This window comes from Aythya ferina (assembly GCF_964211825.1).
Source record: "Aythya ferina genome assembly, chromosome: 4".
NCBI lineage: Eukaryota > Metazoa > Chordata > Aves > Anseriformes > Anatidae > Aythya > Aythya ferina.
In genome coordinates, this window is record NC_140300.1 from 30,529,298 (window position 1) to 30,672,258 (window position 142,961).

General features: G+C 41.9%; 2 protein-coding genes and 1 long non-coding RNA gene across 21 annotated transcripts; 2 read left to right on the top strand and 1 right to left on the bottom strand.

Moving 5' to 3' along the window:
- Positions 1–1,891: 1,891 nt before the first annotated feature.
- On the top strand, positions 1,892–65,928 carry BMP2K (BMP2 inducible kinase). Of its 2 annotated transcripts, XM_084516547.1 has the most exons (16): positions 1,893–2,162; positions 24,683–24,801; positions 25,933–26,038; positions 27,458–27,600; positions 27,906–28,027; positions 29,061–29,142; positions 29,836–29,968; positions 32,037–32,140; positions 35,143–35,222; positions 36,779–36,939; positions 38,984–39,162; positions 40,240–40,335; positions 40,953–41,140; positions 43,122–43,279; positions 47,567–47,680; positions 60,446–65,928. In XM_084516547.1, the coding sequence occupies exons 1-16, from the start codon at positions 1,958–1,960 to the stop codon at positions 61,873–61,875; spliced, it is 3,420 nt and encodes a 1,139-aa protein (XP_084372673.1). In that variant the 5' UTR covers positions 1,893–1,957; the 3' UTR covers positions 61,876–65,928. The 2 variants fall into 2 exon arrangements, with proteins under 2 accessions (XP_084372674.1, XP_084372673.1); XM_084516548.1 differs by lacking the exon at positions 47,567–47,680 and having other exon boundaries at positions 1,892–2,162.
- On the bottom strand, positions 43,236–72,275 carry PAQR3 (progestin and adipoQ receptor family member 3). Of its 5 annotated transcripts, none has more exons than XM_084516551.1 (7): positions 71,955–72,275; positions 71,675–71,837; positions 71,061–71,216; positions 70,117–70,314; positions 68,796–68,886; positions 68,332–68,476; positions 43,236–43,686 (listed from the first exon to the last, which is right to left on the bottom strand). In XM_084516551.1, the coding sequence occupies exons 1-6, from the start codon at positions 72,137–72,139 to the stop codon at positions 68,334–68,336; spliced, it is 936 nt and encodes a 311-aa protein (XP_084372677.1). In that variant the 5' UTR covers positions 72,140–72,275; the 3' UTR covers positions 43,236–43,686; positions 68,332–68,333. The 5 variants fall into 5 exon arrangements, with proteins under 5 accessions (XP_084372677.1, XP_084372679.1, XP_084372678.1 ...); XM_084516553.1 differs by lacking the exon at positions 43,236–43,686 and adding an exon at positions 52,816–52,828; XM_084516552.1 differs by lacking the exon at positions 43,236–43,686 and adding an exon at positions 55,025–55,046.
- A 1,472-nt stretch (positions 72,276–73,747) lies between these two features.
- LOC311435493 lies at positions 73,748–114,460 on the top strand. Of its 14 annotated transcripts, XR_014692162.1 has the most exons (14): positions 74,466–74,920; positions 75,219–75,308; positions 79,044–79,100; positions 89,988–90,077; positions 98,711–98,891; positions 101,314–101,393; positions 102,650–102,880; positions 103,700–103,837; positions 103,993–104,079; positions 104,371–106,900; positions 107,273–107,461; positions 113,192–113,354; positions 113,976–114,149; positions 114,421–114,440. It is a non-coding gene; the product is annotated as an uncharacterized lncRNA (long non-coding RNA). The 14 variants fall into 14 exon arrangements; XR_014692160.1 differs by lacking the exons at positions 74,466–74,920; positions 102,650–102,880 and adding an exon at positions 73,748–74,018 and having other exon boundaries at positions 75,223–75,308; XR_014692163.1 differs by lacking the exon at positions 102,650–102,880.
- Positions 114,461–142,961: the final 28,501 nt, after the last annotated feature.

Here is a 142,961-nt window from a genome sequence, read left to right on the forward strand (position 1 = left end):
CACCTGTTCGAAAATGCATTATATTAACTTGAGAACAAGCAAAGTTGTATTCATCACTGGCATTAACCTTAAGTGCTTTAAACTCAGCTTTGATTTTTTTTTTCAAAGACATTTTTTTTTTCCAAGACAATTAAAAGCGTATTTCTAAGGAGCACAGGCATGTATCACTGTAAGAATGTCCTCATTAACAAAATGCTGATGATCATGCCTTTCTCCTCACAGTACTCAGTTTCTTTCATCTACAGTCAAAATACCTTTTACATGTAAGGAAAATTGTGAATTAGAGTCTGTACATGCTGCTGAAAACTTGATCTCCAATAATTGAAAGAATGGGAATGACTGAAGGAAGGGGACTACTAATGCAAATAGCTGTCTCTGTACTTTCATGGTATGGCAAGTTGTCACTTCAATAGAGAAATATTCTCATTTTGTTACCAGCCTAATGTACAGCAATATGATTAAGCCAAAACTAATTTGATTACTGAAATATTTTCCCAAAGATTTTAAGCTTCTGGCTTCTCAAAGAGGTTTTATAGAACTGATGGCTACAATTGAAGTTCATCCAAAAACCTTGACATTCACTGAGAAAGGCTGCGATTTTGAATTCCCATTATAGATGCCAAAAATGTGGCTTCATTCATTCATGAGAGATGGATGTGAGGTCCCATATCAGGTTTGTTTTTATTGCATGATTTCAGTCTCTACGTGAAAAAAAGATGCAGGAATACCTCATTAGCATTTACCCAGGGGGACTACCAAAGGAAAACAGGCTTGTAACAAAGTTACCCTTTTAATTACTCTTATTTGACTGTTAATTTGCTCTCATTTGATCTTGTTTGGTTCCTATTTTGGATGAGTAGAATCACTGTTTCAGTACGAGAAGGGGATGTTTGGCATTTCAGAGAATTTGAAATTTGGTTTCTGTCTCAATTTGTATTGGAAATTTGTGGTGAGGTATTTGGAAACGTGGGGTGTTTCCCATGTACGGGTCTTCGGGGAACTGTGACAAATACTGCCTTAAACTGCTGTACGTTACACGTAGTAGTATAGTGGTGAAAACATAGCTTATAGCCAACGATGCTGAGGTGGCTCTGCAGTCTTTGCAACCGAGTTGCCACACCTGGGAGACAGTCTGTGGAAAATGGAGCTTCTTCTGGTACTAAACTGTTTGGTGTGTTTCTTTATTTTAAAAATACAGCTTTTTGGAGCGCTTCACTGGTGAAAGGCTGCTTGAGCTGATACCTTCCCACCTTTCCCTTATCAGTGTCTGCAGGGAAGGTGTCGAAGGACCTGTATTTCACAGCAGGAAACTGAGAGCTCACCTTTTCCTGTCTGGATCCCCCTTTTCACTGTTTCCTGTCAGTCACTGCACCTCGCTGTGGGTGGAAGCCCAACAGAGGCATTTTACCCTTTCTGCCTCCTTTTTTTCTCACGTAACTCCCTCACAGGCAGCAGAATACAGCCGGGGGAGAGTAGTGAGCCAAGCGGTGCCCTTAGCAGGGCGCTCCGAGCCGCTTTTATTTCCCCCCCCGTGGTTCTTCGGGAGGGGGGGGGGAACAGCGCAATCACCTCAGGCGCCGCAGCGACCGTTAACGGCCGGCGCGAGGCGGCGAGCGCGCGACGCCCCTCACCCCGCCCCCTCCCCGCCGCACGTGCCCGCGGCGGGCGGGCCGCGCACCTCACTTCCGGCCGCCCGCCGGAGGAGGGAGGGACGGGTCGGGTGGAACGGGGAGGGAGGGGCGGCCGGCGCATGCGCGGTGGCGCCGCGCACCGGCGGGGCGGCTGCTGGCGGCGCTCGCGGGACCCCCCCCCCCCCGCGCACCTCCCTCCCCTCCCTCCCTCCCCGCCCGGTCCCGTCCCGGTCCCCGCGGGGGCGGGGCCGCCCCCCCCCTGCCGCAGCCGCCGGGCAGCGGCCGCTCCGCTCCGTGCCTGCCGGGGGCTCCCGGCGCCGCTCGCCATGAAGAAGTTCTCCCGCATGCCCAAGGCGGAGGGCGGCAGCGGCGGCGGCGGAGGAGGAGGAGGCGGTGGCGGCGGTGGAGGCTGCGGGGCGGCGGGCGGCGGCTCGGCGGGCGGCGGCGGCGGCGGGGGCAGCGGGGCCGCCCTGGGGAAGGTGTTCGCCGTGGGGCGCTACCAGGTCACGGCCGAGGAGCTGCTGGCAGAGGGTAACGGCGGGGACACGGGGACGGGACCCCGGGGGGCGCCGTTTAGGGGTTGGGGTGGTGGAAGCGTGTGGAGGGCGTTTGGCAGCCCCGAAAGAGACAAAATGATCATGATAATTAAGAATTAATAATCAATAGTGAATAATCAACCCCTCGCCGGTAGGTTTTCAGCAGGGTCAGGCATCAGCTGGCAGCGCCAGCAGCTCGTGGTTGCTCCCAAGCAGGGTCTGGGGGGGTGGCAGCCCCCTGAGCCCCCCACCCAGCTCGCCTGCACGGCCGCCGGCCTGGCCGTGGGTCCTGACACGCTGCCGGTGGCTGTAGGTGCTGCTGGCACCACGGCTCGTGTCCCAGGGCAGCAGGCTCCAGGCTGGTCCCAGGCGCTGGGGAGGTGCTGGGCTCCGCAGCCCCGCTGCCCCGGGTGCTGGGGATGGTGCTGGCGGTGTCCCCAGGATGAGGTTTTAACAACTGCGTGCTGGTAGCGTGAGTGTTGGAAGTAGAAGATGTGGTGGCGGGAGGTAGGTTATTGCTGCCGTCCTGAGAAAGTTTTAGTACGGCGGAGTTGGTGTTTAACACTTAGGCTAAGTACAGTGTTCTGCACCTGACTTATCAATGTGAGGTTAGGGCATTGCCTCCCGTGGCCGTGGTTGCCCCAAAAGACAAGAGGAGTCGTTCCTGGGAGTTGCTTTGGAGTCACCACAGCCTCACAGAAAGTGCTTCCTCTGCACAGGGCTGCTTGCAGCGCAGAGGCTTCTTAAAAAGAAAAAAAAAAAAAAAAAAAAGGAAATGAGGTCCTGAACAAATTGAGGAGGCACACACACAGAAACCAGAAAAATAGCACAGTGCTTTGTTCAGTTCACCGTCTCATTAAAACTTTTCTCGTGAAATGCTGTTTGAGGAGTTGTAGATTCCTATTTTTCCAATCCTACAGATTGCAGCGACAAATTCATAGCCCTTAACAGGCACGAGGGCAGGGGGAGGATGTGTTTAAGTAGTTGAGTGTTGTGCAAATTTGCGTTCTTTCTTAATAGACAGAAATAGCAAGTTTTTTTACAGCTTTCATGTGATGCCTTAAGTGCAGATGACTAGGACTAGAAGTGATAAGAGTCGGGACAGCGTAAATCTGTTGCATCTAGAGAAAAGTCTTCAAAGCCAACGCCAGAGCTATTTGGCAGTAGGGAGGACCCTATAAAGCTTTAGAAGAGAATGAAACAACAGGTGGCCTACTGACAAGGTTAAGGAAGCAGGGCAGAAGCAAGGGAGCTGCTGCATCCCATGTGGTGGCCGGGGAGGGGCTGGGTTAGGTTAACTGCGTGTGTGTGGAGCACGGGTGCGCCTGCTGAGGAGGTGCCCGTGACAAAGCTCTGGTCCGGCTCTGCTGCTCCCAACCTGTCGCAAGAGCTGGTGGATGGAGAAGTTTCCTTGTGTCTAGGAATTACTTCCTGACAGGCTGTTTTTCCCTCGATGGGGTAACAATTAATAGTAAGTGCTCGTTTGTTAGTGGTGTTGTACGGTAATATTAACATCTAGTATTAAGAATTAACACTCTTTATAAATTCTCTGCTTTATAATCCCCCCGCCTTGAGGGGAGGGAGCAATGACTTTTTTTTTTCCTAATCCCTGTGCATATAAAGTGTTGGTTTTATTCTGCTGAAACCCAGTTTTACTGAGCTGCTTAGCCTTGCCAGGTAGCTCCAGTTATTCAGTGCTGATGAAATACCATTTACAAGTTACTTTAAGAGGCTCAGAGTGGAGTTTTAGGTCGTGTAACAAGAAGCTGGTAATAAGTTAATGAATGTAACCAACTTAACAACTAGCCTGTTTCAGAAACAGATGGATAAGGCTCGGTTAGCAGTGGTATGGCATAGACAGGCTTTTTTACTAGCTGTTAGGACTAATAGCATATGCCTGTCAGGTTCAAAGTGTTCCCCCCCCCCTTCTAAACTTTACATCTGAATTGTCTTAGAAAGCTAGGTCTTGGCTTTGCAAGTGCCGAAGGCTTCCTATAACTAGAGCAAGTTGCAGCAGCGATGCCAAAAGGCTCAAGTCATAACTACATCCATTGTTAGGCTGCACTAATGAATCTTTGGTAGATTTCCTGTGTTGATACGGATGCTGCCCTTGAAACACTTCTCTAGCCTTTGACAGTATCGTTTTTATTGCAGTGCTTAAAGGCCAAGCTACGTCACGTTATAACATAATGCTTTTGCATATATAATGGACGTAGTACTATCTAAAGCAGCTGTAAACTTGGGTAGTAAAGTAGGTATAAAGGTTGAAGTGCTGCGGTTAGAAGGCTCTTAGATTGTTTTTTTCTGTGTTAAACAAAGCTGGTTTTTGATGGGTTCTTATCTTTCATACCCCGAGGCTCGGTGTGTTGTTGGATGGGGGTGTTTGTTTCTGAGGTTTGTTATTCAGAGATGAGGAAAAACAATACATTTGGGTTAAGCTTTGATGGACGAAATGAGTTGCTATCTATCCATTTCAAAGGGTGAGACAGAAGCAGCGAGGGGACGGTGGGACTGTGAAGAACGAAGGATCCAGGCAGAGCGAAGGCCTTCTTTATATCTGTTTTGTTGTACGAGGGTTTGTGCAGTGAAGCAGAAGTTTGGAAAATTAAATCTGACACAAATATGGTGAAGTCTGTCTCTCTGAAGTTACGGATGATGTCCTGGGGACACTAAAGTTAGTTGTGGTAGCTCTAATACTGAAAAAGGCTTTCTAGCTCAGTAATTGCAGCAGACTGGATGTGAAAATTATGAAATGTCCTTTTAAATCCATCTTAAAAAACAAATGCAAAATAGTGTATGTTGTGAAGAGTGAAAAGGAAAGTAACAGCAAGCAATAAGCTGCCGGGCAGCCAAACTTGGCCACAACTGTGCTTGCACTCCCATTCTTCAAAGGGAAAGGGGAGAAAATACGATGGAAAGGGCTCAAGGGTTGAGATAAGGACAGGGAGATCACTCAGCAATTACTGTCACAGCCAAAACAGACTCAGCATAGGGAGATTAATGTAATTTACTGCTGGTTACTAGCAGTAGGAGGACTAAAAGCAAACTAAAAACACCTTCTCCCATCCGCTGTCTTCCACCTCCTCCCCCCGAGCCGCGCAGGGGAAGGGGGGCTCTGTGTTCAGTCCTCCGTCGTTGTTCCTCTCTGCCGCTCCCTCACGGTCCTTCTCTGCCCCTGCTCCCCGTGGGGTCCCTCCCAAACTGAGCCTGGGGGGCTGCCCACAGGAACTGCTTCAGGAACTGCTCCCACACAGCTCCGTACCACAGGGTCCACCCCCCAGGAGCAAACTGCTCCAGCACGGGATCCCCCCAGACCCCCTGCTCCACCAGGGGCCTCTCCACAGGCCTCAGGGGAACTTCTGCTCCATGCCTGGAGCTCCTCTGCGCTGGCCTTGGTGTCAGCAGGGCAGCTTCTCTCGCGTTTCCCACCCCTCTCTCCCAGCTGCTGTGGCACAGCAGTTTTATTTTTCCCCTTTATTCAATCTGCTCTCCCAGAGGCCCAGCCAGCGTCGCTCTGGCCAGCAGCGGGTCCCCTTTGGAGCCGGCTGGAGCTGGCTCTGCTCTGACATGAGGCAGCTGCTGGGCTCTGCTCACAGAAGGCACCCCCGTGGCCCCTCACCACCATCAAAACCTTGCTGTGTAAACCCCATACACTTGCCAAAGTGTTTTTAGTTTACGGAAGGAGGAGGAGAAGTTGTGGCTTTACACGAGGGTAAACCTACTTCACTGTTTGCATTGACTTAAACAGAAATTTATTATTGAACTGCATTAAACTAATTTTCCTGGAGACTGTAAGTGTTGGCATTGGAAGGTATTTTTAAACTACAGTTCAGTTCTGTTATTGTCTCGATATCTTGGTAGGTCTTAGAGGTGCTTACACTGAGTAAATAAAGCCTTTTTCAGGTTTGAGCTTGTCTTTGTCCGTCAGAGTTAGCAGGCAAAGGAAGGCATGGTAAGTGTGTGGAAATTCAGTATGTTGGTGTGTTTTACTGAGTGCAGATAAAGCAAGCAAAGTTACTTTTGGTGTTAAAAAATAAAAATTAAAAAAAAAGGAGGGGAAAGGGGGTCCATGGGGTAAAGAGGTGCCCAAGGCTGTACCTGTGATGTGCAATAGAGTCCAAACCTGTAGTCCTGAACAGTGCTGGCTGGCATAGTTTGAAAGCTCTTGTATTGGCATAGAAAGATGCTCGCCATCCTGCTTCCATTGCATTTCTTATCTAGAATGGATTAGTGCAATCATGAGATGTGTGATTTTTCTTAAAAGAAAAAAAAAAGGAATGAAAAAAACAACAAAAAACCTTCTGTTTAGCTTTTTTTTCCTCTTTCTGTAGTATAGCTCATAAACTGTCATTTAGTGTCTCACGTGTCTTGAACTGGTATTTCAAGCACCACAGTTTCAATGTCTTTTTCAGGCTGGTGGTTCTCCTACTGTCCAGGACAATTAATAGCACGTGTGGACTCTTTCCGATTTCTTAATTAAGATATATTTAGCCCAACAGAGAAATGGGGCAATTTAATGTCAGGCAGTAGCCCGTTTTCCCTTTAGGCATGAAGCATTTGTCCCTTTGGAAGTATTCCACCAAAGCAGCAGGAACAGCCTCTCCTTGTTCGTTAAGCTAGAAGCCCTGCTAGAAGCAGAAATATTAGTGACTGAGGTAGAAGAAGGTAGGCAGTGGCACGTACAGCTGCTTCCACAGGTACCCAGGCTGGTGGGGAAGTGGTGGGCATCATTGTGGTGTTTGGGAAGAGCGGTAGGCTGCCCTCCAGCTCTTATATGCCTTGATCCTTTGGGCAGGAGAAGTTATATGTGCTGTATCAGCGCCCTTCTGCTGTAACTTTCTGTATTTCCTTTGCCTTATGGTATGTGGGAAGAAGAGGAGAAGCAGTTACTCTGTTTTTTGTTTTTCTGGCTGATAAAACGGTGAGTGTGGAGCTGTATTTTTGTGCTTTTGGAGTGCCTGTGAGTGCTATCTCACAGGGAGCTTCTGTGTTTGAGTGACATTATATCTGGGACCAGACAGGCTGGGGAAAAAGTATCTCAAATGGGTAAGTGTTTGTATTACACAGAGTGTTTGCTTCAGTTATTTAATATGATGGTTAAAGCATTGATTTCTCTGAAGAGGCATCTCTATTTAGAGAGGACGAGTGAAAAGCTCAAGTATCCCTCCATGAAACTGGAAACTCATTCTCCTTTCTTATATAATCCTTCTCACGCTGCAATCTCTTGGAGTCATTACTGATAAACTCCTGAAGGAATGAGCGTGCAAGCTGAACCATCCTGTTTAAACTGAACATGTGGTCCTTGCAAGTACTTGATGGCATAGGTTATTTAGTTGGTCTTTTATTTTTATATTGTCCTGGCCAAGTACTAAGACTTTTTTTTTTTTTTTAACTGCAAATGTCATTTATTGGAATGTTTGTTTGTTTGTTTTTCCCAAATAGTTTGTCTAAGGAAGAAGGGGAATCTTGAGATTCGACTGGCATCGCAGTGGTGGTGAAGTTTGAATTGCCTAATGCCCAGAGAGGAGGCATTCTAAGTTCTTCAAAATTGGTTCCCAAATTAGGATCGTCTTTAAAGTTTATCTGTCTTATGTGTATTAGCAATAGCACTTGAATTAGTAATCTGAATAGACAAACTTTCTAATGTGCCCTTTTGATTTTTTTCTCGCCCTTCTGTTTTGTTAAGCCCTATTTCACTTACCCTGATTTTTTAGGTTTTTATAGTAAGATGTTGGGCATGTGCAGTTCAGGAAGTTGCTGTAAATTCTTAAGTGTCCTGATGTACAGCAAGCACTGCCTTCACTCTTGGGAAGATTTGGCTTGTTTGTTCTTGTTTCTTCTGAAGAGGCAAACAGGAGAAGTGCCCTTGCAATGAATCTGTTAACTGGAGTGCTTGAAAGTGATTAAAAGCAGTGTGGACCAAATTCTTGACTCTGAGATCCTGATTCTGCAGCATGGAAGATGATTTGTGTGGCAGGTGTTGTGAAGGCAGCTGTGGCAGTGTCACTTCTCTCATGACTGTGTGACATGGCAATCTCATGTGCTGCAAGCTGAAACTGTAATTACTGGTTTTCTTCATTTGCTCAGTGTTTGTGTAGCTTGTGAATTGCCACTCCTTGCAGTAACTATTTTATTTTCCGTAGGAACCCAGTTCAGTTGTTCAGATACATTTCCAGACAGCCTTCCAGCTCATAATCTAACTTGTGGAGTTGGAGCTGGGATCGGTCACGTTGACTTTTCAGAGTATAATATCACTGAATCTATGTTCACACATCATCTTAAAGGTCATACCTGTTACTCATTCTGTCTCAAACACAGTTCTGCTTTGCTAATATTTGAGTAGCAGAAATGGTTTGTTTAAGTTCAGAAGGTATAAAGGGGGGAAAAAGCAGTATGAAGACTTGAAAGGGTCCGACTAATTTTTGCTGAGAGCATAGAAAAAACATGTACAGAGCTCTGACACAGTCCCAGTAACAAGCATGGCTGCCGTATTTCCAGTGTAGCAGGTGGTGAGATGCTGAGTGAGGTTTTGATCTCTAATGAAAGATTGGGAAGCTGTGCTTTAGTGCTTGGTGTTTTTTTTTTCTCAGTCTTTTCAAGCCTACTGCAGGCAGATAACAATCTGAAACAAGAGCATTGTTTTGCCTTTTACAGTTTGTAGCTGTATTCTCTGTAGTAAGAGAGGCCAAACCAGGAATTAGTTTGGATGTTGGTTGTGATCCTTGTCTTGCATCGACGTGCAGGTAAAAATACTGTTTCACATAACATAGTGCACAAAGTAATGCTTTAACAAGCTTTGGTCGCACTGTCAGGTAGCTAGTGTACTGACTGAACTTGCTGGGTACTGCAGGAGAAGAGCCGTGCGTTTGCAGTGTTCAGCCCCTGCTGTGGCTCGTCTGCCCCCCAGAGCTGTCACGTGCCTCTTGTACAGAGATGCAGAAATTCGCACAACTGGTTAAGAAATGTGTGTAGCCTGACAAAGGGATCTGTTGTGCAGCCCAGAGCCAGTTCAGCATTCACCAACACGTGGTCTAACACTCTTCTTGTTGTCAAGTTACTGCTCTTTGAATCCCTTAAGGATACTCATTCCAGCACTGTGCTGTATGTGGACATGCAGCGTTATGCCTGTACTGGCGGCAAATAATTGTTCCTTTTTCTTTTAGAAGGACGTTATCAGTTTAACTTTTGGGGGCCCAGAAGCAGTTAAATACTGAGCAAGTCCTTTGGAATCTGGTAGTTCTGAGCTCAGTTGTTGGGACAGCAGCCAAGAGTCAGATTGTCGTACAGGAAGAGCAACTTGGTTTGGAGCAGCATCGTGTTAATACGAGGCACGGTCTCAAGCTGTCTTTCCTTTGCCAGACTTTGACAAGAGAGATCAAACGCGTGTGCCTTCTAATTGCTTCTTACCCGGCGTATGTGTTTTGATAAAACATGTTAATGGTGCAGTAGTCATAACGGGGGGTGCGTGTGCAGGTTTTGATTTTTGCTGTTTATCTCCTGCACACCCTTAAAGGGTGAAGCAGCATGCAGTAACAGAAGATACATTGGCTTTATCGATTAAAGACTTGGCCTGGCTTTAAAAGAATCTGAGCATGATCTTATTTTGGGTATGCATTTTTTGTTGATTCTCTGAAGGTTTTTTTTTGTTTTGTTTTAGATGTCAGTATTTTGTATGTCAACGTAGAAAATGAAAGCTTTGCTAGCTAATAAAAGTAGAATTAGTTTCCAGATGGGTGTTAACCCCAAACTAGTGATTCTGGGAAGGGTATGTTTATTTCTGTCACAGGTTTTTGTCGCTGTAATATCAGAACAGTCAGTCATTAGCTAGAATGTTACCCATAGGGAGGTATTTGTACAGTTTTCCTGTGTGGAGAGCACAAGTAAATGCCAGAGATGGGACTTGGTCTCAGCCTAGCAGCTCAGTGGGTCTCCCTTTCCTTTAGCATGAAGAACGTGAACATGCTTTAATATATACAGATGTTAATGGTGTGGACTTTGATATCTTTCTGGCTGTAGATGTTTATTTGTTTTAGCTGTGAATGTGTGCAAACATAATGTCAGGTGAACGTCTTGTGCTCTGCTAAATTAATTACACTTTGGGCTGACAGGAACAAGGTTTGATAAAATCGTTTAGGTATTTCTTGTCTCTCGTTCTACAAGCATTGTTTTTAAGTCCTCGTTCTTGAAACTGTTTGATTTCTTAACCTTAGGCTATATTTATTTTCTTGTAGCTCTGTTCTGCCTCCATAATACTACAGGTAAGTAGGCTACCACAGCAGAAAGAGCTGCAGTTTGTGAGGAGTGCTAAGTGACACTATGAATGCGTCGCACCTGCCAAAATACCAAGTGCAAGTGTGTCAGATTGCAGGTGGCTCCAGGAAACAAAATAGATTTTGCAATGGGGACTCACCAGGACGGTAGGCCCGGTCAGTCACCTCGTCTTAACTGGTTTGCTTAGGATGCTGTCTTTTTCCTCAGAAAATGCTGACATCTGTTTTGGAATGGAGGTTTCTTCTCAGGTGTTTTTATGGGTTTAGCTTAGAAGCTGTTAATGTAGTAGAAGAACAGCTGCTTCCTGAAATATTTGGAATACTTGCCCTTTTCCAGTACCGTAAGCTGGAAGTCTGAGGCTGTTTTCCATATCCCAGTGATATTAAACAGCAGTTTGCGTCCTCTCTAGCATGATTTTTTTTTTCTGCAGTAGATGTGTATTTGTCCTGGATTTTCCTCTCTGGCCTAAGACGTTATGCAGTGAGATCCCTGTTCTCTTGAAGTGCTAGGTTCTGTTTTTTCTCATCATCATTGTCTAGCTGCTGACAAGGAAGGAGGATGAATTCCTCATCTGCTTTCCTGACTGTCTTGTGAATGGATTTCAGTCTCCCGAGTGTTTGTCTGCTGGTTACGAAGGTGGTAACCTTTCCCTTCATCTCCTCTGATGCTTCCCTTGCTCACAGTTCTCTAGGTCGGTTATTTTTTACTTCTAGATATGGCTGGAAAGCTAGCTGTTTTAGCCTTGATTCTTGTTCTGTCCGCACTGCTACTCCTGATGCAAATGGTGAAAACACTGAAGAAATGATTATGTAGAATCTTGTGAGAGTCAAAACCTTCTGTCCTTTTTTTTGGTCTGTCTCTTTCTGAGGTGTCAAAGCTGGTATTGATCTGAAGAACATCACATCCCCTTAGGGAAAGTCATCACCCTGCAGATGGGGAAACGAAAGAAGATGGAGAGACTTGCCCAGGGGTGAAAACAAGTCTGTACAAGAGCTGAGGGCAGGGTTTGGAACTTCCCAGCTCCGTGAGGGGTTCTTCCTCATTGCTTCTGTAACACGTTAATACACCTCGAGTGCCGTATACAGAATGATGAAGGCAACTGTGATGTTCTAGGACTTCAGGAGCTTTTATTCCAAATGATACAAATGTTGGTCTTCCTTCTAAACTTGCAGATTACTTTCTTTAATGGATGGATTTGTTCATGTGCTGCCTTGAAACTTTAATACACAAGCCCTGAAGAGATGTGTACTTAGAGGATTGGTCTGATTCTTGGTTTAATTCTTGTACTTGACTCATTTCACCTTTTCTCGTTGTTTTTACTGGTTGTTTGGACTGTGATTTCTGTCTGTGAATCTTGTCTAATGAACCATTCTTGCAGCATTTTGCTGCATTTCATATAAGAAAGAATAGTTCCAGAAGTCAATGATAAATAAGGCAAGTTCATATGGTTTTGCAATTCCTTCAGGTTGAAAAACTGCATCTGACGTTATTTACAAAGACAGTTGCTAAACCACTTTAGTTTTTGGATAGTTACAAAAAGACTTGCATGACACTACATTAAATGTGTGTTTCTTTGGAGAGACAAGCTATGGACAGATGAAACTTGGATCTCGTCTTAATGTAACTGCTAAATGCACACAAGGTTGGCCTGTGCTATTTGAGTTTGGACAGAGCCAAGTGCTCATTTGGATGGCGGTGATGTAAACACAGGAGAAGGCCATTTCTTAGTGTTGTGGTTTTGAACTTTGTGTCTCACAGTAAAAAATAGATCATTAAAGAATATAAGGCACTGAATTATCTCAGTGACGCAATTGTGTAGGGGCCTGACTTGATTGTAACTTGTATTGTGTGAGAAAAATACAACTGTGAATGACTTTCATCATGGCTGTGCTGGACATGGGACCTGTTCTGTGCATGATATGCAGAAAATCAAGCTTTCTTAGAAAAAAAAAAAAAATCTAATTTCATCCTCTGGAGCCCTGTTGTCTTCATATAGCTCAGTAGCTTAGTCTGTGTCTGTAGAAGAGACCTTCAGTTCAGTTTAGATGAGCTGTCGCTTGGCTTCATAAGAATTCATGACACAGCAGGGAGATCATTAATTTTTCTCTGAATGAGACATCCAGAGGTTCATTAAACCTCAGAAGGCAGAAGAATTTATATGATTATGGCAGTTGTAAAAACCAACAAACAAAACCCAAATAGCCATACAAAAGCTCAACAAAACAAAAACACTTGCGTTGCATCTGCTTTGGTGAAGGTCCATGAATCTTGGTTTAAATTTGCAGTATTACCTTCCCAAAAGCTTAGTGCTTTCTTCGGATGTGCCCGGGTTGTCTCCATCAGCCTGATTTACTCCCTTGTTTTCACTTATTGTGCTGTTAAACTGATACTGGATTATAGAGCTGCATTTGTAAGAGGACATTACGTTGAAGGACATGTTTGGGTGTAGACAGTGGATTGGTCGTAGAGTTTCCATCTTTAGGAACTAACCCAAAGCATGCAAGCTTCCAGGCTGGGCTGTTTAATGAATAACTGCCTTGTTCAGAGTTACTGCTGTTGACTGACTGTCCCTTGAAACACAGGAGGTAAATGAGAGATGTTAAAAGCTTTTGATAATTTTGTCTCTGGTGGTCAGAACTCAGCCATAGTAGCATAGACGGTTTAAAACGATGCAGCTGCTCCTACTATCTGGGAGTTTCAGTGCCTCTTCCTAAATCATCAAATGTCACGGCGTGGGGTTGGGAAGTATTGTTGCAGAACGATCCCCAAGCATAAAAGTGGTGTAAAAGACTTCAGATAGCAGTGTCAATAACGAGATGTTTTGTACACAAATTAGGGTGTTCAAAGATATATAGCACGTACCGGATAGAGCTTGAAGAACTGCCTGCCCTGTGCAGGTGACAAGGAAAAGCATTACCCAAAGTACCTCGGAATTGCATTTCTTGGCATAAGCATCCCAAATCCCAGGCAGTGTGCTGTCAAGGAACTTTGTTGGTCCCCTGTCCTCATAATCCAATGATGTCTGTGTCCACGGCCCTGATGTGCTGAGAGCTGAAATGCATACTGCTATTGACAGGCAACCATAATACTGATAGATTTAAATATTTCTATCAGGTGTTCTTAATATTTCACCTGGTTAGTCTGTGCTTATGGATGAAGGACGGTCAATGAGTGCAGTGGTGGTTAGACTGAGATGTAAAATGGGTGCGAGGCTGTATGTAGACCCCTCCTAGCAGCAAGGAGGTCTGAATTTCCTTGTGCTGGTTTAGTGTACTTATGACACTATAGGAAAAAATAGTAAACCGGAGAGTCATCATATGACATCTGCCTTAGTCTGAGATGCTTGTAGCGTCCTGAATTGCTTAGCTGATCTCTGCACAGCCTAGTGACTCCTTTATTTCTGTTGCAGCCAGCGGTGGCGCATGTCCACGTGCTGCAGATCTAGCTGTGCTGCTGCAGCCCTGCGCCTCGTGCTTCGCCTCATTTCTGTGGCACGGTAGCTCTGTGGTGTTCAGGGGGCGAGCTGCTCACGTGTGGTTACAGGTCCGTTCTCTGACTTACTCTGCCCTGTTTTTCTCCGCTTGCATGTTAAAATCACAGTTGAAGTAGTGGTTTCAAGGAAAAAGGAAAGACGAGCTACGGACTGAACATGAGCTTGTTGGAGAAGGGTTTTTAATTAGGTGTTAAAACATGAGGTATGAAAACAGAACTTAGTTCCCAAAGAGTGAGGGTGGTTATGCACTAGATACGTAATGTATCCGTACCCACTAATTTAAGCATTTGCTATCTGTAGTTTACTCAAATGCTTGTTTATTATTTTGGAATTCAAATCAATTTAAACCAACACTTCTGTGCATTAAAAAAGCTTAGCAAATGACACTTGAAATCAATCTGTAAAATGAATGTAATTCATGGGTTCTATTGATCATAGCCGCAGTGTTGTAGAATGAGTAATTTCATTTTCCTGTCAACTCTATATTCACAGATATCTTCGTCCTGCTTTTCAGACTCGCTCAGCCTCCAGTTTAGAGTAACGAGAGATGGAGCTGAATTCAGTGAGCAAACCAAGTCAGGAGCAATGGGGGAAACACTTTCTGTGTGTGGAGGAGGCAGGGAGACAGGTGCTGTTCCAAGACATTTTTATAGTGGTAGCAGTTGCTAGTTATAGATTATTATTTAATCAATGTCTTGGAGACCTTCTGATGCCTTGTTGTGAGTAGTTGGACAGGAAGCACATCCTGCCCAAAGGCATCACCTTGGTTACATCTTGAGTAACAGGATATGTCTAGGCTGCTGAGGTTCGAGCGACTTGAGGTTTACTGGCACCGTGAAAGGGAATTGAATTAATTCTAATGGCCTAGATTACACAGTTAGCATAATCCCTTATATAAATGTTTAGTCAACAGTCTTGACCTTGAACAAATAAAACACAGTTCAGGTTATTTAATAGTGTTCTGTTGTGTGGGTTTATATTTGTTCTTTAAGCTTACTGCTTGGAAAGGGAAGCATCGATGACACCAGGTTTTATATCTTGAAGAAAAATCTTGCTCCTGCAAATGGCTGTCACTGGTGACAAGTGTTTCTTGGCTTCAGAAACTTGGATTGTGTTGCTTGAACTTCTATATTTTTTATTCCAGAGCTGGTTTACACCAGTTGGGGAGATTCTAAAAATGCAAACCTGATAGAAGATGCAATTATGAGTAATGCAGTGCACTGTGGATGAGAAATTCAACAGCAGTACTTGACAAAACTTTGTAGGCTTGTGCAAACTTGCTTTAAAATGCTAACCTGATCTGTAAAGGGGTTATTTGCTTATTTAAGCGTATCGGGATGTGCAAAAAGTGCATTTGCAAAGTAGGAAAGTGTTTGAGGAGACTAAATGGAGTGGTTGCTTTACTGCATCTCAAAAGTAAAAATGACACGAAGATCCTTGCATCATTTGAAGATAGCCTTGTTCCCTGGATGGAAGCTGGTCCTATGAACACTGAACTAAAAGATACCAAACTGAAAATGGGCTTTTTTTTTAGTGATGTGCCTATAAATAAACCTTTGTACTTTCTTAGTATACAAAACTGCATAAAATAGCTGAGCCTTCTCAGTTATCTCTGCATTGTGCTGAGGTTTTTCCTGGTCCCCATGCGTGCTGGGAGCAGACTGGATTTGTCTATTTAAGCATAAAAACTTGCATTATTTCTGTGAGAGGAAAGCTCCTGATCTTTTGTAAGAAGGGGAAAAAAAACTACACAAATCTATGACCCCTACAGTACTTCTACCTTTGTTATGTTTAGCTTACTTTTGGTTTTGATAAGAAAATAATATTGAAAGTAGCCCAAGAGCTGTAAAGGCCGACTTTTGAAATGAATGAAACTCAATGGGTCGTGACTTGTTGCCAAATCTTACTCTTATTTCCTACTTTCAGTTTCTCTTGGTATAGATAATGGAGCCATTTAACACTGTCAAGCTGTTTTTATTTCAGTGTGATTTCAGAATCTGTAGCTGAAAAGAGGTTAACATTTATATCTTCACAAGCAATTAACTGCACTGTTGGTGGTCTTGTCATGTTCTGTGCTCTCTTCTTTACTAACAGAACTCTTCTTTACTAACAGGAGAGCAAGCATTTGTTGTCTTAAATATGAGGATCTGTTAAATACAGGCATAAATGTATTCATTTTCCTTCAGTGAATAGGAAGAGGAGGTGATAATGGTATTATGAAAGGAGCAGAGTGCTTGTGACTAATTCATAGTTGAAGCATAGAGAGATTTTTTTGCATTTCTTGTAATGAGAGTAAGAAGTAGAGTGGGCAGGGGGTTTGCCCAAAGAAATATGTTTTGTCTCGGGTGAACAAGGTGGTGTGTTACTTGCGTGATGAATCATGTGCTTGCCTTTTTTTTTTTTTTTTTTTTTTTTTTTTTTTTTTGGAACTTCAGTTTAGCGAGTTATTTTCTGTGGTTACATTTTTCTTAAACTTGACAGAGTATTATAGGAAATGTAAGTACTTCTGTTTTGGTAATTGTGTTCAATTAAAATAATTTACAAAATCTTCTATGTTAGGTAACTGTTTCTTTTTTTTTTTTTTATCCCCTCTAGAAAAATAGCTGAGGCAGTCAGATGACAGCACAGAAACAGTGTCCTCATTAAAGCAGTCGACTGGATAGATAGCAAGTCACCTGGATACTCTGAGAAGCGTTTCAGATGAGCAGCATGATCATCTTTAATGCGGAGTGCTGAGCTTTGTTCCCTTTGCTGTAGGCTAGATCAAAGCTGGAGTATCTCAGTCAGCCAGCTGTCAGATAAAATGTGCTTAAATCTAGAACTTGAACGTTAGTGCTTAAATTGGGAAGTTGTCTGCAGCAGGCATAGTTGACAATCCAGCAGAGAGCTGTGGGACTTGAGCTAACTAGAGCAGGTTTGTTCAAAACAGAAAAAGAATAATCTGAAGTCCTTGTCACCTCATCAAACTAAACACATTTTAATACAGTTAGTACTAGGTTGGTGGAGTAGATGTCTGGAGGAAGTCTTTGTGTAGGAGAGGACTCGTTCCAAGTTGCTCTCCTGGACATTCTCACGAAGACGTCACGCTGCCAGGTGCAGCCAGAAAAATGACATCTACTGGGCTCTGAGGAGGCTTGCTTATTAAAAGGCCAATTAACAGTGTCTTAGTTTCTTTCTCATGCAAACATACACTTGCCTTAGACTCGTTTTGCTTAAATGATTTCTTCTTGAGAGAATGATGTTGCTTAATGGAAGGGGAAGAAAGTGGAGGTTTTAAAAAGGGTAGGATTTCCAAATTTGAGAAAACTTTGCCCACACAGTTGCAGTTTGTTTTCAGTTGATTCAACTGATTCAGACATCCTTCATTGTCCTTACACACCAGGAGTGAAGGCAGTGGTGGTGGCTAAAAATTACTGTTACGGCTTTTCGATGCTTAACTGAGTAGTAATGTCAGCAACACGAGAAAAAAATTGCTCAGGTCAGTGCCATAGGAACGTTTCTTGGGATTTAAAAGAAGAAAAATATCCCTATCTGGGACCAGTCTTGTTGATGTTCCTCTGCATTCCACCCTTTTTGCTTTCTTTCTTATTCTTTGGTGTGCACTGAGGGGATCTTTTGTGACTTCTGGGCATTTTGCTATAGCTTGTTGTGTAGCATTTAAATTTGCATAGAGTTAATTTTTTTGCATGGTAACAAGCCTTTATGATCCTTGCCATTAAGAGAAAGTATAAATGAGATGTCGAAGTCTGTGAGTATGAGAACTTTGCTGGGCATAAGGCTTTACTGCTGCTTGGTGATTAGGAAAACAAACAAACAAACAAGTCCTAGTACCTGTTTGAAGCATGAGCATCTGTGGGTTTTGGTTATGACGGCTCATATCAGTTCATCTCTTTATTTTTTAAAAGGTGTAAAAAGTAGAAGTTCTTTGTACATTTGGCATGCTTGCTTCACTTTGTCATTTCATCTGCTTTTCCGTTTCCAGTAAGAACACCAGAAGTTATTTTTCTGGGGTTAGCACCTAGACTTATTTGGTGCATAGGTATTAGAGAATAAGAAAGCTTTTAGCAGAAAACTTCAGCAGAGCTCTTTTCATCTTTCTTAGGATGCTATCGTAGCTTCAGGTGTACTCTGTTGGCTGCTCAACTCAAAGCCCTTTGCCCAGTTGGAGTGTAGTTGGTGGTGAGAGAAATGAAACCTGGGAGTGCCGGCTCCGAGGCAGGGCTAACACCACAGTTTGGGGTGAGGTACACACAGTGGGTCTGCTGGTAGCGGGGTGCAAGGGAATGTCCTGTGGGGTTGTCCCAGGCAGCCTGCTTGGTAATGCACAGCTGCTATTTTTGCAGTGCTGCCCGAAGAACAGATGGTGGTTTGAAGAAAGCAGCGCTTCTTGTGGAAACTACCTGTGATATTCAGAGGGTATTGCACAGAGGGAATTTGTGTGGGCAGTGGAAAAAGGAACAAGAGAATGTCCCTTTGAATGTGGTGTCCATGCGAAGTGGAGAAATATTGAACTCCAAAATGTGTGTAGAAGAAAAGGATTGTTTTAAGTGGAGGGAGCAATTTGAGCTCTTGATTTTGGGAGTGTTGAGCTCTTGAGCTTGCAGGCAACATCCATCAAGTGCTCTTCCAGCTGGAGCTGCATCTCAGAGCCTTGTGCTTTTGACTGAGACTTGTGGAACATGTTTTCCTAGGAATATATATGCACATATACATACACAAATGTGTGTATATAAATACTTACATATGCAAATACGTGCATAGGAAGAGTGTCATTTGCTACTGGCTGTATTCACCAGGTAGGCCCCTTGACAGTGCTTTCAGCAAGCGGGCGTGCGCAGGTGACTTCAGTTGGTGGCCATGCAGCCCCCGCAGTGAGACAGTCCTTGTGACACCTTCCTGCGGGGTCAGGGCCTGCAGCGGGGTCAGGAGGATGGTGGCAGTGGGCAGGGCTGGTGAAAGCTGGACGATGTTCAGCTTACTGTCTGAGAGCACGTGGAGGTGTATCCCAGCCACCGCCGCAGTTCTCATCGCATTGCTGGAGAATGGAAAGATTGTGGGATGGGAAGTCCCTTCGGCGGCTCGTGCAGCAGTGCAGAGCTTTGTTCAGCAGCTACCTTGCCCTGTGGAGGTTGTGGAAAAAGAAGTGTGTTCTTGAGCAAAAATTCCTCGTAAGGCCGGCAAACTGCAGGACAAGGTTGTGTTACCATGTAGCTTCTCAACAAACACCAAGTGTTTGGAGTCTGATAGAAAAAATTCCCAAAGTTTGAGTTCTGTGCTATTTTAGAGGTTTCTCTTTCAGAAATAGACATAAATTTTGTTAGCTTCAAGAACTAAACAGTGTTCTCTGCATAAACTAAAGTACTTCTTGCGTTTGCTTCTAGTCTGCTGCTCCAAAAAGCATGCCTGGTACCTCCGCGTCTGCTACCTGGAGATGGTGCTCCTGCAGGGGAAGGACTTCGTTTGTTGCAGGAAGGAGGGAGTTCCTGATACTTGCAAGAAGTGCCCTGTGGTTATCCTAATCGGATGCCAGGGAAATGTGCATGGCAGCAGAACGTGGGGAGAGCAGAAATTGAGCTGGATGGAGAAGGAGCCTGCGTGGGGCAGCAGCAGCCTGTCAGGGTCACAGAAGTTCTCTGAACTCCAATGATGTGCTGGGTTTATTTTAAATATGGTGAGGGTGGGATCAAACTGAGCAGCGAGGAAGAGCTTTTGACGTGGTTCTTCTGTCACAGGACAGGGTTGCTTCAAAATTTCTGGTAAAATAGCGTTGTCAGTGTGCTCCTACACGCATAGCAAAAAAGGGCCCTTCCCACTGCTCCACGCAAATGTGCATGTGGATGTTAAGAGCTGACCTTTCATTACTTCATGCTGCTTTTGTGGAAAAGGAGTCCTTATATTTTAATTTGTGCTTTGTGTCCTGTTTTTCTGGGCACTGGGTTCAGTGTCTGTTGCACTTGCAGAAGGTTATAGAGCTCCGGGTTGTTTTTGTTGTTGTTGATGGTGGTGACTGTGATATTGGTGGGTGCTGGTTGTTGTTTTGTTCTTTAGTGATTTTTTTTTTTTTCCCTGGCAAAGATCTGTTTTTTACTAACACTTACTATGTGCTTGGAACATTGAACAAGGCCTTACTGCTGTCCTTGGGCATGGATTTGCAAGAAAGTTTTATTTTTTCTTGCTTGGAGCCTGCTCGCAGGGCATTTGTGCCCTGCTTGGAAGGGGACTGGTCTTACCCCATATTCTGTGTAGTTTGGTAGCCCCTAAAATGGGTCCTGTTTGCTCATAGGGCTTCCAAACCATAGGGCTCAGAAGGCTCTGCAGTTCCAGGAGGCATGTAACTTCTGAAGGAGGGCATCTCTGGTGGCAAGTTAACCTGCTTTTGGTAGATACTGGTGAAATGTAGGTGGCTGCTAGCGACAGAATTGGAGAGCAGACATGTTGACCGAGGGATCCAGGAGTCAAGTGATTGAGTGTGTTAGCTCAGGTAATGCTGAAGGCATGAGTAGTTAATTCACAGCACAAACAAATGCACCTAAATTATTTTATTGTCTTATGCTAGCTTATCTGAAATGCAAGAAAGCCTGAGCTGTTATTTTAAAGAATACTATCATGTGGCTGGTTAGCCATTTTGCTGCCAGGTTTTGGGGGGTTTTGTTTTTTAAAAGGGGTTAGCATATGTCTGGGTAGATTGGTCACTGGAAAATAATTTGCACTTGAACCTGTTTATCCAGCTTTGCAGGGCAAGGTCATGCAAAGCTGAAAGCAGAACTTGCAAACTTGCTTCGAAGTAGAAATAAACTGTCCTTTAGCTGTTTCAGCTTCATTAAGAACAACTTGACATAATCACCAAAAAGTCAGTTCTGGAACTGTGCCTTAATGTAGGCAGTGATGCTGGCCTTACAACCCATCACAGGGCTCACAGCTCTGAGGGCTAGGTTTTCAGAATTTCTCTTTTTATAGACTCAATACTATATTTAGTTATTAGAGACATTAGGTGCCTAATCGTCCTGATGGGACAGATGAGAAAAATGTCCATTACTTCCCACATTTCTTCATTCATTTTAGGTTAGTGAAAAGTACAGAAGAATTGTATGTAAATACTGTATCTGAGAAAAGCTTTTATATAGTCATCAGCTTTATAAATACTAGTTTTTGAGTATTTATTTGTATTGAAGTAGAAATTAATATTAGAACTCATAGCCATCTCTCAGTAGCAGCCAGATTTTAAAGCATTTGTAAGGAAAGTGTTTATCCCTTGCTGGTTTTGTGTGAGTGCCTGTAGTAACTATAACTACTGCTTCTGGTTCAGTGCTTGTGAGTGTAAGGAGCTCCTGTGCATGTGCAATCCTTCTGTTGGTGGTGGACTGCTCTGTTTGTCTGAGATTTGACTTTTTAGTTAGGTGGTTAACCAGTTGGGGGAACGATGCTTGGGATGCTTTTTTATGTTTTAGCTGAATATGTAAAACAAACAACAGCAACAAAACGCCTTTTTCAGTCTTGTCTGTATTTCTAAAGTGCATAACTTTGTTGAGAATATCTTTGTGGATATTCTTTTAGCTTGTCTTCATAAAACTGTTGTCAGCAGCCTGAAAGATGATGAAGGTAGTGGAAGATTCTCCAGCCTTACTTTTTACTAGAGTAAGCAAATAAGATGCTTTGAATTCTGACAACAACACTGCTTCCTGGTTGGAGTTTCAGGAATGTGATGTGGTGAAGCATAAATGGAAAGTTGAAACTTGTGAAACCTTAAATATGCATAGAGGAAAGAAAAAACAAACCAGAAAATCTGGCTGTTAAAAATATTTTAGGTGGTTTCAAACATTGCTAGTTTGCTTCTTAATAAGATATCCCCTGAAGAGGGTGATGAAAATCCAAGAAATGACTGTTCAAGACAAAAAAGACACATGTCATTCAACTTGCTGAGCTTTGTAACGAGTTTATTTTTCAAAGCACTAGGTTTTTAGTCGTGCTAAGTTTCTACTGATTTATATAACTGTAGATGCTATAGAAAGGACATTGAGGCAAGTATTTTAACGAAAAGTGACTTGTGCAATGCAATTGGCCTCTAGTGTGTACTAGTGCATTTCAGTTTGGGTTGTGTTTGATGGAAATACAAGACAGGAAGAGATTGAGCTGCTACAAGTCTCAAAATTGGGAAGAGAGATGGAGATACTTAGGTTCAATCACTACAGCACATGATAAAGTGGATGCATGTGTTAATACTTTTGGGGAAAAAAGCATTTCTAATTTCTAAAAGGAGAAGAAGGGAACCAGAATGGTCATGGTGTATTTTCTTTTTTTTTTTTTTTTTTGTATATGTTATGTTGTGTTATGGAAAATTGAGTTGTTTTTCTGCCTTTACTGATAATAGGACTTTTTTTTTTTCCCCCCCCACTTTCTAAGAATGCTGGTGAAATGCCAGCTCCTGTGTTCAGTCTGCAATCTCAAGTCTCAGGGCAAAGCAGCTACTCATCACTTCTGGTTGTGTTTCCATGTAGCTTCTGACAAGGACGTGTACGTGGCTCCTCCAGATAACAGCTTAATGAGAGGTTTTTTCTTGAACGTTTACAGCACTGATGTTTGCTTGCTTGGGCAATTTCAGTGAGAAGTCTGATAATAGAAACTCCTTAAAAATGTTCAAAGTGGAATAGTTCAGGGCAGAGCTTGGTAAAGATTGCCAGAATATTGGTGACAATTTTCCTATAAGAATTTCTATACCTATTCATACTTTGTTCAGAATTGGTCCATTTATCAGAGAGCCCAGTGGCATTTTATACTGGAGATAGTATTTACTAATGGAAAACAATTCAAGGTCACGTATCCACTCCTTTGCAAAATGGGGAATAGTTCTGCTTTTATGGCTCTTTCAGGGTTGAAGTATTAGTTAATATTGCCACCTAATGGCAAGAAGAGCAGTTGCCTGAGGTTTTTCTTCGCTACTTTATACTGTTTTTTTTTTGTTTGTTTGTTTGTTTTTTACTTATTCTTGACTACTTTACTGCAAGTTGTAGAGAATTTTAAGCCTATAAAACTAGCTTAAGAAAGGCTATAAAACTTTCAACAACAAGAAATGTTTGTTTTCCAATGGTTAGAATTTTGTGCTTTACCAGAGTATTGTTTTATACTGTTGTTCAAGTATTTGTGCTTGAAGTCTTCTTTTTTGATAGAGGATAGTACGAAAATTTTCCAATAACCATGGCATGCGTGTTGGTTAATGCTATTCCCCAGGCTGGTAGCAGGGGAACCCTGGAAGATCACTTCAGCCCCAGCTGGAGTTTAGCTTTAGACCTTGAGTAACCTAAGGGCACCTGTTAATGTTCACTATGTAAACTAGCTTTAGCTTGAGCATAATAAATGGGAGAATTTAGGCTGCTGTATTAAAATTGGCAGCAATTCTGTTTTGACAGCATAGCATCTCACTTAGCTAAGTGAGCAATTAAATTAAAAAAATAATAATAATCTCGAAGAAAGCATCCTGATAAAACTTAGCTTCTTCAGTCATGAATTCTAATGTGCACATTTGCTCAAGCACACAAAGCCTGTGTCAAATGATGGGCTTGATACTTGACAAATGCTGCTTGCAGATGCTATCAGGAAACTTGAAGCGTATGCATTTCCATTGGCTACCCGATTATCAGAGTAGTTAATCGCTTTAATTTGCATATTTCTGTCCTGAGTGTATATCTTAGTTTTTGCACAAGTTAAAAGTTCTCATGGTAATAGTTGGCTTACCATCAGACAGCACTCAATTAAGGAAAGTACAGGTTGACATGAGCTCTTCTGTGAGGCAGGTTGCTTAAATCTATGGGAAAGCCGCGTGCAGAAGCCTTGAGGAGGTGATCATGTAATTTGCTGGAGGGCTTGTGCTGTACTTAAGATGAACAGAAGACAGATAAAAGAACACAGTGGTTTTATTTTTATTTTTTTTTCCCCTTTGGCTTGCATGAATGTTTGGAAGTACTTTGTGAGGTTATTTCACTTTGCTTCTGTGTATAATTATTGTTTGCATGATTCTTCTCTACTGATGAAGAGAAGGAAGAACCTAACACTGGGAAGCTGGGCTCAAGTAAATGCCCTGTGGTTTGTGCTGCTGTTGGACTGAGAAGGCTCCTGACTGGACTGGTGGTGGGAACATGCTTAGCTCTTCACTGCTTGTTTAATGTGGATTTAAATAAAAAAGAACTACTTTTGGGTTGACTGCTTGAACCGTCGGTGATTCCAGGGTGGATCTTAGTGTCTTCAGTCTATGCTGAGGAGTTACATGACTTAGTGAACATCTGTAATGACTTTATTCTTATTTTTACTTCTTACTTTTATTTTAAAATATAGAGAATAAAATGTATGTTTATGGAATGGATATTAAACTTTATCAAATACTAGAGGATTTAGAAACTGAAGATAGCAGAGAGTATCTTCACTCAGTTCAGGTTTCTGAATGACTGAAAATACTTCAGGTTTGATACCCGAATAACTACAGTTTAGGCTAGTCTTTTAAATTTATTTGAATATGAAAATGCTTTTAAAATACATTTTGCTTAATGTTGTAGCAGAACTGTAAGGTACTTATGTTGTTGTCAAGAATACTTAATGTAGGTGAAACAGATGGAGTTATCAAATCTTAACATTGTAGTGTTTGTTACTCCTCACTCATTGACCAACATACATCCTCATCGATTTTTAGCATGTAGGAATGTTGTCTTAGAAGATTAATAAAAGATTGGGTGGCTTCATTGGCTTGTCATTCTTTTTTCCAGGTGGCTTCTCAACTGTGTTCCTGGTACGCGCCCATGGTGGAATACGTTGTGCACTGAAACGAATGTATGTTAATAATGTGCCAGACCTCAACATATGCAAGAGAGAAATTACAATTATGGTAAGAAATGCATTATTTGTAACTTGAGAATGTGTTCATTTATAATATGCAGACATCAACCGTGTCTTTAATGACAAATGCAAATAACTGCCATTTCTGTAGTGATAACTTACATTCTCAAACCCTCTGTGGGGCACAGTTCTGTGACCTGAATGATACCACTGGTTACTCACACAGGTGGCTATCTTCAGGACGCACAAGCATGTTGTTCTGACAGTTGGCATCCATTGCGGAGGTCATTGGTATGGCAGTAGCTGGAAACTTTGAACTCACGTGTGTGGTCACGGCTTCAATTGTTTTTAAGCTGATGACCGGCAAATAAAGAGAAACTAGAAGGTTTTGTCAGGCACACTTAGGTTTATAAAGACAGGGGAAGAGAAAATCAGTTAGTCCCTTTTGACAGATACTACGAAGGCTAGTTATCTCCATTTCCATACACTTCTAGTTTAAAGATGTTTCATCACAGAAGCATCTATTTAATTATCTAATATAAGAGGTCTTTTTATGTTAACTCTAAGTTTTTGTATGAGTTGAAATTGACAACACTGGTATTGTCAGATATGAAATATACATTTCCTGAATTCCAATGTAAAATTATTCAAGTTGTTTTGCTGTTTTTTTGTTTGTTTTTTTTCCTTGGGGCCATCTGCAGTTGCTTGTGTTTTAACTTTGTAGCTCTTCAGACTATAATTTGTGACTTCTTCCAGATATGTTTTTTAATAACTTGAGAAGACTGTTCCTCAATGTAGACAATTCTTCGTTTAGAATATTGAGATTGGGAATTTACCTTAGGATGGGCATGACTAGCCTAATTCTTCTGTACCTCCTACATGTCAAGTCTATAGATATTACTACTTGGTAATGTTTCTGAGTGCACGAGTTTGTGTTGGCAGTGTTGAACAAATAGCACATAAACGCTCTTTATTGAATTATAGTTGCATTGTATTTGATATGAAACAGTCACTAACTCTGCTGGCAGTGGTGGGCTTCTGTTCTATTTCTGCTACTTGATAAACAGTAGTGCGTGGGGGGCAGGAGCTCACTTGGAAATCATAAATGGTTGTAATGAGAGCTTGTACTATTTGCTAACGCTTTTCTACGCTCAAGTGTAATGTGCATTTCCTTTTTCAGAAAGAGTTATCTGGGCACAAGAACATTGTCAGCTATTTGGATTGTGCTGTTAACTGTGTAAGTGATAATGTTTGGGAGGTACTCATTCTCATGGAGTACTGTCGAGGTAAGAGTCCGCTTTCTGGTTTTCAGAGGGAATGCAAGAGAAGCATTTGTTTTTGATCACCTGGGATTTTGATGTGGTGTCGTTACTTTAATTTAAAAGGATAGCCTGCGTATCTCAAAGCTGGAATCCAGTAGTTGTTTTTGCTCATTTGTGTCGGTAGTTAGGCATTGAATTGCTGAACACTGAGAAAATGCAAAAGCCAGTTTCACACAGCTTAGTTGTTAAGTAAAATTAGAAGCAGGGAAACTACTTCTGTAAGTAGAAACTGAAAGAGTTCTGTTCTACTGTTTGGTTAAACATATAGGTAGGACATAGTTTTATAGGAAAGACTGGAAAACTTTGGGCAACTGTTCTCTCACCTATTTTTTTGTTTCAAGTCGCTATATTAAAGGTTCTTTATTTTTACTTGACATGTGACTTGTTTTAGATGAGCATAGTATTGGTGATTGTGAGCATGAAAATAATATTCCTTTGTCCTATTTGTTCGTAATGTAGTTGTTTGAAACAATATGTAAAACCAGGTTGTTATAGACTTATCCTCCCCCCCAGCCTCACAAGTGTGTTGGAATAAACCTGCCATGAAGTTGCGTGGGTGAATTTCTCTGTCCTGTGTGGGAGCTCTCTTTAGACTCTGCATCAGTGGCATTCTTTCCTTACCTAGAATTGTTAGAGAAATTAGAGAAGAGCTTTGTGTTAGGGATAGCTTATTGCCACGTAAAGTTTCTGTTCAAACTCACTCCTACACTTTGCTTCTGGGTTTGAATTCTGCTTGCATTGTTTTGAAGCCACGTGGATGTAAACCATCAGATGACTGGGCACTGTTAGTTTTTCCTTGTTCAAAGCATCTTTGGATAGAAGCAACACTCTCCAATGCCCCATAGATCTTCATCTGTTAGTGTTAAGTGAGTATTGTGATAGGAAGAGACCGGTATGATCTTGTGAAGTTACCTCAAGAAGCAGGGAAATAATGATTGCCAATCTTAAAAAGAAACTTCTGAAGAGGTTATGTAAGGTCTTTCTCTAAGGGTGGATTCAGGTCCCTTTTTCTCCTTAGTCTCTCGGTAAGACAAAGGAAGGCTGTCTAGATTATGAATCACTTTGAACTCAGTTGGCTGACAGCATGTTGGCTGTGGATCTAAATGCAAGAGGCACTTTTGGGGTAACATCTTTGTGATGGATGATTCCTTCTGTCTGCAACAATTTGTTAGAAGAGTTTCAGTCAGATTTTTTTATTGGAGACATAGATTTTTCTGTCTAGGGCCATATAAGAGTGAAAGTTTGGAAACAACTTTAAAAAGAGCAGTGACACTGGAAAACTGTGTTGCATCTTATTTGTTGGCTTTTTGCATGTAAGAAAAATTCTTTCTTCTGTATGTGATAGGAATTATTTTAATAAAAACTTCTTCGTTGCTTCTTTAGCCGGGCAGGTTGTAAATCAGATGAATCAGCGCCTGCAGACAGGCTTCACTGAATCCGAAGTAATGAGAATATTTTGTGATACCTGTGAAGCTGTTGCTCGATTGCATCAGTGCAAAACCCCTATAGTTCACCGGGATCTAAAGGTATGGACTTAATAAATAGGAATGTCTAGGTAAAAATTGGCAATACACTCAAAAAGGATTGAGAACAAAGGAAGTATTTCACTAAGACTGACTTGTAGTTAGGGAAGGATTTACTATGGGTAAAATTGGAACCAGAGAAACTGAAAGATAGGGCCACTTACTGCTTGATGCTAAATTCATGGATTGGTTTACTGGTAATTTCCTTGTTTATGCCAAGGAAAAGAATGCATAGTAACAATTAAGCTGGAAATTAAAGACATTATTTCAGTCTAATGTTGCTGTTTCTGTGTCAACTTCCTTTCAAGGTGGAGAATATATTGTTAAATGATAATGGAAACTATGTTCTCTGTGATTTTGGCAGTGCCACCAACAAATTTCTTAATCCTCAAAAGGATGGTGTTAATGTGGTTGAAGAAGAAATTAAAAAGTAAGTTCACTTTTAAGTGGCCTTTATAAGCAGTGGTTGTGCTGTGAGGTTACAGTGTACATCATTGTGTATCAGATGAAAAGATCTGTGAGCACTGTGCACACATCATAATAACAATATTAATTGAATGGTTTGAGCTGAAGAAATGTTGATGTGGATATAGTAAAACAGTGGAACTATTTGCTAATGTTGCTTTTTCTATTTATCTACATGTTGTTTTTTGCAAGACTGAGACTCAAGTAGAATAAAATTTGAAAGAAGCATATGATTTTGAAATTTACATAAAGGAAAAATAAATGCGTTGCTGCAGGCCATTTTAGGATTTAGATATTTTAAGTTTTTGCTATTTTAATACAGCTAACTGTAAAAACATGAGATGGGGAAAAAAAGTGTACATAAGCATTAGAAGGGATTTACACAGTCTTATTTAAGCAGTGCTGTTTCATGGCTTTTCTCCTAAGACTGGTCAGAAAAATATTTTAACTCTATTGCAGGAGTATTGAAAACGTGTATTAGTTCAGTTTTGTTCCTTCAGGCTAACTGCTGCAGGGGAATAAACACAGGTTACGTGTTCTCAAGTTATTAAGTGATACATGTGTTCTTTTTTAATCAATGCAAAGAACTTTGCTGGTTTTGTAATTATTTTGAGGTGGTAGTTGTTTAAGGCGCACATACTGTATGTTTCAATAGGAGATGGGGAATACTCTCGTGGGGCTCAGCCTTTCACATGACTGGTTATGGCAGTATTACAACAGTGTGACTGTTGGTTACCGTGGCACATGTGTTGGGGAGCTAAATATGAAAACCAAATTTCATCTGACTTCAAATAATCATCCATAATAATAAATATTATATTGCTATTGTAAATCTTTGTGATGCTATAAATGAAACAAATGATTTGCATAGCTTAGTACAATTTTGGGTGTGTACTGGAAACAGGTGTGTAAAACATTGTGTGCATGGCAGATGCTAGAAAGGCAATTCAGTTTGGCATGCTTTTCATCTGTGTCCTCTTTTAATTATGTGCTGCTAGGTACACAACACTATCATACAGAGCTCCTGAAATGGTCAATCTTTATGGAGGGAAATCAATTACTACCAAGGCAGATATCTGGGTAAGCAAAAAATAAAACCAGTTATTATGAAATATGTAACTAATTAAGGGGTGTAATGGTTAAAAGTGACATTGAAAAACTAATTACTTTAAGTGAAATCTATAATGCAACTATATCATGTAGAATATAATAGTGCTATCTTTGGTGTTCAAGTTTTCTGGAATTAAAATTAATGCAATGTGTGATGAGCATTTAGACTGGGGATATAGGAAGTGGTTAAGACACCTCCTCACCCCCCCCCCCCTTTTTTTTTTTGTTTTTTTTTTGTTGGCTCATTCTGCTGCTTGGTAGTTGCCAGTGATTTCTCATGGAAACCTGTTGACAGCATGACAAGGAAATGTGTTTTTATTAGGTGATGTGCTTAAGAGCCATTACAGTGAAGTAAATAAAGAGAAAATTCAACAGAAACCCTAGTGGTATCTCTGGGTGATACAGGAATGTCAATGTAGCTCTTGGGATAGGTTCTAGTTTTGGTAGCTTCTTGTCTAACATACAAGTCAGCGGGAAAGAAAGCCTTTTTAGAGCAGCTTTATATATCAGCTTGTCACATCAACAGTGTTTCATAATGCAGCTACTACATAACTGTGTAAGCATCAGCTGTAGCTAGGATGCAATTAGTTTATTGTTGGTGCTTCTTTATTGTGTAAAAGGCTTACTCTCATCCTTTTTTGGTGCCTGTATTTGTTTTTGCAGGCGCTTGGCTGCTTGCTGTATAAACTTTGTTTCTTTTCGCTTCCCTTTGGAGAAAGTCAAGTTGCTATTTGTGATGGAAGTTTTACCATTCCGGACAATTCCCGATACAGTCATAGTATACACTGTTTGATAAGTAAGTATCTGGGCAGCACAACAATTCCTTTCCTCTGTAAATCAAATAAATCATGGAAGATGCTACTGGTGTGGATGAGGGGCTTGAATATATGGGGCAGACTGGCTGGGTTCTTGAGTGAGTTGTGGGGGTTGCTCTTGGCTACCGTCCGTCTTGTAACTCCTGCCCTTTAAATGAAGCACCCCTTCATGTAACAGAGGGCTCTGCCACCGGGTACAGAATTGAGAAGCTGGCCTACAAGGAGCTTGGTAAACCTGGAGCAAGCTTCTTAGAAAATGCACCAAAAGAGAACCTAATCAATCAATTACAAACTAGTCTTTCTCCTGAGAAGATTCTCCAGTCAGCTACTGTGTTTTAGGCATTGAATGGATGAGTTGATTACCTGAGAATTTAAGTAACAGAGGAAATCATTTCAGAGATCTGCCAACTAAATGGTATATGTCAACTCAGAAAAGCTTTCCCGTCTCTTTGGGAGGCATGGATTTTTTTGTCAAGGGTGGTCTTAAACCACAAACACAGAAAGGGAATGAAAAGAGTAGCTCTTGATTTATTCATGGTCTCTTCTTGCTCTTCTGTACATGTTATCTATGGGATGTCAGATTAATAGTATTTTCTATCCAAAAAAGAAAATTGGATTAGCTAGATGAATTTGTAGTGCAAACTGTGTGTAGGTACACGTATGTACAGAAACAAATTGTACTGGAGAGATTTTTATAGTAGTTTTATGGTTTGTAACTGAATACAAAACTGATCAGGTTTGTGTGCAACCCAGAGGGTTGGACAAGATCTTCGGCGAAGTTTTGAAAGCATGGGAAGGTATGGAGGAAAATTTTGGGGAATAACAAGTTCCAGTGGTTTGTCTGTTACCTGAATATAGGGATATTGGGTCGAATAATAGGAGTATTTTCAGTGGTGTGTGTCAGCTTTGAACAGATTAACTCGAAAGAGTGTGTCTGGCACAATATGAAAAATTCAGGCCATTGGAATAGATGCTCTTAAAATTTGTCTTCAATGTGTAGGACACACAGTTTATGCTCGTAAATAAAATGAAATAGCAAATTCAAAATGTGCTTTTGAGGTTGTATTCATTAGTGAGAAATAGCAGGTACCAAGCCTTCCACAAATACTGACAAAATGAGCTAATTTTCATGTTATTAAATAGCTTTCTCTGTATTAGACAGCGTTACCTTAAGAAGAATATAGGTTGGAAGTGTGTCTCCTTACAAGCATGATCTGTGATTTATAAAGTTTCAGTTAACTGTTGTGCAAAGATAAGCATTACTTCCTGGCATGAAATATATGTGGGTGGGGAAGAATTTCATAACATAAACTTCCCTTCTGTCCTTTTGGAATGGAAGCTACAGAAAGCTGCAGCTGATCATAAAAGGTATTTCAGGGACTTCTGACTTCATTTATTTTTTTTACAAGTGAAAAAAAAAACCAACAGTGGCGAGCTGGACATTGTTTACCTTATAAGCCTAGCACTTCAGCATCAAGTGGCAGGAGTCACCTTACAGACTGCCCTGTTTCCACGTAATGGTGGTGTCACAGTTAATTCAAATCAACTTTATGTTATAAAAACACATTAAAAATAGAATTTGCTGTGAACTATTTTGGTCATGAGATAATGGCTTTGAATAAAATCATAAGATCTTTGAATAAAATCATAAGATATTATTACAGAAAGTGGTTACTTCATTTTATACAAAACCTTTTTTTACAGTTGGCTATACTACTGAACGGTTTTGGCAATGTAACTTCTATTTCCTCATCAGAAATGGTAATTTAGCTAAAAACCTATGAAAGTTTATCTTCCCAGCTGAATATCTTCTAGAAGATTTGCATCTTTTCCACAGCTGATAGTCAAAATACCAAACAGCATGCATCTTTATCAATAATATTTGACCCCCAAAACTATATTTAACCTGACGATAAGCATTGAAACAAGATAATGATCCCTTTGGGGGAAAGCTTAGTTGGTAGAATAGCTGAATTCTTCTTGCTGGTAGTAAACTCAGTAGGCTGTTTGCTGTCAAACAATGACAATTTGGTCTTACCAATTTTACAGGATATATGCTTGAACCAGATCAAGATCAGAGACCTGATATCTTTCAAGTATCTCACTTTGCCTTTAAACTTGCCAAAAAGGATTGTCCAGTGTCCAATATTAATGTAAGTAGTCTTTGACTTTTTCTGGTTTTAAAGGGTTTCGTAGGTCTTCTGTAGCATTGGGAAAAAAATAGCAAATCAGCTGAGAAAGAAGATTCAGTTCCTTATTAACCTTGCTACTAAATTCAAAACATGGAGCAAAGTATGTTTCCCATTGATACTGTGTACATGTAATGTTATATCTCTAAACAAAATACTTGGGAATTTTGAGGGCATAGCTCCATGAATTGCATTGATATTGCACCAGTACCCGACTTGTGCTTTGAACTTGTACAAGTTTTATGTTTAATACAATTAGTATCAAGTACACTGTAGAACTTATTGACAGTAGAAAATCTTTGTCATGTCAAGAGAATTTGGGTTTGTTCTGAATAATCCCTTCTTTCTTTTTAATCAGCCTGAACCATAATATTAATTGGAAGGGCTACAGTGAACTTGAAAGTAAAACAGAATAGTGTCTTGGTTTGCCTCCTTTCCTGACCTTGCTTTGCATGAGAGGTTGAGCTCTGTTTGAAACTCTGAGCCTTCTTTCAAAGACAATCTAATTGATGGACTAAGGTACTGTGCCATAGAATTGGAGGACACATAATGTTCTATGTTATAAAGAGACTCCCAAGATAGGCATTAGGATGTTAGGAAAAATTAATTTTGAAGCAAATGTCAATTACAGTGAACTCTGTTTTCCAAGGCAGGTGAATGAATTTAACTGAGATGCCTTTGAAACCTAAAACCACTGATCCCTGGTCCTGTAGAAGAAGGCGTTCAGTAGTGTGTGTTGCTTTGTGGAGACTTAGCATAGGCTTTGCATTTTTTTATTTTTTTTTTTAATAAAAAAAAAGTCAGAAAACCTTGGAGTCATTGCTGTTTGTAGGCAAAGGCTAAATTTCAAGTGTTATGAATGGTTTTACGTAAGGTTGTTGCAGAGTGCGGTTAGGTGGTGCTATAATTATCCTTTCTCTTTTGTACTGAGAGAAAATCAAGTGGATTGCTTTATCTTGATCTAACATACAGTTGAGAATTTACTACGTTACATGTTGTAAGAGCAGTGTCAACTTCTTCAGGTGACTCATATGTCAGTTTCTTGGATTCTTTTTCCTGTTGGGAAGGAATTGCTTCCTTCCTTGGCCTTTTGCCTTGTCACAGACATGTAAAAGTAGAAGTGCTTGGTGTATTTTTACCAAGTGAAACTGATTTGTGTGTTTTCCTCCAACACTCAAGACACTTCTCTACTCTGACAGCAGTAAAAGCAGGAGTTTACACCCTGTTTTCTCTTGCTATTGTTTTCCTCTGGTAGTGCTCGCCTCTCTGGCACCCACTGCTGTCTCAAATAAAGAAGAAGCACAGCACACTGCTGTCTCAAAAAGAGAAGAAGCACAAAAATGTGCACCTGGACATCCCTAATTTTAACCCTCAAAGTTCATGAGAATGTAAGAATCACCATTGTAGGTTAGAGCAGAAGTGGGGTGAGTCCAGTATGCTGTCTGTGACAGCAGCCTGTTTTTTCAGGGGGAAGTCAGAGGTGGGCTGCTCTTTTGCCAATTTATCTCTTGACTAATTCTGGTACTTGAGGTAGTCTTCAGAAGCAGTATTGTAAAACTGATAACTCTTGGTTATAATGTTTGTGACCAGAGTTAGATTTACTTTCCTCACTGTATGTGAAGATCACCCTTGTATAATTTCACATTTTCTGTCTCCCTTCCACAAAACAGCCATTTTCCTTGGTTAAATGCAGCTTTGGTGAATAGTAATTAATTCAGAAATTAAACTGAGATGTTCTTTAAGCTTTGAAGCGGCAGATGAGAACTGCGAAAGGATATTCTGAAAAAAGGTTCTGGAGAGGGCAAGAGGAGTGTTGAAATTGGCTCAAATATACTGGTGAAGTGGAGACCAGCTGTTGGGAAGATCCCAGTTCCTGACTGGGTATATTTAGGCCCTTTCTGTACAGATGAGGATTGTGAAACAGATACTTGAAGGCCAGAGAGGAGAAATGACTTGAAATTGCACGCTGGCTGTAACTTCACTGGCAGAAAGCTGCAGGATGTGGTCCTTCATTTTCTGGTGTTCATAAGCTGTGGTGTCAGAAGTACCAGCAGGATCAACCAAATTGCTGGTGCTCTGGTAAACTCTCAGGGGAGATGGTACTGTGGATTTGCAGTGCCTTTATCTGCCACTATTGTCATTGAGCATTTGGGACTTGGGGAGAAGGAAATTTTGACCTTGAACAGGTGAAAAAGGCAAGCTTGGCTTTGCACACTTGGCAGAGGCAGGGGAAGGTAGGACATGGAAGACGAACTTATCATTCTTGTTGGGCTCAGTGTATTCCTCTGTGCCTGCTGTCACTGAGGTGGGGGTGCATTTCCAGATTGCATTGGTGGAGGAATGTTTTTCAGTGTGATTCAAACATAGCATGAACGAAGTGAACTGCTTTATGTTATCTGCAGTATTGGTGTCTCTGGCTAGAGAAGTGGGCTAGTATCAGAAAGCAGAATGAATTTTTATGTGATTAGGCTGTGATTTGTGAAAGGGTGTTAGTTCAAGGACCATAGAAACTTAAGTTCTGTGTGGATTTTGCATTGCAGTGGAAGAGCTATTTGTGCTAAAAAACCTACTGTTGATTTTGTCTGTGTTTAGGCTTTGCTTTAATTCTTAGACTCAAGGATAAAATTCATCTTTATTTTGTGCAGTTAGAAGAAAACATTTGGAGAAAATGTTTTACCTCATTGTTCGTAGGTACATTGTTCATGGTAAGGTGTGAGTGAACTGAAGTAGTTGACATAATAGTAAGTCAGACCAGTAATATTTACAATTTTTACTTTTGTAACAGATAACAGGACATAGAAATAGCATTAAACGAAATCTCTTTCAATTTACAGCCATGTGACTGAGTTCTGCATGAAACCTTGTAGCATGAAAATCTTGAAACCAAGTATTCCTCTTCAATTTGTAATGATTTTTTTCTTTCAGGATTTCGTTTTTTTAATTTATTCCAATTTATTTTTCCCAAGAATTCTCCTGTCCCTTCAACTCTTCCTGAACCCATGACAGCTAGTGAGGCAGCTGCTAGAAAAAGCCAAATAAAAGCAAGGTGAGCAGATGACATGGCTTTACTTTATTTGCTTTATTTGTCTGAAACTTGTTTTTATGTGCTTCCTAATAAAAATGATCTGAGTAGTTCTTTAGTATAGATCAACTGTGTTTATAAGTGCTTCAGATCTCTTTGTGGATTCCATTTCTTCGTTTTTTGTGGTTTTGAGAATCTGCTGAGAGAAACTGAGATCATATTTTGTGATGGTATAGGTAAGTACTAGCAGTCGGTTCCTTATTTGCTTAATTTCATTCTATTGTCATGAGTGAATTTTGAAATAGATGTCAGTGGGGGGTGAGAATAATATGGTACAATTAAACGGTTCTGTGGAGTGTTATTTAAACGTAAAATCATCTCATTCATTGCTTGAAGGTAACTGGACTTGTAAACAAAAATTCAGATTTCTATACCAAATCATTGCCTTGTTTGTACTTTTAAGTAAAAACAGAAACAAAACATAGAGTGTTTATTCATGCTTTTTGATTCTGCAGCGGTATATGCTGTGTGCTTAATACTAAAACTGTAGGAATTCCTTACACTTTCATTCCTTGTAAATGAAGTTTTTCAAGTTCTGAACCTACAAATGTGTGGCTTAATTACGTGGATGTTCAGCTACAATTATCAGCAACTTCATTAGTGTATTGTGAATGAGAAGCGAACGAATGGGCTCATTTAAGCCATGTTTTGAGCTGTGTACATGTGTGTGTTGCTTTAAGGTAGTGATTGCTTTTGCTGGCTCTGCTGTCAGTTAGTAAAATGCAGTGGCGGGCCAGCATTGAATAGTGATGGCATAATGTTTTTAACTGACTGCTATACTAGGAAAGCTTGTAGTTCTTCCTAAATCATGTGTTTCTGATGGCTCAAGTTACAGAAGGTTAAGGCAGATAGATATCTCAATATAATATGGTAGGAACTAATGAGGTGTTAGATACTGGAGCTCAGCTGGTGAATTAGTGTTTTTAAGCAGTTGGACAATTTTAAGAAATGCTTATACTGTAACCTGACAGGGAGATTAAGCTCCCAAGTCCTTTTTTGAGCGTCTTCTTTGCCTTGGGGGAATATTACACAAGTCTGAAGTACTGCAAGGTAGACACAAATACTTGGAGAAGTTTGAGTGATATAACTACTAGAGGTTAAATCTCTTTTGAAAGTAGAAATGAATTGACTTAACAGATAAGATTTTTCTTAATCTTATTTCCTGTATATATGAACAGTAATCGTATCTCTAGTCACAGGATTGCTGCCTCGAGCTTTGCAGATAATTTTTAATTACTACTGTGAACTAAGGAAAGCTTGCATAGAGAAATTTAATCAAGTGCTTTGGTCTCCTTGGGAATAATCCTGTTGCATGGCTCCTTCTTAAGGTGTTGTGCAGCAGTGCTATCTTCTATGGCTGCAGTGGGTGGTGACAGGAATTGTAAAAACAAATTTTAAGCTATTTAAATGCAGTTTTTAAGTACAGTACCACATGATTGAGATGCAATTGAACTATAAAGAAAAAGGTAGAAGCAGAAGCAATCTTTAATGAAGTTTCTTATGTGGAAATCTTGTTTCAGAATAACAGATACTGTTGGACCAACGGAAACCTCAATTGCACCGCGACAGAGACCAAAGGCCAATTCAAGCACTGCCACTTCCAGTGTTCTGACGATCCACAGCTCAGCAACTCCAGTCAAAGTACAAGTTCCTGGTGCATTTGGTAATCGTGGGCAAAAAGGTATCTTACTCAAGTCTTAAGGACTGACTGAAACAAATGAAGAATCGAGTTTGTTTCCCTCCTTAAACTAATAAGGATAACCTTCGAAACTTCATTTCACTTCCTTTTTTTTGTTTGTCAAAAAAAAAAAAAAAGACCACAAATCTTCATCCCTTCTGGATGACTCTAAATGTGCAAGTGGTAAGTTTGAATAGGTGCCACAAAAACTAAATGCAAATAGTGAAGAAGTCAAGGTATTTTTTTTTCTCAGTGTACATAACACTGATTTTATTTAGACTAACTTTCCTGCTGAGGACTGCAGGATAGAAGTTCATGCTCAGTTGTGACTTCCAAGTAGTTCAGTGCAAGCACTGAACTCTTTGTTAATCACGTAAAGCTTTAATTCTCTTAGGAAAAATGCATTTCCTGTGCCTCAGTAAGTTATGAGATAGTAATAAAATGGTGGTGATATTGATAGGCTAGCACCATGAAAAAACTTGACTCTTCTAATGATTGACCAGAGCATTTCACATTGTACTGTTGGTGCAACAGAGATGTAATTCAGATAAAATCATGTGGCATTTTCAATAAATCCTTTCTGAGGATCTGTACCTCATTCAAAGAGAGGTAGGGCTGTACTAATCACTGAAATAGTTTTAATTTAATTTTAAGTACTTTCCTAATTGCACTCTGTGATCTTATGTGTTTTTGCACTGCAGTACGTGTTATGACTGCTAAGTTGTTGTGGTTTATCCTGGCAGGTGGCTAACCACCACAGCCTTTTACTCCCCCCCTCTCTGCACTGGGATGGGGAGAGGAGGGTTAAAAACTTGTGGGTTGAGATAAAAAAAAAAAAAACAGTTTAATAGGACAGGAAAGGAAAATAATAATAGTAATCATAATGATAAAAATATACAAAGCAAGTGATGCACAGCACAATTGCTCACCACTGGTGCCCAGCCACCCCACAAGCAGCAGCCCCTCCAGTTTTATTGTTCAGCTCAATACCATATGGTGGAATATCCCCTTGGCCACTTTGGGTCAGCTGTCCTGGTTCTGTCCCCTCACAGCTCCTGCTGCACCCCCAGCCTCCTCACTGGCAGGGCGGTATGAGAAGCTGGAAAGTCCTTTGCTTAGTGTAAGCTCTGCTTTGTAACAGCTAAAAACATTGGTGTGTGGTCAGCATTATTCTCATCCTAAGTCCAAAACACAGCACCATACAAGCTACCAGGAAGAAAGCTAACTCTATCCCGGTGAATACCAGGACGTAAGTGAACCAGAGTTGCACGTTGCTGGCAGTCCACTACTTGTCAGTGCTGCTCCTCCAAAGCCAAGATATTGCCCTGTTGTTGATTTAGCCTTATCAAGCAGAGATGGGATTGATGGAAGAGTAGCTTCAGGGATGGAGCTGGGAAAGCTTCCAATCAAAAGGCCACTGGGAATGTTGGCATCCCATGCGTAAGCAACTTCTACTAGATAGGATCCAAATAATATACAACTTAGAAAGCTTTTCCTGATACGACAAGTATCAGATGATTACTGTGCACTTCAGAAGATAAATAAAGCATGCAAGATGAATTGATTTGTGTTAGTAACTGCTTAATTAAAAGGCAGCAAAAATAATTTAATTGTGAAGCTCATACAGTGATCTGTTTAAGTCATACAAAACATGACCCAACAGCTAGTTAAAAAAACAAAAAACAAAAAACAAGATTTTAAGGGGCACAGGTCTGTATTTGGACAACTGCTGTATGAAGCTGATGTTCGGGTATTTTGTGTACTTTACTTTTAGGTATATAAAATGCAAAAGGCTTAATTGCATTCTCTCAAGAATGAATTTATCAAATTGTCTTAAGGATATAGAGTGTAACGGTATGTCTCAGTTTTGAGTCAGAAGAGATAAGCGTGGTTTGAGTTATTAGAAGATAAAAACCGAATTGCATAATATACAAACTGTACCACTGGTCAAACTAGGAAGGGGACTACGTTTCACCTTAAAATGTTAATGAACATTTAATTAAATTTCAGAAGTCAGTATGTTAATAGTGTTGTCTTAATATTACAGGAACCCCAAGACCTGGAAATGGGCAAGAGATCTTGCTGTCCCAAGGGACCACTCAGCATCATCCGCAGCAGAACAGAGTTCTCCAGCAGCTGCAGCAGGGGGACTGGAGACTACAGCAGTTGCACCATTTACATCACCAGCAGCAGCACCCTTCAATTCAGGAGGCTTACATTCAGCAGGTACAAGTCAAATGTGTTACAAATTGTGCTAAAAGAGCAGCATGTTACTGTCTGTTAGTAGCATTTTTAATTGTGCTCTAGTTAAATGCTTCTGCTGTTGTGACCTGGCTTCTTTCTGCTAGGATAAAGAAAGGGACTGTAGCTCCTGCCCCTTCTCTTTTTTTTTTTTTTTTTTTTTTTTTTTAGCTTTTCACATTTGTCTTTTGCATTGTAATGCTTATCCTGGAAAGTTGAGTTCTTTGTGCTGTCTCGCTTTTGTTGCTTCACCCAGAAACCTTGCTTGCTTTGAATCAACACTGTGTGGCCCAAATTAAGGTTTCATGTATGCATGAACATGCTTGAAAGAAATATTAGGAGTGATGTAGATGATCCTGTGCTTGTGGTAGATGGTATGCTTCTGGTGTGTAGACCATCTAAGTACTTTTGTAGCTGTTTTTGCTTTCTCTTGGTCAATGAAGAGCTTCCTTTTTGTAGTTATGTCAACCAATATTTTTCATGGATACTAAATATCATAACACTGCCCACCTTGCTTACTTTCAAGCCCGGTTGTTTAAGTTGCACAGCAGAAATACTCTTAAGAAGAACCAAACAGCATCTAGATCAGATGGGAATTTTCAGAGTCTGTCCAAGACACTTGGTATTTCTTTATTTTTTCTTGTTGAGTTGTGCTATTATTAAAAGCACAGCTGAATTGCTTTCCAAAGAGATATAGTACTCCTGAAAATGACAGAAGTCGGGGTGTTTAATGGCTTGCCTTGGAAAAGGCAGTGCAAAATACGTATTGTAATTTTTTTGTTAATCAGGCTGGTGTTAGCTGGGAAAAAAAAAAAAATCATAGTGGAAAAGCCTCCAAGCACAGTCATTAAAATGTATTGACAGAGTTATAAGCTGATTCCCAGTCATGTGGTGTCTTAACTGAAGAACACTGTTGAGACACAGAGCTGATATTTTAATCAATGCTTCTTCTAAATATCTGTATATTCTAAATATGGGGATTGTGGTTTCCTAATCATAGAATCATAGAATATCCTGAGTTGGAAGGGACCCATAATGATATTTTGTTCTTTCCAAATACAGTATCAACAAGCAATGCACCAGCAGATGGTCCAACAGCAGCTGTTGATGCAGTCTGTGTACCAGCAGCAACCTTCCCAATCTCAGTATCCTGCTATGGTATGTCAAGAACGGAATGTAGATGGCACAGTTTTCAAATATATGTTCAGTTTATAAGTCTGTTGTGAAGTTCCAGCAACACAAGTTTGAGAGTACCCCTTTTAAGTACTTCAAAAAATGTTTTGGCTATTATTGTTTCTCATGGTTCAAGAAGAGAAGTCTTTTTAGTTACTTTCTCAGTGTTTTCAGGAGAATGTAAATGTTGCATGCTCTATGTGATGCAGCTACAGCATGGTGTAAATTTAGACATATAAAAGGTATTCATAAAGCAAGAAAGCTAACTGGCATAACATGTTTTCAGAAGTCAAAAGAAATTGTTGTGAAACTGATTCTTTATCTGTAAGAACATGGTATGTCAAACTAATTTAGTGCATGTATGTAGTTTTCAATAATTATAAAAAGCTAAGCAATATTTTGGAAGAGGAAGAAATCACAAGGCAATTCCTTTTCACCTATTTAGTGGACAGACTGGTTTCTTGTTTCTGGTGAAGCTACCAGCCTTTTCTGGAGTTCGATAGTTGTTGGTGCATTTGGCTGTGAGGCCAGTATTATTAGTTAGCAAAAAGCTTTGCATTGTCTTATGAGAATTTTAGTAATGTGGTGACTGTCTTATTTAGGCGCAGCAATATCAGCAGGCTCTTATACAGCAGCAGATGCTTGCTCAGCAGCAGCAGCGGTCACAACAGCCGCAATCTCCTGAATTTATCACTTCTCCACAAGACTTCTCACCAGCCTTAATCTCCTACCCTACATCACTTCCAGCACGTGCTGGAATGGTGGCAGATTCTCCCTATGCTGCAAACAGGCAAGTATTCTGACACAGGTGTACCCAAGGATTACTAATTGCTTACATTGTTGATTGTAATAAGCACTACTACCCTTCTGCACAAATTGCTTGTTTCAGTAGTAAAGAATTGCTAAAACTAATTGCTTAGTGGTAATGGATATTTGGGGCACTGTAGGGGAGGAGACAGGGACACTCAACTCATCAATAGATGAGCCTGATAGAACTTTAATTTAAGTCCTTATCTTCTGTTTTTTCTTGTCCATGGGTTTTTCCCAGGAAACTGACTGCTGAGCAACTTGCTACGTATGGGTGTTCATAGCATATATTTAATGAGGCAGTGGGCATTTGAAACTTATCTCAAGCCATAATTTTACCATTTCTTGTTCTTCAATCCAATTTGGAGGATACTGCTTTAAGATAGGCTTTATAGTTGAGATTGTTTTGGTAGAGGTTTCAACTCTTCTGTCTGTTGATCAGTGGTCTGACTTTGTTCTGTGATGGAATGTATCACTGAGAAGGTCCCTTTGAAGAAGCCCATGGATTTCCCCTTGTTTAGTAATGTATAATGGAAAATGACTTTCTCATGAATTCTCACTGGAAGCAATATGTAGAATTAAAGTAACAACTAAAAGTTTTTTTCATAACTTAAAATCATACACTTGCCTAGTTTCACTGATGTTCTGAGCTAGGTTAGTGTGTGTGTGTGTGTAGAGACACATGCACATGTAGTTGCCTACTATTACTGCATTTGAAATAGAAGCCTTTTGTACTTAATGGTAACCCTGCAGTCTGTAGTACAGTCTTTGTCGATACAGATTTTCAGTTAATATTGAAACCTGCATGTTTCACCTGCTGCTGTCATTTTTAGTCTCTTCTAGCTGTGTGTTGAAAGAGTGAAAGGCAAAATATTTTCCTGCTGGGTTGATACACTATATTGTTTGGCTTCATCACACCAATTAGGTAGTATAATCTCTAGCAGAAAGTATTTGCCTGTGCTTCTGTGCCCAGATCTGCCACTTAATACCCGTTCTTTGGTCAAGCCTTTGGACAGAGTAAATAGTATTCTTATGTGTGTATGACTAAAGATTTATGGCTGCTATTAAGCTTCAAATCAATGACTAGAGAGATAGCAACAATTTGCATTGCTTAAGGGTGATCTTTTAACCCAAAATATGACTGCTTATCTTATAGCAAGGGGCAATTTATTTTCTCTTGACGTACTACGTGTGTTGCATTGCATTGTGATGTATTACGTGTTGCCCTTCTCTCAGTAGAAAGAGCAAGTAGTCCTGTAGGAAGGGCTGAGAGGACATGAACTGAGAGGAGGGAGCCCTTTGCCCTTCCTCTTGCCTTGGAGCGATGGTTGCTCATGGAGCTTGGCTGCATGTGTGGCCTGCAGCGCCCGTCTAGGCATAGATGGAGAACCATTTAAGAGGCAGTAACTTGTTATTTGATTGCTTTTCTAGTTCAATTCAGACAACTGGATAAGTGATAGACTTAATTTGCCAAAACTTGCTTGAAATGGAAAATGCATCTGATCAAAGGTTTTCTAGTATCCAAGCAAATAAGGAGAGTAAATAAAAATTTTGAATGTACCTGATGGGCTGTTTTCTTCTTTTTCTTAAGAAAACAAGACTGCTATGACAGTATAGGAATGAACAAGGTGAAATAGAGTTTATAGTCTTGCAGACCATTCTGACAAAAGGTTCTGTGCTTTTGTTACAATTAATAAATTGACGAAGTGTACAAGGTTTGCATACAGAAATGATGGAGCCAAACCACATGTTCTAAGTGTTTCATTTTATCTTTAATTAGTTTTCAGATATATTTCAGATAAGCCATTAATGCATGTGTGTTATTTGTATATAATATTTTGACATAATCACACAGAATCACAGAATTTCTAGGTTGGAAGAGACTAATGAAGCATATAATCCATTTTCACCCAGATAGACAATCCTATAACATTACTTTTTGTTTCCATGAACTGACTTTACAGGTCTGGTATTCCTGATGCTGAGACAATTACCAGTTACCCAAAGCAGAGCATCAATAACCCACCTGATATGTCAGGCTGGAATCCATTTGGAGAGGACAATTTTTCCAAGTTGACAGAGGAGGAGCTGCTGGACAGAGAATTTGACCTGCTAAGATCAAGTAAGGGACGCTTGAAGGCTTATTTTGCTTCAGAGTAAATAAGGGCTCCATAGTTGCTCAGCAGTGCTATCACCTGTCTTATCGAAGGGCCTGTGGTCTGTGTACAGAAAATTCTTTCTGAGCATTTGAGGGCAGAGTTGGGCCTGTCTTCTTTCCTTCCTCATTTTGAAAATGTGTGCAATAGGAGCTCACTGTCTATAACTGGTAGTTACTGGCTGAAATACTGCAGAAATGGCTATATTTTAGCTCTTAAGCACTGCTTACGTCACCTTGGTTGTCAAAAAGCTCTGAACAGCAGAGGTATGTTGTCAGAACAGTTTGGCTGCTTGCTTCATTCCTCTTCAGCTTTTTTTTCTTGCACACGAGAGCAGAAGATTCTGTGGGTCTGATATGTCCTTTGAAAATGCCTGAAAGAAAACGATCTATTACATTATGTTAATGTTTTGTAATGTCCTTTTTGATGAGTGGCTACATGTAAGGGCTGCTTTATTGTTCTGATATGGCAATAGTTGAATAAACTTTTTTTTCTCTCTTGAAGTCAGCTATCTCAATGGTTTTTACTTGGAGTTACTTGCTTTTTTTTTAATTACTTAACACATGTTCATTAGATGCTCTTCCTAAAACTAGTTGTCACGATCAGATTTATTTGCAAGACTTGTAAGATGTGACAATGTCAAAAAACAAAACAAACATATATACTCTCAGCAAGTCTATTGCAATTAAAAAGATAGTAAAGTGGAATTTCAGGTAATTGGAAAAAAATGGTGCTTTCAGTTGAGTCTTTCTTCTTGGATTTCTGGGTGCTTAAATGTAGCTGAATGAGATGTGCGCGTTACACATACATCCTGAAGGAGCGTCATTGGTATGATTTGTGTCTGTCTCCAGGGATAGCTGATGGTTTCCACTTGTTTCCTGCGTTGATCTCATAAGACTCCTATTTTTGAGATGCAGATGGAGCCTTATATGCATTCTGCAGTAAAACAACCATTCTTGCTATCATTTTGAGGAAATGGATAACATACTAGCTGAAGAGTAAAGATTCTTTGCAAGTCTAAGTTTGTGATTTGAAATTATTTTTCAAAGTAGTAGAATTGGATATGTTAGGCTTGCTCATTTCAAAGAAAGCCTTAGAAGACTTTGAATTGATGAACCTTTGAATCTGAAGTAGGTTAGCTTGAATCAAAAGGTCAGTATAACGTTATCCATTTCCAGAATCTTTATCTGACTGGTGGATATCTGACTATAGTTTAGTTAAATTTTATGAATTTGGTTTGGCTAAGCCATGTGTTACAAACAAATTTAAGTAGAGAAGAATATATTAACCAAGGTTATACTTAAAGTGGCTTTACAGAAAAGCTGGAAGATGCTGTATAAGAAATTGTTGGCATGGTGTAGCTGAATAGGCTGCTTCTAGTAATCTGGGAAAATACCAACTGTTGGAAGACATGAAGCAAAATAACGGAATTTGACTACTCTGTTTTACACGTTGTGATTGTTTACAAATTTTAATGGAAGTCTAGAATAATAAAGAGTTATTTAAGTCAATGGCTTTAAGAATGGGATGATTACTTTTCGTTGTAGGCTCTCATAAGCTTCCTATAAAGCTGTTCAGTGAGGAAGCTTTATGACAGTCTTGAACACCTATGCTATGTGTATTTCATTCTGTACACCTCATTGTTAGGCCTTCTGACGTTGTATTTAAGTTGGGTTATGAGAATTTGATACAGAACCATGCAAACACAAAGCAGAGGGTGGCTCAGATAGTCATAAAGCTGTCCAGGGGTCCTGGCTGTCACTGCTTGCCTCCTAACAGTTGCAGCTGGCTCACCAACGTGAGAGCATGACAGTGCAATCCCTTCTATATGCCAAAATGCTGAACTGGATATGAACTGTTAGACTGCATTTATAGAAGAAGAAAGAATAACTTGGAACTAAATGCTGCTAACGGCTTCCATTAAATCTGTAGCAGATAGGACAGTTAACTGCTACTTTAATTCCCTTATCCAATGTTTGTACTATGTGCTAAAATGCTACAAACACTTTAAAGAATAGATCTAATTTAGGCATGTTTTTGGCTCTTCCTTCACCTCTGAGCGACAATAAATCAGTGCACACAAGAGCTCGATATGATAATATGCCATATACTTTCAAATGCTCTATGAGGAATGTAAACATAATGGCATAGTTCTGCTCAGTAATAACCAATGCTAGGGTTTTTCAGTCACTGGAATACAGAAAATGTCAAAAATCATTATTGTTGACTTGACCAATAGTACACTAGGTGGCAGGCTTGTTTATACGTAATGAGTTGGAGCTGGAGATTGTCTTCGGGCTTCTGGCTTGATTTCAGTTAGAGGTTAAGTGGAGCTGGTGGGGTTGTTAGTTCTAATCTGTGTGTTTGTGTGCACACAGATACATAAGTAAAAGATTTCAAGGTCCTTTTAACTTTTTTTTTTTTTTGGTATTACAGGAGTTGTGCCAAAGATCTTACGAGCTTCCCTTGCAGTGTTACTGCTGCTGCAAAATATTTATGCTGAATTTTGTCTACTTGTACTAGCTCAAATTTACCTGGAGTAATGAGAAATTGGGAGATTTGTTGTACAATTAAAAATTGTGGCTATAAAACTAACTGTGTAATACTTTCTGGAATTTTCTCAAATGTGTCTTAAGGGTCAATGCTCAATTCTCTTTAGATTTAGGTTATTTCTTGTGAGAGAAAGTTGATGTTTTACTGCCAAGTAATTGTGTTCAGTTTTTGAGTTTACTGTGAATCATTTTGCCATCTGGACGAAGGAGAATTGAAGATTTGGGTTTGGCAAAGAGATTGTTTTATTTTCTGTTACTAAATCCACTGGCTGTCCTGTCCTGTAGAACTCGTGTACAGTGTTGCATAAGTCTGTTTTTTGGTTGTGTTACGTAGTGCTGAGTGTGGCATTCAGAATGCTAATCCCTTCTTTCCATGTGCAAAAGCTTGGCTTGTATTGTTGAGCTGATGCATTCATTATACATGAATTCAAAATATTTTTGAATTTGTTGCTCATGCCAATAATACAGGAATATGTACAGCCCTTGTCAGAGGATCGAGACGTCACTGTTTTTGTCAGGCTACCTTTGCTATTTGATTTTTTTGTATTTATAACAGGTTAATGTTTGGCGTGCTTAGTGATGGGTATTGCTCTGGTGATTCATTTTTTTATCTTTACGAAGGGAGCTAGCTCCTAGAGCAGAATACTTTGCTTAGACTTGGGGAAGATTTCCATAGTAAAAAGATGATCATTGCTATATGAATTAATAAGCGGTTGCATGAAGACTTCTGAACTGAGTACTTATTGTGGAGCACTTTGATGTAGTCAAAAGATGGAGTTTGTGGTCTCTGTGTACACTGTTTGTCTGGTTTATGGATTGTTACTGAAGGAGCTCCTGTAATCACTTAATGCTCTGTGAAACTGGGAGCTATGGGCAGTCAGCATTCTCACCAGGAACAAATACTCCAGTATGCTTCACGCTGCACAAAGATTGTTGTTAGTCCCAAAACCATCTCAATGCTTTAGCAAAGACCCCTGTGGATGCAAAGCCCATGCTGCTCTGGGCCTGTGCCCTTTGCAGTATGTGTAGTCTGAAGGAACTGAGGAGCTGTAGCACTTAGCAGGTTTTCTTTGTGCAGATGTGCTTCTGGTACTTGAGACAGTCCCCACAGAATGGATCTGTGAACAGTTTTGGGCCTGTCATTCAAATGGAAACAGCTGTATGTCTTGGATAAATACGGTATTGGATGTCATGGGATAAATAACTTGTGAAGAGTCAGCTGTGGCAAGTGGTACCTGATCATAGCTCTCTCATATCTGCAGTCTCAGCTGCATTTGGATAATGATTCTGGTTTAAAAGGCTGAAAAGTACAGAGAACTAGTTGTTTATATTGCTGAACACATAGGCTGCATATAAGGTGTAAAAGATGCCCTCGTGTTAAACATTTGGTCAGGAAATATATGCTTCTGGTTAGGCAGAGGTATTATTAAAAGGAAAAAAAAAAAAGGCAAACCAAAAAACAAACAAACAAAAACAAACAAAAGTTTGTGCAAGTGAATTTTCCTGAATGGTCAAGAAGTATGAATTTAAGATGTGAAAAATCTTTTAAAACATAATAAAACAAGAAAGTAAAAATCAAGTATATAGCTCCCTCACCCTGAAGAGTAGATATCTTTATGTTGGCATAACACCTGCCATTTTTATTTTATTTTATTTTATTTTATTTTATTTTTTGTTCTGTTTCATTTTTATTTTTTACAGACAGGCTGGTGGACAGGAGAGCATCTTCAGATAAGAATGTGGAGCTACATTCTGCTCCACAGAAAAATCCTCCCGAAGATCCCTTTGGTTCTGTTCCTTTCATTTCTCACCCAGGCAAGTTACAACTGTAACATCACTACCTCATGTTTATGTGTCTACTTATATATCTGTATCTGTTGAGTATGTGTGTCCAGTTAAATGACCAAAGAAAGATCAAAGACGTTGGCTGCCTCATTGCAGTAGATGATTTTTAACAGTATTTTTTTTAAGTTGATTACCTCTAAGTAAAAAAATATCTCTGCATCCAATTCCTGGTACTTGAACAATGTACAGACACTGTTGTCTTGGCAGTGAAAATACATTGAACAACTGAGGTATGAATCTCAAGTAGATCCAGTAGTTCTGCTGAAAGCAAATTACTTGCTATGACCAGATTTTGATTATTTCCTATAGCCTACTTCTAAATAATTCTGTTTGACTAGTTCAGTTTTCCAGACAAGTAAGGAATGTATGTTTTTGCTGCACTGAATTGAATATTTGTTGGAGAAAGTTGGTTCAAAACAAGGGAAATATCTTGTCATATGTAAATTTGGAGTGGGTGGGATTCACTGTGTTTTAGTTGATTTTTTTTTTTTTTTTAACTTGGTTGGAAGTAAAAATAACATTGTATGTGACCACTGATTGTGAAAGTAAAACTACATAATCCTGCAACTTAATGTTTTAACATTTTTCTGATCAGTACTTGAATCATAATTTTGATACCTGAGGTAAAGTAAAAGCTGTGTAAGAATTAATGGTCAGAAGAGTTTCAGCTGCTTATGGAGCCACTTAAACACTTCCCTATGTTTTGTTGAGACTGTGTTGGCATAAAGGTGCCTTAATATAACTGTTACCTGTTTTTATCTAATTTCAAAAGCGTAAAGTGCCTTAAAATAAATCACTTCGGGGTCAACCTGAGTTAGAAACTATGTTTACTTTTGCTTTCACCTTGCATTCTTAAAGATCATCTGCTAGGGTTTATTGCTCACAAATGCTCTTGTACTATACATGGTGAAGAATTAACAGGGTAATGCTTTTGTATTGTAGAAGGCAGTTTGTTCGGGGGATAAAAACCACCAAGTCTCTGTATTAGTGTCTGCTCCTGTTGTCAGAAAGATTTAATTCTTAATTCAGGAACAATTAATTCTATTAAGTCTATTGCTGTTTTCTTAGTTTCTCTTCATTCTGCTCACTCAGTGAGGACAAGGTTGTTTTGAGTCATCTTGTTAGAGTGCAGTATTTTAATACAATTTGAAAGCAGTTCTGAAGTGAAGAGAATTGCTCTGCCAATAGTAGTCAGTTTGGAAGCATTTACCCTACAGTCTTCATGAAAGAGGTTGGTTTGTTTTATGGGTGAGCCTAAATTTACATGCCAAATAAACAATAATAGTTACCTTTAACTTTCAATGGCAACTATCAGGTGCCTGCTCTTCTACACACTGATAACCACGTGTATAGGAGTTACTTTTATTTATTTTCTCACCTTTGGCCTTTGAAATCTAATTGTTGCTGTTTTGAAGGTACATATAATGCAACTTAGACTTCAATCAATGGCGTCGATATGTTATGTCATGTGAATTTGCCTTGGTTAAATTCAATCTGAGCTTTAATTCTTGACATGCAAAACAATACAAAAGTTCAGTCATGGACTAAAAACACACTGCTTGAGAAATCTGGAGTTGTTTTGGAACTGATATGTATGCTTGTTAAAAACAAACAAAAGGGAACAAAGAAATCCTTGTTTTTCAGTAGCTTTTGTCTACTGGCTCAGAGCTGGGATTTAAACTAGAGTACATACGGGCTTGATTTCAAGGAAGGTGTTCTTAATTCACTGTTAACAGTGAATTATGCTTAGCCAGCAAATGTGATCTGATAGGTGTTTAAATCTGAAAATGTCTTCTACAAACTAAATTGTAGAATTCCACACAGGATTGTTCTTGGAAGTGTCTTTAAAGCATGTGTTGTAAGCCACCTAAGGAAAGAAGAATGATGTTGACTTAGATATATTTTCTTTCTAGGTGGGTGTTTTCTAGAAAAGAAATGACAAACAATCTTATTTGTATGTTCTCTTGTTCTTACCATTGCTGTAAAATGTTATTTTTCTGTCTTGTTCTGTGTTATTATAAGAGATTTAACTAAGAGAGAGTCTTCATGAGTGTCTCATTCAGGGAGTCAGAGGGAGGGTGACTGAGTAGGAAGTGAAACATGATTAATATCTCAAACACTTCCTCAATATTTGGGGAAGAAGCTGGCTTTATCTATTTAGAGAAAAAGTTTCATTTATTTTTGTAATGTGTCTACAGTGCAAATAAGGAGTGTTTTCTTACTATTCACCCAGATTTGACTACTGACTTTTGACTTTTTGATCTGTGATAAGATGGAATGTTAATGTTACCAGTACAGGTTATTTAAAATTAAAAACAAAGTAAAAATTTGACTTCATTAAGCAGCAAGAGTTGCTATTGAAGACGTGTTCTATTCTATTAATCTTTGGGTTGTAATTGTGGTCTGTTTCTGCTTTTTTCTTGTTGTTGTGACATCAGTCTCAGGTTCATATAAGTTACTGTATGTGGACTGTAGCTGGGTAGAATGACCCAGACAATTTTCCGTGTTTTGGAAGCTTACAGATTTTCTGAAAGAAGTATTTGACTAAATCTCTATTATTTGCTATGAGTTAGCTGCAAAGAAGCCAAAGGTTATGTATCATCTTCTGACTTAACAACTTAATATGAGGTGCTGGTATTCCAGCCAAGTGCTATCATCTACGTGTGTCTGGGAAGGTGGTGCAAGGCTAACGGTGGTACAGAGGCTAAAACATTAAAACTTTGATCACCTCACCTGGAAAAGACTGTGCAGCATTGTGAGTGGTGAGTCCCTGGGATTTTCCCTGGGGAGCTGGGAGTGGACTTAAGGCTGCTGCTGCTGCAAGGATCACCGGGAAGGAGAACCTGGAAGTGGATGGTCTCACACTGCTTGTCTGTCAGAGCTCCTCTGCTTACTCTTCTCAGGTGGGAATGGACAGGCAGCAACAGCACGTGCGTCACTTGGCAGGCTATGCAGATACTGAAATTAGCCAAAACACGATGGGTTCCTTCTATTGTGGCTGATAAGAAAGTGGTGTAGAAGCACTTAGTGTTATACACACTTGGTTTCTGTCCCATTAAAAGTGTTTTTGGAAGTACCACGTGTAAACTTGTTGTACAATCTATTTTATTGCTCAGTGAAATTACTTAGAGCTTGAGGTGAATGGAGTAGAAAATGTTGAGAAGGAATTCCACCACTCAATCTGATGGAAACAAAACAAACATTGCAAGTATTTTACTAAAAAGAGAGGGAGGAAGCACAGCTGAATAGCCACTGAGTAGTCAGTTAGGACAGACACCTAGCATGTGGAAAACAGATTGCAGTTCCTGAATACACTGCCTGAATCAATGGATGGTTGCAGTGGAAAAACTGGGTCATGTAGTCAGCATTTTGGAATGGAAACTTGGTTCACACGTGTGTTAAGCATTTCTTGTAATGTCTTTTATCAACATCTTGAGCATTTCTGAAACTCAGAACAGATGTAACTTTACTGCAGTTACCAAATTCTAAGAAGCAAATGTATTGAACACAGTACAGTTTGCTGTGCTAATTCTTTCTGGGATTAGAATGGGCTAAATTGCCTTGCCTTTTGCTTCCCTCAGTTTAATACTGGAATTCACAAAAGTAATAAAATATTTGAAGTTAACTCTCAAAATGTTGCTGTGATGCTGGTGAACCGTGTAAGGAGTGGAGAAGTTGGAAAACCTGGGATTTCCACCCCAGTGTGGTGGACCTGAAGCCATCTACTAAGTGCTTTGCTCCAGTGGAGAACCTCAGTGAGCTGGCTTCTCTTACTAGGATAAAGCTCCAGTTCTGGTTTGTTTAATTGTCCTACTGAATATCTGTAAAGCTCATCTTTTGTGCTGTATACATAGCGGTTCTTGATGAACTAACTATTGTTTCTTCAAACATATATAGGCAATCCCTTTCCAGTCACTGCATGTGTGTTCACTGTGCAGAGACCAGGAATAAAAGGAAGCATGGTTCTGTGTCTTCCTTTTTATTTCCAGATTCTTTGCACTCAAAGACTCATTAATGTGGTCGTTATGGTATATGTCTTGGAATAAGAGCAATTTCGTGGTGTGGTATGTAACTCGCATAGTCACAGCTATATGGATCAGGCAGAAAACGGGCTAACTGCACACTAATAGCAGTATGATGGAAGCAGTCTGGAGCTCTGGACGTGTCACTGAATGGACTCTGCAGCAGTAGCTGATGATTACTGTGCGCTGCTTTGCACCAGGGAAGTGCATTCTTCCAGCATGAAGAATTGCCAGAGACTACTCATTTGGTTACTTATTTTGTATGCTGCTTCTAATGACGTTTCAAACCACAAGGAATTTATATACCATAGCCTTGGAGCCATTGGACTACGGTGCAGTCTGGAGCTTAAATGAGGCACAACATGCTGTCATTTAGCATGAAATACCAACCATGAGTACACAAGTAACTTGTATCAGCTTCCTGTACAACACTGAAGAGCTCATGTCATCAGTTAACGCTGCTTGGGCAACTGATATTCTTGAATTGTGTTTAAAAATGCACAAGCCTGGGCATTTGTGCAGTCCTCCAGATTTGGTTGACTTGACAATTAAAATTGGTTCATATCGGTTTTTTTACTTCCTGAAAATACGGATGTTTTACTGCATAACCTTTCCTCAGTACGGCTTTCGGACATGGTTAATATTTGCGGAGTGCACATTCAGGGTGCTTCCCTGTATCAAGATCATCTTCAGATGTCTTTTCCCAATAAGACTTTCAAAGGAGCTTGAAATAATTCACACTTGGCAAAAATAAATGGTATATGCAGTCTGTGCCAGTGGTGTGCTTTTTCCTCTCCAAAATGCTTCACTGATTTATTTTTTTTCTAGTCAAATCTTCGAACAGTCACGGTCGCCCTTTTTTCTGTATGTGCTTCAACACACAGACTATGCAAGTATTCAAAAGAATTTCTAAGCAAGAGATGCTAGGCAGAAGCGTTTTATTCTTTTTTGTTGTTGTTCTTGAAAATAAAGGTGGTAAGCGGTGCAAATCCATTACAGTATTCAGCAGCTGCTGCTCTGGCTGTTGTCAAAGAAGTAGTGCAGATTTAGTTGCAGCGCATGGGTAATCCTTGGGCCTGACATGTGGCAAATTGCTCTGGAATGATGGCGGCAGTATGTTACCAATTCAAAGAAAGCTTAAAGCCCTTATGCCCCACTCTTTTGCCACTCCCGCAATACCCTAAAATGATGAACCAGCAGAAGGCATGTAATTACTTCAGTTGTTAGAGGGAATTCATCCTCTTATAATCGGATGTCTAGAAAAAGAACATCAGAACAGAAAATTTCCTTGAAGATTGGGATCTTCTTATATGATTAAAGATGTTCCACCTGGCTTGCATTTGAGCGAAGAACAATTGTCTCTTACAAGATGCAAACCTGATTAGAAGTGTAGTAATCTGAACAGTACATTACAAACAGATGTTACTCCACATTTTTCAGCTTTTCTATAAATATTCATCTGAACAGTCTTTGCAGCAGTTCAGTTTGAGAAGATTGCATGAAATCAACATGACGGAACACTTAATTTTTGGTATCTATTTGACCAGAGCATTAACTTGTCATTAACAGGGGAATTTTTCCATTTTGGCACAATAAGTTTCTACTTGTAGTGCTTTTAGTATTTATTTAGTTTACTAACTTCCTGAGGAGTGAAAGATTTTGAAATGCTGTTGAAAACACTAGAACAAAATCATTCCCATCCTAGCTTTAAAGCTGACAGCTATATGGAAGATGTTTTTGTTCCTTTGGTCTGGTTTTGACACCAGTCTGCTGCCATTTTCTCCCTGTCACTGGGAGTAAGCCACAGACACTGCAGATGAGAGCACGTGCAGAACCATTTTCTAATTTTGGCTGCATCAGTCTAGAAGAGGTGTAAGAGCAGTGTCTTAAACTGAAGCCTGCATGGAGCAGGTGGCTCTGTTGATTTACATCACCTTGATACAAAATGAAGAAGAAAGCAAGATACTGGCTGTTTCCTGAAAAACATAAATGTGGGAGCAGTCAGGTCACCACTTCTGAAATATTTCACAACTTTTTCTTGAAAAGCTTTTTCAAGGCTTTTCTTGAAAAGCCTGTAGTAGGAGGAGCTGCAGCTAGGAGTGTCACTTGACATATGCTACTTGCTTTCTTGTTCAGGCTGTGCACGTAGGGTCATAGGTGCTGATCCTGAAACTTTTAATAATGTTGTGCTGTGACTGTAGCGTGTGCATTGCTAATCCCTGTAAAAGTCACTGTCTGTTTGCCTATTTTGTTTCTGTACAAAATGCATTAAGTGTCTTGCTGTGATAAAGCATTAACATTGATACCTGCTGGGAGGAGAGAGAAGGTGGATGTGAGGAACTTCAGGGTTTAAGACCTAGAAATGGAGAAAGCCTGTTCAGAGGTTGTTGGCATTGAAATGAGGGGTGTGAAGCTGATGAGCTACCAGGCAAGTAATTAATTGCCTGTCGCTGTGATGGTGGTACAACTGGAAAGGATTTCTAAGGAGTTTTCTTAAGCGGGCCGGTGGATTTGTATAAGCACAGGCTTGCGCTTCCTCTTCCTTTGTGTTTCTCCATTCCTAAGATGGCTCAGCAAGGACGTTGAAGCTGCAGGCAGTGCATGATGACTGAGCCCTAGTGCCATTACAAAAACAAGAAGTCAGAAAGATGGCTAGTGCCAGGATAGATAGCAGATGTTGTTGAAACTAATCAATATTGGAGACTCCAATACTGCTGCTAGTTCTATAAACACCTTCCATGATGTCTCTGCATCTGTCTGGAAGTAATGTGCTTACCGTTTCACTTGAGTGATTTGGAGTTGGAAGTATTCAAGCAACATGTGGACTTCATGCACTGTGAGCAGGCAGTGTCTCTATACTTACTGAACTTTGCTTATATTTGCTTATCAAGGGAGTTTCAAGAAAGTGCAGTCCCTCAACGAATTGTTCCTGACTTCATCCCACTTCTAGGGGTTGTAGCTGTTAGATTCAAGAAGGAGATTTAGGATGCTAATACGGATTCCCTGAAGACTAGATTGACTCCCAAAATCACCTGGATATTGTCAGCAAGAGTAACAGTCCTAAGTGTGCCTACTGACAGATGCTGTAATGCTTCCTATATTGGTACCAGCGCATGGAATATGCTTTGTGAAACTGTTTTCCATGTCTGACCACGCATTGTCGAGTCCTGTCTGATGTATGTTTTGTCTGGAGAGGTGTGCTGAGAGCCTGAAAAGTGTGACTTAAATTATTTGTGCAGCATGTCAGCAGCTGTTGGTATCATCTCTTCTGTCCTGCTGATGTCCTTCTGCAGTTTGTCTTCCGGCGAGTGTGACTGTGACAACAATTAACAAATAATATTTAAATCCTTTTTGCAAGATCCATTGTGTGTTCCCTTCTTGTCCCAAAACCCTTTACTTTTTAAACAGTGTTCAGCATATGTAAATTATCTGTAAAGGTCTAAGCATAGAGTGTAAACTCACATAGATATTCACAAACATTAAGGGTTTTTTGTTGTGTACATGCTGGTGCTATCTAGCCTAGAAATATTTCATTTTTCCCCCTTTTAAATCTAATTGCATTTATGTTAACATTAGTGTTCCAGTAAATACTGACAACAGCGGGATTTGGGAGATAGAGGGTTTTACAGCGCAACGTGAAGGCTGTACCTTTGGGAAATCTAGAGCAAGCAGCCAAATAATCCAGATTCTAATTTAGTTGTAAAGCAAATATGTAGCATTTAAAATTACAGTAGATAAGAAGCAATCTGACACCAGAAGCAAACAAGAAACAGCTCACAGCCCCTAATCACCTGATGTTTTTAGTCATTTTGGTCAGCTTGTTTTTAAATCCATACATGAAATACATTACTGCAAACTCCTATTGTGAGTTGGGGTGCAATTGCAAACGAGCAAAATGGCTGCTGAATGAAGAAAATGGTTATTAATTCCTTCTCAAAAAAGGAAGAAATTTACCTTCTAAAACTTAATGTTCCAGTCTAAATTTAAGCATAGGAAGAGAGAACCTTACTTGGCTTGGAAGTTGTATGCTGATTTCCCTGTGAAAGAAGAAATGGCCTGAAATGTGATTGCTTTTTGTTTTACAAGAACAAGAGATAATAAGATGGTTGAATTATTTTTGAGGAAGAAGTGGTGCATACGTCCATCCCTCAGCTTTTTCAATCCTAAGAACATACTGAGTTGATGAAACTGCAGCATTTTTTTAACAAAAATAAATGCTAAATGGGAAGCATTACTTTTCATTAGCTTAGAAGGCCAGGAACCTAGTTCGATGTGCATGGAGCTTGTTAATAACAGCTTTCATGAGGAACATCCCTTGTTCCCAGGATTGATGCTAGAGACGTAAGAAGTTAGTACCAAGCACGCAGTGTCCTGTGTTCATGGTACCCAGTGTCTTATTAGTTCAGGCTGCTTAGTGGGGTATGTGCATCTTCATAGGTAAATTCAACTTGCTATGGCCTTCAGGCAAGCATAAGCTGGTTGTCAGTGAAGTCCTTCTTTGATGTTTGAATTTATCTTGGTGCATTATATGAACATTTATTTGGATCACCAGGAAAAAAAAAAAAAAAAGGTATATGAATTGATGGAGCAGAATGCTTTTTTAGCTCCAAGAGCTGAACAGCCTCCAAAATTGCATGTGGCTTTATCAAATACAGTCAGTATGTTGGACCAAACCTGGAAGTGCTGAGGGAACAGGGGTCAAATGGATTATGACTGAATTGGGTAGACGAGAGATGGTTAAATTTATATCTGACATTTTCCTACCCACAAAGCAGTAGAGATTGTCCCAAGTAGGTGTTAGACTTGTTCGTTTCTCTTGTTTTCTGTAATGTGTAAGTGAGGTTACGTAAGTAATGTTTTGGATGAGTTTTGGCAGTTGGGGAAAACCTGTTTCTCATAAGAGCTGAGGATCTTATATAGGCTTTTTCTCTCTAAAAAACATTTTTTAGAATAAATGATAATACTAAATACTTGTGGGAGCAAGATGAATGCAGAACATGAAGGCGTTGTTGCATTCTTCTACAGGTGGCTGTACCTGCTGCTAGTAGCACAACTGCATGTGGTTCTTGAAGGCTGAAGACTTTATGAAATTGAAGTTTTAAGAGAGGATTTGGCTGTCCTGGAGAAATGCATGTGCAGTTAAGGCTAGTCTTCGAAGTAGACAGTGACAGGTGAGGTGGAGAAGGTCTCCTAAGTAGATGGGTATTATCTCTACATAGGAGAGATTATAACCCTTCTGAGGGGATTCCAGCTGGATGTGATGCTTCCTGCTTCATCTGCTGCTTCTGCAAACCCACTTTTCTTTGCATCCACCAGCTCTCTTCCAGTTCTGCATCATGAAGCAGTTTAATTCCTGCACAGGAATGTGAGAAGTAACATACTTCTTCATTGTTTGATTTGATAAGAGCTACCTCTGAACTGAGCATGTTGCTTCCAAGTTTAAAATGCTGTCAACATATGGGCATCTTTCCTACACTTGACTACGAGCTGAAATCTTAAAGAGGGTCCTCCTAGAGTGTTCACAGGGCATATTGAAAGCCTCATTTGTCATAAAACCTCAAAAGCGATAGTCTGAGAACTCAACTTCTTTCCCACTGTGTGGCAACAGAGTGTAGCAACAAAAATAGCTTTGAGTAGGATAAATGTCTTGTCTTGAAGTTATAAAGGAAACTTCTTAGGTTCCACAAAGCGCAACGTGGGTAGTATTTCCCTTCCACAACATAGGTTACTTAGTTGTCAGAAATAGCTTGAAGCAACAATATACGCGCGTTAGGCAGTTATGACTGTATAATACCTTTCTTGTGTGTCTGCATACAATCACGTGTTCCCCTGAGCCGTGCCTGGTTTAGGGATAACTTCCCAGCGCGCTGGGAGATGTGTTGGAGGGCTTGCTGAATACCTGCTCTTTAGCAGTTACGAGTCCAGCTCTGTTCAGAGGGCTGGGAGTACTTTGCATGCAGGAGAGGTAGCCCTACACTAGGGTCAAGTAAAAAGAAGCTCTGGGTGTGTGTGCCCAGCGTCAGTTGCAGCGCACGGACTGCACACAGGTTGGTCTGAGCAGAGGCTCTGTTGTGGAATTGATGAGCAGTGTCACCTAACGTTCCTCTAAAGCAATCCCACTACTGAAAAGGAATTGTTGGCACTGTCTTCATGGACCTCAGAAGGATTGTGCTGGCTGATATTAACTCACGAAGGAGCGAGAGGAACGTTCTCTCTGCTCTGCAAGCTTACAAGCAGACTCCGACACGCTGTGTTTGCTCTTGGATGCCAAACCAACATCCTGCAGCACGCAACAGTTTTGTCTCATGGCATTGAGAGGTTTGGTCACTGATAAGCAAACCTCTACAAATTCAAAAGCCTGAAGTCAGGTACAATGTAAGTATGAAGGTAGGTGAACTGGGGAAGAGAGATGTCTTGTGATACAGGCAGTATTGCCACTGCATTTGTCATTCCTTAATTAAAAGCAGACACAAAGCTGCACAGCTGTGGTAGCTTATTGAACAGGAACTGGGTTTTGCCATTGTTCTAATCCCCACCTGAAGGCTGGTACCAACATAATACTCGGTCTGATTATAATACAGCCTCACTTCAAAGTCTTGCATTCCAGTTTGAGGTAGTTACTCTGTGCACAAAGAAGTGAATTAGCATTGCTGTTCTTAGTGTTAAGTGTCAGGTATTTTACAAACCTACTTGTCTGTGGTGTGATCTGGTGGAGAGAAAAGGATGTCACAAGAGCAAAAATAAACTTTGCCCGGCTGAAACTGCTTTGCCTTTCCTCCTACTCATTCTCTTCCAATAGACTTCTGAAAGTCACTTATGCTCATGAAAACCTCTCCATGCAGCAGCATGGCTTCATCACAGAGTGAAACTTGTTTTGTATGTGTGATGAGTGCCATACTAGTGGCACTAGGCAAGCTTATCTAGTCTGTGTGCTGTTGGCATCTGTTTAGTATACTGACAAAGTTTTTGCTGCTCCCAGTATTTCAAAGCTAACTGCCCCATGAAAGAGTCCTCTTAGCTCTAGTTGTTAGTAAATATCAGGGATGAAGATGTCAGAACAAAATGAATAAATAGATTCCATTGCTGGGGAGAAACTGAGCTGATCGATCTTAGTTGCAAACAAACAAGAAAACACTTCTCTGAAACTTAAGCCAACTGGATAATTTATTTTTGCCTGAATTGCTGCTCTAGAAGTTAGAAGGGACTGAAAGATATGCTCAAAGCATAGATTGCAAACACCAAGCAAGTGTTGCTTAAAAACAAAATGAAACAAAACTTGTAAAAGCCTCCAATGTTGCTTTCACAATGCATTTCACAATTTCAAATTCTGTTGGCATAAATCATGGGAAAGGCCCTAATAGGGAGAGGCTGTTTCTGCTGACACACAGAGAAAGCACCTGGAGACACCTCTTCAAATGCACAAATGGCCACGACAATCTAGCTTAATTTTCAGTGGGATTTAAGAGTCCAAATTACAGTTATAACTCAAGGATTGGGGTGTGTGGGGGGGTTCTTTCAAGTTATTTCAAGTTCGGAAATGCTGGAAAATGCATTTGTCCCTTCATTTCTATTTCTTCATTGTTATGCTGTTGATTGCTTTGCTATTTGTGTTGAATCATCATGAATGGAGGTCTTCAAAAAATGTGTAGGTGTGGTGCTTGGTGACATGGTGTAATGGTAGACTTGGCAGTGCCAGGTTAAAGGATGGGCCAGATCATTTTAGAGGTATTTTCCAACCTAGTTGATTCTATGATTCTATTTCCCTATAGATACTGACGTCTTGGCCATTTTCTCCTCATATGCCTCAAAACGTACTACTGAGGAAAAGAAAAAGAACAGAGCCCATGGCTTTATTGTGGCTGTTGGCAGGTTCCAAGTCCTGCTTGTTAAGTTCTTGTAAGGTGTTGCTACCATGAGGACAGGACAGAGAGGTGGTGACCTCATGAAGTCTTCCCTACAGCTGGAACATGTACAAGCTTATTCTGTCACCCAATTGCTCATTTTCATAGGCCATATATAAAGATAATTATCTTGGAGATGTTGGGTAGGATAGTCCAGTGCAATGAAAACTTGGGAGAGGAAAGGCTGAGAACTAACAGGATGTCATGCACTTGTTTCCCATTTGAAACTGTACTGGGTACATCAGTATTTTTCCACATATCTGGCTGCGTGGTATGAGCCTTAGGACAGCGGGTCGGTCTTGGAGAACCTTTTCAAAAGGCAGCATTAAGAAGGGACGTGATTGCCAGCAAGGTGTGTTTGCTGGCACAGAAATTGCACCAGCAGGACAGCAGCATGGAGCCTCCCATGCTGTTTCTTTATGTTTTTACGTTCATGTTTTAAAAAACAAAAACACTTTCTTTCAAGCACACTGACTCCTCTTTCCCTGGAGAGGAGTGGCTGGGTGATGAGTGTATTTGACGAGCTGGCTCTGCAGACCACCTTGCCCAGTGGTTTGTCCCTGGCTAAAACCTGTTAGCATTGTTTCTAAAGGTCCTGTGTGTGAGAAGAAAAGCTGTAAGGTCTGACAATTAACCCATTTCATTCATGTCATTTGAAACATCATGTATGATTTTAGCTCATTTCCCTCAGTATTCACGGAACGTATATTTGCATTGACTCCTGGTATGTGTGGCTATTGTGTATGTGTAATAAGTGTTGGTTTTTGGAGCCTATTTAAAGTTTTGTTCTGCATTTTTCTTTGGACCTGCAGGTTCCCCTGGAAAACAAATGGATAACTCGTCCAGCAATCAAGGAAATAACTTAGGGACTGCAACCAAGGCTGGAAAACTGAGCCATGCTTTTAGAGATCCCCGGGCAGGGAGGAAGACAGCAGAGGGACAAGTGCCAAAAGGTGGCGATGAGTCAGAGAGTGATTTTGAATCTGATCCTCCCTCTCCAAAGAGCAGCGAGGAAGAAGAAGAGCAGGAGGATGAGGAAGTCTTACAAGGTGAGAATGGAGACTTCAATGATGACAACGATACGGAACCAGAGAACTTAGGCCACCGGCCTCTCCTCATGGACTCTGAGGAAGAGGCAGAGGAAGAGGAGGAAGAAAAGCAAAGTTCTGACTCCGATTCTGATCGCACCAAGCAAAAATCTGTGAAAGGGCTCCCAAGCAGTAGGTTCCGAGGTGGCGTGGGCATCAGTGAAGTTAAAGAACCCAGTTTAATGCATACGTCTCAGGTGCCAACTACTGTAATCAAGGCGAGCCCCGTCCAAGAATTTGATGTGTTTGGGGCAGTACCATTTTTTTCTCTTCAGCCTCAAGCAAGAGAGAAGAGTGACAAAAATACCTCTTCTCAGACTGCTTTTCCCAGCCTGAACCAAGAGCAGGATGACTTTGATGTTTTCACAAAAGCCCCATTCAGCAAAAAGGTGTCACAGCAGGATGGTCAGCTGGTGGGCGCTGAGACTCAACTCTCGCCCACCTCGCCACGGGGCGTCGATGTTTTTGGCTGCACCCCATTTCAGCCTTCCCTTCTCCCCAGGGTGAGCGGGAGTAAAGAGGACCTGTTCGGGCTGATTCCTTTTGAAGAGATCACAGGGAGTCAGCAGCAGCAAAAGGTGAAGCAGCAGCGAAACCTGCAGAAACTTTCGTCCCGCCAAAGGCGCATGAAACAGGAGGTCTCCAAGAACAACGGCAAGCGCCACCATGGCACCCCAACCACCACGAAGAAGCCTTTGAAGCCCAACTATCGCACCCCAGAGAGAGCCCGCAGGCACAAGAAAGCAGGCCGCAGGGACTCCCAGAGTAGCAATGAGTTCCTGACCATCTCGGACTCCAAAGAGAACATAAGCGTCTCCTTGACGGACAGCAAAGATCGAACCAACCCTCTGCAGACAGACGAGAATCTGCTGGATCCTTTTGGAGCCAAACCCTTCCACCCACCGGACTTGATGCGGCATCCCCAGCACCAAGGGTTTGGTGACAACTGCGGGGATCACGGTGCAGTAGTAGTGGCGAGTAGGCCTAGGCAGAGCTCCTTGCATGGAGCCGTCCACAGTGGCGATGGGCTGAAAACAGATGACTTTGGTGCAGTACCCTTCACAGAACTTGTTGTGCAGAGTGCTCAGAGCCAGCAGCAGCAGGCGCTCGAGTTGGATCCCTTTGGAGCAGCTCCGTTTCCTTCCAAACAGTAAATGCTTCCAGTGGGTTCCCCCCTCCACCTCTCGGAGTCACTTGGTAGTGGTTTTAATTAGTGGAGTAATTTATCTGGTTGACAGGGACCTGGGTTATAGTTTATTCAAGTTAAAGAAGGCATGGCCAACTTGCACAATGAAATTCAGAATTATAGCAATTGTTATCATTTATTTTTGGAGAAAAATAGAAAAAAACAAAACACCACAGGAGCATCCTTTTGTTATGACAGATGGCTCCCAGAACATAAAGAGGAATCAGATGTGAATCAGTGTCTGTCACTGACTCTTGGCCCTGGAACATGTTGTCATTCTGCACTTTCGCATTGCCTTTTCAGCCCTCGGTGATGTGCTGAGGTGGAGGGAGGGGGACGGGCAGAGATCACATGGGAAAGGTTTTCCACATACACAGGTAGGCTAAAGGAACTGTGGTTCTTCTTTGTGTCTCGGTCGCAGTAGGCCCAAGAACCTAAACGTACTAATATCCAGATCGATATGCTGGAAATAGTCAAGTCTTTGCTTCCTAGATGAAAACTACCTTTATTAATTATAAAATAAAGAAGCCAAGTCTTCAAGGGGCTGTGGCCCAGAATTCCAGAGCGTGGCTATGGCTTGGGACCTGATAGACATCTATGCAGCTGCAGAGCTGAGAGGCAGATTATTTTTTTGTGTGCCTAAATGTTCAATTTTATTATTATTATTTTTTTACAGTAAGTGCCATTAATGTAAAATAGCAAACTGGAAGTCTAGAATTAAAACTAAAGATACAGAGAATATAATGGTTTGTGAAATGGAAAGTATGAATGTAGGGAGTAAACCGGCAGGGATGCAGCCAGTGTTTGCAGCACTTTGAAGACTACTCAGTACGCTGGGGAAGAGAGGCTGGTTTACATGAGTAAGAATCTGGCACAGATGGAGTATTCCAGATGACTTGAACAGTTGACTGTGAAATGCACCATCAGTTTTATTTGATTACAAATTGGGGTTTGTGTCCGAAAACACCTTTTCTTTTCCTCTTGGATTTTTATTGCAAAGAAAGCGTGTATTCTTTCAAAACTCATGTTGTTTTTTAAAACAATAATAATTTTATGAAATGACTGTAACCTGATGTTCTCAAGTTCTGATGAATCTGCTATTGTACTTAAGTGTATTTTATAAGAAAGTTTTGCTAAATGCACTGAGCTTTGAAGAAGCTTATCTGAAACTGGATTTGTTTCAGACCAGAAGCAGTAAGCAGCAGGTAGCCTGCAGATGCTGATCGCTACTGTACCAGTAAACTGCGTTTCACACCACGAAGCCTTACAGGCAGGACTCCCGTCCTGCTGCACAGTACCTCCGAGACATTAGGTGCATAAGATGTGGCTGAGAGCTTGGAGCCATGCCGGCAGCTGCTGGGAAGGGAGGGGACACGAACAGGCTTGCTGGAGAGATGTCCTTCGTGCGTCGTGTGCAGGTGGGCCTGCACCCCGCTGCCTCGCGGCCTGCATCAAGCCGTTAGCACCGACTGCAGAGCGAGTACAAATCAGAACGGCCCAATTTGCCGTTTCCATGGCAGTCCGAAAGAGGAGGTGGCAGGAGGTGGCTCCTCTGCTTGTCTCAGCTCTATGTCCTGCTCTACCAAATGTTGAAGAGTAAATGTAAAGTAGATATTCACATATGGTGATCATAAAAGTTTAAGGTTGTTTTTCCCTGCCCTCCCTTCTCCCCCTTAGCAGGAGGTGAAGTGAAATATTTAGGGTTGTGTATTTTTTTTTCCTGAAGTCTACTGCTGGTTATACAGTCACCCTGAGATCTGAGAGGATCAGGGTAGATCCCTTAAAATATCTGTTTAAAGATGGCACGTTAAAAACAAATCCCTTTTTTCTTTCGTGGGCTGGTTTGATAAAATGCTGCCTCACATATCTAGTGAGTTTGTTTCCCTTAGTCCTGGATTCTGAAACTAGCTCATGCATATCTGTACACTTTGATTATCTTCCTTTATTAATTTTTATTTTTTTTCTGACAAGGTGAAAGAGAAATATTACAGCTCTGCTTGGTTACGAATGACTTGTTCAGGCTTAGAACTTAAGCTTTTAGGAATACGTGAGTAGAAATGTTTCAACTCTATTTGCACAGGAGTTTCTTAGGCTTTATTACTACTGTTCTCACCTGTTGGGTTTTTTTTATGCCAAAGGCTGTAAGAAACGCACGCCAAGTCTGTAGCATTTTCTGATACTCAGGTTAACTGTGATTTTGTTTTTATGCGCGTGCTTATTAGCTGCCTTCCTACAGTTTCCTTTTGAACTGTTACTTACCTGCCTAAAGACACTTGTTAGAACAGAGTATTATGACAAATGGGGCAGATAGGTGGAAACAAGAAGAAAACAAGAAGGAACTGACCCGCTGCTTTTGCTGGTGGAGGAGCAGCATCAGGGTTTGCACAGCCATTGGGTGCTGGAGATGTGGGTTAGCAATGTGCACCGGGACTGGGCTTAACACCACTGCCTGAGAGCAGCAGTGGTTCGCCCTTGAACGCTGAGGGGAAAGGCAGTGTGCCGACAGACCTAGCGTTGGTCTAACTCCTCAGGTAAATCCAGTGAAGAGGGAGTTGGGTTTGGTTTTTGTCTGATGACCCTGAGATGCAGGCTGAGGAGTGTAACAGGTTTTCCTTGTGTGGTGGGTGTTGTGTCTTTTTTTGTTATTTTGTTTGTTTTTGACAGAAGGCTCATAAGTGGTTTCATTACAGGAAAGCTAGAGTTGGGTTGTACACAAACTGGTAGAGGAGATGAAAGCGAAACGTAAACCCAAGTTACTCTAAAACTGGCATAAAACTGGCAGAATGCCTCTGGCTGCATATGAGTTAGGGCCAACGATGCTTACTTTATTCTGGCCTTAATAAACCTTGCTCTTTGTACTCTACTTATGGAACAGCTTTTTGCATAAACGTAATTTTTATGTTTCTGAAGTGAAAATGATTGTTTTTTTTCTTCTGACTGAGAAGAGATCAGCATGCCTCACTTGACTTGGCGTGCTGTATTTGGTTTGCAGCTTGGGTTTAAATTGAGCTAAGATTCAACAGAGACAAAACATGGTACTGCTGGGGAACATGGTATACTTTTGCCTGTATTGAGTGTGTGTGCATGCTCATCTGTGCACTTGTCACGGAGTCTATTGTGACCTTACGTGAAGTACTGGAAAGACCAGACTTGTACCACACTGTCTGTGAAGACAATGATGGCAAGGTAAGGAACTAACACTTCCCTTCCAACAGAAAATATCAATTAATTTTTACAGTTCTTTCAGCGTGTTGAATGACTGCACCATAGACCTTTCAGAATTGGCTGCTCAGGACAGAGGTTCTGTCAAAGGTACTAACGAGCCCTTCATGGTGACGGTCATGAAAAGTAAAACAAGAAGTTGAGTTTCTCTGCAGACTCTCAGATAGCCTTGAGATGTGCGTAATTGCTTTTGCTGACTTGTAACGTGGGACCTGCAAAAACCAACTTGCAAGGAAGTAACTTCTAATCATTCTGGATGTCCCAGTTAGTAAAACTAAGTACTGTGAAAATAAGTTGATATGTTTGCTACTGTGAGAATAAGAGTTTATCTGGAGTATTTTATACTATATTGTGTATTTTTATATATGAAAAGTATATATAAAATATACACGTGATCACACACATCATGCTATATTTTTAGTAACAGTGCAGCCACAATCATTTTGATGGAATTAGGAAGAGCGAATGAGTGAAATCTGCAAAAGAAAAAATGTAAAGGGTGGCTGCTGAGTTACTTTTCCTGCTTCTTTTGAAAGGAAAATCAAGGAAATTGTGTGTATAACGAAGTCTGTGACTAAGGCATCACCTACTATTAAAGAGCATAAAAACTATTTTAAAATTGCTGGCATTCAGCTTTTAAGTGCACTTTCCTGAACTACACTTCCATTTCTTGTTAGACTTCAAGTTTCTAAAGCTTTTTTTTGTGTACCACTAAACAGAGAACTTTTAACTTTTTTGTGAAACTGATGTACATCATAAAATACTGCAGTTGTTAAATAAACAAACATGATAACAGTGACTTTGCAGATCTCCTTAAACATGGCATGATTAAGTATTCATGTTTAGGCTTTAAGTTATTCACTATAAGCAATGCTACTTTTTCTGGTTGCTTTTTGTAACTGTAGATTACTGTTGGTATTTTTTTACATGTTAAAGGTGACAGTTGGGCAGGTAATACAACCATCTTTGTTCAACTTGTGAAAACCTGTTGATAATGTATTGCTTTTATTTCGTAGTTTCAGTATTACCCCTTAAAGCCTTCCTGCAGAATGGTTTTAAAAGGATGCATTCAGCTTCCTAGGCACTAACTGAAGCTTTGTCCCTTTTCAAAGTGGCCAAAACTTTCAGTGTACTTTCCATTCAACTTCAGACTCAGCTCTGCACTTCTAATCTTCTAGACATAATTTTCACTTGATTTACCTATTCTGCCAACGGTTTGACAGAGCATTTTTTGGAGCTTGCTTGTACTGATTTCACTATTACGGAAGCTGAAAAAAGAACAAAATGTGTAACAAGACTGAGTGGCAGCAGGACACATACTACATTGTAGCTCATGTCTTGGTTCTTCTGTCCTTTATCTATTACCCTTTTTGGCCTAATTTTCTTACAAGCAACTCCACATTTTAATTGGAAGCTTCAGCTTGAGCAGAAGTGAACAAGCACAGCTGTTAAAAGTTTGTGCCTTAAAGTTTTAAGTCCGGTTAGTGCAGTGCAGTTAGAGTACATGTCCTGCCAGTCCATGCTGTGCCTGGACAGCCTCCCCATTTATTTTAAACCTTGGGGAGGTACCAAATGTGTGGTGAAGCAGTTGATGTATGGCAGTTGGGAGATGCTTGAGTACAGTATTCAAAACAAAAATGTTACCCCAAGCAAACATTCAGTGAACCAGAATTTCACAGAAGGAGGCTCCCCAGGTAGGCATCCAGACGGGCCTTGAACATCTCCAGAGAAGGAGACTCCACAACCTCCCTGGGCAGCCTGTTCCAGTGCTCCATCACCCTCACCATGAAGAAGTTCTTTCACATGTTGGTGCGGAACTTCCCGTGCTCCATTTAGTGGTCATTCCCCCTTATCCTGTCCCCACAAACCACTGAGAAGAGGTTGGCCAAATCCCTCTGTCTTCCACACTTCAGGTATTTATACACATTGATAAGATCCCCTCTCAGTCTTCTTTTCTCCAGGCTGAACAGACCCAGGTCTCTCAGCCTTTCCTCATAAATTTTATTTTTACAGGTTCAGTATTTATTTACAGGTTCAGTATTTACATAAAAGACCATCATGCAGCTTGATGGAATTTTGTCAGGGTAATAAAAATGTACAACTTCACAATCAGTTTTCTTATCCAGTGAAAACTGCTACAGTAGTTAGTTTACAAAAAAAAAAAAAAAAAAGAACCATCAAATCAGTACGCTTTCAATACACAATCACACATTCTTCAAATATTGTTCACATGATAATGGAAACAGGCTTTTATAATTGAAGGTTCCTTGTCAGGCTTCAGTAGTAATCATTAGTGCACTTTAAACTTGCTTCACTGTCAAGTTTAAAAAAAAACAACACAAGAATATATTCACATGGGAAGGCTCACAAGTCTGGGATTTGAATTTTAAATGCAGAGTTAGTTCTTTCCAGTTATGGTTTCTGGTGTTGGGAGGAGAGAGAAACACTGAAATTAAGTGACAGCACTGCTCTCCTGCCTACTGGCAAAGAAGGTAGTATCCTGCCTTCTCCACCCCTGATAAGTGATCAAATAATAGACGGTAAATGTCTATTGCTCTGCTCTTGGCCACATCTCCTTGGCACGTTCCTTGGGAGGAAGGCTGAGGGAGCTGGGCTTGCTGAGCCCAGTTGAGGCAGCTTTGGTGGGAGTGAACAGCACCTTGCCAGCCTCCAGGAGCACTTTGCTGATAGGCAGGCTCTCCAGCACTCTGAGCAAGCTCAAGCCCATGAAGGGTCAACCCTCACTGAGAGGACAGAGCAGCACAGATGAGGCTGGTAGTTCAGTAGGGGTTTGTGTGTCACGCAGCTTTTCATAGGGTTGCCCAAGGTTTTCCCAGCCCATGGCTAGGCTGTGCAATCTCTTGCTATGTAGGAACAAATATGGGTAACTGCTTGAGACTACTGCAGCTGTCAAACAGAGCTGAAAGGGACCAGGCAAACATCTGTCCAGCCCACTCCAAAACTCTGCCTGAGGGCAATGCAGCCTCCTGGAGGTTCCTGCAGTGCAGCAGCGTAGATTAGTGGAGTATCAAGATAACTACTTGTTTACGAACAAAAAAGTATTACACCACTCAGCATTTTTTCTGGGGGAGCTAATTAGATTAGGGAGGTTAATTGCACCTTGTGATGTGTTAAAAACGAGATTACTTAACCCTATGCTTGTTAAAATATCATGTTCCCATGCGTACAAAAACTGCTTTACCTTCACAAGTCCACGCTATACTCAGGACAGGGCTTGCTGTGTCTGTACTGCATGATGTACACTACAGATTGATGCCACCAGTACAACATGACCACTGCCAGGATATGCCACACTTGGTGACTGGAGCCGAGGTAGTTCAGCTGTCCTGCGGGGAACAAAAAGGGCAAGCTGTTAAGTTGCTCAGTTCAGCATTAACTCATGCAATGTGAGCTGTCTCCTCAGAGGCTCGCTATACATGTACACTCAGCTGGCTGGGAGGCAGTGTCAATTCTTTAACAAACTTGATCAGACGTTGTCTGATTTCTTTTGATGCAAATACACATAAAACTTCACTCTGTGTAAGAACACAAGGTAGAAAATCATCAACCTGCTCTCTCAATAAATTTGGGACTCACAGCCAAGACTGAGACACTGTAGGAAGCTGAACTGCATTAAAAAAAAAAATACACCAGAGGATTTCCTACCTGGGAAGTATCTTTCAGGAACTTTGGAAATATAGAAGAGAAAAGCGACAGCAGCGATGAAGTACATGACAAGTACACGCGGAGCAAACTCCTGCAAAAGAAAATGAAGCTTTTTTACTCTGTTACAAGATAGAAATAAAACAATAAAAAATCTCTACCTATATTTAAAAAAGCAAAAGGCAAGACCAAACAATTTTACTTGGCTGCCTGTGTTATCTAGAGTCCAGTTGAGGAGCTAATGCCAAAACTTGAAAAAAACTGAATGGAAGGCCACAGAAATACTACATAGGAGACCGTAAAGAAAAAAAAAAAAAAATAGCCCCTGGAAAGCAACTCATTCATATGACTTAGTTTTTGTAACACTTCAATTACTGGAAGCAGAGCATTTTTGTTAGCTATGGAAACAAAATGAGTACCATATCTACCATTCTGTTACACCCGGACTAACTAAATGGGGAGGGTGGGGAAGCAATTACTGCTTATCTGATGTTTAGAAGGCCAGTGTTCAGTGCCAGTTCTAAAGCTACTTATTTGTAAATGCTGCTCTTCCAGATTCAACAGGTGCTCTGGACCAGGCAAAACCACCACCCTAGAAGCCAGTCTTCTTGAAGTGGTAGTCCAAGTACTTGCACTCGTGGTGCTTACTATGAAAAGCAAAGGTTTTCTTCAGCACAATTAGGTCCCTGGGTAATCAACTATTCCTGGGGTTTACACCTTGGGGCAGGCTTCACCTCTTTTAACAGTGCTGTGCTTCCTATTTTTCCAGAGTTGGACAACCTTTAACCATAATTTTAAGTGGTAAAACAAGAATGGGAAAAGAGTTTATAACTTCACAGCGATGTTAAATGAGGTTTGCATGCGAGACAGAGGGCTGTGTAGGCAAATACTCATTTTGCCACAAGCCCAGGGCACAGAAGAGGAATAAAATGGTCTTATGGCTCCTTCCTCCTCTGGAACTGCGGGGGCAGAGAGCCCCAGGCGCTAGTGTAGCCTGACCAACCACTTCCTACGCACCAGCTGACTCCCGAGCCTCGCCCTGGCCTACCTGCACAGACTGCTCTGCCCCTCAGGCAAGCACACAGTTGCCTTGGTATCCGGTCGGCCTTCTCACGACGCCGTTTTAAATCTGTAAAAATTTAATCTACTCAATCTGTTTACTGGCTTTCAGTAAATCTGAGCATTTGCATTCGGACTGTAACATCGAAAGGAATTCTATGCTCTTAAGAGATTTCCACTACTTCTACAGTCTAAGAGACTGAGGGAAGATGGCAAGTGAAAAGCAAAAGGAATGCTTCTTTCCTTTGCTATTATTTTCTTTTACCTGTACAATAGATGCACCAATGCCGCCGTTGAGCCCGACCCAGTGGACGGTAGGAATAATTCCATAGCCAGACACTGAGCAAAAGATGACGGAGCGCAGTCTGTGACACTGTTGTGTGAGGTAACTGGGATGAATCTGAGCAAAAAATACTGCCAGGATCATTGCCAGCATAATGATTAAGTATACCTGACGCCAGTACTGAGGGAGAAAAGAAACAAAAGCAAGTTTGTATATTTTCTCATCTTGTGTTAAGGCAAATTCTGGGTAGAAAGATCACATTACTAAGTGCAATGATTCATCACTGTCCTCTCACTTCTGAGACCACAAATTACAGCACTGAAGGAATATATTCTTATTAATAAAGTCAAGGGAATGGGAAGGGAGGGGAAGGAACTCTATTGCTCAGGTACAGGTGGTAGAACATTGATTTCAAACACTGCCTTCACTAAACCATATTTTAAACATAACCCTGCCTAAGAGAGCTGGTTCAACTACCTGCTCAGTGCTTTCAGTGCACTGCTTGTACAGGGAGCTGGGAGGTACAAAGGTGGATGTGGTTTAAGACTCCAAAGCAAAAAGAGCTTGTTTCTGCCCCATGTGAGATACTCAGTTGGAAACACTTGAATTAGTTTTGATGGGGATACATCCCATAAACAGCCTCATGCATTTGACAAAGGCATGACTGTCAAGTTTATGCTGACTTCCTATAACTTTCAATGCTGTCTTGAAACATGTGCAGTTGACGGCTTGAAAGAAATATCCATGTTTACCTGTCACTTCTGCAAACAAAGTTCTGCTAGTGTCAAAACCTGTTTCAGTTCCCATCACTGTCTCCTGACTAATGTGCCACTTGGACACGATGCGATGAACTCCCTTCCCGAGGCATACAGGCCATGGCAGTGAGACTGCAGACATTAAATGTCATATGAAAACATGAGACTTACATTATTACAGTAAAAGGCATAAAACACGCCTGATACGTAGCAGCCCAGGATAGCAATGGAAATTCCTGCATAATCTAAGGCCATCCATCGCCGGCTGGTCTTCTCCGAACGATGGCAACAGAAGAGATGATATCCCACTGAACAAAGCATACAGACCTATACACATATTGAAATGGGGACACATTAATTTCTTGGTAACTTACAGGGATTACAGCAAGCTTCAACTCTGAAGCTCAGAGCAGAAAACAACTTGTTACGTGTCTTGCAGTGCTACTTGGTGTAGGCAATCATGATATCTGCCAGTAATCAGTGGAAAATAACCCAACCTTCTCTAGCGGCCTGAAGAAGAAGTAGGAAACTCTGCAAGACTTGGTAACCATGGGCTGCACAGCAATAAGGGTACAGTGGCCTGGAGCTCGAGGCCAAAAAGGTCCCAGTACACACGGGAGCGGGGGCGTACACACTTTTTTTTAGGGGTTGTGTCTTCTAATAGAGCTTTAAACCATGACACGAAGTGCTATCACTGGTGCTGAGCACAGATTTAACCCTTAAAAATCTTGGGTAAAAGCCCCGCGCAGCAGCACCACGCAAGGTGGCTCCTGGCACCACGCTACCTGGAAGCAGAAGAGGCAGACGAAGCAGATGACAAAGTCCTCTCGGGAGGCACCCGCCGCCGGCAGGACAGCCACCAGGTCATAGACACCCAGCGCCAGGAAGAGCAGGAAGCCGAGCAGGTGGCTCCAGATGTTGACGGTCTCGTTGGAGAGGATGAAGAGGCTGCGGGGAGGAAGAACAAGAAGAAGAAGATGAAGGGGAGCAGGGCTGGGGCTGGGGCTGGCGGGGCAGCCCGGGGGGGCGACCCATGTGGTGCCGGAGGTGCCCTGCCCCGCTCACCTCTTGATGCAGAGGCGGGAGGGCAGGTAGGCGCGGTACCCGTCGGTGATGTAGGGGTTGTCCCTCAGGAAGCCGGGGATCTGCTCGTACGTGTACAGGCGGATGGCGCGGGGCACCATCACGGGCCAGTACTGGTAGCCGCCCAGCTCGATGTAGTGCGAGCTCCGCAGCAGCTTCGGCTGCATCTCGCCCGCCCAGCCGCTGCTGCTGCTGCCGCCGCCGCCGCCGCATCGGCCCCGCGCCCCCCGGCTCTGTCGCGACGATCGCGACCGCCGCGCTCAGCCCCCAGCAGCGCCCCTCCGCCGGGGCCCGGCTGGCGGCGGCCCGCACCCGCCCGCCTCACGCGGCGCGAGGCGATGACGTGGCGCGGGGCGGCCGTTGGGCCCCGTGAGGGAGGGTTCGTGAGGGGGAGGGCGGAGCGGCGCTGCTGTCGTGACGGGGTCGTAAAGGGAAGGGGTAAAATGTCAGAAATATAAAGTATTAGGACTGAAGAAGAGTCTCCCAGAGGATTTGCTTCACCAGTTTTTATTTAAAAAAAATCAGCTGCTGTGGGTAAGGGAGAGAGTGTGTCCGTAGGTTTGTGCCCGGTGCGCCACGCCAATAAGCACACAGAGTCGGTGGTTTTATCTATTTATTTTATTCAAAAATGCTATTAGTAGGTGTTAACTGGACCCATTTTCCCCGTATCTGTCTCGGAAGTTAAAAACAAGTGTCCTGAGTGGTGCTCCTTGCTCGTTGAGCTGTTCCTCCCCTCTGGTATTGCACCAAGCCGTATTTTTCAGAGGTCTTTTCTCTCGTTTAAACCAAACGTGGACGTATTTCACTGAGGTGCTGTGACAAGAACAGCGTTTTCCCATGGCAGAGAGATGTGTATGGTGAAGTAAAAGACACAGGCTGAGGGGCATTTGAAATGAGAGAATGACCGTGAGGACCAGGTGTGTGGGTCCCAGAAATAGCCTGGTAACCTGCTCTGATGCATCACCCAGAAACCTCCGTGTTACACCACTTGGTTGTACCAGTTACGTTCATTCTGGTCACCAACAGCTCTTGAATATTTCAAATAATTGTTCACTGTGATTTCTGCACATGAATGCTCTGAAATTCTGGTCCACCTACCTCTGCAGAGCTGATGACAGTTCCTCGTGCCTTCTCCCTCTTTAGCTGGTCTGAATGCTGGGTATGTTTTTCTCCTGTACATACTGCAGGTTTTTGCAGAGGTACCCAGAGGAAGCGTATTCATATCAGTAACTCAGCAGACTTAGCTTTAATTTTCTCGTGTTCACCTTTCTGGGACATCTCAGAAGCACACCTTTAAATAGCTCATTCCTCTTTGTTTCTGTCTTCTTTTTCCATATGGCTTCTCTCCTTCACGTTTTTCCCTAGCTGGATATTAAACTATTAATATTAAATTCTTTAAGAATGCGCAGAGAAAGCACATTCGGAAAGATCCCTAGGCATAGTTGTGACTGGAGGAGAGTGATGGGGATAACGCATGTGGCTATGTTTAGGATGGGGCACAGGATATCCCTTCTGTAGGCAGCAGAGTCATACTAAGTGCACAGGGAAGTCCAGTGTAAGAAAACACCTGGCAGAGAGAAGTGCTAAGTTGGCTGATACTCAGGAGATGGCTCGGTGACTCTCCCATGTAATGGGTTCATGGGAGGGCTGAGAATTCAAATGCCAGAGTTTCCAGGAAACAAAGTCTTAGGAAGTTATGAAGGAGTTATTTTGCAGCTTGCTTGAAAGGGAAATAGTTTCTACAGTGCTAGATGTTTCTGTTCTGAGATGGAAGAACAGTTCACTTTCCAGTTGACCTCAATCAGCTGCACTAAAAATAGGAAAGCATCCTGTTTGGGTCAATGTTTTGCACGTGAAAACTGAAATCTCTAAACCAAAATAGTGGGATCCTGCTAATGAGAATGATCTCTATGTGGTGGTAATCTTTTTACTAAGAAGTATCACCCTTCTTCTTCTCTTTGCAGTGCCTGGAGAATGAGGGAAATAAGTATTTGCGCACACATATGCACATAAAGGAATAAGAACAGAGCTGCCACGTTACTTCAGGTGAGAGAACCCCAACCGTCCCGTGAAGTCTTTCATTGCCACTGTGAAACCAAGCAGGGAAAGCAGCGGTGTCCTCCCCAGCTCCTGCTGATAAGCGGGGAGATTCATTGCTCGCTCAAGTGGACACACTCTTTTGTCAAGCCAAATGCTGCTTTGAAAGTTGTTACCAGGTTAAAACCGTAATTAGTTGTAATTGTCCATTGAATCATTAGCTCACTGAGAACATTATACCTGGAAAAAAAAAAGACTTTGTTTCTAAGCCCTGTGCAATTTAAATTAAATCCCGAGTGCTTCAAAGAGTTCAGTCAGAAGGAATCAGAGCTGACAGCACTTTTTTTTTTTTTTTTTTTTTTTTAAAGTAGCTTTAATTGGCTGTTAAGTTAAAGCTTTGAAGCTTTGATAGAAGAAGTGTTATAGGTTAAGTTAATAGGGAAAATTGAGAAACAATTAGGGCAGCTTTAAATTAATTACTTACACTATTTATTTTGAGCTTATTGAACAATTGTGTTGTATGCGTAAGTGATTGAAATTAGCCATCTGGGCAAGATAGCTTTGACCTAAATTGACCTTCTTCAGTAACTACCTAGCTTGCCCTAATTCCTATACTGTATCCCTAATTTTACTGGCAGATAAGCTTAATTGGGAGTAACAATAAATGTGTGGGAGAGGTTCCATAATGTTCTGTTGAAACCCAGATGACCTATGTAGGCAGAGAGAGAAGGCTTTTAAAGAGATAGCTGAGGAAGCGACAAATGACCTAAACTGTTTCTCCTTAACCCAGACAGCTCCCTGCTGAGTTTGATTCTTCTGTGTTTGTCAGTATAAACAGATAACGTCGTATTTAGATAACTGAAATATAACCCCTTAACCTGTCTTCAGCCCCTAGTTTAAGGAAAATATAGGTAAAGAACAGCAAGTTTATATGAATTAATTAACTAGTATTAGCTCTATAATACTAACAGTATTTTTTTATGTTCTGCTCCATTTTGCACTTTTTTTTTTTTTGAGGCATAAACGGGACAATTGAGTTAGAAAAAGTATGTAGGTAAAAGATCTTTTCAAGTGCTTGTGAGAAAAATGGAACGTTAAAAAAATCAAATTTGAATGTGAAGGGATGAAGACGACTGAAATATTCTTGGTACTGTTTTTTGAGTCATTGATTTATTTATTTTTTATTTATTTATTATTGCTTGTTTCTAGCAAGAAGGTCCCTGGGAACAAGATTTCAAGATTTCAGAAAACTGCTTTCCAAACTGTGGCGGCTGCAAAATAGGAGACTCAGAAAAGCAGGTGAGTGATAAAAGCATCTGAGACAGTTATGTGGTGCAGGTGACTTGAGACCACGCCGGGCCACCCATCTCCCACGCTAGAAACCTCTCAGTGAGCTCATTCTTGGCTCTTCCTGAGGGTGTCGCTCTGGCACTGTGCTATCAGCCTGAGTATCTTCCATCCGTCCTGGTGGGAAGGAGCTCGTTATACTCGCCAGCTCAATTAGGTGCCTCTTCATTGACTTCGTAATTAACAAAGAATTGGTACCGTGACTTGAGTTCTCAGCTTGGCCACGCTGTTTGCTGCAGACCTGTATCAGTGTAAGAGCAGTGCTAGAATGGAATAAAATAAAATAAAATAAAATGTGCGACTTGTCGTTTGATCTCATTCCTAAACAAGACACCTCCCGATTTATGGTTCATGGGGACCTGGCCCTTCATTAGTTCATTGTGAACAAGGAAACAGGAGGTGCCCTGGGACTGCTTTTCCCACTGATGGAATCTGCTGCTGTGGGAGTGCGCAGCTTGCTCTGCGTTCTCCAGAAAAGACAGATCAGTGCCTGGAAATGAAATCTGTCATTAGTCTGACCTTAGCTGAGAGAATGCATTTGGGAATACTGGCTGAAGGTATCGCGTGTCTTCCTTTGCATAATGCTACCAGCAGAGAGACCTTGTCGTTGCTGTGTCAGTGTATAGCCACGTTCTTATTCCTCTGTCCCTGGGGCTGGAAGGAAGTAGATCTAGTTCAGAGTACTGTGTGCAGGAGTGTATTTCAATGCAGAGCCTGTGAATAAAATACAGGCACTGGTTTATGACCATAAAGGCCATATATTTATTCATGTGCGTAAAGCACTTTCTGTTCTGTATGTCTGTGCAAAGAAAACTTGCAAATGGCCTTGTATAGAATATGTTTACTGACTGCTACATCAGGAGATAAAGTTATTTAAAGCCCCTTGTTATCTAAAACAGATGTATCCTCTCTTGCAAGTAGCCAGAGCATCTGTGAAATTAAGTACTTGATGTTGATATGTGGGGAAGTTGGAAATAAGAAAATAAGGTTTATAGGTTTGTGGAAGTCAGAGAGGCGTTTAAAGCGAGAGTGGGGAAAAATAGAAATACTGCACTGCCCCTAATCCACACACTCCCTTCGATAAGAGAGCATGAAGAATGTGAGTACCTTGTGTATAGTAATTAGAGTGACCTTCGTACTAAGAAAGCTTGGTTTTAAGGCCTTCTTCCCTGGAGATGCATCTTCCGTGTGCTGTATCTGCTAGGATTTTTGTGGTGAAGTTCTCTGTGGTATCTTGTACCGCACTCCTCAGCGTAGATCCTGAGCAGCTTCCAGAAGTGCCCGAAACAGAACGCCTGACATCTGTCGTGGGGGGTTCAGGCTCTCTTTTCCTCTCCCCGTGGAGAGATGCATGTGCAATGTGTGCAGTGAAGTGACTTGTTTTGGTAGGGCTCTTCCTTTTTTTTTTTTTTTTTTTTTCCTTTTTTTTTTTTTTTTTTTTGGCATTTCTGTTTTCTGATTCAATCCCTTTGGCTTTCAGTTCCAGCTTCTGAATCTCAGCATCTGTCAGTGGTGCGATAAATTCTCTTTGGTGATAAGAGAACAGCTGCCAATAGCAAGAGCAAGAATGGCATTTGGGCTTTTTCCTGCCATGCGAGAGCTTACAGTCAGCAAAAATGCACTGTGCACACAATGGAAGAAGGCACCTCTTCTGCCCAGCTTGCTATTTTTTCTCCAGTTTAGCAGCATCTTTTCCATCCCTGTTAAGCAGACAAATGTGAACAATTGGGCAGCATAACAGAGTCCTGAACCTGAAGGACTGGAATTAATTGTGTGTAGGTTCTGAAGGTGAGAGTGGTGAGAGCACAACAAAGGATTTTTTTTATATATATTTTGAGGAATGAGGGGACTTTTAGGGAAAGGAAGAAACTGTTTGGAAAGCTGCTTAATGATGTGAGCTGGATGTTTCCTAGTGCAATGACCTGCTCCTGGTAAAACTGGTGGTGAAAACAAACTTTGTGTGGAGTTCTGAATTTTAGGTGCATGTTGTTTTTTCAGGTTTAAAGGTCTCACTAACTCCAGCTTGCCTATAAAATTTTATCACAGCTGGAATTCATGCTGTGACAGAAGGCATTTCTGGATGAACTATTTTGACTACAGAGGTTTTGATTCTCTAGTTGTCATGGATTTAGGTGACTTATTTACAGTGAGGGTGAAACTCCAGGACTTGTGGGCTAGTGGACTTTGGTTGATGCGGTCATTTCACTCTTGGACAACAGGGTAGGTTTCTGACTTTCCTAGGAGCCAGGCCATTCCCATGAAAGCCTTAGTCTCCCCTGAGATGGAGGAATTTATATCAATATTATTATTCTCAATTGAATTTGTTATTTATGTCAATATAAATATTATCAGTGGAATATATTATTATCAATGGAATTTATATCAAACCCTTGATATAAATCGCTGTAGCGGGGAACCATGTTTCTAAGACCCTGTGACACATCAAAATAGCCTTTTTGTACAGTAGTCCTGTACATAAATTGGTATTTGTGGCCTTTTGTGGCAATTTGAGATTTATTTTACAGCAGTTCTATGAACTAGCATTGAGGGTAGTGGAGCTTCAACTTGATCAGAAATTCATGGTCAAATGAAGGATAGGCCTAGAGAAAGAAGTGTCACTTCAGAGCCATAAGACTTAAGTTGATCATTTAGCACATTACTTGGGTCTTGTTTTTCCTTCATCTGCCAAGACAAGAGTATGCAAATCATGATGTTTTCCTGACGGTTGCTAAATGCCAAGATCACTGCTAAGTAGTTTGAGAATATGAGATGTTAAAGAAACGTTTGCCCTGCCTCCAAAAACCTGTTGGGTGGAATAATTTGGGAATCAGAGAGGAAACAATTGTCTTGCTTTTGTGGGCTCTGTTGTGTGTATCATTGCCCATCTGCCAGGACTCTTTTTCCCATTGCTACTTAGTCGGTCTTAGAAGATTTTAGTTTTTCCATGGTCAGCTTGATTACTAAAATTGGAATCCCATGAAAGTGTGTCTTCCAGAAGATACACAAATAATGATCCCCCTCTCATGCTCATTGCCTGTCTCGCTTATTGATGTCATCAAGACTTTTAAGTGCAAATATATATGGAGGAGACATTTTTTTAAGGAAACTTGGGGAGGTCAGTGAAGAATGAAGTACTGTGTAAGTTGCAAAATATGGAAATTGTCATTAATGTTTTATTTTTGAATATTTTTTTTGGTCTGTTTGTTAGGTGAGTTATTTTCTTTTTCCCCATGAAATAATTTGCTTATTTCATCAGTTCTACGTATTTAAGCTTGCTAATTTTTTTCCTGTAGTTATCAGGCAGTAAGCAAGGCCCATGCAAGATCTTTCCAGTCTAGTAAGAATTTGTTTGATTTTTTTCTGTTCTTCTTCAGTTGCATCATCCTTCCTTTGCTTCATAAACCATGTTTCATGCTGTATCTTGTCTGTCATACAAGAATCATTAAGCATATCCCAAAAGTGATTGCAGAGCACTCTGATTTGACCAACCTTTAGAATTCTGGTATATTCTTGCTCCTTTTTCTGTATCTTAAAGATAATAGTCTCTTCTTCCCAAGCTGTATGTAGGTAAAATGAGGCAGAGATGTAACTCCCTGTTCATACTGTACACGGTTAAGCCATAAGACTTTTAAACTCTGCTTCTCTCACCCAAAGCTCATCTTTATTCTGTTTCTTGTTTTCCTACAGTCTGCAAAACTGATGGATGCCTTCTGATGGTATTTCCTGCCTTTTTCTGAGTGACTGGTAGATTGAAAGCTTTTTACTCCGTAACAGACACATCACTAAAGCCGCTATTTTGTTAGCTTCTGCTGTGTCTCTAGGAATTGATCTTGCAACCATTTCAAGTTTGCCACTTCGCTAACATCTTCTGATTCCCGTAGACATGCTGAATGATATGAGTGAGTTATGAAAGCTTACAGCTAACCCACTGATCTGTGCTGCTGGGGAGGGATTTTGACTGGTAATTGGAGTGAAGCATGAATATTATGGAGTGTTAGAAAGCGAGCAGAGCTCAACAGCTCTCTTGCTTGTCCTACAGCCATGTGTCATGGAGAACAACTGGGCTTGGATGTTATGGGCATTTCTGGCAAGCTAGCATCTTTTTCAACCCCCTTGTCAGCCTCGCAAGGAGTTGAACAGCCACAGATGCTTTCTCCTGACTGGTGCTGGAAGTTTGAAGGGCAGCTGAATTTGCTAATGTTCGTGCTTTGATACAGACTGTGAGAAATGTTGATGAGGCATGAGGCAGAACAGCTTGCTCTATTGCTGCTGTATCGGCTCTGCAGTGCTGACAGTAGTTAAAAAAATGGCTTTTGTACATAAGCTTAGTTAATAGATAGAACTTGGAAGACAGTTAGGAACAGCTATGGGCAATGGCCACGGTCTCTCTCTGTCTCTCTCTTTTTTAAATAGAGTCGCTTTCCTGCCCAGAACTGCACTTTAATTTCCAATCACTTTAGTATCATTAGGAAAGGCTGACATTTTGGGAACACTCGTACAGTATATGAATAACAGCATCCATACTTTGTCATACAAGAGGACGTGCAATGAGGTTGGGGTTATTTTCCTGGATATTGGCAGTGGTGACATTTTTGTTTAAAGTATAATACATTGTGTTCTTCATGCTGAACAGTTAGTCCAAAGCATAGGTTTAACTTCTGTCTTTTAAAACCAAAGGCCTGTTGGATGGGCTGTGTTTTGTTGGGTCCTTAGGATATATTTGTCTGCATCTCTCCCTTGAGCTTCCCTGAGGAAACCTCTGCTGCTACAGGCAAGCATTTTAACAGCTGTCTGGTTTGTTGTTTTTTTTCTGGGTTTGGCTCTCTCTTCTGCATACTGGGTAGGAAGAGCAGGTAACTCTACCTCTGTTAAAAATGTGGCTGAGTGTGACATGGCAAGGATGGAACAGAACACCATTGCCTCCTCTGATCTGAGGTGATGCCGCCCTCCTTGGATTCACTCAGGCTAATCTGTATTCACTCTCATGCTCCTCAGCTGCCCTTCCATTCCCAGAAGCCAAGTCAGCAGTTCAGGGAGCGAGTCCTCTTAGTTGGATAGTTCTCTCCAAAAATGGTTGCAGACACGGTAGCTGTTTCTGGTGTGGGACCGGGTGGTGGACTCTGTCACAGAATCCACCATTCTGGTAGTCCCACTGACCTCTGTGCGGGACTGCTTGCTTGGTGTTCACAGTAAGGATCCCAGCTTTCACGGGTGGAGTTTTAAAGGCTGTCCTTACACAATGCACAGGGGTGCCTGGTAGAAGAGACAGCAGTTTTCATCTTTGTTTAGCCTCATAGTCTTTGTCCTTGTGTTCTCCAAGTTTTGAGACACACATCAACTTGTGAAAATGGATGCCAGATATCACGGAATCACTGAGAGAATGTGTTTTGGCATTTCTCTCTCCATCATGTTCACTACTCCACCCCTGAAAGAACTGCAGCCTCATTATTTCAGTGTAACTTCTGACACGAGCGGATCAAGTGTTATTCCCTTTTTGAATGTCAATCAGTGGGAAGAGACCCACTGTGGCTGTATGTGAGTGCAAGTTTCTGGGCACGCTGTGCAAGGGGCATTGGTGAGTTTCTTTCAGTCTGCTGGAATGCTTTTTTTGTGTTTGTTTTTGTTTTTTTGATGAACTAGTAAATGATTAGGATGTGGACTTTTCAAACAGGCTGGCCAGGTTTTCAGCAGTTGTCCCAAGTGGACTGCCTAAAAAAGGGCTGGCACTGCATCACATGGAATGACCGATGATGTGTCATATATTTTTAATAGGCAAAATGTTTTAATAAACACTCTCCCTCCTAAAACACTGGATTTTAAAATAGGTTTTAGCCTTGAGCCATGTAGCTACCCAGCTGTGAATTTTATAAGGCAACAATCTCCACATCATTAGATGTTATGACTGATACTGCAGCAATTGCAATAGTAACTATTTCCGCACACCAACAAAGTTTCAAATAACAGTTAAAGAAAGTATGGCTCTACTTGGAAGATTTTCTCACCTTATAAATGAATCAACTTTGTGAAATTATGAAGACAGGTATTCTAGAGAGCCACAAGTGTCTGGTTATTCAACCCATGCTGATTTTTGTGCTGGAGAGCTTTAGTCACATAGCCTGACAATTTCAAAAATGAAAATCAGTTTTCTTTCCATGTGATTCCTGCATCTTCAGCCAATCTGAATTCAGGTGATAATGGTGCATCGTGAAGTAGAGTAGACCCCAACCTGGTCTTCCATAGTTGCATTGGATCACAGGAAAAGCCTGTGATTTGGTTTGTTTTGCATTTCTCAGTAACAGCAATTGTGCAATTTGTTCCGAAGCATTTGGGACCATATATACAGGTGAAAGATGATCCAGTGACCCCTATTTGTGCAACCCAAGTCTTTCCTCTACAGTGACTTTTGTGCGGTGGTCCGTAAATCACACATCCTTCTTGAGATCTGTTCTCCCCTGTAGAAACCTGCTAGCAAGGTAAAAATTCCGTCCTTCTCAAAAAGGGCATACCTCTTGTAAAGGCTTACATGTTCCCAAACCACAGAGTCTTGATATCCGAAAGAGAGTTGGTAGAGGTGAGGTTCTGATTTATCTTTTACTTTATTGCATCTTCTTTGAACTATAATGATCCTTTCAACATGGGCTAAGAGAGTTGAAAAGGAGCTTTGATGCTTCTGAGCATTTTGCTATTTATAGTGGGATAGAACAGATATCTTTTCTGTGTTTAATTTAAAGTAGTTATTTAAATTCACCGCTGGGGCATTTATTTAGTTTACAGAACATCACCTTTTTTAAAACAGATGGCATCCCTTTACTCATTCAGATATTTTGCATAAAGTGATTCTTTTAATAGTTCACAATTTCTTTTGACTTCTAAAAGAAAGCAACAGTTTTTCTATCCTGTTTATACAGGACAGAAAGAGAAGCACAAACTTTGCTTGAATAATCTGACCAGATTTAATTTCAGAGTAGCATTAATTTTTTACAGCATGGGTAGTTTTATTCAGCATCAGTGCTGTCAACTAGCTAATGCAGTGGATACACAGCTATATCGAACACTACAATTACGTGGTTGTATAATGTCAGGTTTTCCTTTCAGTGTCAGTAAAAGGTATTTGCACTTCTGGCAGTGTAGGAAGAAACTTTTGGTTACTGGTCATACATTGACTTGTTTTAGCAGCTTTTAGGCACTCCAGATAGGTAGGTTTTCCTTTCCAATTTGCTATCTCTGTTTCTGGTAGCTACCTGTAGACTGAATAGAGAGATGTTATTGCCACAAGTATAAATGTTTCCTCTCTGAATGTTAGTTGTCTTACAGAACAACAAGCTAGCCATTTGAATACTCCTACAGCTCCAGCTGTTCTCTTGCAAATGGGGCAACTTTCTCCCAGAGGGATTCAAAAATACGACCGCTGTATAACAGCTTTGGGAAATGGAGCCCCAGAGGGAGCACCATGACCAGTCTTTATTATCGCAGTTGCTTGAGTCAATCGCTCCTGTGAAGAAACTGACCTTTAGGTCAAAGTCTTTAAAAAAAAATATATATATCTAAAAGAAGCAAAAACAGAAGAGCCTTGTACAGAAACTCCTAGGAAACTCCTTGTGCAGATTCACCTCTTTCTTGCAATTTAGAGAGAGAGATGGTGGTAGAGAGAGAGATTCCCTTTCAGAGACAAATACAGTTGCAGTTACTCCACCAATGTGGCATTTTCTAAAGTGGTGATGAGCAGGCAGGAAACTGGGCACCCTGAATGCTAGCCGCTGTAAAGCCAAACTGTTCATCAGGGCTCCAAGTTCAAAAGAAGAACCCCAAGAAGAACGTGAAAAGGAAAGATAGGGTGGAAGACGTGAGAGACAAAGTCACTGAATGAGGACCCCTCTCAGGAGAGAGCCATATCCATATAGTGTTCAGGTCACACAAAGGTCTTGAGTTGCCCTTAATGAATAAATGAAATTAACTTGGCCATGCACTGTGCTACAGTGGAAAACTGTTTGGAAAAGCGTGTCCAGGTATGCAAGTTGGTTTGCTTTTCATTTGGAGTAATTCTCATTTCTTGTATTCCACAGTTAGTGACAGAACATCCACAGACCTAAAGCGCGGTGGTCTCAAAAGGTCTTGGAGAGATTTGTGCAGCATCATCACCTTAATTTGTGAGAACACTTGGCACTTTGTAGGACTGGATTCGGTGCTGGCTGGTACAAAGCCTTCTGCAGGTTCTCTCCTGGATTTCTTTTCTTGCCACTAGCCAGCTTTCATTCAGTCCCCTGGAACTGCTCTCCCCGTGGCGCACGTGATGTTTGGAAGGAGCAGATAGTTAAATGGCAAATAAATCTGATTTCTCTTAGATGAAAACAGGAGCCGGCTATGTTGCTGCTTGTTTTTGCTTTGATGGCTGTGTCTATTAGGCAGTGATTTCTGGCACTTCCTCCTCGCTGCTGTCACCCCTCATAAACCCCATTCCCGGGGGCCTGACAAACTTGTGTGGCACTTGAGAGCAGCGCAGTGTCTCGGCGGCAGGAGGGTGTTCCTGCCCCGCTGCCTTGCCTCTCTCTGTCCCCACAGCGCTGGGCAAGGGGCTCTGGTCACTCTGCTCTGCCTTCGCACCGAGGGCTGCGGCTGCATGGGAGCAAGGGGTCCAACGGGTAGGCAGAGGCCAGGGAGAGGCTGTGCTTTTGCTTCTGCCTTGTTAATGCCGAAACTGGCTCGAGGGTAGAGGTGGAGATGGAAGGGCAATGTGCAGGGTGAGACGGACGGTGGCCTTTGCGCGGCCAAACATCCCAATGGTTTGAGGAGAACCACGTGGTCTTGAAGACAAGCGCAGAGGGACCCCACGTTTTGGTAAGTGCTCCTAAGCGACTGTGCTTTCCTCCCAGCACGTAAAAAGGGGATGGATGAATTAACTTTGTCCCCAGAGGAAGAAGAGCTGTGCAAGCACCTCCTATTTTTATGGCATGCAGATACCTGATTTCCAGGGAGGAAGCTGGGTGGCATATGCTTCCTAGAGCACTGTTTTGATACCTGGAGAGGAGCACTGCAAACCGTAGCACAATATTTGCACAGCCTGCGCGTGGGTTCAGTTAAGTCTTGAAAGACTTTGTGGGTTATGACATTCCCCTAAATGTGCTGAGCTTTCTTTAACCTTTCATAAAACATTGTGATCTTTATGGACTGTATCATATTGTGCAGTAATGTGCTTTATTGTCCACAGAATAAGCTTTTCTTAAAGATAATTGGAAAGCTGGAAATGGCTGCTATCGGATGATTTTTTTTTTTAATACATTATTTCTGAAATGGGCCTGGTGTAATAATGACCCTATCTGTTCAAGATTTAAGATTTGTCTTGGCAGAGAAAATTGATCCATTTCACCTTTGTCTAATGGAAATCTTTATCTGGGATTATCTGTTTATGTAAATGAATGTTCCTCTGAAAAGAGAACTTGAGGGGGCTGTAAATCTCAGTGACACTTTAGTTTCATGGGGGGAAAATTGGAAAGGATTCTAGTATTTATCTGCCTGAAATTGGTTATAAAAACAAAATTATCTTCATGTACCTGCTGCATCTGATGTTTCCTTGAATTTCATTACCTTTTGGAATAATACAACGTTACACTATATACAATATTCTCTGTGATTAGTCCTGAAATTGTTGGGGGGTTGCTTCCTAGCATTATAATTATCAGGAAAAGGCAGTCTGTTTGGGGCAGTGGGATTCTGATTCCGTGTCCTAATGGGTACCAATTAGCACAGCCACATTATTCATAGAGCTCTATGTAGAGCATTGAAAATATACCACATGACTTTTTTTTCCTTAAGTGTGTGTGGTGCGTGTTGGGTGGTGGGTTTTTCTTTTTTCTTTTTTTTTTTTTTTTTAACCACAAAGGAGTGACTCTAATTATTGGGGAAAATGTCTTGGGCTAATCAGCTTGTGTTTACAGTTTGCAGAGCAGGACTGTGAATGTAGCATTTAAACTAGTATTTTACACACCGTCCTTAAAAACAGTTTCACTGTTAAAGACACAGGCAAGGTTCCTTGCCAAGTTTCCTCTTGAAACCTAGATGACACAGAGCTGAACAGGCCAGATCCTCGCTGGAGTAGCTGTGCTGAAACACACAATTCGGTTTGTACGTGCTCGCAGGGAGCATGGTTGTCTAGCATAGCTGCTGTAAATACTTCCTCTTTTCTTGGTGGGACTGACAAAGAATAGAGAGCAGAGCTGATTTTTAACCTGTTACTGAATTTAAAACAAAGCTGTACCAGAAGATGCAGATTTTCGTATTGAGTTCTAAAGTTAAACAAGGGTGTACGCCATGTATTTTCACATGAGGCATAACCACTTCGTAGATATTTAATCCTTGCCATCTTTGGCAAACAAGCAAACAAAAGATTTTAGTGGCTTAATGACATGATAGCATCGATTGTGCATGGCCAGAGGGAGCAGAAGAGCACAAACATGACAGAAACAAGCATTTAACACAGGAAACTCTTTCTAGTACTTGTGATCAAACTTTGTTACCTTCCTGGAGTAGAGGAAAAGCTGTTGGTATCTTTGACCCCTGAAAGAAATGATAGGTGTGTACTTCAGGGTATGCTTCAAGATGAGCGGTAGTGCCACGTATTTTAGAATCTAATTAAATGGCCTAATTTTCAGATCCCACTGAGAGCTGCTGCTTGCTCAGCCCTTGACAATCAAACCCTTTGCCTAGCTGCCCAGGTAAAAGATAGGAGCCTGACTTTGGACATTCCCCTGAGCCCTTCCAGGTCAATTGCAAGGAGAGCTGGGCCAAAGGCTTTGCAGAAGAGGGCATTTCTCCTATTTCTCCTGTTCTGTTAAATGTTGTGGTTGCAATTGGTGCTGTATTGAGGTGCAGTCTGACTTCTTTAATATTAATTAGTACTTAAAAGAAATCAAATCATCGTTTATCCGCAGCTTTCACGCAGTGGTACCTGGCACATTTCTCTTCAATATTTCATGTCTTAGTGTTCGTTTATTGTACTTCCACAGAAGTTCAGGCAGGAATTTTCCCTCCCTAAGTTCTTTACTTTTGTGACTTTCTGCTCCACATTTCAGGCAGTCTGCTGGAAATATACATTATTACCAGCTCATTAAATCCAAAATAAATGAAGTGGAAAATTACAGAACTCCATGGATTACAGTGCACCCAACTCAAAATAGAAGTGTGTGATTAAAAGCAAAATGGTCTGCATTTTAAAAATGGAATAATAGTTTGGGGCCCAGCTGGCAAAATATCACGAGGTGTGTTTCCAGGGTTGAATCAGTGTAAATTAAATTTCACTGAGGCTGCTCAAGGTGGTCCCCTACAAATGCAGAATTCTTCCAAGGGTGTATACTGAAAAATGATGGAGGAAAAGATGTTTGTGGTGTAAAGGAATGTAATGTATGACAGTTGAAAAACGTACCTCAGTAGTGACAGCGGCATCCTGCAGGAGGATGTAGGCGCAAAGATCATTGCAAATTCAGCCTCCTCCAGAGTGAAAGAGGAGTGAGGATGTAGCAAGGCAGGATGGGTTGGTCCTAGTAAATGCGTTTTCTAAATTCATAGGCGAAAAGCCCCAAGTCCTGAAAATAACTTGCTTGACAGCACTAACTGCACAGCATTAGGTACTGCCATACAGGTAAATTAACTCCTGACTTCAAAATAAGCAGTGTATGTGTGAGTGTATGCCTATGGAGAACAAATTCCTTTAGTCTTCCCAATTTGATTTGTTTCCTGTGTTTTTGATACAATTTCACTACAGCTTAAGCAAAATAAAACAGAATGAATGATTAATCTTTTTTTTTTCTTAAATCTTTGGTGTATCAGTATTTTCTTCTCAGTGAAGAAGAAAATAAAGAGATGAATGGGGAAATGTGAAGACAGGTAGATATTTTGCAGCACGGATAAAACTGGAGCCTGGTTTCCCTGTAGCACTTCACCAGATGATTCAGCATTTGTCAAGTATCCCCAGATTTGAGTAGATCTCGTCATGCCTCATAAGGCACAGAAAAAGAGAACATTTTACAAAGTGTGGAATAAACGACATGCAATATTAAAGTAAAAATGAATGTCACATACTTAAAAACTCAGAAAGGTTTTTCTGGTTGTTTTGTCCCACAGCAAATGTTTGTTAGTGTTTAGATGCTGCTGCTACGTTGTGCTTTGTGTGGGAGCTGGAACGGGAGAAATAGTTTTTTCAGCGCAGAATAAACAGTATTGCAGATTGAGAATTTCGGTTTTCTTTACGTCAGTTGAATTTAATGTCTACCTGGCTTCTGAAGCAGGGTACAGTAAAACCACATCTCTGTCTCTCTTTTCTGCAACCCCGAAGAGCTGTTAGACACAATGAAGAAAGGAAGAGGAAAAAAAAAAAAAAAGTGGACCATCTGTAGATGCAGATGGGGATTTGTGGACGGTGTACAAGTTGCAGTCACTGAGTAAGCAGAGATGCCCAAAATATGTCATCCAAATTGACCAATCAGGCTGGTAAGGGGAACATTAGCCTGTTTGGATGCGTGGTCGTACAGGCCCACCCCAGCAACTGTGCGGCTCACGCAGGCAGTCAGGCACTCCATCAGCTTTTCTTTCCTGCTGCTGCTCAGGAGCCGGAAATTAGAGCTGCTTTTACCTGTCAGCTTAGCTCAAAAGATCAAAGACTTAGCAAGCTTCATTTTGGTTTTGCAGACTGTGTTACAAGAAAGCTCTTCTTTTCCTTTTTATTCATTTATTTTTCTTTTAAGGTACGATGCAAGATCTTTTGCAGTATTTGTATGCTCTGAGGTGGAGTTTGACCACAAAGTGATGTAATGCTTCAGTTAGTGAATGGATAGAGTTTTGTTGGTCAAGCGGCAACTAGGTCTGTTTCAGTTACTTAGGTATCTTTTCAATTCTAAAAGAAGACAAAAGCTCCACGGGACTGCATGTGTTGAAGAATTGAATTCCCAGGGGAAATGATATTCTGTTTCTGTCCTATTCTTGAGAAAAGATTGATTTAAATAGGAAGGTGTAAGCATTCCTCTACACCAGCTGAATGTTCTGACCTTACTGAATGTTAGTCAGTCTGTCACATGAAAGAAGAAACCAAAAAAAAAAAAAAAGAAGCCAATGAGGAGCAAACAAAAACCTCATAAAACCCAGTCTGTTTTTCAGAGAAAGTTTTGATTTCTGCGGAGATTGCTCCAGGCACACATCATCCTGCCTCAGGAGAGGGGAAGTGTGCAATGCTGGGAAAAGGGTTTATGGCAATGCTTTCTCTCAACACAAGTTTGACAGGTGCTAAAGGGGCACATGAGTTCCTTGCATACTGATGGGCCGCTGTGCATAGATTAAAATTAGGTAAGAGGAAGGGACAATCCTAGATTTTTGGGTTCCCAATATGAGGAGAATCTCAGTGAGGACTGAGGTCTTGGAGGTGCAGCCTTAGGAAATTTTGCTACCTGGATGTCTTAAAACACAGGCTGTACTCCAGGAAACTTTCCATTAGGATCAGACCTGGGCTGACAAGAGGATGCACGCTCAGACCTTAGTACATCTTTCACGCTGGTGTGTTTGCGATGGCTGATGTTCAAGTAAAAATGGCAACCAGCGTTCTCTTGTAGGATACTCTGTGGAGCCACCAAGTGTTCAATGCACATGATAGAATGTGGCAGAGGGCTTGTAACATGTAAAGGGCGCTGTCTGGGGTTGCTGGCCAGTCATTGTAACAAACCATGCATCCATTTGTCAACAGGAGCCAAATCTGATTGCAGAGCCTGCAGCTCTGCTGCAGGTTGGCTCAATCTATGTGAATGGATTAGCTCTAGACTTGCATCAGCATAACGGAGATCACAGTTGTTCTAAGCACACCATAAAACACAGTGAGTTGTACACTAGTCCAATACATTGCGCATTGCCAAGTCCCCAGGAGGTTTTTAGGGTGTCTGAGTACGCGGTATCTTTCCTGAGCTCAGTAAAAGAAATGGTGTGGAGAGCAGGGTGAAAGGATAGGAGAAGGGAGAGGAGTGGAACTGCTTTTGCTGTTTTTGCTCAGAAACACTGACAGAGACTCGCCAGATGCAGCCATCACGGAGCAGCAAGGTGAGGTTTGGCCACAAGCTCATGTTCCCTCAGAGCAACTTGTCTTTGGATGAGGGATGAAATTCAGACATACGTGGCTGCTGTTGAAACTCCATTTGGATTTTCAGATCTCGACTACCAGAAATCACAGCTCAGCTGCTCACACGGCATGCCGTGGCTGTACTTAGGCATACTGCATTTGTTTGCCCAAGTGTCCAAAGCCAGTTTTTAATTCAGGGAGGGCTCTTGTGACCGTAGCAGTTCAGCCTCGCAAGCATTTTCTCTGTTTGTATTTCATGCTGCTTGTTCTTTTAAATGGGCCCGGTGTTTTGCGAGCTGTAAAGCATCTCCGAGCCTGCTTATGCAGGACTGCAGAGCAACAAGCCTCCTTGTAATGCCTTTCAGGATGGCTCCATTTATATTAATTGTGTCACTAAAAATATTCCCTTTTACTTGGGGGAGCCAAGTCTGCATCACAAATCAGCCAGACAAGACGAACCGTATCCACAGTGGGTAGCATTTTTAAGGGATAGAATTTTTCTCTGGTAGCTTGATCGTAACATCCACTCCTTTCTCTTGCAGGAGCTGATACAGAAAGCTGGTGCGTGTTACTGGCCGGCAGCTGTGGTTCACATCAGGAGCGGATCCATTTCTGGGGTTAGAAACAAAACTGTGAGTGCAGCCCAGAATTATTCAAAACTTTATCCTTAGGTTCTGTAATAACAGTAAAAGAAGAAACCCGGGTCTTGCTGTGCTTGGTAAAATATGTCACGATGGCGGTGTGCTATGATTGTTTATGGCTGTGTTTGTGCTATTTATTGCCCTCTAACTAGGAACACTGAAAATGCAAGGGTCGTGACTGAAACATGTAGTGGGGCTGTCAGGCAGCTTTTCCATCAGCTTGGCAAGTGTTTTGTGTGTCAGCATTGGTGGCTGATAGCTGTAGGCAGATGTTGCCTGGGTTGGTGTCACCCAGTTCTTTAGTGGGGAAACTGAGGCAGCAAGGTGAGGGGACGGGCAGAGGGAGTGCAGTGAGAGCTGGTGGCAGAGCCCTACCTGGTCCTAGAGCTCTCAGTCCATAGAAACTGCTTTTTGCCTTCCTGGAGATTTTTCTCTCTTCATGGGACCCGCGGTTCCTGCGAGAGTCTGAGCACAGCCCCTGAGCTCTCTGCCTGTCCCCTCGGGTGGCACTTGGGGCACCCAGCTGTGGCTTGGCCCCGCTGTCTGTTCCTCACTCACTAACCCCAAGCGGAGTTTCCTCCTCCCGGCCCTTCCATTCAAAGCCCCTGCGATCAGTGTGCGTCTTCACTGGCTTGCTCCAAGTTTTGGCTCCAAGCCCTGTTCTGCATTCAGTGAAAGCCTGCGGAGCAGTACCGGTGCCAACAGGCTGCATCGGCGTCTCAGCCCTGCTCTCTCCTCCCACTCCTTCCTACTCCTTTGCTACTTATTCTACCTTCCCCGACCGTGCGCTTTCCCCCTGCCTCCTCCGAATCCCTCCTCCTCTTCTCCCCCCACTTCCCACCCTCACCCAACGAAGTCTTCGGTTCTTCCCGCTTGTAATTTGTCGCTAATCAGCTGTCAGTGTTGGAGCAATGATGAGAGGTTCATCTCTTGCTGAGGGTAATGGCCTTAAAAGTCACAGAGTCAATGTCAATGGGATCGCTCCAATTCAATCAGAGACCTGAATGAGAAATGGCCCCCGCTGACATTAGCACTCATTTTGAGCCCAAGCATCTGGGCCCTAGTAAATAACCATCAGTGGGTGGGTCTGGGGGACAGGTCATTAGCCCCACGAAAAATAAATATCGTTTCCCTTGATGGCTGCGAGTAATTTAGCTCAGACGAGGAAATTTCACCCTAGATTAAGTATGATGAGCCAATATCAGTCAGAGGAGGCCAAACAGTGAGAGCTTGATGAGATAGAGGGAAATTTATATGCAGCTGGCTGAATGCAAGATGAGTTGAAAGAAATGATGTACTCTTCCACTCTTTAGCCATGTGCAATGCCAGGCACTGTGTCTCCTGCAACCTGCACCCCCTCCCGATGCTGCTGGGCCCCCCAGCCCCTGGGCACACGTTCGTGCACGGCACAGCCCACCCGCTGCCGTCCCCACCCCCTCCGCCACCATCTCTGCTGTGGAATAACTGGCGGTGGTGCTGACAGCTTTCGCAGGCGATGCCTCCGAGTCACAGCAGCGGCGGCAGCTTCCGGAGAGGAGCTTGCCATGGCCGCGGGCTTGCACACAAGTCGCAGCCGCGGCCAGCCCTGCCTATCCAAAAACAGCACGGGAGCTTAATTGCTCTGCAGGCCCTCGAGGCCCATCGCCTGCTCCCTTCCTCTTACACAAATAACATAATAAGCCTCTTCCTGCACCTTTGCTTTGCATGCAGTATTATTTTTTTCTAGCTACTTCTTGAGCCCATCAATCTAGTACGCGATACGCTAGATGGCTGTTAATTCCACTCCCTAGCCCCTCTTTATCAGGAGCACACGTTGGGAATTGTGTTTTATGTCTGCTGGAAACGGCGAGGAGGCAGCTTCGCTCTCCCTCACTGGCCCAAATCTAAATCTGCATCCCTAAAGCTGTGGTTTTAGGCTGGGGCCTGTCCCTGGCTGTGCCCCGAGTACAAATCGGGCATGCTGCAGCAACCAGCTTGGCTCTCCCTCGTCATTTGGTCTTTCAGGGCGACCCCTGGATAACTGGGACAGGAGCATGGGAGCTGGGTTGCCAGAGGAAAACTGAAGCAGGCCAAGAGCAGACAGAAATGAAACAGAAAGCATGTGGAGAAGTGCATTATTCCAATTTAGGCATGAAGGAGGGAGCTGCAAATGGAAGTAAGAGGCCTTGCTGCAGCCAGTGCAGGCCTGGGGTGCCTGTTTGGAGGCCAGTTTTTCAGCATGAGAACCAATTAATAGTGCTAAGAATTACTATCAGACTGTTACGTGGCAGAGCCAGGTGGCTTCATCCTGTATTTCTTCCTACCTGGTGCATTTCCTTGTGCCTGAATATTTGTCTTAATTTGCTTACATTCTCTCTCTTGCCCCGTTAAAAACTGTCAGCCTCAAAAGACCAAGCAGTTGGAAGGTCTGACAGCGAGCAAGCAGGTGGAAGGCTGCTGGGAATGCCCTTGCTTCCTGTACAGAATGTTTCCAGTAGAAACTGGAGATTTTCATCTATCAGCTTACACATTTCCACACTGTATTCCAAGTAATGACAAAGTGTGTTTATCCCATATTCCTGGAACCTCTTCTGTCATTGTGCTGTAGTTGACCACAAGCAGCTTCTAGTGCAGCGGCAGGTAGGTAGCACTTAAATCATTCACTTTTTTAAAGAAGAGGTGCTAGTTGTTCATGTGTGTCAGCACCTTTTATGCCCACCTGAGCAGAAGCAAAAGTATCTTTGTAAATATTCTGCTGTACCTCGTAAAACCTCTGTTAAATGCTGGGCCTTGTTGTTGTGCTGAAAAGTTAGCCAGTGTGCAAAGCAACAGGCTGAAGTGCGAGGATAAGTACATTAGGCATGTAGCATTTCACCTGGCCTAAAAACATCTGGCTGCCATTGAAGAAGTATTTCTTCTCTGAAGTAAATCCTGTGCAAGTATGGTCAGAGGAACAATGGCAATTTATGCAAGAAGAAGGTCTGGGCAGGGCAGAGAATTAGAGACAAAAGGAATCAGAGAAGGGAAAAGCTTGGACACAGAGGTACCTTGTTTCCAGCCACCCTGGGTTTGAATATCCTTTGGATTACTCCCTCAAAATGCAGGATCTGCAGCCAGGATGGCCCATGTGTGGGGCTGCCAAATCCCCCAGAACCAGCTGGATGTTTGGCTTTCCCTCAATGCAGTAGTGTTGGGAAGAAGCTGACACCATCTCCAGCTTTGGAGATGCGTTCTTTTGGAGAATGTTCCTCTCCCTGAGCTTTCCTTTTCCCTCAGCTACTGGAATTGCAGGTTTATGATTTTCTTATGTTTTGCAGAAGGATGGGATGTTGGTTTCTTGGTTTCCCTTGGTTTCCCTCCTCCAGGGTGACCGTGAGGTGGTAACTCTGCCCAATTTGGTAAAAAAAAAAAAAAAAAAAAAAAATCAGGAATCAAAAAAAGGAATCAAAGGAGAATTTCATTCTGCAAAAGGTTCTGAGTTTTCAGCTTATTTTCCCCCTCCTGTCTTGTGTATCGAGGTAAAATCTATCCGTCTCTCTGATTATCTGTTTATCTATTTTTATTTTATTTATTTATTTATTTTTAATATTGGATAATGCTGAGGTACAGACGTTCTGAATTTTCAGCTTCCGTGCTTCTTTCCTGATGATATGATGCTGTTAGCTGAAAAGGAGGGCTGCTTGTAGAGCAGGGAGTAGATCTGTGATTTTTTTCTTCGAGATGAAGCAATGTAGACAAGAGAAATAAATGCATTGACTGACCTAGTACCTGCTCTTAGAGGTGTAGAAGCAAATGGAGGTGACAAGTCAACCCCAGAACATTTCTCTCAGAGGGTGTGATTTTAGTGAATGGAGATTCTTCCTGGTTAAGTGTGTGTGAGTCTCTCTTCTCTGTAATGCTTCTTCTGTACGTTCTTCGCTTCTGTCTCTTGGACTTGTCCGCATCTTAATGTAGCAGAGCTGCAGGTCCTATTGCTGTCACAATAAACAAACAAAAAACCCCACAGTGATAATTTAAAAAAAAAACAAAAACAAAAAAGGCAAAGAAACCAACCTCTCAAGAGAGGATAGGAGAGGATTGCTTTCAGGAGGTGGGTTTCCTTCTAGAATGCATTTTTCTTCGATCTTTTAAGTAGTCAGCTCTCCTCAATAGGAGAAAGAGACTTGGCTAGAAGGATTCTTGTTTATGCAGCACTGTCTGCATGCCTCATTTAGGATGTGCTCATGCTGGAGACCCAGACCCTTTTGCAGTGGCTTTTCATTGATGAACTTCTCCAAGTGGTACAAGGGTTTTTACACACAATAGCTTTTCCTCTCTGTCCTTCCTATTTTGAAAAAATAAAAAAATAAAAAAAAAAAATCAGTTGTCAGGACTCCTTGAGTCTGAGCGTAGATCCCTTTGGAGGGTGATGGTTTGCTCTCTCTCAATAGCTCTTTATCTCTGAGCTTTGGGGGAGAGTGGGGAGCATAGTTATGTGGCCTGTCCAGTAATCAGGAGCATCTGTGCAGCATTATGGAAATAACTGGAAATACAATAGAGGTAGAGAGAGAGTTCTGTCAGCTCTTAACCAGGCCAAAATTGTACTTCTTATGCAATTGGGTGTATATATGGCTGATTTTGTTGTTTGTTGTTGTTATTGCATTTTCTTACAACAAATGGACTTTTCCTTATAAGAGCTTTCTGCTGGGGATGCTTCAGTCCTAATTTTTTTTCTTTTTTTTTTTTCTTGTATGCTTAAGCTACAGCATGCCCTGGTGAGTAGTATGGGCTCTACTCTGGCCTTGGGTAAGCAGGTATAAAGTTAGCAGAGTTATAGCCTCCACAACTAGACCTGGCTTTGGCCCCATGTCTGTGTGGCTCCCTCGCCAAAGCAGAATTTGCCATTTCTGCTATTTATGTATTTATTTATTTTTCCTCTCCCGGCCCCTGATAAATGTCATTCTTCACCATGCAGTATCTGTCTCCTGCTCTCTTGAGGTGGTACACGAGCAAATTGATGAAGAAACCATTGACAAAGTCCTGATGGTAGAGGGGGTGATGACGAATTGGGAGCCATTACAGCAGGTATTGTGTGCATTCTACCAGCTGACGCTCAACTTCCCTTCTAATGCCAGTTGCCTTCTATCATCTGGTACACGGATTGGATGCAGGCTTCTCCCAATTAAAGCCAGTGAGGTCATATACTTCCTAATTACAGGCTAGTCCATTGTGTCTAAATGTGACAGACATGTGCTTGGAAAATTGCTTTTAATGCCTAAATAAACATGATGAACTAAATGGCAGATTTGAATCGTAATTGAAAGTGCTCAGCCTCTTGAATTTTGCACTGACTTTCTGATAGCCACTTGTACTGCCGACCACCCTCATTTGGGGATGTTTTGTTCCTGGCATAGCAGTGCTATTATGTCGCATGTGGGCCTTCACCCGCTCCCTTTCTCTGGGACATTAGTGTTTTACAAACATATGCAGCATGATCACACAATGGAGAGCGAGCCCACCCCCCTGCAAGAGGAGAAGAGGATTGTGGCGGGAGAGACAAATTGAGTTGACACCAACAGCAGGAGTGGGTGAGCGAGCAGATCGAGTACAATGCAAGTCCAGCGGTACAATGCAGGATGGTTAAACACAGAAATTCTGCATATTGCAAAGAAATCCCAAGTGACTGCTGACAACCTTGGGGCTGAGAGATGTCTCTGTGTGGGCAAGCTGTGCTCCCAGTTACTTAGGGAAAAATCTGGACTTTTTCCAGATAGGCTGCAGGAGTTGCTCTAAATTCAGACCCCGAGCACGATATTGACCTCCTGTGCTGAAACTTTGAAGAGAGGATAAAACCTGTGTAGATATTCATGAACAGACTTTTTAGGGTATATGTATGTTAAATAATACACTTATGCTAGGCCAAAGGCAATTTAAGTGTTGCATTTTATCTGACACTGAAGGCAAAATGCTCAGTTTACCAGGCAGCTTGCTATTGCTTGCATATGTATTAGTTTCTGTTGGGAGTATTCCCTGCAGGATTATCTAAACTGGCTAAAGCCTCACTTGGTATTTGCTTGTATTTCATAATGGTTGGCAATATGCAGTGCTCACTAATAGCCACAAATGCTTGTTGTGCCTGGCCCCGCTCTGCTTCTGCTCCAGTCGTTCCCTATGGCCAAGTTTGCACCTGAAGGTTCGAGTCTGAGTAAGGCAACTGGGGCTGTCCTTGGAAATCGATGACCCTGCCAGTGGTGTCCGGAATAGGTGGTGCCACTGCAAAATGAACATGGAGTAGACCATAGTCCCATCTTGTTTTCCAGCTCGTGTGACTTCAGGGCTCAGTTCAGCTGGCTGCTTAGGTATGGGATAGACTTCAATCTGGTGGTTTGCATGCTTCAGGCTTGGCCTGGAGTGATGTGCTCTGCCAACATGTACCCTGAATTCTTTGTACCTGTTCAGATCCACGTCATGCAAAGCCCTGAAGCACTGACCTGAAGAGGGTAGGAGTGGGGAGGTGATGTTTGTGATTGTGTCGAGGTGGTAATAGGTGTGGTGAAATCTGTGGTGGAGTGAAGGCTGAGCCCCAAGCTGGCTCTGGCCAGCAACATCATTTAGTCTAGTTGAAATGGTGTGGTGAGGCAGCATCCAGTAAATCAGTTTTAGCATGCCCTAGTATATGGTACAGCTTAAGTATGTGCATAACTTGAAGATTGCAAGCAGCTCTCTTCAAATCGGTGCTTGAGGTTATATGCCGGCATAAACACCCAGCTGGACTGAGGCTTGTTCTGACAGGCACTTTCCTGTAGAGATTATCATCATATTTGCTTCTTGCTTCCTTACATTAATTTCTTAATGGCTGCCTGCAAAGAGAGTACTGTCTCTCTGCCCTGTTGTAGGGAGGAGCTCTCCAATGCAGGGCAAAAACAATTCCCTTTGCAAACAGTATTTTATTTTTGGAACTTGTGGGTGTCAAACTCACACTGGTGTAAAGACAGATGTGGAGTGCTTGGGGCCTGCAGCAATATATCGAGCCCTGTTGTTTTATGTTGATAGCACACTGGTACAATTTACATCAGCTGTTCTTTCATACCTTGAACTGAAAGGTACAGCAGCTATTGATGTTGTATTTATGTCACTGTAACTATTTAGGCTGTGCTTTTGACAAACACTCACATATTTCATGGTGTTCTGCATCCTCTTGGACTCTGAAAGCCCAGTTGCATGGACTGATGATGAGACACTAAGAAACAGCTAGCACAAGAGAGAAGAGGTCAGCTCTGAAGATCTGGTATAAATTGCTCTTGAAGAAGGTACAGGTTCCTCTTCTGCAACCAGTCACCTGTTCCCATACTGCTTGCTTTGGGTACAGTGCAAAAAATATGTGCAAAAGTTACTTGAGAAGTGGAAGGTACAAAGTCGGAATGATTCTTATTTTCTTTTTCCCTTGGGAAACCTGTCTGAATGTTAAAAATTTGAATAAATGTGGAGGCGTTCACACTGAAGTTAGGTGGGAGCTGTTGTGGAGTCTGAACTCTTGTTGAATACGCTCCTGAATCCAAGCCTTAGATCAGGTGTGCTGAAGCATGAAATGAAGGCTTTATTACCCCGAGATATGTGTACTACATACTGGCATGGGAGGCAGGTTGTTTGTTGCAGCTCTACAGAGGATTTCTGTCCTTTGCAAATGATGTGAAATGAACGCTGTTTATTTGGCACAAGGTATGGACATTAGAGGAAAAAACAGGACTTGCCAGTAAGGGCTTCGTTCCTAGGTTGTAGATTTAATAGCATCAACCAGTTCATTTTAAATGACCTGGCTGTTGCAGGCACGGCGGTTTTTGGGAGACAAGGAATGTACAGGCAGCCAAACTAACAGCTTTGATCTCTCTCTAACTTCTTGTAAAGTTAAGTGAATGCCATGCAAATGCGGGATGCCAGGAGACAATCTCTGCTTCTGAAGGATAAAGAAGAAAATTGCATCCAAGCAAGCGTTCCCATCTATAGGGGTTGTACTTCTGCTAGCAGAAACGATAAAAGTATTTCCTTGAAGACAGGGCTTGGATTGGTCACTTAGGTAAAAATCCTCAGAGATCTTTTCACTTTGACTTTCAAGTGATTTTCTGGGGGATGTAAAGGCCAAACTGCCTTTGACAATCTAGGTCTTACTTTCTTTGGCTTCACCAGTGTGATTTTCACCGCCATATTCAGAATGTACCCAGGCAATATCACTCCCTGTTCTCCAGAGACTTTGCTGTTACAGTTGTGAGTTTAGGGAAGGGTAAACACAGTGAAGATTACAAAGTGCTTACTTGATAATGGGAGCCATATAAACACCTGGCATGGATAAGCTGCTCTTTTGTGCCTGTGTCCAGTAAGGAAAAGTGTTATTTATTCTGACAGCATCCTCTAAGCACTGAGAGCTCCCTCTGGGCTTCGCCTGATGCCTTTAGCCTGATTACTGCCAGCCCTGCAGCCTTCCGTTAACTTATTCCCACATACTATAAACCACCCATTAGCCTTTTTCCTCAAAAGAACTTATTTACAGAGGCCTGCCACCGCCTTTACTGCATTGTTTGTAGGAACTGTCTTTCTGGCTCTGCAGCCACAGAGCACCAGTGTACAAAAGCAAGTTTGTGGCTGGAATTTGCTGTTTCTCTCCTGTCCAGATGGTCACTCTCAGCCCCATTTGACCTCTCAAGTACAGGCTCTGGACTCAAAAGCAGGAATTAGCAGGCTTCAGCTTCTCCTTTGCAACAAACTGTGAAGAGCTTCAGCAGGAGGTTGGCTTCAGGGAGAGGCAATGTATCGGAACACATTGCAAAAGACACTTCTTGCAAGAAAACATGGGTAAGTAAATGAAATACTGATTTTCCGCCTGTAGCTGGAACTCATTTTCCAAGGACCCCTGCTGAAGAGAACTCCCTTGGGTGTTTCACAGAAATGTTTTCACTGAGAGTGGTCCCTCTTCCTTGAGTGGGCGACATGGTGTTCTTCAGTTCTTTTCACTCTGCCCTGCCTGCCCCTTTTCATTTGTCCTTGAGCACCCCTTACCTGTGGTAGATGTGACAGTGAATACCAGTTGGTGTGACCTTAGTCACACTGAAATGGTGATGGAAGGGTAGCACTTGCACCTCTGTGGGACTAAGAGGTGAAAGCAAGCAGCTAAAGCTTTAACAAGTACGGCAAAACTTGGCCTGCATGTGTGTCACAGAAGGCTCTTGTGCAGGGATTTGTCTGTGAATACTCCCAGTACTTTATGTGTTTGAGACTGGATTCAGTGGCTTAGGGTGTACCCTCACAGTGGCAGGCAAAAGTCATTAGTGATGCCACCATCAGTCTGTGAGTGCTGACGAGTGTGTATCTCATGTTAATTCTGGCTAATTAGTGCGAGGGCTAAGTTTAAGTTTGGCATTCATCTGTTTTGTTTCCATGTTTTCTCCTATAATGGAGCTGTTCTTTTCTGAATGCTTTTATATACTGGAGTATAATAAATAAATAAAAATAAATTTATAAATAAATAATTTACAGTATTACTTATAATATATTATAATGTTGTAGTTTTATTACTCTGTGTATGTGTGTTTGTTTGTGTGATTTGTTCTGTACTTATTTTGGACTCCCTACAGAATATGCTAAGCTCATACTTGCTTTCCAGAGAGTGGTTTTAAATAGCCAATGCCAAGTTAAACTACGTGCTCTTGAGTATCAGAGATACCTCTGACATATGGAAAAGTAATAAAAAGTCAGCAACTGTACAAAGTCCCCAAGTAGCTTAAGACTGCAGCCAGGTGAAGTTCCTGTTGCTTCTTTTTTTCTTTGAGGCTTTCAAGTTGCAACTTTTTTTTTTTTTTTTTTTTTTTTTTTTTAAGCATAGGAGATAGCATTTAAAAATTATTATCCCCTGGAGATTTTTATGAAAGTATTCTTTGTGGTCACCGTTATGTATTTCAGACCAGGCTCTCTGATGGTGCAAGCAGATGGGAGTTGATTTCTCTTTGCTTTGTTTATCTCGTATCATCATATCGCGGTTTTGAATCCTGCATTATTGCATTCCCTCTCCTTTCTTGAGAATAGTGTGGAAGCAACTGGTCACCTCAGCAAACCTTATTCAGCTCAGGGTCTGGAAATTAATAGTAACCTGCTTTCAGTTTTAGGGCATGTAGTTCCAGTGACATCTTTACGGATAGCCACTGGAAACGGAAAAGTGTCCCCATGGTTTTAGGTGTAAACCCCCCAGTTTGACCATTTTCCCTCTAAGCCTCCAGGCTGGACTCAAACACAAACATTTTACTAAAACTTTACTTGTCATGGTTCCCGGGACAAGGCTTTACCTAAGCAGTTACTTTGTAAAATCTGAGGTTTTCAACGTTTGGGCATACAGAAAGTGCCTTTCTTGAAATGTGACATATCAAACACAGAAGCTGGCAGCCAGAATACATAAAAACATACTGCGGAAGTCAAAAGGTTTCAAAGAAGACGTTCTGACATTTGAAGTGTCACTATCAGCAAGGTAGTATGGTAGTGCTGTCTGCGAGTGTCAGCACTAGGAAGTGAAAGCTTATCTCCTGAATCGCTGTCCAACGTAACAGCAAGATCATCCTGTTTTTGAAATGATGGCATTTTAATCAATTGGAAAAAGCAGCTTGAGCTGGCAAAGTTCCTCTTCTTTCTCCCCCCTTTTTCTCCCCTTTCCAGCACTCATTTAATGCAGCTAAACTGTGGCCAGAAAGATTTTGTAGAGAGCAGTTCCAACAATATTCTCTCCAAAAATGAGACACCCTCAGCTCCTTATTTCTGCCAGCAGCAAATTTTTAGGAGTGATTGATAAAGTCCCAGGCCTGGGGGCTTTGTAATGGAAGTGCTGACAGACCCTTAACTGGAGCATTGTGAAATGCAATGCTGTAATACAATGAATAATATTCATGAATCTGCCATAATGCTGGATATTATCGCTCATTACCATTGTAAGAAAGGGGTGATTAAACTAATAGTTACTGAGAGACATTTCTGGTGACAGGAGGCAATGATTAGAATGAACTGACTTCAATATACATTTAGAACTGGGAATAATGGGATGTGGCAGGAAGCCAATAAGTGAACATGGCCCACAGCTCTGATCAATGAATTACTTTTTTTCCGCTTTACAGCAGTACATGGTGTTTAATGAAAAATCAATAGCCCCCTGTAATTCAAAACTGTAATCAATCGTTTGACCTGAAGCTTTCCCTTTTTTTCTTTTTTCCTCTCTCTCCCCCCTCTCCACTACCAGGGAAGATGTCTTTGGCTGATGACACAGTTCAGTTGCAAGACGCAGTACTTCACGAGGCTCGCAGAAGGAACCTGACACAGGTCTGCTGCAATTTATACCAGCTGCAACACATATATATGGAAAATCTGGGGACAGACTAGGTTGGATGTTACTGCAGTCTTGCCTTAGCTCAGCCTCAGCCAGGATGAGAAGGTAAAATGAGAACTCTGCTCCTTCTTTACCCTCTCATCACTGGCCATGAGGGGTTTTATAACAAGCAGTCCCATTCCGATGCGGCTTGAGGGCATCTGTTGAGAATGGTTGGCCCCTTTCTTCAGGCTGTAGCCACTTGTGCAGCCCAGTCGTGGAAGAATTTTGCTGCCCCAGGCAGCTGCCTTTCTGCCTGTGTGAGAGGCAGCCCACCTCCACCCCTGCCCTTGATTGTAGAGGGTCAGAAGAACAATCCTGTTAGGAAGGTACCCCACCAGAGAGCTCTGCTGGATGTCTCCGAAGTGCTTTCAAAACTGCGGATGAAGGCTCATAGGTGTTCAGCGATACTACAGTGATTCTACTGTTTCTGAAGGAAAAGATCTTCCCACCAGGCCTGTTAGGTCCTTTGGATTCAGCCAAGCTCTGTCAGTTGACACCATTGGATCTGACTTGTGAAGCCTCTACTTGATATAGGTGTGAATTAATTCAGCTTTGTTCCAAGCACACCAACAGAGGCATGAGTGAGAGAAAAATAATGCAGCTGAGCATCTTTCAGAAAACTCAGAACCACACTTTGCATGTAGGTAGACATTGTCATCAGTGCCTGGCAAGCCTTGTTAGAGGGTTTTATTTTAAACACTGGGAGAAAGGAGGAACTCAGTTTTGGAAACAGATGGGTAACGCACCTGGGCCATTAGTGCCCGTTGACCTCAGTAAGATAGGCAACTTCGTGTGGTGGGGCATGTTTTGTTAGATACTAGAGAAAAGAGTTTTCTGTCTGACTTTTGTGTTGAAGGGATCTTACTACTAGAGCTGTTAATGCTGTGTGTCCAGTGTCTTACTGGGCTAAACTGGTAGCAGGTATAATGCTGGGCTTATGTGCAATGGCTCCTGATTTGTGCCAGTGAGAACAGGAAGAAGAGTAAGTCTGGCAAGTGTCAGCAGCAGCTCTTTTGAAAGGATAACGAAGGCAATTAGCATCATTTGGAGTAGTTCTAAGGATAACCCATTTCCATGAATCAGTAATAAAACCTTACTCTCAGCAAATCCCCAGAAATTACAGTTTTTGAAAAGTTAAGGATTTATTTGTAGGTATCGGAATATTTTACTGTTTCTTCTCTATACCTTGCTGGCTTTTTTTCTGTAGTCCCATCACCAGCTACCAGACTCGAACACTGTCTCCAAGGGAAGAAAATGAAGCATCAACAATGGCAAAGACCTGCCTACTGCAGGATTATTCTGAACAGCCTGTTCCTGACTGTTTTGCTCAGTCTACTTCTAAATGATTCAGTGATAAAATGTCACCCTTTTCCATTCCAAGACAACTCACAAATGGAAAGGTTTTTGCTCCTAACCTAAATGCAAGAATATTGTCATGGTATGTCATTCTGTGTCACTCTTGTACCCCTGACTAAGGAGTTTTCTGCCTCGATGCATCAGGAAGACACATGGGTTAAGCTAAAATTTACAGCATCTCTCTGGTTCCTCACTCACCACCCCCACCCTTTCCCCCCTGCTATTTGTTGTAGTGCATGAGGAGAAGAGAGCAAGCGTGTCTCTTGGGTTTGACGGCTCCCTTCTGCTTCTCCGTCTTCTGTGGCCGCTGCTTTTGCTGCTTTGCCTGTTAACTGAATGGCTGATTTCCTGGCACGGGGACAACGCCGGTCCCTTGGCGGGAAGCTGAGCACACGCAGTATTGCCAAGCAACACTTTCCAATGGATTGTGTGTGCCACAACTCTTGCTTGGTGTCACGTGCTGCAGTCTTCTGATTTTTTTTCCTTTCCATCCAGAGAAAATGCATATGCATAGAGATATGGGAGAGAGCGGGTAGAAATGGGATCTTAGGAGGCTAGGGGAAAGTATTAGGGTAGAAGGGCCAGGATTCCTTAAGGACACAGATACAGCTAGAAAAGTGTTTATATTTTGGTCTGTTTAAGAGCTTTGTATGGAAGCTGCACTGTACTGGACCATTCTATGTCATAGCTGCTGAGATGCCCGTGTGTGTCTCAAGAGAGCATGGGTTGCTTCCCAGTCCACCAACATGAGGGTCTGTTGTTGCCCTCTGCGAACTTCATCGGGACAAAGCAGGTCCTGCCCTGGAGGCAGGCTAAGCTCAGGTGAAAATGTGGTGCTCTGACCATGTTTTCCACACTGCTCATTTTGGTTCTCGCTGTTTCTCCTTCCTTTTCTCAACAGTGCTCTACCTGAAATGACTGATAGTCCCTGTGTGACATCTTAGTGACCGTTTTGCTTTGAAAACACAAGTGTCGGTGCAAGGAAAACCTTCCTTGCTTCCTGCTTGAGGAAAGGCGGCTTGAAGACTGCTCTTCAGAGGTATTGGTGCTGATAAATGGGTTTGATGAAATGTGACGAAAGGGAGGCAGTCCTTGCAGGCCACACAGCAAACGGTCGCATAAGAATATCTAAAAGATCTCCTCTACTGAGTATTTACCAGTGGCCTATGCATTTCTTATCTGTTCTGTCCTCAGATGGAATAGGACAGATGTCCCATCCTGGAATTTCTTGTTTGGTGATGGAGCTTGCCTTCTGCTTGGGATACCAGAGTTACATAGCAGGTGTGCATGCCCATATAAAAAAGGGTATACTGTTCTGTGTGGGAATGGGTTTGGGTGTTGGGCTTCTCTGGCTCCAAAGGGCTAAGAAGGTAATTCCTTTTCCTGTCCCAAAGCTATTGAGACTATGAACAAGGGGAGTGGATTTCATCCTGAAAGAACATCTTTGGTGATAGATGACAAGCATTCGTTTTGGGCTTGGTCCCAAAACTGTTCCCAAATCAGGCAAGAGAACTGAATGCAGCCCTTGAAGCACTCACACTAGTTCTAAATGTCATTTTCATCTCTGAACAGGCACTTCTGGATTTTAATGCTCTTTGTAGTGCCTGAGTAGTGACACCATTGCGCTGCTGCGGGCGTATGCCCAGTGGTCTCCACTGTGGGTCCTTTTCTCTCCTGCATTTCTTGCTGATCTTCACTGCTGCTTATTCTGAAAGACGACTCGATGAGGGCTTTGGGATTTGGCTTCAGGACTTGGAGATGATGCTTTAAATGCAAGGAAAATTGAATGAGTGAAAGCATCTTTATTCAAGAGCTCTCTCCCCACCCCTCAAGCCTGCCACCAGAGACACATTCGTGGCTCTCAACTGTCTACCTGGGATAGTGGGTACCAGGCACCACCTCAAATACAGAATAGAAGTAAGAATGGTGCTGATAACTACGTGGGAATCAGAGAGGCAATGAAACTCTCAATCTGGACGTTGCAAATCTCGTCCCATGAATGGAGTGAGTGAATTCGCAATAACACTGCAATTGGTGCAATGGCAGCTTGTCAGGCGGCTACTGGAGCAAGTAGAAGCACTCAAGCTGTGGTAAATATACTCTGCATCACAATTATGTAACAGACCGCATCCTATCCTGCACTCATTTGCTGAACAAAAAGGGCCAGCTCCTCAGCTGGTGCAAATTGGGGTGGTGCCACTGACTTCGATGGATGAGGACTTAACCCTGGGATGATTCTCGACAATCCCCCTCTCGATTTCTTTATCTCCTGCCATTTAGAGAGGAACCTGTGTTCTTACCTTCTGCTGCGTGTGCGACTTAATTGATTTCTATTTTTTTAGATGCTATTTGTTAATTCACATTGTGTATTTTGCCGACCAATTATATGCATGGCCATATTGTGTGACTGCAGCAGTCTGGTGCAGTGCAAGGAATGCCACATCATGTGAGACGTTTCATCTCCATGAGTAACCTAGTCACTGTGGTAAATGAATACATGAATACAGTACATCCAGGAGAGATTAAACGTATTGACCGGTGCTTCTAGTCACCGTACAAATGTCATTGTTTTTTAATTTTTTTCCCCCCCTTTCTTGTTTTCTCGACACATTTTGGTCCCCTTTTCGCTTCTCCCCTTTTCCCTTAAGTAGAGATGACACAGATCAATACCTTTGATGGAAAGTAATAATCAGGCCTATTAAGTGACAAAGGTTTACTCTGTAACAGCTGTGCTGGCGGGAGAGGAGAGCTTGTCTGACTAATGAATCATGAAACAATCAGGCAGTAGCCATTTGTGTTTAGATCTGTAAATATGGTGTGGTTCAAGTGCCAGACCATCTCCAGCACTCCAGCTGGGGGCACAGATGGTCCGCATTCAGAACAGCACAAGTGTAAAGAAAAGCTTCCCCCCCTCCCTCCCCCCTCCCCATCCCTTTTCCTTTTCTGTCCCATACTGCCCCTCTCAGAGGAACCGATCGGCTAGCTTTAGGATAAAGTTATGCTGTGGGAAGTCATAATGTTGGCCCCTCAGACTGAGCAGCTCTCAGCAAAATGCATGCTGTTGTGTTTGTCCAAGAGGGGAAAAGCCACAGCAAAGCCCACAATTTATTTATGTTGTTTGAGGGCCTCATATTTTTGACTAAAAATTACTGTTTGTTCCTTGCTTCCTACCCCTTCCATTTCTTCTTCATGCCCGAATAACAGATTTCCTTCTGAAAGGCATGATGACGTCAGCTTTCTAGCACCTAGAGGACAATTGAGCATCACATCAGGAATTCAAAGCTGGAGCACAGGCCCAGCAAGAGAGGGAGAGAAATAAAGTTGTCAGGGAGTTCAAGCTGTTTCTACTGTCTTGACTTCAGCTGTGAGTGCAGCCTCCAGTACTGGTTGTTTATGCAGCTTTTCCTCCCTTCTCTTAGAGGAGGCCAGGGATCCCAGCTGACACTGAAGAAGCTTCCGATTCTTTTTTCCAAGAGCTAGTACCATGGTAATGAATATGCGTTGAGTGCTTTCTCACCTGCAAATAAAACAGCATATCAAGTAGTCTTGTTTATGTAATATCTAAGTTCAATTTTGACAAATCTCACTGTTTAAAATGTGGAGTTTAATGCAGTGAATTAAGGAGACCTAGTTTTCTGCTGTCTTTTACACTGATGGAACTCCACAGACACCAAGCAATGGGAGAAGGTATAATACAGAAATAACGACGACTTCCGGCCACAAAGTTATTCCTGTAATCGGTGTGTGCTGCTGGAAGCTTAATTGCCCATTGCAAGCTTTCTATTATGGAACACTTATTTTCTTTCATGCCATGTATATATTTCTGTGTGTGTGTGTGTGTACACATGCCTTTATAAATATATTCAGTATGTTATTTTACTGTAACTGCCTGAATCCGAACAATTTGCACCTTGGTTTAGTGAAAGATGCCGTTCATGCAATGGGACAGTTGTTACTGCAAATAGATATTCTTTGGATGTGCTTTGGATTTCTTAAGCTGCAGTTGGGTAAATGAGTGCAAGATGAAGCAAATAACTTCATCTCTTGGGCATGGAAGTTGGCTTTGCTGGCAGATGCACAGAAGTGACAAGGGCAGAATCAGGTAAGTGTTAAGCCAAACGGCTGCATTGGATTAGAGCTTTTTGGAATAGCAAGGCTGTGTGTTAAAGCAAATGTTTACATAAATATATGTCTGTCTAAACTCTAGTAGAATAATGGGGTGTACTTGAAAACATCTGCAAAACGATTTCTTTGTTGTTATTTAATAGGGGAGATAGTGCTGAGTTACCATTGTCTGGATCACTCAGGGGCAGGAAATGATGAGTTCTTAGCACAGTGACCTGCTCTTCAGACCTCTCTGAAGAAGCCAGTCCTGGTGAAAGCATGACTTTCCGGTCTTATTTCAGCACTCATTTATCTTAGGAGTCTCAAGTTAGCTAGTATCTCAGCTTATTGTTGTTGTTTGCTTCTACAGATTGTCACTCTCTTGGCAGCTTCCTGGCTACGTTGGGGAGCTCTCACCTTGGAGGAAATGTCTTTCCAGTAGGTCTTGCCTGAGGCTCCAGCTAGGCAACCCTGTATGCTTCTGCCCTTGTTCTGTGCTGCATCTTCTGTGATAATTCCTGCTCAGGCTGCAGTGCACTGTGAATATAACTCAGTGAAGGTATTTGACCTGTTGGTAATTTGTGCTCATTTCTTGCTGTGTAAATAATTTCACAGGGCATAAGACAGCAAAAAGACTCATCCCTGTTTTCATTTGAAAAATAGCTAGGTTTCTGCACATGTATTCTAGCTGCTTCTGACTCTCTGGAAGCGTACAATGGCCAGAAATATGTAAAGCCGTGTAGTTTCCAAACTACAGGGAAAACTACATGCAAAGAATGGAGCAGACTATGGATGCTTATCCTGTTTTCTGTTATACAGTTGGAAGAAAATGCAGGGGGGTTCAGTGAACGGATCTCTGCTGGCAGGCCCAAGATTTGAATTTGGTCTTTACTCCTTTCTACAGTGGGTCAGAATACAGATCTCTAATGAGCCCTCTCTGCTTCTCCAAAATGACCTGAAAGGTAATAGCATTTTATCACCTGAGTTTTGGACTCTATGAAGTGTTCTTTATTAACTTAATTATACTAAATAACTATAGAGACCCAGTTAAACTGGCATAGTCAACAAGATTGGGTGATGGTCTGCTTAGCTTGGAATTGGTTTTCATCACTCATTGTCCTGGTGAAAGGATGTTTTTGTCTCTGATCTTCTCTATCCCTCTCTCTTGGGTAACAAGGAAATGTCTTAAGGGCTGAAATCACTATAGACCAGTGTATCTCAGTGCGGTTTATTCACAGAAAGGCAGTTACTGATTCCAGAGGCATAATTTGGACTTGTATGTCTCAAGTGAATTGGAGTGGGTTATATAGCATTTGGAATAATGCTTTGCTTTAGATGCTTTTAAGTAGAACCATATAAAGCATAAAACCAGACCAAATGAGCAAAAAGTTCTGAAGAGACATGTGGCGACTAGCCACAGCACAGGTCTTCAGCTGCTGTAGGCTGCTGTGTGGCCCTCCCATCGTACAGGAAAGAGGTGTGGCTTGCTGTCTGCCAGGGTCTTGGCCCAGGATGTATACTCCTGCAGAGGTTTGTTGATAAGAATTTAAAAGTTTCTCAGCCTTGATAACTCAAAATGACACAATCTGAAATAAGGATACTGGGCAAAAAGGGAGAAGGGAGTGGACTTTTTTCTTTTTCTTTTCTTTTTCTTGTTTTAAACCACTATTTTGTGTGGACAAAGAAGCAAATTTGCCAAAACCCAAAGAAATAGAGATTTTGTGGTTTTCAACAATACTACCATTCTTTCCAAAAATCACATTATGTCCCACCTCATTTAAGCTGTTGAATGGTTATGTCATGCAAAAAGGTGGATGAGAGAGAAAAGCCCCAAACTCTTTCAGCTAGATCAGTGCAATCAATAAAGCTCACAAAGGTAATTATTCTCTGATATAAGACCTGTTCTTCTGCTTGCAGTATTATTTGCTTGCACTGACCAAAATGCTTTAGGGAACAAAAGGAAGTTTAAACTTATGTAAAAATAATTTCTCCAGGAAGTGGTTTTCATCCTTCTCTTTTCCAATAACTTCTTTCTTCTCTTCTTCTTTTGGGGAGGGGAATAATTTATTTTTTCTCAAGAGTAAGGCTTAATTTTGCTTGTTGAAAGCATCTTCCTAGAAAAAAGTGACTGGGGCCGTGCACAGCTGGCTTTTGAAAATTGAGTTTCTACTGAAACTTCCCTGCTATTATCTTGACAATCTTATTATTATCAAAGCATGCAAATATTAGGTGTGACAATGAATGCTCACGGCAGGGAAGAACGTAGCTTGGCCATCAGAGGAAGGGGGCCACTAACAATTGTGCCCCCTGTTGCAAAAGGCATAATAATTTAATATTCTCATACTGGGAGTCTCCATTTTGTTTGGCCTGCATAGAGCCGCTGAGCGTGTTGTTTCTTTTTGGCCAAATCACAAGGGCCGTTCCTTGAACATTTTGCAAGACTTCAAATAGGGGATCATGCTGATAATGACTTCAGGGCAGGATTTTTTTATTTTTTTTTTTAAGCCTAGGAATAAATGATTTAACTATTAAACTGAGTCAGGCTTCTAGCTTTTGAATGTAATTTATTTCAAGGTTGTGTTAAACTTGTTAGTAGATCAATCGTTTTTCTTCTTTTGCCAGCCTGCTTAGCAAAAAAAAAAATAGGGAAGACAAATCAGCTAAATGTCATCGACTTGGTATATTTGAAGTGTCACATATTGTAATCATTAACTACCAGCTGCATTATCTGGATATGGATTTTATTTTTTAGGACTGTGTTTATTCTCAGCTCCTAAAACTCATCAGTATAGGAGGACATGTTAAATGTCTCATTTTGAAGATAAATAACTTGGCAAATTGGACAATTACGTGATTTTAATGGCTGTTCTCGCTTCTTTGCACAAATCTGCCAGCTCATATAGAAGTCAGACATCAGGTGTCCCAAGCCTTCCTGGAAGACTGGCCCTTCGAAACTAATTTGTTCCGTACCCTCTTTGAGTCCTGGTTTGATGTGTAGAAGAAAAGATACAGAGAATGAGCTAAGCCTGGCAAATCTGTCTACTTAAGATGAATTCTCTGGAGCACAGGAATCAACAATTCGGACACTCCCAGCCCTCAGAAACCACTTTGCTCTTTTTAAGCAGAGTATCTAGGAAATAGAGCCCTGGATCAAAACTGCTGTTATCTGCTTACAGTATAAGAAGGCTCAGTAGCAATTTTTTTATTTATCAACTGCACTAAAGGAACAGGGGCAATACAAGAAAAATTGCAGGCAGTAGCAGCTGATGATAACGGGTCGCTTAAAAGCTGTTAGGAGGAGTTATCTCTTTCTCTTCCTCACCTATGCTTGTGTGTATGTATGCGTGTATACAGAATGCATAAAATCCTGCAAGCAGATTGCACGCACCTGAAAAATGTTAAAGATTGCTTAGACAAAGTTCACCAATAAATATAATGTTACAGTGTTCAACACATGCTGGAGATTCCCATGACCACAGGGGTCCTGCCTCTTGTTTAACAGCCTGGTGGTCTGAAACATCAAGGTCAGAGTGCATCTATTGGTCTGTGTGTCTATTGTCTGCACTTCTAACTTAGGCTGGTGAAAGGGATAATCATGTCTGAGTCAACCTTCACTTCCAAGCCTGTGCCATTTGAAGCCTGTCCATGAATTATTATGGGGAGATACTAATGCTGGGTGGCCATTCAGAGACAAGGAAGGGGCGTCTTTCTCCGAATGTGGGTACCGGGAACAAGGTTTGGTTTAAGTTAGCTGGGGCATCGGGGTTAACACCCTTGATCTTCCTTTGTTGAACGTTGTGGGATTTTTGGCACGCATGGAGCCGGGGTAGGCAATTCCTGCATTTCACTGGGGCTTACTGGAGTCCTGACAGCAGAGACACAAGCCTGTATACAGGTTACCAGTAATTTTTATCATGAAAGTGGGACCTCTTCTTGTGCTGCCAGGTATATATTGCACAGACTACAGTGAGCACTGATCTGCAGGACGTAGGGAGATGGAGAGCATATGGAGAGGTGCTCAAAGAGGTTTGTCTTTGTGATTTGTCTGTTGTCCCAGAGACCAGGAAAAAATTTTCCTTGTTGTTTTTATGAGCTGTTGCCTTTCTCCCTCACTATCTTACTTGGGAAGTTAGTGAAGCTACAGTTGGGTACAGCTCAGGAGAAGAACAGAAGAACATGGTTTGTTGCTGCTGAATAAGAGGAGACTTGTGGAAATCAAAAAGCAACAGATTGTTTAGAGGAAAACGTACTGTGTACTTCAATACCACTAACCTTAAGCCCATTGTTACAGTCTGTAACAGAAAAAAGGCTTCAGCCAGCAAGTAGGTTTTTAGCTGTGGAAACTTAGCATAGCTACAGTTCAGTCATTGTGTCTGTCTGTGGTATCGCCATGTTGCCCAGTTCTGCAGTCAGTAATAGTCCTTTTTTCTGGGTGTAAGCTGTTCACTATTTGCTGGGGTTAAGGAATGCTTTCCATCTGGGACAGGATTCCATCATAGATAAATTAAAGATAAATTAAACTTCTTATAGAGACTGAGTTGCACCGAAAATGAGACTTGCCAGGTAATTTGGGGTTAGTTGCATTCCCGTTACTGTCTTTGTGGATCCTAGTTCTGGGAATGCTTGCCAGCTGTGGATGGGGCACACTCTTTGGTATTCTCTGGAGTGTTATGCTTTGCCAGTGCTTTCTCTGGGCCAGTGTTGGAAATCACCTGAGAACAGAAAGAACTCGCATTTACTAAGTACCTGTTTCAAGAGACAACAAACTGCTACTGGAAAAAGCCTCTGTAAAAGGGTGAGGGGCCATTATAGGATTGCTTTTTACTCAGAATTGTTAGTGCCTTGCTTTATTTATTTATTTATTAATTTAAGCTTAGAGAATATAGGCATCTCCAAGAGCACCTGTATCCTAGAAAGGCTTTCAGAGGCCAACTTCTCCAAATGTCTGCTGTGATATCCTAATTAAAACTGACTTCATACATATGTTTCTGCACTCCCAAGGGAGTTTTACTGGCTTCTCACTCTGGTTTGGAGTGCTCTTTTAGATCTTGTCTTCATCACTTGTTTGAGGATATGGTGCCCAAAATCTGTAGAATTCTTGGAAAGGTAAGGCTGGGCCCAAGTCCTGTCTTTATTCTAGTTTGTACTAGATTGTGAGTACCGAAGTGGACTAGAGAGAAGCATTTTAAGCTGAAAGTGAGTCTGTCCTAGTGGTTGAAACATCCTCCTGGAAGGAGGGAGGTGAGAATTGCAACAAGTCTGACATAGGTGCCTAACTTTATGAAGATCTTTTGGTACTTATTGAGTGTCGCTGGGATCCAGAATGCATGCCACTGCCACAGGTGTATGAGAGTGAATGAATGAATATGTGTAAAATGCTTCTCAATCTTCAGACAGAATCTGCTTCATAAATCATGGGAATTGTTTAAAAACCCTGAGCAGATGCCTAATGCACTGCTAGTATGCTAGGGGTTAACTGGGACATCACCCATGGTCCCACTAATTGGGCTTATTTGCTGTGGTGTGGCTTCCAACACCATTTCGGAAACTCAAGGATGTGAAAAAGATGGAGCGAAACCAATGCAAAGTGGGCTTAAAGTGACTGCTCTACTAAATGTCAACTGCACAACTAAATATAACCCCGAAAGTAGAATTTATGCTTTGCACTCCTTCGCTTTTTTATTGTGGTGAGAAAAAAGCCAGGAACTCAACGGGCTGTAACTTTAATAGGTCATTCCAGCCAGTGCTTACCTTTACAAAATCCTGATAATACAGAGAAGACAATACAGTGATCAAAAGCAGTGATGAGATTTTTTAGCAGCATTAACCGTCATGACCTAGCAAAATGAAAGAAAATGGTTTAACAGAACTGTCAGATCCAATATAGCTAATAAAGGCATGGATAAATGTTTATTACATACCGGAGACAGATCATTTCTGTACAGAAATTGAGGATGACCTTTACTGATAACTCTTATCTGCCTGATATCCTGAATAAGAAAAAGAGAGGGGGAGAGAGGGCTGCACTATTGCTGATATTTATGAAAGGTGGAGAAAAATTACAATTTGCAGATGATTGTTTTTAGACAAGAGCTCTCAGAAAAATAAAGATATGGAGCTGCTCATTCTGCACAAGAGATCCAGACTCTGACTTGCCTGTGTCAAATGTAATGAGTGTGTCCAACTGGGATACTTTTCGATAGACTTAATTTTCATACAGTTAGGTGTATTTGTGTCTGTGTTTGGGGGAGTATTGTTTGCATTTATACTGATTTTTCTCTCTGTGTAGGATGTTCCCAAGCTACTTGAATAATGCTACTGAGAGTCAGCTTCCTGCCAGCCAGATTTCTAGGTTCATCACCCATAGTTGAAAGTAGATTTCCAAGAAATGTCAGCTTCCAAAAGCTCTCTTCAAGACTCAGTGGCCAGACCTGTAGAAGAAAACTGGAAATGTAAGCCATTTATTTCGGACAGTAAATGTGATGTAAGCTTCTTGAGGAAATCCAGCCAGTTACATATGAAGCAGCACGTTAGTATTTGGAATACAAGTAATGCCAGTGCTGAACGTGGCAAATAAGGCTGCAGTAGTCCCACCCTGCCTGACAGCCGCGTAGATGTGGGGCAGATAACTCACCAGGCTGACTTAGGCTCCAGGGATCTGGTAGGCTAGTGGAGTTCTGTGGGCAGGGAAATCGGAGGGCAAGTTAATCTCGGGCTTTTTTTTTTTTCCCCCACTCACCCTACGGTTCAAATGCTGGAGACCTGACTTTCTTAGTGTTCTCAGTATGATGCAGCTGTGGGGGCACACCTCTTCCATAAGCCAGAAGGTGGGCACACGGGAAAATCACAAGCGACCTGTCAAAAAAACTGTCTGAAATGAGTTGTAAGGGTAATCAGAATCAGGCCTGCTACATGCAGTTAATCATAAATAATGCTGTCTCGGTAATGGTTGCAATTAGTTATAAACTTCAATCATTTCTAACGTTTGCATGTTGGCCAATTATGCTGCAGAAATTATCAAGTAACCCATAGCACATTAGCTTTTTGTAATGCCATTGTTTGGATCTGCTCAGGTCACCAGATCCTCACCAGGATGAATTAGCATAGCTCTCTGAGGTACAATGGTGTTATGCTGATTTACATCGCCTGAAAAGCTGTCCCTTTGTCCGCTGGAGTTGTAGCAGGAGCAAGTTTAAATCACAGCTTTGCAGTAGGGACTCCTACGACCCAGCCTTACAGAAACAATGGTATGCGTGTTTTCTCTCTCTCAGCTGTGCAGATGACTTATTAGATGCCAACGGTAATGCTAAGGTCTGGTGGTAGTTCAACAATAAGCTGAAATCATACTTTAATGGTGCCGTTTGAAGCGGGGAAGAGGAACACATAATTAACGGGCTCATCTGACTTCTGCAAAAGAGAAGCCTATCAGATAAGGGAATTACTTAAACATGCTGATGAGCAGGCTAAAACTTCGCCATGCACTTGCTTGTTAAAATGCCTTTTGTTTTCAATTTACAGGGCTGCAGAGGTGTACTGGGTTGCTGTTTTCTAATGGCAGATATGTTTCCTTTACTAATGAAGACTCGCTTTGTTGTAAGTCCCAGCAAAGCAGAGCAATACAATTTGTTGCTGTTGTTAGTCTCACCCTTTAATCTTCTTTGTCTGTTCCAAGTAGCTTGTATGTCAAAAAGTAGCTTGTGTTTCAAGCTATTTACCTTCATTTCTTCAGAGAAGAGTGGATTTTTTTGTTCATGTGAACTTTGTCAAGTTATATAGAAATAATAACCTTGAATCCTAAAAGGCATTTCCTTGTCAGTAACTTGAAAATCTGTGGCAGCTCAAGTGCCTGAAGCTTCCAGACCAGGCCCTCAGACACTGTGCATTATTTTGAGTGAGAGCAGCACTCTAACGCTCCTTTTGATGAGCTCTCAAACTCTGTATTTAATCATTAGAAGCCGTTCTAACTACGTGTCTCTCTGACAGTAAAATAAGTCAGCAGTCTCACTACTTCTGCCTTGTGCATGGATTCAGAGCCTGTAGTTTCTAGATCTCATAGCTGGTTCTGGGCTGTGTGGTTTCAAAGAGAATTATTTCAAAGCAAAAAATCTCAGTGAAATTAGTTGCAGTTTTAAAACAGAATATTTTGTCAAAATCAAATTTATTTCAATGACGGACAATCACCCTAATGGCTGAGAAGAATGCAAAGATTAAATGAGGTATGAATAGCTGTAAGATGGTACAATTACCACCTCAGAAACAATATATTTGTAAAGTTAATTCCTCTTGAACATGAACAATCTCCTTACACTTGACCCCTCTCTATTGCCTCTTCCATGCTTGAACTCTCCTTGAACTTTGAAGATCCATCTTGAGAGTATGATATGGCCATCTCTTTTGCATCTGGTTATTTTAGCTCCAATTTGCAGCCCTAAAACGGCAATTATGGTGATATATTGCTCAAGTCACCCAACATGGATTAGTATCGGGATCAGCGCGCTTATGCACAGGAGTAGTGAATGGAGACTACAGCTATGATTTTAAATGACTTGATTAATTCTGAAACAACACTTCAGAGTCCATTACGTCCAGCAGGTGTTGGGGTTCAGGCTGCCTTCCCTTAAGCAGCACAAGCATGTCATATTTATTGCCTTTTTTTTTTTTTCCTCTTTAGTATTCCTTTTTATGTTTTCCTCCCCTTCGCCCCTTCGTTCAGAAAATGTCCAGTAGCTTTGGAGACAACTCGGACAATACTCCCCTTTTATAAATCACAGGGCAGAATTCAGAGCCAAACTGTAACAAGTTCCTTTACAATATTTGTTGGCAACACAGTGTGATCAATAACAGGGTGAAGATGGTGACTTGTTGAACAGCAGGGCTGGTTTCTTTTGCTCAGGATCAATTTAATAACATATAATAATAATATGCTGAGTCCAAAAAGTGGTCAAGTTGCTAGAACCACTCTCTAGCCCTCACTCTCTCTGTTTTCAGGTATCACTACTTTTATGGGTAGCCAGACTGATCTTAGGGAAGTGAGAGCTTGTCTGATATGATTATATGTAGGGGGTTAGGCTTTCACCTGCTATATGCTGCTGTGGTTCCCACCTGAACAATGTTGCTGTCCTTAAAGATGATAAAAAAGATTTAATGAGGTGGTTTCATGTGCTTTTGATTTTAGAGGGCTATTTGAGACCACAACTATAAGCATCTGTGTTATCTTTTCTTACTTTACGTCAGGCAGGTGAGAGGAAGGTTAAATGCAAAGGTATTACTGCTGAGGACACTGAGTGCCAAGACCAGACTCTTCATCACCCCACCCCCTGTCCTGTGGTCAGTACTGCAGCATGGGAGAAAGGGACAGCAAAGCAGAAAAGGCATCCGAACTTGAAGGATAGATGGATTTGGATAAGCCAGGATGAATCATGGTGAAAACTCTTCTACTACATCACAGATTGTAGGGGTCTTCTCTAAAGATCAGATGTCACGTGGCTTTATTTTGCACCTGCTGCCTATATGTAAGTCTTTGTGGCCCGATGCCGGTGCTCTCTGGGCCTTGTTTCTGCTAGAATTCCTGTTCTAGTTGGCTGCAGTTCTAGCCATGCAGGGCCACAGGCCAGGCAGGCACTACACATATAAAATAAGGCCCTATTCTGTGAAGTGCCACTGAAATGACTGCTTGATGAGCGAGGTACTCCTTCCCATGAATAAGGGGACAAAAGTTTGGAGCTAATGAGAAGTGCAGCATTTGAGTGTTTGTTTTGAAGACAGTAGCTCATTCTTCAGGCTGTGATACAGAGGCAAGGGAAATTGTGTTTGGAGTCAGGAGTTTCCCAAAGGGAGCTGCTTCTGTTTGCACTGAGTGTGTAACTCCCCTTAGAGGTGATGCTACATGAGCCTGCTCTGAAGTCTCCTGAAACCAGCGGGAGCCCATCTGTGCACACAGAATATGCCTTAACAGGACAAGCACAACTTCTGTGAATGAGTTGTCAAGAAAATGTGTGGTATAGCTAAGAAGTGCAGAGGATTCCTTTTAGTTGTTTGGTGGTGGTTTGGGTTTTCATTCCTGTGGGAAAATATCCAGTGAAAGGCTTGTCTTTCCCTTGACGCTTCATCAGATTTGTATTTCATTTTTAGAGTAGATGGCAAACATCCCACGCTGTTCCTCTGTGGAAATGATGCATTTCTTATGAAAAGTTGATCTGCAGTGAGAAAGAAAACAGCTTCTATTCATCCAAATAAAACAGTCTTGAACTAATGTGCTGCTGAAAAGTAACTGATTTCTACCTGTTTGTTTCCTCTGTACTACAAGGTCTTCTTGCACATTACACAGAAGACATTCGCTAGCAGCCCAGCCCTTTTGGCTGTGTGAGACTGGTCATTTCTGTTACCTTTAGAGCCTAAATCTGTAAGGCATCATCAGCAGAGCTTTCAAATAGTGTAAAGGCTCTCTAGTCTGAGGGCTATTTGTATATAAATGTTATTTCTTTTTCCTTTTTTTTTTTTTTTGTTTTAATTCTTTGGCATAGTTTTTGAAAGGCAAGATTGCAAAAGGAAACCCACACTTTGTATTGAAGAACATGCCTTACTTCCAAATATTTTTTTTTTTTGATTTAAAAAAAAATAAAAATTATAGTGCCTTTCTGGCCTCTTTACCAGATGCCTTGTTTGGGAAAGCCATGGCCCTAGCTATTTGCATTTGTTTGAACCTTTTCTTTGGGTGAACACTATATTTTTTGCTCTAGAGCAACGCGGGTATTTGTTTCAGTTTGAGCGAAAACTGAAATCCAAATGTGCCTAAACAAAAAAAACTTAGATGACTTAATAGTGATGCAATAATCAATCCAATATTATTAATGTATTTCAATATTTCACCTTTTGCTATCTTAAATTGTTCCCCTTTTTGGTAGGGTCAGCCTCTGTTTTCAATATTCTCCTTCATCTATCGGTTAGCAGTGCTGTTCTTGTGGAGATAGTACTGGACTGAGATCCAGGAAGTCTGAGCTTAATATCTGAAGCCTCCACTGGTTCACTTAACTTCTCTGTGATTGCGCCTTTTGGCTTTAGACATGAAAATCAGGAGAGAAAATAGTTTTTGCCCTGCAGCCAGTGCTGTGTGCCTGTCCAAATTTCTTCTCCTAAAGAAAAAAAAAAAAAAAATCCTGTTTATTTTTCCTCCCATTTAAAATGCACTGAATGATGTCAAAGCCCCCAGGTGCCTCAGCATCTTTTGGATTCTTCTCAGAGCTCGCGCTGACGTTTTCTGGTGACAAGGGACCCAGAACTGAATCCTAATTGAGAGGTTTGCCTTTGGGGGTGCTCGACAGCCTTCAGCAGAAGCTCAGCAAACTGGAGCCTTGATGTTTCCTACCTGTGGCATTGGGAAGTTGACTGAAGGGCTTGAAACCATGTCAGTGGAAGATCTGCAGCTGGAGGGCAGTGAGTGGCCTGCAGTATGAATGTGTACGATCAGCACGGAGAGCTAAACGTGTGTGCTCCCGGCAGTAGGCAGCTGGGGTGCAGGGCTCAGTCTGCTCCTGTGCTTTCACCTCCCTCCTGAGTGCCCTGCAAGCTTCTGTTCAGCCACCGCTCAGACTGGCAGCTTGAGTAAGTGACAGCTCCTGCCAGTAAAAGCAGCGGATAAGATCTCTCAAAAGCCCCATGCCCTCTAAAGCAGGGATTTCTTCTGAGCAGCGCTTCCTCTGCTGTGTAACGTGTCGTATGGCTTGCAAGCAGACGGCAATAAAATACCCAGAAAACAGACCTGTGGTACAGAGGTGTGGCAACCAGTGGCATGGGCGATGACTGACAGCGGTCTCTCTCTGACGCCTGCTCCACTGGGGGAAACCATTCCTTTTGAAGCTGTTCCTGACCTCGGGCGTGTTTCTGTGCGAACTCCCTGTCAAGCAGTGCTCAGCCCAGCCTGCCTCTCCTCCCGCCCTTACTGGGTGAGGAGCCTTCTGCACGCAGGCACAGGCCAACTGCAAGCATCCAGCGCAGCATCCAAATATCATTTTATTTATATCACCAGTCCCATTTCTCAGCACTGTCAATTTTTTCCCTTGCAGAGAAGCAAAAAGACAGTTAAAGGGACTTTCGGTGACATCCCCCCTGTTTAATGAAGCTTGGAGTTATGGGCAAGTGACTCGAACTGCCGTTATTATCTGCATGAGTGACTGAAGGCCGAGGGTCTAGCAGTGTGCAAAGAGCTCCACCGCAAATGTGCACATTGATCATTCCTAATCAGACCAACCAGGTCAGGGGTGCCGGAGAGATGGAGAGCTCTGAAAAAGCTGACAAATGAAGCAGTGGAGCTTGGGGGTTAATGTAATATTCAAACAGAATGAGGTATTCATTTTCTTATAAGCTTGTCACTTTTCCCTTCCTCTGACATTTTGCCAGAGACTAGCATGAAGAGGCAGGGAGAGTGTGAAGAGTGTGTGAGAGAGGAATGTCCTAGCAGGGGGGAGAAGGGAAAGGCAAATCCTAAAGGGGTGGGAAAATGCAGTGTTTCTACATCCTTCTCTCTTTTGAGTGTTTTGTACTTTTTCTTCTGTAGTAGAATTTTTTTTTTTTTTAATAAAAGAAAGGTCCTAAAGCACTCTCTTCTTTACACTTCTGCAGCCAAGATGGTTTTGTTATTTTGCAAAACAACCTGCTCAGTCTGGATTGTCTTAAAAATGGGCTGGACTGTGGTGTGTATCAAGTCAGAAGTGCATTCTCCTCAAGGCAGACAACTGTTTAGAATCCTAAGAGGTGAAGAGCTGTGTAGTATTTATTTATTTTTTCTCCAAAATCACTGCTCTGAAGTCTGTGAGCAAAACAATACACCCAGAAGTATCCTCACTACCTTACCTGGGCTTCTGATGACTTTCTGGGTTGTTAATAATACATGCTAGATAGAGGAGTTTTCTGTCTCTGGCAGAAATTCACTGTAGGTTCCCAGGCACTGCATGCTGGAAGCTGGGTCTTGTAACCCACCTGAGGGTTGTAATTAACTGACATAACCAGGGCTACTCAGCTCCTGTTTAATAGGGACAAACCAGAGCACAACAGGTTTGGAGGTTTATTCCAGTTATGCCTGCAGGGCAGAAGGACTTCAGATGTCCCTGTTCTTGGCTCTGGACTCGAGTCAGATGAGTATTTGGGTTAGGGCACAGCTGAGGCTTTCGTACTACCTGAGAACAGGAGGCACCTTATGCTTCAGGGAGCTCTTAGCAAAGGGATGCCTGGAATTAATGACTGGAGAGATTTATTTGGCACTCTGCATGTTAGGTGGACTTAATGCTCTAAAGAATAAGAGAAGCTTGAGAAATTGCAGGTCAAAGTTCTGGTAAGATCTTTGCTGATTCAATAACTATTCCAGCATTGCAATGCCATACACAGTGCTGAGGCCAGCTGTTGTGAGGGAAAGCTGCCACGGGAAGACCTGGAATGCCCAAGAACTGAAGACTCTGTGCAATGCAGCAGAGCTCCAGGGGTTGAGATCTAGCAAGGATGATAAATCTACCCACTCTTTCTTTACCTGTTGATCAGATAATTATTCATAAAAATCATTCCGTTTTTTTTTTTTTTTTTAGTGGAGCTTCTTTCCCATCAAAAATGTTTGAGTTCTTCTGTTTCATTGGAAGTATTTTTTTTTTCCAGCTAGCAATTACTGTAGAATTTAGAATTAATTGATTTGGTCGTTCCATCCTAGATGTTACATAACTGGGACTCTGCCTAGTGAGACTCTACAGCTCTTGCCCAGGCGATTTCATAAGCATGGCAAGAGGAAACACTGGCACTATAGGACGTATATATTTCTTGATTCTAGGCTGGTCTTTGTACTAGTTTTGTCATGAGGTTGGAGGGAGAAGTGGAAAGTGAGAGGAGGAGGAGGAAAGGAAGCATATTGCTACCTGTCTCGTACCTTTGGAGTGAATTACAGTTACAGTTCAAAAATAATGAAAGCATCCCATTAACTCCTTGAGACTGCAGTCTAACTGCACAGCTCAAAATATCAGATCTGACAGGAACATGTAATAGCAACTGCAAAAACATATAATGAAAAATCTATTTTTTTTTTCCCCAAGTATTGCTAAAAGCACAAAAGATGAAAGGAAGGCCTATGGGGTAGTCACTAGGCTTGCTCATGGAAGATGTGAATTCATCTCTCATTTCCCACCCGGGTGGTATGAGACCTGGGATAAGCAGCAGATTCTCCCCCCTCTTCCCTCTTTGTTTCTCATATCCTTTCAAGATGTTCCTTTTTCTCATGTCTGTTTTGACTATCAGTTCTTCAAGCCTGGCATGATTTCTTATTATGTTCCTTTTACAGAGGGGCTGTATTCCAGCAAGAGCCTGTCCTGCAGTACAGAAAAATAATCCTGAATATTTCTTAATGCCTACAACCAGAATTCTTTAATCTTCCTCCTTTGACCAGTACTGCAGTCTACTAGCTGCCTGTGATGTTGAGAAGCTGGCAACATTTTCCTAAGACAATCTCTGTCTCCTCATCAAGCTTCTGTCTCAGAGATTCATGTGAAACATTTCAGTTTATTCAGCCTTTAATCAGATGTCTGACCTATTGTGAACAGTGTTCAGCTTATGACCTCTTTGTAATAAACAAGTTTTAAACCAGCTGCCACATCAGATTTTTTTTTTTTCTTCCAGGAAATAAATATGAGACAGCAAGGAGAGCTAATCACTCCAAATACTGCCCTTTTTGCCAGGCCACTCTTTCTTCCTCCCTGATAGGATTAATTTACATTTTTGGAAAAGCATGACTGTCCCACTGCAAAGGAATGCTACAATTTTCTTTAGCATAGGGACAGCTGCTGTTTGATGGGGGAATAAAGCACACTTAATGCAGAAAAAAGTAGTGAATTCTCCTGAAATTAATACTGTCTAAGACACTTTCTTCTGCTAGAATTACACATGAGTGAAAAGGTGAATATGGACACCATGCTCATATAGACCTTCTTTGGATGTCTAGTATTTAGGAACTCGTCAGTTATTGTGAGATGCAAGGAGAGTGTTTAAGGAACTCTGTAAGATGTTGCTAAAGCTGTAGGCCCTGATTCTCAAAAATATGTTGTGTACAACTTGTGGGAGGGAGCTCAGTAACTCTGAGCTGGATCTTGATGTTGAAATGACTTAAGTGACTTTCCTTGTTTGTTTGTTTGTTTTTAAATAAGCATTAGAACTGGAAAGTGAAGAAAATCATGTTTGTTTGTTTGTTTGTTTTCTTTTTTCTCTTTTCTAAAGCGATTGCTGTCATCCTGACCAAATGACTGTCATCTTTGGAACACTTCTTTTTTGGCAGCTTCAATAGCAGATGAGGAAGCTCAAATGGGGAAGTGAATGGATTCCCTTCATTGTAAGGGTGATCACTGCAATGGTTGGTAGGACAGAAGATGCTGAGCATAATGTTCCCTTTTCAGGCTTTGGTCTCTACATCTTATTAATAACTCCTTTTAATGTCACTAAATGCACATTCCTGCATTTTCCTTGTCAAGCATTCTCCTTGCGCAAACATGTGCCAGAATAGTGTACTTGGGTGCCAACTTGGTGCAAAGTGTTATAAAAATGGGCAATTAGGGCACCAGTTCACTGGTGTTTTAATGGAGGCACTTTCCTGAAGTGTTCTCTACTCCCTTATTTGTCCACCTGCTTAATGCCTGCCTTGGCCTGGCAGGTGCAGAAACCGTGGAAATGAACAGAGCTGTATATCCCAAATTCTGTTACATCCTGCTGTTGGCATCACTGTGAAGTTAAGGACTGCAGTTATTTAAGGGGAAACAACAAATATGGACAAGACTTGGTCTCTGTACTAAATAGTACCAGCCCCAATGTTCTACTGTTTGCTTATAATGTTGATTTTTCAAAACACATTGCTTATGGTTCTGTTCCCTGATCTTTCTGAGAGAAATGTTGATATTTGTTTAGATCAGAGGTGCCATCACAAATGTTGCCAAGCAAGTAATGTGATTATTCTCAGATAGCCATGGCTTCAATGACGCGTGGACGTTTTCTGCTGGAGGGGCTTAAAACCGATAAACGTGACAGGCAGTAACAGCGCCTGTTTGGTTTCCTTTCTAGTCCCTCTGGATTGTAAGATGCTCCAAGATGATTTGGTAATAGTTGAACTTGGCCCTTTCCTCTGGCTCCTTGTGTGATGTTGAAGAAGTCACAGCAGTGGAAAAATGGTTTTCAATTAGCACGTTTAGTCTTCCTTTGTAACGTTACAAGGAAGCTATTGAAGTTGGGGTTCATCTTTTAACTTCTGGTCAGTAAGTTGTAGGACAGGCTGAAAACATGCCGAGGGAAGGTGGGAGTTGTATGTTGTACTCTTGGAATAGACAATTGGCTGGGGCAGAAAACACTGCTTTGGGCAAATTATCCCTGCTCCAGCACTACTTGCCCTTTATTCAGACAGTATTTTTCTGTGCTAGGAGTTTACAATATTCCTGCTGTGCTCAGCAGACTTGATCATCTCCAGATACTCCAGCATCACAAGTTATTTTAAATAAAACTTAATTTTTTTAAGCTCCTTTTTTGTGTAGTTTCTGGGTATCCTGATCACCTGGGACTTTATTTGGCTTATGGTCAAAATAGAAAAGATTAAAACGATTGTTTCAGACTTCACTGGATGTAAGAAAATGTTGCCTGTGGTTTCACTTAACTGGACTTTGATGGAGAAAATAAAAGGGGGGAAAAAAGTCTCAATTCATCTAGTAATTTTCCCTCTTTCCCACTAGATGGCCAATTGCATTATGTCCAAGAACCTTTTTCTGTCTTGATATCTGGGAGGCTCTTAGCGACACAAATATGTCTCAATCTGCCAAAGCCCAGATGCAAAAAGCTAGACACGAAGCACACTATTCAGGCAGGAAACTTTCAGGCAATACCCTGCTGGGTCGTAAATATTTTCCATCACTTGAATTTTATCATCTCTTATTCCCAATAGAAATAATATTCAACAGTAAAAGCAAGGGACAAGACATCTGTTAGAAGGTCAGAAACCATAACAAGCAACATCACTTGAAACTGTGTTTGAGACAGGAGAGTAGTATATAGCAATGTTTTCTTGTTTGCTCAGTTTCCATATGTTTTGTTTTGTTTTTCCTTTAAATGGCTTGGCACAGATTCATCTTTCCTATGAAATATTTATTATTGTCTTATTTACATTAATTTTGAATGCTTCATCGGAAATCTGATCTCTCTCTGGTTTATATGCTTGCTTCCCAATAAACCAATTAAAACCCAGCTGCTATGCAGAGAAAGTGAGTGTGAATCAGATCTTCTTTCCAAGGATTGTTCTTTTATAGATAGCTCTTGTGTCCTATTTGCCTGGCAAGAATTTAAGTACTCTGAAGAAGATGACAAACACCTGATATTTCACTTGGAGATGGAAAAATCTAAGAATTATTAGAATGGTTCTGGGAAATACTTTTAAGGAAAGTTGTAGCTCTGTTTGCTCTCCACCCACTATTCTTATGTTTAGAACCCAATACTTTGTCTTTCATTGCATTGTCTGAACCCTGTCAGATCTGTCTTTACAACGGGTGCCATTTGTATTTTCCCAGAGGTTCAGTTAAGTTGCCTGTTCAAGCTCATCTTGGAGGCCTGTGTGCAGAGAGATCAGGTCTGATTTGCAGCCCCTTTCTGCTTGTGGCCAGATTTTAACAGAAATGTAAGCGCCTCAAGATGTAGCTTGAATACTCATGAGATTGCTGGAAGTAACAATGCCACAGATTCTCACGACTTAGGTGTTTTGCTTTAGAACTGCCTTTTCATAGTTTTTAGTCAAGGAATATTGTGATTATGCAAAAGCTATGGGTTTTACCATCCTTCTCTCTAGTTTTGCAGTCTCTTTTACCTCCTAGAAATCAGATCGCTGTCCTGTCGGTGGATAGTCTTCTCCAGGAACTCCAGTCAGCCTTGAGTGACTCAGGACATATTTTGTCTCCATTTTCTCTTATTTGCCCTTATCCTTGGAAGCAAAGTACAAAGACTGTCTATGGGAACTGCAAATAAATGAGAGCTCCCTGTAAAGTTCAAGCTGGGGAGAAAAAAGAACTTAATGCTGAGAATGGTCCTTGCCACTCTCAGATAAACACTGAGCTCTTCTGAAGGCACCGGAGCCAATTATAGGAGAAGCTGGTATGAGCAACCAAGGAGCTGGGTCTGCTGAATGGTGATGTGTGGTTATGACAAAATGGTACCAGGGAGCCAGCTTGCTGCTACTTGCAGACTGCTGCTGAATGTACTCTAATTTTTGCAATCAGGCAGAGAACAGGATTGGGGGGCTGGGTAAAATATGATTTCATTAAACAAAATAAAAACCAGCAGTCTGAATAGAAAGAAAAAGCTGCAATTAACCATGGTAGAAGGTCCCCCAAAATTCTGTTTTGAATAATCTTTTTCTCCAAGTAATTCTTGCCCCAATGGACAGAGTTAGGAACTGCTCCTTAGCAGTCAGGATCATCTTTGTGTGTAGCTGCCAAACAGAAGGACTCAGATCACAACAGCCCATGAGGCTGGTCTGTATTTTTTCTATCTCCTACTTAAGTAGAACATTATTCTGCAGATTCAGGCTTTCCTGGATGTCATTGCAACTGTTGTGCTGATGACAAACAGCAGTCTTTTTCTAACAGCTCTGACAGTAAACACCACCAGGAGAACAGGCTCCTGAACATCACAATGTTCAGTGTGGCGTAATTCATGCTGAGCTGGGATGCCTTGGTACCATCCTTGTATTTCTGTTTCAGGCTCTTTTCAAGGAAGAGATACTCGCATGGAAAAGCCTGTGGGGTGAACATGGTTGGTTGTGTCCCACTAGCAATCTTTGTTTCTAGGTTTTTGTTGTCTGAGGAAACATGCTGTCAGAGAAGCCTAAAGCAACCATGCAAGTTCAACAAGGCAGATGTCTCTTACTTGAGCCATGTATGAATGTGTGAGCTGCAAGTTATTCTGGTCTTTTGTTGACCAAGGGGGAGGAGTTGCTGAGGATTTAGAAAGCTCAGCTAAGAATCCTGTCACTCAGGGCACATCAAATTAGCATCATGCCAATGAAAAGACGTTTTGGGTATGCTTAGGACCAAAAAGTGCTCTCAGCAAAGGCAACGGCAGTTCTGCTGCTCAGTCCAGTGCTACTCCAGGCTTTACCCATCTCGTTCCAGTGTACTTCAATAAAAATTTAAATAAGGCTTATAGCCAGACTGTTAATTAGCAAAGAGAAAGTGAGCTGAGTGGTCTCCTCCATGCCTTTTTATGTTAATACAATTGTACATCTTGTAAGTGCCTATTTAAACAGCCCTGTTTTGCTGTAGGGCACAGTCAGAAGCTCCTAGGGTAGTGGTTTTCAAACTGAGCTCTGCATTCCACTGAGATGTCTACACGCCTTACATCTTTGGGATCTGTGGAACGTGTTTCATTACTGTAGTTAGTATTATTTTTCATGGGTCTGAAGAAAGGCAGAGACCTTTACAGAGCACATCCCACTGACTTTCAGGTGGGTTACATTTACAAGTTGCATGAGTGCTTTTGAAATATCTTCTGTAAAGAATCTTGTATTTAATTACATAGAACAAGTGCTTAGCTCCACAGAGACCTCCTCACCTGAGCAGTCTCTTCTGGACCACATAAAACACACAATTCAGCTTAAGTCAAGAGAACCACAGGACTTAAAGGTTTTAATGATTTTCCAAAAATTGCTCTGAGTATCTATTTAATAGTACTGTTACATAACAAAGTTGTCATTCAAGCTAAATACTGCTCTATGTAAAATTGACATCCTGATTTTTTTCCCCTCATATTTGGCAAGGATTAGGCTGTGGTAATTTGAATGTCTTTACTGCACAGATGAAACTACATCATATTGTCTTAGTGCTCAAGTCTTGATCCTAATCCTCCTGTTTTAATAGATGGAATTCATGATCCTACTTCTGTCCCTCTAGAAAAATAGTAGGTAATTTTCAGGGGAGAAAACTAACAATTTCCTACTGAAATTTAACTTATCTCCAGACTTCTTATTTAGAATTTACTATGAAGAACCAAAAGCATATGGGAATTTAGAAAACAAACAAAAAAACTATCAGATAGTAGTTTATTTTTTATGAAGTGTTTAAAGGTTACTGTTGAATATTTTGAATGAAATTCCTTGTGTGCTGTTAAATGTTGAAGAATGTTTCCACAAGAATTTTTTTAACCTCAATTATTACCATATCCTTGAACAGTTCAGAATATATGAATCAGATAGAAATGTTATTTGCATACCCAATTAGCAAGCTTAAAACTAAAAGTGCTTACCATTTTGGTCCGTTTTAGAGAAGGGGGTAAGAACTAGAAATCTTTAAAGGAATTAAGATGTTTTTCCTTATAAAAAACTCAGCAGAGGATTCAGTGTTTTCTTATGCATCTTTTCCTCTTGATTCCTCGTATCAGCCATCCGCTACCCCCTTCCTACACACACACTCCTCTGTCTCTGTGTTTTCCATCAAACCTGGAACTGCCTCCTGCCTGCCAGAAAGACAAGATGGCTCAGTCGCCCTGCAGTCAATCAGACAGCTTGGCTTGCATGGGAGAGCCTGGCCAGCCGAGTCACATTTTGACCTCTTTCATCTGCTCATCTGAAAAGTTTTGGATCCACACAAACTCTTGATAGCACGCTGCTCCAGTGTGCCAGGGCCCCAAAACAGCTCCAGCCGCTCTAGGCTGGGAAATTGGTGCTGCAGTCACATTTTAACCCCATGGCACCCAGCATGGCTGGTAAAAAGGCCTGCTCTTTGCTGGTTTGAAAAAATACCTTTATTTGCTGAAGCTGTGCACGCTGCTGTCAGCCTGATTTATTCTTATAAACCTTTTTGAAGGGACTTTTGTTATGCAAGCAGCTACTGCATTTTTGTCTCGTTCCATTTTTTCCCTTCCCACCTGAATCATTTTTGGCTGGGGCTCCTAGCTAAGACCAGTCCTACAGCTGGGATATCCACAGCCCTTTTCAGTGGGGACAGCCAGCTGCTAAACACAAATTGACAACTGGGGCAAGGGTGCGTTCTAGATATGATTTAATTAGCTTTATTTTAATTTATTTTTTCCTTAAAGGACGAGGAAATATGTTATGCACGTATTGTTTCAGCTCTCCAAGAGGGAAAAAAACAGACTCCTAACGCTTTCAGGGCGAGGCAGAGCGCCTGAGGGCTCTGACGCTGAGGCAAATGCAGAGGCCGAGCCCGCCACCCTTGCGGCCGCCATTTTGTGTGGTGCCTCAGGGCTGAGGTGCGGGCTTGGCGCCATTTTCGCATTACCACAGCCTCCCTCCACCTGGCCCCGTTGTCATCGCCTCCCCTCAGGTGGACGGCAGGCAGAGCTTGGGGCTGGAGGTGGCAAAGAGGACAGCAGTGAGGGGGCAAGGGGCTTGTTGGGCCCCTGTGCTTTTCGTGTGGTCATCTGGAAGGTTCTGCAATCCGTTTCTGGAGTTCCTGAGGGAGCCGCTGCAGCAAGGAAGGTGCTGCCACCAGGAAAAGGGTTGTGGGCTCCCAGGGTTAAGTCCTGGCACTAGCGCCTTATTCCTAGCTAATAATCCTGTATTTTTCCTCTCAGTCTGGGGAGGGAAGCCTTGCGGGCTGCTCTTCAGGAAAATGGGGGTTAGAGGTCTTGGGAACTGGTGACCTACTGTACAGAAGCAAAGGCAATGGAAATGGGGTTGATAGACAGCCTGTATCCCATAACTAGAGACCAGAAGCTTTTCTATATCATACGGTATAGTTAGTAAAGAAGAGATTTATTTTATGCTTTGTGTTCAGCGTGAAGTAGGTTATCTCTGCCCAATGTTGTGTAGTGGCTTTACTGGTGCAAAGAGGCCTGAAGAATCTCGATTTTCTGCTGTGGTAGCATTTCATTTTATTGCTGCTTATGTGTTGTGCTGTGGGGTAAGTGAGGAAGATTTGTGTGAAGGAACTTCACCCTCTAAAGTTGCTTTTCAGATACTTAATTTTCATAACTGTTTTTTGTTTTTTTTTTTTGTTTTTTTTTTTTTCCTTATTATTTTTTGGTGTTTGAGCAGTATCTGTGTAAGGGCCTGAGGGAAGGAATTTCATCCCTGTCCTATGTTCCAATGTCAGTTTTCTGTCACATCTCTGGTGTGGGCAATAGTAATTCCTAAATCTTAAATTAACTCTAGCAGGTGTGTAAATCTTGATGCCAAAAGCTGTATATAAAATCTTTACAGCAGTGGTCTCTCAAGAAAATAAATTGGCAGTTGTTTATGTTGCTTTTGGTGTTGGTGGGTGTAAAAGCAGTTGAGACTGTTATTATTTTTCTGGTGTGGCCATATCCCTTTTTTTCCTGGTTGTCCAACTGGCAGTTTAGTCAATCTGTTATACAGAGGGCAGAGAGTAGCGTCTGCACATGGAATTAACTGATGTAGCTTCCTTTCAAGCAGCTTTTTGTTTCAAATGTTAGCCGCTGCTATGCTATGTTCAGGGATCTCTGGTCTCGATGTTTGAGATGACCTCAGTGCTGCTCCAGTAGGTAAGGAGAGCTCATCCATGTAAAACGACTTCAATTAATACTTAATTATATGAGGTGATGCTTCTGCGAGAGTAAGCTATCCCAAGGCATTTACAACTACCCATGCTTAGTTGCACTACATAGTTTGTGCTGATGTAGTTGGATGTTTGCTACTACAAATGCAAGAGTTAAAAGTCAACTGTTAATTGATGGGTCTAGTATGTCTTGTGTGTGCTGCAACCTTGTTGTAAGATGGATTAATATGCTTAGAAAAAAAGTCTCATTTTTTTATGTTCAAAAAATTTCATTTGAATGGAAGTCGAGTAGTTCTACTTTAACATTCTTATTTAATCTTAGGCTGTTTCTTTACATGAGACTAAGGTTTGGATATTTTCTTCTTTTTAAAAAGCATTGATTCCCAGCTGCTACTGAAAGGAGATTTTGTTGTTGTTGCCTGTTTCTCTGCACCAGAAAAAAAAAAAAAAAAAAAAAAAAAAAAAAGCATGGAGGGGTGCTGTCTTGGGATCTGCTGCCTGAAGTAAACAGACCAGGTAGATACTTTATAACAAGCTCTAATCTAAATTGTGAGAAACAGTTGCCCATGCTTATTAGAGTAGGCCTTTAGGAATGTTTATTGTAACTTCCATATTTGTATCTGCAAGTGAGAAATAGTTTGGAGTGAGATCAAGTTCAAATTTTGTGAAGGGGTAGCATTATTGTTCTTGTACTGCCAGGGAAATGGAGTCAGGGGGAAGGAGAAGACAGCAGCACATTTACGTACTGAGGTTTGACGAAAGGAAATAATTATGACTCTGTAAAGTGTCAGTCATTCAGTCTCTCTTTGTTTTGACACATTCAATTCTAGTGATTGGTGGTAAAGAAGATGAGTGTTAGGGAGATTTGAAGCAAAAAAATTTAATGGGGGGAAGCAAGGGGAGAGAAAAAAAAAACCTGTCGAAGACAATTTCTGGCAGGCAGTCCGGTTCCTGGTGCAGACAGATTGGCTGATGTTGATTGTTGACAGCTTCTGCAGCTTGCTAATTACAACTGTAAAAAATTCAGGTGAATGACAGTAACTTGAAATGTTAATTCTGCTTTTTTTTTTATTTTGCAGCTGCAACTGTTAGTTGGCTATTGCTGTAATTGATGGACACTGGCAGTTGCTTAGACAGATGGAAATTAATACTTGTGTTACCGTTAGAACTCGCTTTCACAGTCACGTTTTTATTAGGCTCCTGCACTGAATTAATGTGCACACGATGGTGCGTAGAGAAGGAGCAGACGCAGCTCCTACCTGAAGAGCAGCCAGTAGCACTGCATGTCTCTGAAGGGTTGTGCATCTGTAGGCTGTGGTAAAGATAGTGGGACTGCACCAAAAAAGTGATAGCTTGGACGCTGAGGGCTGAACCACCCTGGAGCTGAGCAGGCAGTTCTTCAGGCTTGTGATTTATCCCAGTAATTAGGCTGGCTTTGGAAGAGTGGATATGGATGTAGGGAGCAGATAACTGCTGAATGGTCCTCCACATGAAATGGGTTCAGTTTGGAGTAATTTTCCTTTTCTAGCACTACTGTCTTAAATCTAATGGATGTGTCTTTAAAAAAAAAAGTCTTAAAGTGTAGCAGTAGTGTGGGTTCTTCCACTGGAGTTAAAACTGTCAGGCATGGAAGGGGAAAAACTGTGGACCAAGACAGAATTGTCATGCCTGTCTGCATTGAAGGCATGTGTATTGAAAAAAAACAAATGCTTTCCAACACCACAATTAACAAAATATGGTCTCTTATATGTCATAAAGCTGGGAGGTGTGAACTCTGAATAAAGAGAACTTCCCTGCAATGGCAGTATTTCATGTGGGCTTTTGTGCGCAGGCTGTTTCTGGACGGTATTCTTCCATAAGGGGACTGGTTTCTCTGTATTTCTCCTGGCCATTTACTTTCACAAAAGTTGAAGGCCATTTATATAGCCAAGATTCTCTTGTGTCTCCAAGCCTGCATCAGGAGGAAGCAGTGGAGTTCTTGACTCTGTTACTTTTTTGTATGGCCAGAAAATGCTTGAGTTGGTGAAATATTTCTTTTTCTACGCTTAAGTGAATTGAGAAATTATTATTATTATTATTATTATTTTTCCATGGGTCATATGCAGGTAAGAAGATGGTTGTTGGGTTTTGGAGTTGGTTTAATGATACCATGCAGGTAACTGAAATATGCCTGACTCTGAGCTGGGATGGTCATGTTAATTTTGTTGCCTTTTTTTTTTTTTTTTTATATTAAGGTCAATGTCTGTTGTAATGCAGCTGCTATTTCTGTTAAACCTGTGCCCCTTGAGTTGCATGGCAGTTTATTCAGGAGACCATCTGATTTTGCTTCCTGCTTTCATGTCCCTATGTAGCTGTATCTGAGTTACTTTAAAGTAGCAAGCTACTGAATTTATTTCAGGCTCTAAAACTTAAGTATTTTAAAATGTCCTATTTTTCCTACTGCAGTTAAGAAGACTTGCTCACTGTAATGCTCTGAGAAGTGTTACCTGGATGAGAGTTTGCAACTGAAGATGTTGCCAGAGCTTAGAAGAGAGAATTGCTTGCATTTGAAGATGATGGAGCCGTCAATCCACACTAGAGCCTGCTTGCTAGGGTAATGAATGCAAGAGCTGGCCTTGTACCTTCTGAGCTTGAGAAAAAGCTTAGATGTCCTTCAAAAATTGCTGTAATAATGTGAGAGCCTTTTAAGACTTAAGTCAGTTGATGACAACATGATTTAAGTGGATCAGAAATGCAGCTGTGATCTTCACTGTTGTCTCTTGAGTTCTAGTTGCCTGTGTCATGTGAGTCGCAAGTGACTATGGTATTGGCTGAAAGGAAAAATGCCCACAGGTAGCATAAATAAAAGCAATTAAGAAGGTGAAATACAGCACAGAGGAGAAGTAGCAGTGAGGTGGGGTTTTGATAAGTAGAGGAGTGGTGTTATGTGTGGAAGAAACTAAGAGAATTCCTGTTAGATTTGAGAGGGGGTCTGCTTTTGTGGTGTGCTGGTTCAGCTAGAGTCATGGCTGATGTCACAACTGACTTGCTTCAGCCTCACAGGGCTTGATGCTGAGGGCGTAGTCCCGCAGGACTTCACCTCTTGGAAAGGACTGAAGTGAGTCAGTATACACAGATCTCTCTTCACGTGCATTGAGGGAGCTCTGCAGAAGGTTGGTCAAACAGGTCAAAGGGTTGCATACTTTCTGAGTAGGAAAGCTCTTAAATTCTGAGACACCTGAAACATGCTTTATTTTAACAGTTTCCAGCCTACAGCGCTTCAAGTCGGCGAGGAAGAACCTTCATTGCGTGGCATTCAGCAACAGTGACAAGGGGACTCCCTTCTCCGGACGTGTTCACGAGCTGTGTGCAGAGGTAGGCTGGCAGAATGGATAGCAGCTCAACTCTTGGTGCAGGTACTGACTGTCTTGTTTGTGTGGAGAGAGGTCATGCACACACAGTCCTCTCTCTCTTTCTGCCCTGTTCCGAAGCCTCCTCTGACCAAACAGGTGCCTCATCTTAAGGCCTGCCAGGTGTGGCTGACTGGTAGTTGTGACCTGAGAGCTGAAGTGTAAGCAGCTGCTAATGATTTCTTCACTGGGCTGGTTAGCAAAGCTTTGCTGTAAATGTAACCGCACTTGCACACGGCACAGGAGATGTTCATGGGCTAAAGGTAGGATCGCGTTGCCCGCTGCTGTGCCAATTACTGGATATTAATGGCAGGATAGCATGCATATGCCTAAACTGGGAAGCAGAAGGTTAATAGACGAACAGCACCAGAAGATCCCATTTATCAGTTTCTATTTATCTCTCCTTGGGAGGTGGCAGGTTTACAGTAAATACCTTCTGTCCTCCTAATTTCCTAATGATGGGGATAATGATGGAGAATGGTGAAGTCATTAACTGGGACAGCCTCTGTGCATCACTCTGTCAACCACATCTCTCCAAGACCTGCGATGAAAAGTGATGGGCCCCAGCTGTTCACCAGATTCTCTTCCCCTCCCCCCTCTCCCCATTCTCAACCCCAGTTGCAGGCTTAGCAGTTGAGAAGGGAAAAAATAAAAAAGAAAACCCACAAACGGAAAGACAAAGGGCCAGTCCCTTCCCATGCTGGAGCCACTCTGCTCCGTGCTTTGTGTGTGTGTGTGGCAGGGAGAACCAACCTGATCCCATTACAGAGCTCTGGGCGTGGCGCTAGCCTTGGGCATAGCGGTGTCCTGCAGATAAGGAGTGCAGAACCCAGGAGAGCAGTGGCTCGCTGAAAGGAGCAGAATGCAGAAGCAGGTTGTACTTCTAGGAATGAGGCACTGCATTGCCATGGTGCTGTCTTCTGATGAAGAACTTGTTAAAAGTCTGTAAAAACATTCAGCATTTCTCTGTATCTGAAGCATTATGCTGGAATACTGATGCCTTCCAGTGTCTACACAATGGTGGGGCAAACAGTTATCAGAGTCCCCATATATGGGGGATAGAGCCTGGCCACTGTATTCTCTTTGTAGTTCTATTTTAAATCCAGTCTTTGAATCTACGATTTCAAGATATAAATATGCCTCTGGAACATGAGAGGAACTTCACGTAAAAATTTACTTGCTTAAGTTTTTTCATTGAAGAGCTTCACTTTTTTTCCATGTCACACCTTTGTAGCTGACTTTGAGTTTTTCATTGTATTTGTTTTATATGTGGACAAAGGCTGTGCCCTAACCACTGATTTCAGGGGGTAAAGAGTGGCTTACCATTTTTAATGGGTGTGTATTCATCCAGGGAATGTGTTGGTGATTTATTGCCAGCCCTGTTTAAATCACAGCATTCCTCCTCGGTGAGGAGAGGAAGAAAGTTCCCACTGTGGAGACAACTGGGTTTTCTGTTACAGTGGAAGGGGAGAATCTCACATACGCTCACTTGGTATGCTTGTGGTTTTCTGGTAAATCTGAGCATGTGTGCAATTATCAGCAAAGCTCCTTGGTTCGACCTATTTTCTATTAGTGATAGTTCTCCAGTGAGATATCTTTTTCTCGATTATTTTACTTAACTCGTGAGCTAGTGCAACAGCTTTGTTACCATATAGCAAAACCACAGTCACTTGTAGTGGCCTTGAGTACAGTGTAATACAACAGAGCTGGCTATGCCTTCTGCAGGTACTTGCCACCTTCTCTTCTTGTTTGTCAGCCATTTGCAGTGGCTTCTGCATGGAAATCTTTTGAAAAGAAGGGCCGGTCTGCAGTGAGGTTTTCCTATCGCATCTGCCATTTGTCAGGCTCATAAAAGAACTCTTGAGCTGTGGGAGCTTTGTATTAGAAGGGTTCATTAACTTTCAAATGTTTCAATTGAGAAATTTCAGAGCTCTCAGCAATAGACCAAGGTGGCCAGCTCAGCCAAGAGCGTCCCCTGACAGTCAGGTACAGATGTGATTGCTAGTCAGAGAGCTGTAAGAAACCTAATAGTGTCCCAGAAAGTGTCATACTTGAGCTGGAGAGGCTTAAACCAAATAGCCCAGAGAGACTGTAAATAATTTTTGTTAGGCTTTAACAGATAGCAAGGCAGAAGAGCCTTTAGCCTGCAGTATGCCAGGAATTCAGTCTACAAGGTTGTAATTCATGTGGGTCCCATCCTTGTGTGACTCATCTTGTATGTAAGCTGCCCTGGAAAACATGACAGGAGATAGAAAAACACAGTTGTGCTGAAATAAAGTACTCCACTGGCCTAATCTTGAGCAGGTGACTAACTGTTCTTACGTGTTTCAAGCCAGAATGGGTTGTGGTGGTATAGCGAGGTGCCTTTTCTGAGTTGTCTCTCTATAACTGCTGTGTCTGAGCACAGGGGTAGGTTAAAAATGAAAGGCAGTGAAACAGTTCTATCTTTGGGGAAGTGTGGTGTTACCCATTTAATGCATTAGAAAAGACAGTTCCCTAAACACTTGTGCTGCTTTATCTCCATATGCTAGATGCTACTCTGGGCCTTATGGATACACAAGGATTTTTTCATTACTCCGAGCTAGTCTGGTGGCTAGCTATACGTCAGGGAATCCTTTAAGAACTCTGACTTCTGTTAACCAGCTCTGGTGTCCCTTGGCTATTAACTTTATTTTGTACCTTGAGATGGTCGCAGCGCTTTAGGCCGGGGAAAGTGACGTTTGGCTTTGCTGTGTAATAGTGCAGGTCACTTGTCTTACTGGACTAGCCCAGCGCTGAGGCCCAGGGTTCCTGTTTGCCCCAAGTCTGTTATCTAGCCTTGCTTTAGAAATGTGAGGGACATACTTCACAGTGATTGCAGCCATCCCTTGAACAAACTGTGGGGCTTTCACAGTTATTTTGTGGTGTCCTGTCAGGCTGCTTTTAAGTTAGCTGCCCTTGTGTAGCTTTTCCCAGTTAATATTTGATACGAGTGAAATGAAGCTTTGAATTTCAGTCCTGCTGTGTTACTATGGTTCCCATGAGAGCTTCTAGAGCTCCTAGCTGAGATGTTGAATATGCCTAGTTGTTCACGTCATAACTTCCTCTGGTCTGACCATTCAGTGTCCAGCAATAGAAGTGCAGCAGTCCTGGGCTAGGTTCAGCAGCATCAGCTGTTTCTGTGGCTAGCCTCTCAGCTTTGACACCTCAAGCATGACATAAATCAGGCTAAACAGAACAAGCAATATTAAACATCTGTTGACTTCTAAATAAGGAAAATCATATTAGTCACTCTGTAAGCAATCTGCATGATAATTTCAGGAAAACATGAGGTGGTTTCTTTCAGAGGAAGAAATAGCTGATGTATCTTTTCTATACACATGGACTAGCTGTAGAAAAGACTAAAGAGCTGAGCACGGACAGAAGTCTTGCTTCTGTGAAGTATATTTGTTGGAGAAAAAGAAGGCAAGTCAAATTGCCTACCAGTGTGGAAATTTGTTCCAGATGTGTAAAGTACAGCAACTACAGCACTAAATCTTGAGGAGGATGGATGTTGTTACAGATATTGCTGGTCAAGTGAAAGAAATGTCACTGGAGCATTTTAATATGTCTCCAAAATCATTTTTTCAATTATGTGTAACGTACAGCAGTGGATGACTTAAAAAGTCATCCTAGCTGACAGCGCAAAGGCAGCAAAATCTTATACTCAAGTCCATTTTTAAAGGTGCAGGGTGTACTCATTAACCTTCTGTCTATAGATGGTTGAAAGAAAAATAAGAGGCGGTTTACAGTGGACGTTATGCTCTGCTTTCAACTTGTCTTAGCTACTTTTATTCTAGAGCTGGCTATTGCATGCAGTCAGAGCTTCCAAAGGGAAGCGTAGCAGTGCATTTCTGCAGACTGTTACGGGTGAATCTAATGCTTGTATACCAGAGAAACCTTGATCTGGTTCATGTGATCACCATGTTGTTGTTAACTGAAGTATGAAAGAACTGGTGGGTGTCTTTGTACTGTCCTGCCAAGGGCATTACGGAGATCATGAGCCCATAGTGTTAGCTACTTAACAGTATTAAGGCTTCTTGCTTGCAGTCAGTGACGATAGGGAGTGTGAAACCATTGTTTCTTTGCTAAGAGGAAACCAATACTGCAGGCAGAGCATCCAGCTGGGGCAAGAAGCTCTGTAGGTAGCGGTCAACAGCGTAAGCAACTGGTATGAAGTTCTCCCAGGACTTGCGTGCTTCTTGGTCGTATTACATTGTGGACAACTCTGGATTGTGGTTATGCTTTGTGGATAAATAACAGCCTCCCTGCTCTACCCCCACAAATCCATCACAAAACACAAAAAAGACAAAATACTGTGCTGCTAGAATGCTGTGATGGGGTCACAGGCCCAGCTAAAGATCACCTCGTATCGCATTTCCATGTGACAGCTGCCATTGCTGTCATGTGCACTGTTCCCCATTGCAGTCCAGAGGAGGACCGTGGGCAGGATGGGAGCTGTGTGTTGTGCCAAATGCAGGTAACTGAGCGTGGCTGGTCTGCCTGCATGCAAGTCGGTAGCAGACTTGAGAGCCAAGCCTTCTTTTGTTCAAGATACCATTTTGTTTGAAACACGATGCTGGTTTTAGCCAAGTTCTTACACAGCTGCTATCTGTGTAATAGCTGTCAAAATTCTCTGGAGAAATTGAACCTGTGAACTGCTGCAAAGAATTCTGTTCCTTTAGGGTATGTTAATGCTACTGAAAAGTAACCCATCTTAGGTTTCAAGTCTTGTAAAGGAAATGTACAGCTTGTTTCCAGAAGGTTGTGTGCCTGTGTGTGGGGATGGGGAGGGGGAGAATGTCCGTTCAGTGTGTTTATTTTCCAGGTACACCAACTGGAAGGATTATTCCTCTGGCTTTCTAAGATGCTACTGCTATGAATTGAAGTCTGTGGTTTGTTTAAAAAGAGGCAGCTAAGTATTGTGTGTATTATCACTGACTGCCTTTGCTCAAAGGGAGTGTGGAATCCTGTGTCTGTCATGGCACTAGGATGTGGCGAGGGGATTCTAATAGCAATAGGGAATCTAGACATCAACTACCTCTTTTCCAGAAGAGCACTGTTGAGGTATCTTTTCATATGTAAGAAATCCCCGACCTGCTTATTCTGGAACCCCCTTGGTGCGATCACTTCCTCCGCTACCCTTTATATTTTCTCCCTAATATCTTTAATGTTAGTTATATGGTATTGATCTCGGTATTCACCAAGCGTTCTGTTTGGTGTTTTTACTATCGCTATATTTTTGCAACTCTCAATTTGGTATTTCCCTGCCTTTCCTTGCCCTTGCTAACAGCAGAAACCCATGCAGTTCTGTCATGTTATCATTTTTCTTCCTATAAAGCATCTATGACATAGGGACCTTGAAGCCAGGAGTTGGGGCCACAGTGCTCAGCAGACTGTATGTACAGCTTTTTCTGGGGTAACTGCTGTAAAAAATCAGCACCACAGTGCAGTTATGTCTGCCTCTTTGGAGTTTTCTCTTATTCACGTAATGTAATGCATGTTCACATGTTCAGTCAGCCACAGTTATTTTGCCTGGCTACACAGGCTAAATTTAAGACCCACACTGAACATTTCTGTCACTTCTGCTGTTCTGGCCACTATGCTTAATCAAAGAGCTGGAAGGAAAGCTCTCATTAGAGAAGGTTTTTAGTCGTACACAAGCATGCGCTGGGCTACTGGAGGCTTGATGGAGCTCTTGCTTCTGGTTAGGGTTGGTCTGCTTGGCCTGATCTAGGCCCCAGGCAGAACGAAGAGAGAGCAGAGCAGGCTTCGGTGCCGGAGTAAACATGATGGCTAAAGATGAAGATGATTTTTTTCCTGAGGCTGGTGCTCTGAGCCTGAGGAGCCTAGCCTGCTGTAGCAGCCAAGTGCTGTTGTATGCTGTGACCAGAGAGATTGTTGCAAACATCTAGGTGAAAATGGGAGTGAGTAGGGTGAAAAGGGAATCTGAACTGAGATGGGGTGAAGGGAAAGAAGATGAGTGGAGTGTACTTGAGATGTCTGCCAAGTTACCCATAGCATTCCTAGCTTGGTGACCAGGCTTTGTCAGACCTGTCTCAGTCAGTCTGTCCTGTCAGGAATCAGTGCAGAGATGAAGAGACAGATGGGGGAAAGGAGACAGAATATAAGGGAGTACATGATCTCACTCAAGGGACGTGTTAAATTTAAGTTTTTGTTAATAGCTTCATAGTGTGTTAGTGTCTGACCTTGCAGCGAGGATTTGTAAGTACTTTGCCTTTCTTCTTTTTCTTTGCTTTCTGCTTTTTATCTTCTTAGAGTAATAAAGATGCTCAGCTCCAGAGAGGTCCTATAGGAATCGGATGCTTAAAACACGCAGCATTGCTCTGTGAGGAGAAATGGAGGAAGGAATGTGAATAGGAAGGGGGAGGAGACTTGTCAGGAACAGTTTTAGGATTTATCAAAGCAGGATGGAGGGAGGAGAGAGACTCCTCCTGAACATGATCATCTTGTCATTTCAGTAAGCTTTGTCCTGACTCTGAGCTGTGCATCAGTGCTGAGAGCAGCATGCCTTATGTGTTGGCCTCTGCTCAGAGGTGCTGAAGTCTTGCAGATTGCAGGGAAGGACGGATGGCTGTTCCTGCTGTGCAGTTAAGAAGGGCTGCAGGTTCTCTCTTGTTAGGGGAGAGGGCTCTACCTGCTTTGCAGTACAAGGCTGGGAGCAGGAATGGACTGGAACTCAGATTGCTAGCAAGGCAGCAGTAAAAGGAATAGCTCACTGCTACTTCTGATCATGCTGTGTCTACTTTGCCTCGGGCTTGCGTCTACTATGGATGGTTCTGTGTGAGATGGCACCAGTCTGCGGAGCTGGGGCACTGCAGAAGAGGATAACAGAAGGGTTAAAGAAAATGAATGACAAAATGACCAACAAGGCAGAAATCCATTTCTAGTTCTAGGGTAAAAGCTGATCTGCACCAGACCAATTACAATTTGGTGCCATTTGTGAGTGTGCAACTGGGGATTTTTATCAGAAGGGTTCCCAGTGATGCTTTTAATCACAGTATACAACTTAAACACCATGATGATGGCAGGAGGCATAGACAGGCACACAGTGTAAGTGTGAGAAGGTGCAGCTGGGAACAGTGTGGAGTAGGCAATTGCCTTCCTAATATTTAGTCACAATCTTCCTGTGCTGCAACAGGTCCCAAGCACACGGCAGAACTGTGCAAAACTTAAGGTTTTTCTGTCATATGTCTACTTCATTTCTTTTTATATATCAAGGGGACAGGGAACTTTGTTTTGATGGCTCCTCAGACAAGCTGTCTGGATTGAGCTATACAGATGACTTTGTGCTAGAGATGGAAGGTGTGGCTGAGCACTGAGGGGCAGCTCTGGAGGCCTCCTGGGAGCACAGCGCAGGCTGGTGGATAGGTCTGAGCTGAGTGAGTGATGACTTGTCAGACACGAGGAGAGTCTGCAAGTGAAACCTCCGGGGAGTTGTTAAATACAGAAAGGCCTTCCTGAGCTCAAGAAATCCTGGGGCTGCAAATTGTTAGGGGCTGGGAGACTGTTTTGACTGAGTGTTGCCACGTCTGCTTTCTTGTACTCTCTCCAAGGTGTACACTTCTGGTCTCTGTCACAGCACGCCAGGTGAGATGGCTCTGTGGTGTGAGCTACTGTGGTTGTTAGGAGAGCTGCTGCAGAAGTGATGCATGTCCGAGGTAGCTCTGAGTTCTTAGCTCAGTGTGCACGTGGCTTCTTGCTGATTGACCTAAATATTCCTGATTTACTCATTTTTGAAACAGAGCAGAGAAAGCTGGGGTTTGCTGGGATTGTGTAGGAGGTGGCAGACAAGTTCCTTCCCATTACACTCATACACAAGCAATTCAACATCCTTGGCCAGCGACAGTGCTAAATTTTGGTTAACCGTGGCCAGACGGTGGAATATTTGAGCTAGTGGATAACTCCTTGAGTATGCAGAACTTGACTGAGCTATCAGAGCTGAAAATGAAGGTAATGTGTCATGCTCCAGTACCTGTGTGACTCAGGCAGGCTTGATTCAGCACTTTGTATATTCTGGTTATGGTGTTGTCTCAGCTTTGCTTTGAACTCACGTGTCTCACCTGTTTGCCAGAAGAGTTAGGTCAACAGTGCTACGGCTTGTTCCCTGAGATCTTTATTCAGTGCTTCTTTATGAGTGTGTTGTGAGTCCTGTGCAAGTGCTCTCCAATGTCTTTCTGATGCTGTCTGCAGCCCTACTGAAGGATGGGCTTTTGCTCCACAGCGACATATTCCTGCAGAAGAGGTGAAGGTGCGTGTGACCATAGAAACGTTACTCTTAGTACTTTTGCTCAGGATCTAGTACTTGGTGAAGCAATGGTTGTGGTATTCATCTGTAGGATACCACAGCTTCTTGTAGGCAATCTTGCATGGAAATAACCTTGGAAATAACCTTGAATTATACAGCCAGGGTATATCCTCCAGAGAAGTGTACAGCACAAGCTTCCTGGAAGGTCGTAGTGTAGCAAGGAGATGGGCAGCAGAAGGGGCTGGCCATGGATGCAGGAAGAGAAATTGTTTATGATATATATATGATTATATAGGGTAGGGTGTGGATGGGAATACTCAACTGCTTTATACATAAGTTTGTGTACCTGTTATAAGGGTATAGTGGCTGTGGCTTTGCGTTTTCCTCTGTGACTGAGTCCTTAGTTGTCTGGTCTGATAGGCCTGTGAAACTTCTGAGGAGAAGACTGAATTAATCGCTGGGCGTGCAGGAGGTGAAAAGGCCACGAGTAATCCAGTGTTGATCTAGATACTGCTGCCATTGTTGGTTTTCGTTGGTTTTCTACTCTCTGTGTGAGACAGTTTTCTACCTGTGTTAGGTCTTGATTTATCCTTGGTCTGTGAAACACCATGCACCCCACCCCCATGCTGCTGTCAGAACAGGAAAGCAGTATGAGATGATTTTGTATCATGCAGCCAAAAGAAAGGAAAAAAGTATCTTAAGTGACAGGCATTAAATCCAATAAAAAGGAGACATTCATCATGCATGTGCAGTCATATTTTCTGTCATCTCCTCAGACTGTGAAAAGGTGCTCATGGTAAAGCTTACGTAAAATGCACTTAGTCTTTTCCTGTTGACATTTTGGGATTTTTTCTTCAGCTTAAGATATCTTAAGTTACAAGGGTATGTAAGGTTTTAAGATGCTATTGAGAACAATTGGCAATTCCAAAAAATATTTTTTGGTGTTTGAATGTGTAAGTTTAGATAAACAGCTATGTGTAACGAAAGCATGGATAATTCCGGAAAGGTTAAAGGGAAAACTGAACAAGGCTATAGTAAAGTATTAGTGTGGTAAGTAATGAAGTTGCAAATAACTGGTTGCCTAAATACCATCTCTGCTAAGATATATTTTCCTTTGGATATATTGTAAATTAATATTTTCATTTACATCATGGTGTTGAGTGTATTTTGCATGGAAGGAGGTGAAACTTCAGTTGAAGATGGAGGACAGAATTTTTCCTACAGGAAGCTTTTAATATGGGAGAAATACTTCTGATGATTTAGTGTTTCCTAGAAGCCCAAAATGTGTGATTCGGGGCAGGAGTTGAGGTCCTGTTCCATGTCAAGATCTGAAGTTACTGTTCTGTTGTAGGAGCATTCAGCCCTGCTGTACTGGAAAGTTAATTAGATGAAGAGGAGTAGGAGAGTGCTCAGAAGTGAGATGTGTCTGAATGTTCCCAAGCCAGACAGCTTCTGCTCCTCTTAGAGGGAGACGTAATGGGATGTGGTAGGAAGGCTGTGACCTGGCCTGTTCCTAGACTTCACCTGGGCTCATTGGTGAGGTGAAGCGACCAGATCAGATCCGGCTCTGCTGTTGGCCAGACCTTCCCAACTCACTGCCTTTGTGTCGCTCTACACAGCTAATTTTGCAGCCATCCCATTATGCATCATCGTAAATGAAGCTACTGCTGAAGTCAAAGGGTAGGAGCTCATGTGTAAATGAACGTTCCTCGTATTCTTGTTACCTATTGGACCTCTGAGATCAGCTCTAACAAGCACAGCGCAAACAACAGCGGTTTAGTTTGTTGCATGCCACTGGGAAATTAAATGTCTGCCAAGTTAATGTCACTTAAAATTTGCAATGACACTTACTGCATTTGA

Excerpts from the sequence above, each read along its gene's own strand:
- BMP2K (XM_084516547.1), top strand. The coding sequence starts at position 1,958 with ATGAAGAAGTTCTCCCGCATGCCCAAGGCGGAGGGCGGCAGCGGCGGC. Across the intron at positions 28,028-29,060 it reads GTTGAAGAAGAAATTAAAAA|GTACACAACACTATCATACA; the intron begins GTAAGTTCACTT and ends ATGTGCTGCTAG. Across the intron at positions 36,940-38,983 it reads TGGTAATCGTGGGCAAAAAG|GAACCCCAAGACCTGGAAAT; the intron begins GTATCTTACTCA and ends TTAATATTACAG.
- PAQR3 (XM_084516551.1), bottom strand. The coding sequence starts at position 72,139 with ATGCAGCCGAAGCTGCTGCGGAGCTCGCACTACATCGAGCTGGGCGGC. Across the intron at positions 71,838-71,954 it reads TCCCGCCTCTGCATCAAGAG|CCTCTTCATCCTCTCCAACG; the intron begins GTGAGCGGGGCA and ends TCCTCCCCGCAG. Across the intron at positions 68,477-68,795 it reads TCCTGAAAGATACTTCCCAG|GACAGCTGAACTACCTCGGC; the intron begins GTAGGAAATCCT and ends TGTTCCCCGCAG.